This window comes from Melanerpes formicivorus, unplaced genomic scaffold (genome assembly GCF_026170545.1).
Source record: "Melanerpes formicivorus ecotype bairdi unplaced genomic scaffold, bMelFor1.0.p_v2 SCAF_30, whole genome shotgun sequence".
Classification (NCBI taxonomy): Eukaryota; Metazoa; Chordata; class Aves; order Piciformes; family Picidae; genus Melanerpes; species Melanerpes formicivorus.
In genome coordinates, this window is record NW_027142382.1 from 5,743,137 (window position 1) to 5,884,629 (window position 141,493).

Below are 141,493 nucleotides of genomic sequence, written 5' to 3' on the forward strand. Positions count from 1 at the left end.
ATCAAAGGTGGCCTGAACTGATCCCTCCCAGTCCAGATCCCAGCCTTTCTGAGAAGTAGTTCAAGATCATCCATTCCTAACTCCATACCATACTCAGTGCCTCTCAAGTTAGCACAAGGTTCACTTTCATCAGCTGATATGCCATCACAGCCCAGACCGGGCAGGGCAAGCCAGAGATGATGATGATGTACTCAAGGTGTCCATGACCTCCACCCAGCAGGCACCTAAACCTCTCCACACCTGCAGTTTTGCAACTGCCTGTGATGTTTTAAACAAATCAACCAGCCCATTGAGCAATTCACAGTTACAACAAATAACCTGCCTGGAGGTTTCCAGTGAGCAATTATAAATCACAGCAGTGTTTTGGTGTTTCTGCCTTTCTGTTTAGAATATTTCACAGAAGTTTATGAGAATCATCTAACTAGAAAGTTTTAGGGACTTCCAAAACACACAGTTCAGCCAAAAGCAAAGCAGGAAAAACACTACCAGTAAGGAACTCCCCAGTTGCTGAGTAATAACTAATAAATACAAATACTCCTTTTAGTAGGAGACAGAGGCAGAGGCAAGCAGGAGAAAGTAAACAGGAAAATGTTGTGCTGATATTTTTTTCACTGAGGTAGTTATGCATGTAAACAATTCCCCCTAGCCTCATGTATCTGAAAGCAGAGCTCTCTGAAGTAGAAGCAGCCAGGAAGATGTAGCATTTGATGATTTCTGTGGCAACTGAAACTAAAATTTTGGAGTCAAAGTGAAGTTCTCATTAATTGCCAGATAGATCTACTCTTTGCAAAGGAGACTGCTCCCAGATAAGACTGTGGAATATACCCTGGCTGCCAGCTGTGATACAGATAAACAGCCATATCACTCAAGAAGCATGACAGACTGAAGCACCATCTCAGGATTTTCAAAGTCCTTGCACAAGGATGCTCTAATGTCCATTCACAGGTACCTGAATGCCCTCCTGAAAGGAAATCCATTAGGAAAAGCCAGAGTCAGGCAGGAGCATTCAGGGCCCACAGCACTACCCTCTCTTGCTCTCATTCTGGCTCAGTTTTTCTTAACTGCTGGGCACAGGACTCATTTTAACCCTTACATCCACGTATGCAAGGTACAGGTATGTTTTGCTTCAGAGGACAGAGTGATGTGCACAGGATTGGAAATGGCTGCTGTAACAATCTGATGTACAACAAACCTTCTGTCAAATGGTCTTTCATGATTGATGGTGTGTTTTCTGCACCCAGCTCCCAGCCTATGGGATGGAAGGACAGGGAGTGTTTACCTGCCCCAGTAATACACAGCAGTCTCAGCCAGCAGCTGTGATATCAGTTACCACATCCCCTCACCTGGAGATTATTTTTCCCCATGACCACAAGCTGCAGACCATTAAGGAAAGATGTTTCTCAATGGTTTCTGTGCTGCCCCTTGTAAAAGTCCTACACAACCAGAGCAATCAGGAAGTGTTTACCCTATCTAGCCTTTTTTTCCCCCCCTGGTATCTTTAAACACTCCCTTTTGAGGGAGTCCCCCTGGCATTGTTAAGGAAGAATTCATGTTGGGTAAATCAATATTCAGCTTTATTGTCATCCTAGATCAGAGCAGGCTGCCGGTGAAAGTGAGTTTAGTGGTCACTATTTATTCCCAGTCGACTACTTCCCAGTGCTGAAATAAGGCATTAAAAATCAAAGTAATGTCTCCTTGAAAGGAAGACATTCCTAACAGCTGGATCCTTCAAAGGCTTCAGCCTTTTCATTCCCCTTACCGTCTCCCTAGGTAGCCCTGCGGGACACACGGTTATGTGGGATGCCAACTGCTCGCTATCCATCACGGCCCTGTTCTCCAAGGGCCCATTGACTTTCAATAATTTATCACTCAACGTTTTGTGCATTGCTGCAGAAATAAATCAGAGCTGGGAGCACCAGATGCTCCCTTATCCCATTGTGCTGCGTTCATTTATTAAAAAGGGCTTTTCTCAACCCAGCCGTGGGGTCCAGGCATCTCCCCTGCAGCACAGGCAGAGGATGGGGGTTAAGGTCCACCAAGCCAAGTACAGAGAGTGTTGAGAGAGAGAGAGGCTTCAACATGGAAACACGTGAGCTTGGAAATCCTTGCAGGGTTGAGCAGGCAGTAGGCTTTCCAAGCAGAGCTAGTGGTGACAGCACTCCAAGAAAAATACATTTATTCCTTAAGCATGTAGCTTTTGTTCTGGGCTCATAGCCTCTTGTTTTTTCTCCTCTGTTGGACTAGCTCTTGCACCCGGATACGGCAAGTAAATATCAAGCCATAAATCACAAATTCGGTGCTTGCTTTTCTTTCTTCAAGGTTGTATAATATAATGAGAAAGATCAAGCAAATGCAAAGCTGTTTTATGCTGCACATGCCGAGTGCAAAGGGCCTTGGGTCTCTTCCAATGACCCTGCAAGAATGATAGGCCTCCTGCTAACAGGAAGATCTATTTTTCTGAGGCATCATACAAATCCTCTTACGGATTGAAGAGTTTCTCCTGTTCTTGTTTTCTGTAATGTTATTGCAGTACACTTAATTTAACATATAATGACCTTTCACTCAAACCCTCTGCACATATATATTATGGTAATTTCATCACATGTGCTTCTGGCAGAACAGGAAACTCAATTTCCTAATTTCCTTTCCAGAGTCCTAAACACACTTCAACAGCTTTTTGGTACCTATCAACCTTGGTCATTTCTCATCTCCCCTTCAGAGTGGGAGGACCATGGCTGTTAACACACCATCTTGCCTATGACGTTACCCCTAGAGCACCAAGTTGATCCTACCTGTGAGATGGGAGGGTTCAGGGACCTCTGGAAGTTCTAGGACCTTGTATTTGAAATCCAGCTGCACCAAGCTTGCACATTCAGTTCCAGCACTCCCTAATGTAGTGGGAGCTGAGGTCAGATATTCTATCACCTTCTAAGTTACCTGCAAGGAGAAGAACCAAACCAAGAGTATATGATTCTTCCTACACCCCCCAAAAAATTGTTCAGAGTAATTCCTCTTTCCTAGGACAGTGCCCCCCAAACAGGAATTGTGTAACCTGACAGGAGCATTCCAGCAGTGTTGACACACCAGCAGCCTCTCTGCACATAGAATGGACCTTTTGAGCATCACATCACCAGCTGACAGCTAGTTTTTGTGGCAACAGCAAGAAAACAATTTTCTTGACACCAGCTCCCTTGCCAGGTTTCAGGTCTATGCCAGGTCTCCAGAAGAACTTATCAGCCTTTACATAAACAAGTTGGCAGGTGTGTTGTAAGCCCCCATTTCGGCCTCCCCTCTCTTCTCTCCCTCTGAAGTCTGCATTTGCATTCATGTCTTTTCAGATGTATAAGCTAGGGAAATAAATCTGATGTGTATAATTCTAGCCCAAAAAGCTCAAGTTTGCCCATGTTATGAGAAAGCATAAGCAAGAGCTTATACTGGGAAGTGTTGGGCAATCCTGTCTTTACTGAAGGCAAACTCCCCAGCTGTGTCTGCCACCAAGATTAATTCCAGATTTTCTTAGGTTCTGTGACATGCACAGGGCCTGTCTCAGCAGCTGCTAAGCGCTATCAGGCCTAATGCCCTCCCTCAGATCTCTCAGCTCTAGTATCAAGAGCATTATTCTGAGAAGATGGTTTTTTTTTTCCCCCTAAAATCTTTGTGAGACAACATTGGGAAATTCTGAGTAGTCAGTAAAACTGTTGTTTATCCTCCTGGTAAAACACAGCTTCCACTAAACCAGAGCCATTCTCTCCATGATGATAAGCAAATGTTAGCAAAATCACTGTAAATTGTGAGATTGCTGATTAAAGTTGCAGGGGAAAAAATCAATTTGCATCTTGACTCTGTTTTCTCTCATTTACAGCCTTCCTGAAATGTCTTCTTTGGCACTGAGAACATTTATCTCAACCTAAATGTGAACTTTGGAGGGGGAGGATTCTGAATAAAACCCCTACAGCTGTTTTTGAATTATCCAGGAAGAAAAAAATGCACATTTCCCAATATAAACATTCTCTTGGTTTTGTTTGGGGGTTTTTGTTGTTGTTGTTTTGTTTTGCTTTTTTCATTTTGTTCAAGGAGAACATTCAGTTTATTTAGACTTAGATTATTTTATTTAGATGTCAGCACAGCACATCTGTAGTTCTTGGTGAGACAGAGGAATGTAAGAACTGCTCTGCAAGGACAGACCAAGGGTCAGTCCAACCCTGTATCCTGTCTCCAACAGCGGCCAGTAGCAGATGCTCAGAGCAAAGCAACAGAGGAAACATGACCAGCAGCCAGGGGCCTTCCCTGGTATACCTGCTGTGCTCCCAGCACTCAGTTCTCGCAGGGCTTTCTGAGCCGGAGCTGCAGCTGGGCTGCTGCATTTAACCAACAGCTTGGTCTTCTCTGAATTTGTCTAATCTCTTTACAAGCCCCTCTACCTTCTCGGCCTTTGCAGCTTCCCGTGGCACAGGGTAGCTATGCTGCTTGTGAAATTAATACTTCCTTGCCCTGTTTTTAAACCTGATAATATCCTTGGTCTCCTTGTCTGGAGACGTTCAAGACCCATCTGGACTGCCTTCCTTTGTGACCTGTGCTAGATTCTATGGTCCTGCTCTGCCAGGGGGGTTGGACTCGATGAGGTCCCTTGCGACCCGTAACATCCTGTGATCCTGTGACTCCTAGTTCTTATGATAAATACCAACTAGGCTTTTTCCCTGAACAGGTCTTTTTTCAGTAAGCTCTTTCACCACTCTTGTATGTGCTTGGTCACAGCTCTCCTCACTCTGGCTTTTCCTTTCTCCGTGCCCCTGGCTCTCCTACATCTATTTTAGAGGAGTTGAAGCATGGACTTAATGACTCAAACAACAATTTACTTTCCTGGCAGCGTCTAGTACTTAATTTGCCTATCTTTTCCCTCCATTTCTGAGTAGCAAACAATGCTATCAGAGAATTTTCCATTATTCCAAACTCCTTTCTAACTGGCAGCAGCTTGCTGAGAGCCAACTGTTGGTCAAGCAACATTCATGTTGTTGCTTCTCTTATGTTTCATTACTCTGCTCTTACAAGCACTGGTCCCTTCCAACCCAAGCCATTCCATGATTCTAATCTGTGATACAATTTTCGATACTTTGCCTAGTACAGAAGGCCAGCACATCAGTTTGTCATTCTTGAGCTCATTGTTGAATTATTTCTAGCAATAGTTAATATATCTGGTATAAGGGGTTCAAATGTGAGGTTTTATTAATAATTAGGACAACAAATGCTCCCCGTAGACAAGTTCAGTTATCTGTGCTATTTTTCATGTTAAAAGCATAACTGCTTCCACAAGCCAGGCCAAAGTATGCCCACAATGGAAATATCTGGAAAGTTACTCTTGCTTCTTGAATAAAATGTTGGTATAGGTTTTGCACTGCAAAATGCACTGGCCATTTCCTTACCCATAAACTCAATTCTTATAGGCACACTTTTGCTCTTACAGTCTCTTGTAGGCCAAACATAGGGCATCCAGCAGCTGTCATATCGTTTGGCATCTGCAGTTAATGCTGCAGCCTGAGTTAACAATTAATGAGAGGCCTTCTGCACCACAGCATTATTTTATCTCCCTAATTTCAGTTCTGTTGTATGGGAGCTGGTGCTCCATGCATGTCAGTGTTTAAGAGGCATTTGGACAACGCCCTTAACAGAATGTTTCACTTTTGGTCAGCCCTGAAGTGATAAGACAGTTGGACAAGATGATCCTTGTAGGTCCCTTTTAACTGTAATAGTCTAGGACCATTAGATTCTAAATCAGAGCTTTCCCTGTGCATGCTCCTTTTCTGGACGAGTTGTGTACTTGATGGTTCGGCCTGTTTTCCACCAGCATGCATTATCCCCACCTTAATGAAGTAAAAACTATCATACTTTCAAAATGTAGTCCAATGTATAAGATAAGGTAAAAATATGCAAGCCTATATTTGATTTACTTGTCTTACATGCCTGGGTGTGTGCATGTCTGTGTGAGCAACCACAGAATCACAGAATGGTTTAGGTTGGGAAGGACCTTAAAGATCATCAAATTCCAACCCCACTGCCATAAGCAGGGACATGTTCCACTAGAACAGGTTGTTCAAGGCCTTATCCAACCTGGCTTTGAACACTTCCAGAAAGGGGACATCCACAGCCTCCCTGGGCAACCTATTCCAGTATCTCACCACCCTCACTGTAAAGCATTTCTTTCTAATATCCAGCCTAAATCTACACTTATAGCTTAAAGCCCTTATCCCTTGTCCTATCACTACCAGCCCTTGTAAAAAATCTTTACCCAGCTTTCTTGAAGGCCCCCTTCAGCTACTGGAAGGCTGCTATACATTCTGGAGGGAAGGGATCCATCCAGAGGGACCTTGACAGTCTGGAGAGGTGGGCCTATGACAACTTCATGAAGTTCAACAAGACCAAACACAAGGTCCTGCATCTGGGTTGGGGCAAACCCAGACACCCATATAGGCTGGCCAGGGACTGGCTTGAGAGCAGCCCTGAAGAAAAGGACATGGGGGTGATGGTGGAGGAGAAGCTCAACGTGAGCCAGCAGTGTGCACTGGCAGTCCAGAAAGCCAGTCAGATCCTGGGCTGCATCAAGAGAAGCATAGCCAGCAGGTTGAGGGAGGTGATCCTCCCCCTCTACTCTGCTCTGGTGAGACCCCACCTGCAGTACTGTGTTCGGTTCTGGAGCCCCTCTTACAAGAAGGATCTGGAGGTGCTGGAATGTGTCCAAAGAAGGGTCACAAGGATGATCAGAGAGCTGGAGCACCTCTTGTATGGAGACAGACTAAGAGAGTTGGGGCTGTTCAGTCTGGAGAAGAGAAGGCTCTGAGGAGACCTTATTGTGGCCTTCCAGGATCTGAAGGGGGCCTACAAGAAAGCTGGGGAGGGACTTTTTAGGGTGTCAGGCAGTGATAGGACTAGGAGAAATGGCACAAAACCAGAAATGGGTAGATTGAGATTGGACGTTAGGAAGAGGTTTGTCCCTATGAGGGTGGTGAGACACTGGAACAGGTTGCCCAGGGAGATGGTGGAAACTTCATCCCTGGAGGTTTTTAAGGCCAGGCTGGATGTGGCTCTGAGCAATCTGATCTAGTGTGAGGTGTCCCTGCCCATGGCAGGGGGGTTGGAACTAGATGATCCTAGGAACTAGGATCCTTCCAAGGATCCAAGGAACTAGGTTCCTTCCAAGCCTAACAATTCTATGATTCCATGATTCTATATGGTCTGCCCATAGCCTTCTCCTCTCCAGACTGAACAACCACAGCTCTCTCAGCCTGACCCCATATACAATGCTGCATGAACACTCATGCAGACATTGGAGAGGGTAAATGTAGAGAGAAAGGTATGTGTACAGGAATGGTGCTTTATCTCATACAGTGCTGAATAAAAACCAAAGTGGTAGAAGTCACCTAGAGCAACAAAAGCATCAATTATTTAATGGTGAACATACTTACAAATATGAAAGCACTGTCTTAAAAATTAATTAAACTTACCAGATCCTTTAAAAATAGGCTCCCACTTGGGTTTTGGGGGTTGTTTTCTCTTCCCCTGAGTAGGGCTTCAGTAGGTATCATCACAGTACCACCTAGGTAAACAAATGCAGATTAATGGAGGGAGAGTGGGTGCTTTCTTCCCTCCTGTGCATTCCCACACGATAGTACATCAGGGCTGTGCAGCCTTGCCTCCACCCTCAAGTCAGTTCAGAGCTGTGTTTGCCTCTGGGTAATGTTAAATTTAGGGCTTATGTTTTTCAGGACTACTCATCTTCACTTTGCAGCTCTCTCAGCTGCAGTATATCACTCACAGGCCAATACCCTTAACCCATAGGAGGATATCCCGTGTGGCATACACCAATTTATAAAGGAGAATGATACTTGAACGTGTCACATTTCAGCAAAGGAAAACAAACCTTATGGACTCTTTTAAGGCTGTGATAAATTAGAACGTGCATGGTACAAATATTTGCCTTGCACCCTTATTACAAGTATTTCCTTTTCACTGGTTAATTTAATTAAGAGGTGTCCCTTTGGATTAAAACTTTGCAAGATGGATATATTTTGCTCCAAATCATAATTCATTTTGAATGAAGAGGGGAAAACACGTAGCTCCTGAACTTATTAATAATGGTCTGAATTAAAATACGTTCCTGGCTGCCTTGAACACTTACGTATGTTATGGGATAGCTGGGAGGGGAGGCAAGAGGGATTATTTTTGTTTTCATGAGGAGGACCTGATCCCAGAAACACTGTCAAACACATATGATGAGGAGTTAGTCACAATGATTTCTTTGGCAAGGGAGAAAGAAGCAGAAACAAAAACAACACCGACCCAACTTTCTGTCAAAGTGGGGGATGAGGGTGAGGGAGCTGGTATGGGATCATTCTTCTTCCTTCCCAACACACAGGATACCATCTTGCTCCAAGAAAGCCTCCTTGTGCTCTCAAGGGGCCTCCCTTGTGTCCCACTCTCTGCATGATGCAAACCATTACCCAGGGCAGAATATTGAGCCTTCAGAGAAAGCAAAACCCACAAAAGACTCCATCCTGGTTCAGCTGGCAAGTTCTGGGTGAAAGCAGCCATCTTCTGAAGATGTTACCTGAGCTGTTGACCCAAAATGAAAAAGGGAAAGCTGGAGCCTACTGCAGAAGGCATAATTCAAGGCTCCAGAGGGTCAGGATTTTGCCTTGGGTCTGCCATGCTAATCTTGCATGTACCCCTTCCCATCTCACTTTTTGGGACCCCTTCCCAACTTTTGTCTGATCTACTTCAAGGGCGTTATCTCTGGATCTCAAACCAATTCCTGCTGTGTCTGTGCAATGAGCTAATGAGGCTCCACACACAGCTTTGCTGACACCCAAGCATTACAGAGAGATGATGACAAACCCACAACTGTTTTTCCAAAATATCTGTTTTGCCTCTGTTCACAGAGCAGTTCCTAGAATTGTCCATTGGAAAATGAGTCCACAGTACAGTCCCTGCAGAGCAGGGGTATAAGATTTTGTCTCTGATTCTCTTCAAGGGAGAGTTTAGACACACAAATGCTTGGGAACCACTCCTGTTTTGTGAGGTCTCTTCTTCCACAAAACAGGGGTGTTTACAACTTCCATCACTGCTTCTGTGGCGTGCTGATAAGGGATGATTTTAATGACATTCAAGGTTGAATAATAGAAAAAGGCTTTATCAATTCATCAGAATTTTCTGATCAGTTTGGGGCATTCAGTATTCAGCTGAGTGTCAGTAATGCCTGTCAGATTTTCTTTCATTGCAGAGCCTAGCAATGCACTGCTAGCAGATGCATTAACAAAACAAGGGTTAGCACTGCCAGGGAAAAATGTCTACTCAGATGTAAATACAAAGCCTAGCAAAACATCTCAAGCATATAGGATTGAACTTGAATCATTGCTGCAGTTATAACTGAAGGGCTTTTTCAACATAATGTTCAAATCCATACTGATGCTGGTTTGCTCCCCACCTCCCTCCAGCACCTTCAGAAACCCCTCTGCTGACACTAAGACCCTTGGTGAGTTTCAAGGCAGAGCATTTGGCCAGTGCCAGCTCTTACATCACCGACTGGCACCCCTTCATGTCTTGCATGTCCCACTTTTAAAAGAACAATTAATGCCATGCTGTGAGTTGAATGACAAAACTCAACACAAAATTAACTTGAAGATGTTTCCCTAGCAACTGTGTGCAGCAGTGTCTCCCACCAGTCCAACATTAAAGCATCACACTTTGAACTGAAAAAAAAATGGAAGTACTGATTGAAATCTTTGCTACTTAAACGGCAAGCGCAGCCTGGCAGAGACACAGACTTCCTTTGCCACACTGCCCAGTCCCCAGCTCACAACACTGCCTTTTTGCTTACATGGAAGAGCACTCTTTATAAGGAGCAGCTTACAGCCATGACCAGATGTTTAGGGAACACAGCAACCTCATGAGCTGGCCCTGAGAATGAAATAAAAAGCTTAATTGCAATCTTGTTAAAAGAGATTAGATGTGCATTATCTCTTTCTCCTTCCATTCCTGACCTTTCTTACTACACCACTAGCGCGATTTTAGTGTATCCTATTTAACAAGACATCTTAGTCATCTGACACACATTGGCTTTCTTGAATTGAAGGCCATGAGTTCCCAGTGGGAAAAGGAAGGTTTACTCACTTACTGTAAACATCTTTGTGCAGCAAGTCTTTCCCAGTCCCTCTTGCTCATTCCGCCTAAAATGGCCTGACTCCTGGAAACAACATGCCACAGTGCAACCCACCCTTTCTTTCCTGGCAGACAGAGAGGTTCATATTTTCTCTCCACCATATTACCCAGGGCAAATACAGTGAGTGATGGAAAAAGGGCAAGAGACAACGGTCCCATTACTATCACAACCAAATTTTGTTCACATTACTATCATTGTTTAACTACTGTGCTACAGTCTACTGCATGAGGCCAACATTTCATGCCACATTTTGCTCTACTCTTTTCCAGAAGGAGAGCAACCATTTCTCCCAAGGATGCTATTCTGGTTTGAGTATTTAGGCACACAGATGAAAGGCTGCTGTGACATCATATTGTAAAATCTATTTGCACTAGTACATCATCTACTAGTTGTACACCTGAGAAAAATGCAGGATTATACCTTGTTGCCCCAAGAATAATTTCCAGTCACCTGTGTTGGAAGTGTCCTGTTCCGTTAGCTTGAGTTCCTGCTTTAGGATTTGAAAACACTGAAAATGCTCCCTCATAGATGGCCAATCAATTGCTTTCCTTATCTCATGCATATTCAGCATCACTGTCATGGATTATGTCTGGACATGAGCAGGCAGTCTGCACTTGCAGCCCAGAAGGCAAATCACATCCTGGGCTGCACAAAAAGATGCATTGCCAGCAGATCCAGAGAGGTGATTCTAGCACTTTGCTCTGCTCTGGTAAGACTTCACCTGGAGTACAGTGTACAGGTCTGGAGCCCTCACTATAGGAAGGACATGGGCCTGATGGAGAGGGTCTAGAGGAGAGCCATGAAAATGATCAGGGGGTTGGAGCAGCTCTGCTACAAGGACAGACTGACAGAGCTGCGGTTGTTCAGACTGGAGAAGAGGAGGCTCCAAGGAGACCTAAGAGCAGCCTGCCAGTACCTGAAGGGGACTACAGGATGGATGGAGAGAGAAGATGGAGAAGGTCTGCAGTGACAGGACAAGGGGCAATGGCTTCAAACTAGAGAGGGGCAGATTTAGATTGGATATCAGGAAGAAGTTCTTCATTATGAGGGTGGTAGAACACTGGAACAGGTTGCCCAGGGAGGTCATTGAGGCCCCTTCCCTGGAGATATTCAAAGTGAGGCTCGACGAGGCCCTGGGCAACCTGATGTAAATGGGGATGTCCCTGATGCCTGCAGGGAGGTTGGACAGGATGACCTTTGGAGGTCCCTTCCAGCCTACTCTATTCTATGATTCTATGAGCAATATTAAGTGCCAAACATTGTATCTCACACTGTGATTTATGGTTTACCTGCTGCAACAAGAGAAGTCTTTAGCACACTGAGGCAGAGATGCCTCCAATGCCACCAAAGGGTCATTTTTACAAATAGAATGTGAGAAGAGGGAAGCATCCAACAACTTCCATACTTTAGCTGTGCAGCTCTTCCTCCCGCTTGTGGGGTGTTAATTCTCACACCATTCTTTCTTTCTATAGCTCTCTGTGCATCGTGAGTAGGAAAAGCTCAGCCAAGGGCTTTGCAGAGCAAGGCTAAACAGTCTTAAAGGTATCCCAAAACTTCAGCTGTTGAAGCAGGAGGAACACTATTCAGTCACCCTGACCAGTGAGAAGGGGAGCATTGCCTCTCATATGGGGAAAGTGGTGGGTTTGTGGACCTGAGCAGAGCAGTCCAGGAGGGAAAAGAATGATCAAAATACTGAAAATTCTCCTTGGTGAGGATGTGAGGAAACAATCCTGCAATAACTGGGCCTGCTTTGGGAAAACAGTCCCCCACTGCCTTCCAAGCTGCATGCAGGGACTTGGACAAACCATGAGACCTGAAGTCATCTTCAGACTTCAAATTACAAGTTTCCAACCGAAGAGAAGCTCCTGCTCCTACTCCCTCTAAACAACCAGGAACATTTTGGGAGGCTTTGGAGCATTTAATAACTACATACAATGAAATCAAAGCCTGAGAAGGGCAGTTTTCTTCTCTATAACTCAACTAACAGCCCACCCACATATTTAGATTAAGGTGTGTACCTCAGGGCAATGAAAAGCCATTAATATTCTTCTTACAAGAGTTTCTTCTGAAAATGTCTCTGTTACTACATCAGTTCCCTCTGTTGACAGAGGATGATAGAGATGTAGCAGATCAGGCAGTTGAACATTTTTCTGTGATGCAAAATCTCAGATGCTGTCTTCCTCACCCACATACTTACAGGGCACCAAGAGCATTATCTCATAGCTATGAAGTACTCCTTTTCTCATTCCTGTGCAGTTTTGCTAACAGTACTTGCAAAACCTCCCTCCTCAGATTGCAGCTGGCACTGGAGTCACCATCTGTCTTTCCTGTCTGCATGAGGGTTTGATACAGCCTCTCATTTTGCTAGGAGCCAGAGCATGCCTTCTCCCAGCTCTCCATGCCAGGAGGCAGAGGTGCCATGGAGGAGGTGGTACAACCTTGTCACAAATGGATGATTTAGATTGCTTAAAGAACCACTGTCAAAGGTACCAGCAAAAGTGAGGTTACTGAAATGGGATTACAGAATCATGGAATGATTTGGGTCTGAAGGCACTTCCATTGTTCATCTAGTCCAACTCCCCTGCAGCAAGCAGGGACATTCTCCACCAGATCATGTTGCCCAGAGACCCATTGAATATCTCCAAGGATGGGGCCTCAACCTGGGCAACCTATCCCAATGTTCCACTACCCAAATGGTAAAGAACTTCCTCCTGACATCCAACCTAAATCTACTCTTCTCTAATTTAAAACAAGTGTCCCTTGTCCTATCACTGCAGGCCTTTGTAAACAATCTCTCTCCAGCCTTCTTGTAGACCCCCTTCAGGTACTGGAAAGCTGCTATTATGTCCCCCCAGAGTCTTCTCTTCTCCAGGCTGAACAATCCCAACTCCCTCAGCCTGTCCTTGTAGGAGAGGTGCTCCAAACCCTTGGTCATTTTTGTGCCCCTCCTCTAGACCCACTCCATCAGGTCCATGTCTTTCTTGTGTTGAAGGCACCAGAGCTGGACACAGTACTCCAGGTGAGGTCTCACCAGAGCAGAGTAAAGTCGTAGAATCACCTCTCTGGATCTGCTGGCCACACTTCTTTTGATGCAGCCCAGGAAATTTGCCTTCTGGGCTGCAAGCACACACTGCCGGCTCATGTCCAGGTTCTCATCCATCAGCAGCCCCAAGTAATTTTCCACAGGGCTGCTTTCTATCACCTCATCCCCCAGTCTGTACTGATAGTGAGGATTGTTCCAGCCCAGGTACAGGACACTGCACTTGCTCTTGTTGAACTTCACAAGATTCACCTGTGTCCTCCTCCAGCTTGTCCAGGTTCCTCTGGATGCCATCCTGTCCCTCTGGTATATCGACAACACCCCTCAGCTTGGTGTCATCTGCAAGCTTTCACTCAATCTCGCTGTCATTGATAAAAATACTAAACAGTACAGGTCACAGTACAGGCCCCTGAGGGACACCATTTGTCACTGCTCGCCATTTGGACTTCAGGCCATTTACCACTACCCTCTGGATGTGACTATCCCACCAGTTCCTTATCCACTGAACAGTGCACCCATCAAATCCATATCTCTCCAACTTGCCAAGCAGGATATTGTGGGGGACTGTGTAAAAGGCCTTGCAGAAGTCCAGATAGATGGCATTCACAGGTTGTTGTGGAAGTGACACTTTACAAAGTTCAGTGGTAAGGTTCACTCTCTTACTGTATTGCACAGCCATTTGAACAAGGATTCAAAACTACCAAAGCAGAGCCAAAAACACCAAGAGGGAAATAGCAATTGCCATTGCAGAAGGTTATCATAATATAAGGTTATTTGTGACATGAGTTGCTTATCAAAGATCTGCCATTTGTGAAAGATCTTTCTGCCTCAAGAAGCAACCTTGAGAAGCATCCCAGTTTAACGGTAGATAACTTCCAGGCTGCTTAGCAGGGAGAGCTCAAAGAAAGCCCACTTAGGCTGGTTTATTTATAATACAAAGTGGTTGGTTTGTCATTAAATTGCATCCAGTGGAAAAGATATGCACAAGACTAGTTGTACCCACAGCTTTCTTTGTTCCTTGATAAATGGGTCTTAGAAAAGCTATCCATTATTCATGTGTTCATCACATGGTTGGTGCTCCTAGCTCATAAGCACCAATGCTTGCTGTGTCATTCTACAACTTTGTGGGTTTTCAGAGAACAGGTTAGAACTGGAGAAGTTCTTGGTTGGGTTACAGCTTGGCCTTTGTGTCCTTTGGACCCTGTAGCAGACTACAGCTAGTTTGGTTAAGAAGCTGAGCGCTACATCTCCATATCTGCAATACTCCATTTTCAGCTGGTATCTGCCAAGATCTGACCCTGTCCTAGGACCTGGATGCTGCAGCTGAAGCATGCAGACTACCCTGAGACGAGTTGAGGGGTTTGTGTGCAAAAGCAGGAAAGCACCAAATCAATTGCCTGTTCCCAGCAAGGAAAGCCAAATCCTGTTCCCACAGAAATTAATGGTGAAACTATTGGGACCTCAGCAGTGACAGTTCAGGTCCTTTGTGATTGTTTGCCTCCTGAAAGGAATTTTGCTTCATTAAGATGCTGATTCTTTCTAATGTGAATATTTGATTTGCTTCGGGTCTTGGGTTGTCCTCATTATGTGGTTGCCAAAAGGGAATCAAAAGGGGCATCAATGAACCTGCTGTGAGGCCGAGAAACTTTACCAAGCAAGAGTTACTGTGGGGCAGGGGCAAGAGGGAGTGAACAGGCAGATTTCCGAGGGAGTGCTCCCGCTTTGACACCATTGTTATGGAAACTGACAAGTTCAGGATAAACCAGGAAGGCCAGTCAAATGCAAATGGCATGAAGCCCAAGAGAGACCATATTTGCTCTCTACTTTACCAGGCTTCCACTGAACAAAGCGTCTGAGTTTCTGCCTTTCGAGAAAATGATCTTTCCTGGGCTCCTAAAAGCCAAACTCGCTCACAGGCATGAAGGTCAGGAATCCAGCAGCAGCAAGGTGACAGACAGGAATTCCTACAGCCACTTGAGGTGGAAAGAACCCTTACACAAAAGTGGCAAACCCAGAAGATGTGATGCAACAGCCAAACAAATGAAAAACCGTGCATTTCATGCCAGGAGGAGTTACCTGCTGGTAACTGGGAGAGGGAGGGCCAAAACTGGCTCTCTAGTGTGCCTCTAGTTCTTTGCATCCATTTGAACCCAACTCACCAGCGATGGCAAAACTTCCTGCATTTCGATGAGCTCAAACAATAGGATTTTAACAACACAGGAAGAAATGTCCCTCAGCAGTAAAGTAAGTTGACCAGATCGAGGTGGTTCATTGCACAATGATTTACCAAGCAGAACAGTGCCCTGCCACACTGCAAAATAAAGCTTTTTCCGGATAAAGGGAAGGGTTCGTTATATGTTGCAAATGGCTTAATTAATCACTTCCCTCAGACCCGAAAGGAAAGCGGCTTCAGCTACAGAACTCTGTTTGTATTAGCCTCCAGGCAAGGAGATGCTCTTCCCAAAAATTCCTTTAGCTGTTAAAATGGGGGGGAAATGCCAGCAGCAGAGAGAGTCAAAAACTTTAAAGTTCTGGCTCTTCAATGAGGCTTTTTTCATTAAAATAAATAAATAAAGTGTAAGTACACTGACAGTCAGTTCTAGGGAAGATTTTGTCCAGAAGGGAGAGGCAGGGTGAGGATACCGCCAGCACTTTTACATACAATCCTTTTCTGCAAATTATTTCAAAGGGGAGCTCTTGCTCTTGCTCTGCTTGCAGACAAAAGCAGAATGCATTGCTGTTGCCAGACCACCTGGGACATGGGGAGGAGAGGAAATTTCCAGATGGGCTTTAAGACAATACATTTATATTTATATAGCCGGAACAAATGTGGGTTTGTTGTTTTTTTGGGCTGTTTTTTCTTTTCTGAGATAGCATTTCCCTTTGCTTTATCTAGACCACCAAGAAAACAGGGAGGCAGGGAATTTCTGTTGCATTAATAGTCCTGGTGTTTATGGGTTTGGCTTTTATGAACTTGTGGGAGCTGTTTATTGAGTCATAAACTTTACTAATGGGGATATTATCTCTAAATTATATAAGTACTACGGTATTTGGGGTAGTTAAAAGAAAGGTTTAAAACAGTTGCACACTTACAGTTTGTCTCAATTACCAACATGATCCCATAATGGGAATTTAATTGCTAGCTTATATTGCAGAACAACTACAGTAACAACACACAATATATAGCCTGGATAAACATGTCCAGACAATTCTACATTGCCTCCTTTCACTGCTACCCTCTGGTATGGTGGGGTTTTTATAATTACAATGATTTAATTCCTAAATGTCTCAAATTGGGAACTCATCTTTGTCAGAAAAGCATGTCCACCAGGGCTTCATTTGACAGGTTTCAGCAAGCTGCCTGCACACACTCGAGTGGCTTCGTGCAGAAGGGATGGCCTTATGCATATGCTTAAATACTTTGCTAAATTAGGCTCTCAGAGAGAACCTAACAAGAGAAATCATACCTCTGTTTAAATCTTCTTTGACTAGCTGGAGTGGAATTTGACCGAGACCCACTGGCCAGAGCCTAAGACAAGCTCATTGAGGACAGTCAGGTCTAGCTGCTAAGCACAGCACTGCGTCTCTGCTCCGCAGACCAAGCTCCAGAACACCCCAGGAGAGGGACTGCATGCATGTTCAGCACACAGCATGGATTCAAGCTCCCCACTGACCAGTCTGCCCAGCTCAACTCAGATTACTCAGAGCCAGCTGAAACTCAGTCCTTCCTAGACGGACTGTACTGCTATGGGTTGAGCTGAACCTGCTGCTGTTATTCATACCATGCCACAGTCATGCCAGCTTCAAAAATGAAAGTGCTAACCAGGAAGAAGTTCTTCACAGAAAGAGTGATTGGCTATTGGAATGGGCTGCCAGGGAGGTAGTGGCACCACCATCACTGGAAGTGTTTAAAATAAGACTGGATGAGGCACTTAGTGCCATGGTTTAGTTGATTAGATGGTGTTGGGTGATAGGTTGGACTTGATGATCTCGAAGGTCTTTTCCAACCTGGTTAATTCTGTGGTTCTGTGATTCTGGGGCTTGAAGTTCAGACTGCAACATGTGAGGCTTCCTGTTCCGTTTGCTGCTTCTGGGTTCCAGGGGTTTGGGTGTGGTCTCTTTTTCTGCTGACATAGGGGCAGAGAGAGTGGGAGTTGGGCAGCTGCTGGTTTTGGCTTTCTGGTTTCTGCTGGGTTTTTCCCCCTGTGTATTTCACTGCACTTCTTCTGCAAATAGGCTAAGATGAAGTAATCATGCATTGTGTTTTTAGAGTAACTAAATTATTAGCTAAAGTAATTACCCATTGTGCTTATAGTATTTTGTGTTGAACTCTTATGTCTTCATCTCAGCCCTGAGTTTTGTGTGTCACTCTTCCCCTCCCTTTTGTGTTGAGCAGGCTAAGGTTTAGCCTTTGCACTAAACCATTACATGTACTTACTGCAGCGTGGCTGCAGCACACAGCAAGGGCAGCCAAGCGGTCACTCAACTCAGTGCCCCTCTAGCAGTGCAGAAGGACCCCAAAGGCGGGATTCATCTCAGCCAACAGCAATGCAAACATCAACAGTCACCGAGTTGCTGGAAATACCTTCATAGTCAGTGCAGAGGGAGGGACAATGGGTAACAGGCCCTCTGTTAGGCTAGTCACTCCCTAGAGGTGTCTGTCACCCCTTCATTGGCAAGCAAGGGACCCAGAGAGTTTGTGCAGGTGGAGACATCTGCGCTGTAGACATTTGAAGAAATGGGACATAAGTCTCACCCATTAGCCTCATGCTAGTTTAGGGGAAGTTGTTTCCCACCTGCACCACAGTGGCTCTGCAAAAGGTCTTCCTCCTGTCTTTCAACAATGCCATTCTTCTGACAGCTCTGCCTTTGAAAGTGGGAACTCACTCAAGTACTGTTAGGTGATACAGTGGATTTTTGCTGTCATAGAACATCCCACCATGCTGCATGCCAGGGATCTGCATCAGATTTCGGAGAAGTTTGTGAACCAGCTCTTTTACTGCTCCTTTTCTGTAGTTCTCAATATGAAACCAGCATAGTGAAAGAGGAGAGCAAGGAGGACAGATGACTAGGGTGAAGGGCAGATGAGGATAGCTACTTTATTTGTTTGTAATACATACCAGAAGAAACTTCCAGATGATCCAGAAATGACCAAGTGTGCAGGAAAAGTGTTTATGTAATCAGTATAATCAATCTATATCCTTAATACAGTGTATCTAATTTAGCTGCCTTATCTTGGTTTTAAACTTTGTATTGGAAACTGGTAGGGACAGGACTTTCTCCCACACCCCTTTCTGGCTTGTTTGACCATTGCCTAGAACACGAGCGTAGCTTCTGACTGACTCTAAGTCACCACCCTCAGAAAACCCAGGGAATTTAATTCCGAGCTAACAGTGCCTTAGAAAAGCCTTCTTTCAAGATAGCTCTCTTTCAAATGTTATCTATGCTGCCCTCTAAAATCTAAAAATAATTTTAAAACTCTGCCTGAGCCCAGATTGTGGTGATTTTCCCTCCTGATATTGTAACTTTTTCCACAAGCATACTGTTTTGTCTCTCTCCTTGTACCCGGCTAACACAGCTCGAAGAGGAAGAAAGGTTGCACATACTCTGTCCAGTTCTGGGCCCCTCGGTTTAGGAAAGATGTTGAGTTGCTTGAACATGTCCAGAGAAGGGCAACAAAGCTGGTGAGGGGTTTGGAGCACAAGCCCTATGAGGAGAGGCTGAGGGAGCTGGGGTTGTTTAGCCTGGAGAAGAGGAGGCTCAGGGGAGACCTTATTGCTCTCTACAGCTACCTGAAGAGAGGTTGTAGACAGGTGGGGGTTGGTCTCTTCTCTCAGGCAACTAGCACCAGATCAAGAGGACACAGTCCCAAGCTGGACCAGGGGAGGTTTAGGCTTGAGGTGAGAAGAAAGTTCTTCATAGAAAGAGTGATTGGCCATTGGAATGTGCTGCCCAGGGAGGTGGTGGAGTCACCATCCCTGGAGGTGTTTAGGAAGAGACTGGATGGGGTGCTTGGTGCCATGGTTTAGTTGATTAGGAACTGTTGGATGATAGGTTGGACTTGATGATCTCTAAGGTCTCTTCCAACCTGGTTAATTCTATTTTATTCTAAACACACAACAAATAAGTTGCCATGAGTGCAGGCCATTTGTCCTTAAAGAACCAATGTTTCTCTCCATGTCACAGAATAACCTGCATGACTACAAGATGTGAACATCCTACTAATGCTAAATTCCATCTCTCAACCACAGGAACACACTAGAAGGGTCCAGCAAACAGACCACTGGATTACTGTTGGTGATATATAGCCTGCTGTTTTCTGAATGCTGTCAAGTCACTGGAAATATCCAATATTTTAGTTACTGTGCAATAATAACTTCCCCACAGAAAGCTTGCTTTTGGGAGGCAGAAATGTTTCCCAGGCTAAAAGGACAGAGAGAGAGACATGGGAGGCAACTGAGCTCAAACTTTTTCTGTGAAGAGCTTTCCTGCCATGAAGTAGGATCAAATCACATCTGCAGAAGGAGGACTTCAACATCTTTTCACTGATGTAGGTGAACATCTATCTGATGATGGCACAGATGGCTCTGCCTAGAAAAATACAGTAGATGCCTGTATACTGGGCAGGACACAGGAAAGTACTGCCTGGTGAGGAAATTAATTTCTGTCCACAGATTTGCCATAGCTGCTTGTGGCTGCTATGTCTGATGGGGCCCATCTGCTGCTGGGACCTGAGTAGCTACTCTAAACTGGACAGGAGCAGATGCTGATGTAAGACCATGAGCTAACCAGCACACCACCTGCACACAAGGAGTGCTCCCCTTTGCTGTTTTCAGCCTGCCATTTGCTTGCAGCAGCAGCTATTCCAGAGAACTTGAAGCCTCTTATTCACAAATGCCAAGTTGAGGAAATAAAAATTAACACTGAACACACAGCAGATCCCAGCAGTGAGATGGGGAGCTGGTAGTGTAATGTGAATCTCTTTGCTCCTGCTGTGGACAACAGAGATACTTGTGGAAAGAAGATATCTTTGGCTTCCCTACAGAGATTGAGAGCTGAGATTAATGGCAACTGCGAGGGCTGCCTTCCCCTTTATGCGATGCATGCTTTAAAGCTGTGGCCTCCTGCCATCTTGAAACTTAATCTCATGGTATTGTCTTCATTTAGGCCCCTCATCAGCAATGTGAAAACAGAGAAGAAGCTAGTGGCAGGATTAGAGGAGAGGTTGAAATATTCTGGGCAGCACATGCTGTAAGTCACATTATACAAAGGGTATTATTGGACTGCTCATTGGCTAGGCCTTTGCCTTCTGGAAGCACTACTGCTTGTGAAAAACAAAACCTGGTGAAAAGTGTTTATGACACAACAGACCACAATATGTGACATTTTGTGAGCACAGGGATAAGCACTGAAAACATTTCCAGACTCTGCCTTGCTTCTGTGAGATCATTTTGTGCTCATCAGCATTATGCAAAATGAATGGGAAAAGAGGAGAAAGAGCAGTGAGAACAATCATTTGGAAGGGTATAAATAAACATCCTAAAATTACTGTCATCAGAGGATCCATTTCAACCTTAAAACTGACTACTTTGGTCCTTGAAAGCGATTTGAGACCTTCATTGTTTCTAGAAGTGAGAAACCACCATGTGTTGTCCAGTTTAAAGTAATTTGTGGCAAGTATTACCCATTTATTCTTAGACTATCCATGTTCTTAACTGAAACAGATTACCTTTCTCTCCTGGCCTTAATGTATGTACAGAAAGCAGTCATATTCCCCCTGAGACTTCATTTATTTCACTGAACAAGCCAAACTCCATTAGTCTCCTTTCTTATGTCCATTCTCTCGATGACCTTTCCAGTTCTTCCCTGCACTGATTCCAGTTTGCAGTCACCCATCTTGACCATGATCAAACCAGACCAGATCAGGACTGACAGACCTACACACAGGGTTTCATGTAAAGTGAAATCATATTTCTTGCACTTTATATTTTTTTTTTCTGAAAAGAGGCTCCTCTTTGTCCTATGCACATAAACAACTAAACAAACTAAAGTGAATTTCTCATCTCTAAAAGCTCCTTGGGAAGTTCTAAATGTTCAGTGTCAATCTCTTGGATGTTAGGAACAAGTTCTTTACCATCAGGATAGTGGAACACTGGAACAGGTCGCCCAGGGAGGGGGCTGGGGCCTCATCCCTGGAGATATTCAAGGTGAGGCTCAACAGGGCTCTGGGCAGCTTGATACAGCTCCAGTTCTGGAGCCCCTATTACAAGAGGGATATGGAGGTGCTGGAACGTGTCCAGAGAAGGGCCATGAGGATGAGCAGAGGGCTGGAGCACCTCTCCTACAAGGACAGACTGAAGGAGTTGGGGCTGTTCAGTCTGCAGAAGAGAAGGCTCCGAGGTGACCTCATTGTGGCCTTCCAGTATCTGAAGGGGGCCTACAGGAAGGCTGGGGAGGGACTTCTCAGGATCTCAGGTAGTGATAGGACCAGGGGGAATGGAATGAAGCTGGAGGTGGGGAGATTCAGGCTGGATGTGAGGAGGAGGTTCTTCACCATGAGAGTGGTGAAGCCCTGGAATGAGTTGTCCACGGAGGTGGTTGAGGCCTCATCCCTGGAGGTGTTTAAGACCAGGCTGGATGAGGCTCTGGCCAGGCTGATCTAGTGTGGGGTGTCCCTGCCCATGGCAGGGGGGTTGGAACCAGATGGTCCTTGTGGTCTTCTCCAACCCTGACTGACACTATGATAGTTGAGGATGTCGCTGCTTACTGCAGACAGGGTTGGGCCAGATGACCTTTGGAGGTCCCTTCCAACCTAGACCATTCTATGATTCTTGAAAATCCTTGGCTGTGCAAGATTTTCACAACTAAAAAATTTCTTTCTGACAAAAGAAAATATTGCAAGGGCAACTGCATTTCAGTGTCAAGCTAAGTCGTGCTGGCAGGTTTTAAAATTCATCATTTTTCATCAAATGGGCTCCAAATGCACATCAATATCATTCTGGCTGCTGAAACCATCTCTGTGGCAAGCCAATTTTTCTTGGATCAAAAGCAGTACAGGGTTTTACCTATCACCATCCCTGGAGGTGTTCAAGAGGGGATTGGACGTGGCACTTGGTGGCATGGTTTAGTAGTCATGAGGTGTTGGGTGACAGGTTGGACTTGATGATCTTTGAGGTCTTTTCCAACCTTATTGATTCTATGATCAGTTGAAGCATGTTAAGTTTTCTGTTTTCTTTTTGACCCCTTGGATACAGACCATCACTTAACCCTTTTATTACAAGTACCTGCCTAAGTGGCAGCAATACACACAACTATGCCTTGTCTCAAGCCCTTTTTTTGCTGATTAAAGAAAAGAAAAGGTCAAAAGCTGTCAAAAGCTGCCAAAAGCTTCGTATTTTGCCATAGAGAGGGAAAGGAATTTCTTCCTAGGAACTAGGGAGGTGTCTAGAGAGAAGGCAAACAAAAACTCAATGTACACCACTATGCAAATGTGCAGCAAGCTGATTCTCATTGGAATCATAATTCTAAAAGGGATCTCCAAGTTTCAAAACAAGGTCACAGATTTACTGAATTAAGTTACTCTTTGAACTATTTTCTTCCCCTCAGCTTTCAGATTTAGATGCACTGAATTCTTATCTTTCTCAGTCAAACGCTTCCTCCCCGGCTTGTAATTTCAGATTACAGAAAGCAAAGGATTCTCATTCTGTTGAATATGAGTTTCCCAGGCACTAACAGAGATGTGCTGGCTCACATCTCCTTCACCTCCCCTGTGGAATGGTGGTGGATGAGTCAGCTCCCTCCTCTGCCTCAGCTCTTCCATTCTTTAAACCGGAGGAATTACTTCTCTCACAAAATCACACAGCTGATTCAGATCTAACCATGGCTGTGAGCTGGCATAAGCTAAAAAAGATACAAAAATGCTTCCAGGAACTCCATGTAGTCATTTGTAATTCTGAGCAAGAACAAAAAATAAGCTATCAATTGATTTTCAAAGGGCAAATACAGTGCTGCTGCAAGAAAGCTGCACACTGAAATTGCACCTTCTCTTCATACGGGTCTCACCCAATTAACCTTAGGTGGCTATTAATCTGAGACACATTTAAAAGAAAAAGCAAGGACTGATAGCTTCCATGCTGTGATTGTAAAATATTTACTGCTACATGGGAAGGCTATAATTATCTCTGATACCAGAGCAACTTCATACTGTGCTAAAACCTTGCTAGGGTTTTCCTCCGTAAGCTAACAAACTTTGACACAAGCAGTACTTGAGCATCGACACAGGGATATGGCAAAAACATAAGTTAAAAAACAAGAGAGGAAATTTGAATGGGTTCACTTCTTGTGCTAATATGGTCCATGAAGAGGTCATCCCACAACCTTTGTTTGCAGAATAAGGCAGGATGGCCCTGACCTTCCTGTTTGACCCAGAGATTTCTCAACGCTTGTAAATCCTCCATGTAACCAGACACAAAGATTAGGGGACACAGTTTTAATGATGCTTGTGTAAGTATGAAAGAATACTGCTGATTCAGAAAGAGTTACAAACCCACACAAGGTATACACACAAGGTATACAGCTATGTTGGAGTAAGAAATTAAATGCAGTAAAATCTCTATCGGATTTTGTTGCTTCGCGAGGAATGTTTTCAGTATCTAAGTAAGCTTTGGAGCTGAAACGCTAATCCAAAAGCAGATCAGATTATTCCTCCTTGCCAAACAGATCATCCAGAAGAGGTAAGTATTTGATCCTGTTCACAGGAAGGGATGGTGGTTGTCTGCTCCAGTCATCTTCATTCTGAAATCAGTAACCCAGAGAGTATCTCAGAATACTGACATAAGAATTATTAAAAGCTGGTCAAGAGAAGATTGAATAAGCTGCTCAATTTCTACGTAGGAATTTGTGGCAAAGAGGCCATTTGTAGAGCACACCCTCTTTCAAGATTGCTACATGCACATTTTTACCAATCTTGCAGCATATGTTATTAAAAATATTTTATAGCATTAGCCCTTTTGCAGATATTTTCCACTTAAATAATGTCAGATTTCCTTCACCACAATACTTACACTTGAAAGTCTTGTGAGCCATCTATTCTCTACAACTACCTTAAGGGGGGTTGTAGACAGGCAGAGGTTGGTCTCTTCTCCCAGGCAACCAGCACCAGAACAAGAGGACACAGTCTCAGGCTGCACCAGGGGAGGTTTAGGCTGGAGGTTAGGAGGAAGTTTTACACAGAGAGAGTGATTGCCCATTGGAATGGGCTGCCCAGGGAGGTGGTGGAGTCACCATCACTGGAGGTGTTCAGGAGGAGACTTGATAGGGTGCTTGGTGCCATGGGTTAGTTGATTAGGTGGTGTTGGATGATAGGTTGGACACGATGATCTTGAAGGTCTCTTCCAACCTGGTCTGGTCTATTCTATTCTATTCTATTCTATTCTATTCTATTCTATTCTATTCTATTCTATTCTATTCTATTCTATTCCATTCCATTCCATTCCATTCCATTCCATTCCATTCCATTCCATTCCATTCCATGTCTCCACACCAAGAATAATGAGTTGGAGAAAAAAAGTCAGATAAGCAAGCACAAGTCTGTTGCTGCAATCTGTCAAATACAGCTATTGTAGCCCCAAATATTGCTGTTAACTCGTGGTGAGTCATGAACAGAATGACAATTGGATTCTGAAGTTGAGCGAGATTTAAATTCCTTCTTCACTGTTTTTCCATTTCATACCAATCTCTTCATCAAAATATTCTTGCACTGCACCAAAGACAGCTTAGATATTGCAGATAACTAACAAAATCACAAATTCACTAAAGCTCAGCAAATTATACTGGCCTCAGTTTAGGTGCAGTTCATTAAAACCGGTGCTGTACGTCAGTGTGACAGGCACAGCAAGGCTTTGGAGCCGTTGAGGAGATGATTATCTCAGCATGATGAGGACTGAGGATAATTCCTATTGATTCTCTTTCTTCCTTTTTGATTTCACCTCTAGCTTTTCTCCCATAACTCTATGTAATGTTCTCAACTGGGACTCTTAGGTATCAGCCACTCCTGGAAAGACCATCCACCAGCTGTCTGCCAATCAAAGATAACACCTTCTTCATACCCACGATGATCAGAACACATTTTTCTCCACAAATGTCCACTTCAAACTACTGGTTGCTTCACAAGGAACTCTTCCTTCACACCTTTAACTTGTGAAGGCTGCTTCTTGGGTTCACTGCAACTTGCACCCCACCTTCACCCTGTATGAGCCACCTCCTTCTCTCACCTGCCAGAAATCAGGTCAAACTCTCTGTGATGGGAAAAAAAATGGTCAAATGCATACAACAGCCAAGTGTAACTGTGTCTCTACTTTTCAGCCTTGCTTTTTGGTAGAGAGCTTAGCACCAGCTTCAAGAAAAAAATCCTCCAGACACAGGCTCTGACCTTCTTTTTGTTTTTGTGGTACTGAGTCCCCTTATCCTGACATAATCTCTTGAGAGCAGTCACTGTTTAAATACTGAGTTATAACTTAAGCACAGAATTACTCTGTAAAAACAAAGAATACCCACTGAACAAAAACTAATGCATGCTTTGGACTACAGGACTGTGTAAAATATGTGGAAGGGCTTTGATTTTATCTGCACAAGATGGAAAAGCCCTTCTCAATGACAAAGTGAAAAATAAACCATCATGGAAAGCAGAGCAATCTAGCAAGCATTGGGCCCTCATCAGACATCACCAGCAGTCTGAGATGCTACAGAAGGAAAAGCTGGTCAGCCAAGCAGGAGAGAGGAGTCAGGCTAACAGCACATGACTTGAGGAATCCTGCTTTAAACTAAGTCAGTTTAAAGTGTAGAACTTGAACTTAAAGGAATGCTATGTCTAAATCAAATCAAACACATTCTGTACAACAAAGTAACACACCAGCTAGGCCAAAAGAGCAAAACTACATATTGGCAGAAGGGCTTCAGATTTATCTGTTATAAAGTGGTTGGTTTGTTTTTTAAATCAGCACAATTGCTTTATGCACTATCTAGTATAAAATGTTCCACTCAGCACAAGCTGGCATGATCAGATTAATCTTGGCAGCTTGTTGATACCACATTTTTATTTACCCTAAGCAGCAAGCTGATGGAGACATACAAAGTTGATCCATCTTGTTGCACATCTACCAGTGATGTGGTGTATTATCATAGAACCATGGAATCAGTAAGGCTGTAAGAGACCTTTAAGATCATCAAAATCCAACCAAAACCCAGCTACCTTGACCACTAAACCATTGCCTGAAGTGCCACATCTACAGCTTCCTGAACACCTCCAAGAATGGTAACTCCACCACCTCCCCTGGCAACCTGTTCCAGTGCCTCACCATTCTCTCAGAAAAGAAGTTCTTTCCTAATGTCCAATCCAAACCTTCCCTGGCACAACTTAAACCCATTTCCTCTTGTCCTATCACTAGTTGCTTGGGAGAAGAGACCAGCACCAGCCTCACTACAACCTCCTTTCAGGTAGTTGCAGAGAGCAATAAGATCTCACCTTAGCTTTGTCTTCTCCAGACTAAACAACCACAGCTCTCTCTGCCACTCCTCATATGTCATGCCCTCCAAACACCTCACCAGCCTTGTTGCTCTTCTCTGGATACACTTCAGAACTGTGTACTGTGGTACCCAGAACTGAACACATTACTCAATCTGTGGCCTCACCAATGCTGACTACAGGGGCACAATCACTTCCCTACTCCTGCTGGACACACTGTTTTTGATACAGGCCAGGAAGCCATTGGCTTTCTTGGCCACCTGGGCACTCTGCTGGCTCATGTTCAGCCAGCTGTCCACCAGCATCCCCATACCCTTTTCCACTGGGCTGCTTTCCAGCCACTCTTCCCCAGGCCTGTAGCATTGCTTACAGCTGTTGAGACTGAAGCACAGGATGCAGCACTTGATCTTGTTAAACTTCACTCCACTGGCCTCAGCCCATCTATTTAACCTGTCCAGATCTTTTTGCAGTGCCTTCCTAACCTCAAGCAGATCAACGCTGCCACTCAATTTAGTGTTGCTTAGTTTCTGTGGAGTTATAGAAAATACATAGCTATTTTTTGTAGTGCCAGTGAAGTTTCAAGTATTTCCTTACTATCAGCATGCAAACAGACCGATGTGTGACAATGACATTTGTGGGTGGAGCAGTATTCACACTCATTGTTCATGGACAAATAAATGTTTCCCCTTCTCCTCTGTTTTTTTCTTTCTTTTCTTCCAGAAAAAATGTCACAAAGATGTGACAACTATTAGGCAAAGGGGTGTTACAGGGCTCCTTGTCCCTGTTTGACTCCTCTGCTTCATTCTAAATCTCCCACACACAAAAAATTACTTGAAGAAAATAGGCACAAATACACAAACATGAAAACTACTGTAATCTGCATTGGATAAAGAACTCCTGTTAAAGCTGGACAGGTTATATCAATGTACTGTACTGTGCTTTTGCTCAGTGACACTGGTTTTACCTTGGGAGGAACCTTTATTGTCTGGAAAGCAGGGATTGGATTCTCTCTCCAGTTCAGCGCATCCACAAACTTTTTATATTCCACTTGCTTATGGTCACCTTCAAACCTAAGCAGAATATCCATGAAATGAGTTAAGGTGAGAGGAAATTATCAACAAATTTGTATCATGTTATCTACACCATACTAATATACAACCTTTTGGATAATAGCTTTCTTACTCCTTTATTACCAAACACTGGAAAGAGTACAAAACCTACCACCAGGCTGTCAGGATTTCTGTATCATACATCCTATTCCATACTTTTATACCTTATTATTGTCTTTCAGAGTAGAATTCAACCTCTTTAAGTTTTACTTCATTTCAACTAATTTCATTTTACTTTTGAAGGATTGCCCAACCTTTCCCAATACTGGGATCTCACAACTGGTGACAAACATAAAGTTGGGGTGATCAATTTATGATTCCTGTCTGTAGAAAAGAATCAGAATGATACGGGAGAGCTGGACTATAAAACAACTAAGCTGCTTTTAAATGGCTTCTGGACATTACCAGAAAACAAGCAATCCTTCAAAAGTGCTGTTTGCACACACCTTGGGATCAATTTATAATTTACAAATATGCAACTCTAATGTATCAAATGACAGACTGAAAACCCACAAACCTTGCTCTTTGCAAGTTATTCTATGGCATTGTTCTCTATTTCTATGGAATAAATACATATTTGTGTTAATTATGACACTCCTCTAAATTCATGAAGATATATATGCAGCCAGCTAGGGTCTACAGGTACAAGTGGAACATGTTATCTCCCTCCTTTAAACTTCTAAAAGCATTAGCCTGCTCTAATAACAAGTAACATGACAACAAACCGCGTGGAAGCAGATTTGCAAGCCGCTTCATTCTTCTTGCCACTGATTTGGATGAAGCAGCTTCAGAAAAAAGTCCTCATTTAGCAAGACCTTTGGGTGATCCAGGCACTTGGAGAACCACTCTTACTTCAGTGGGACTACTCAAATGCTAGACCTGCAAGCTGAAGCCACCATTCAAATCATTGCTGAAATGAACAGCCAAACTGCTCTGTTATAAATACTGTACTAGCAGACTCTGGGAATGACATCTGCCTGACCTAACACTACCTACAGATAAAAGGGATCTGGTTTAAGCAGATAAGCACACCCTGGAAGTGTCTATGCTTCACTAGGGTTCATGAACAGAAGTATACAATTAGAATAGAATAGAATAGAATAGAATAGAATAGAATAGAATAGAATAGAATAGAATAGAATAGAATAGAATAGAATAGAATAGAATAGAATAGAATAGAATTAGAATAGAATAGAATTAGAATAGAATAGACCAGACCAGGTTGGAAGAGACCTTCAAGATTATCGCATCCAACACCACCCAACCAACTAAATCATGAAACCAAGAACCCCATCAAGTCTCCTCCTGAACACCTCCAATGATGGGGACTCCACCACCTCCCCAGGCAGCCCATTCCAATGGGCAATCACTCTCTCTGTGTAGAACTTCTTCCTAACCTCCAGCCTAAACCTCCCCTGGTGCAGCTCAAGACTGTGTCCTCATGTTCTGGTGCTGGTTGCCTGGGAGAAGAGACCAACATCCGCCTGTCTACAACCTCCCTTCAGGTAGTTGTAGAGAGCAATAAGGTCACCCCTGAGTCTCCTCTTCTCCAGGCTAAGCAATCCCAGCTCCCTCATCCTCTCCTCATAGGGCTTGTGTTCCAAACCCCTCACCAATTTTGTTGCCCTTCTCCCAATACCTATTCTTTGGTGAGAGATATCAAGTTAGAGTATCACAGTATCACTAAGGTTGGAAGAGACCTCGAGGATCATCGAGTCCAACTTGTCACACAGACCTCATGACTAGACCATGGCACCAAGTGCCACATCCAATCTCCTCTTGAACACCTCCAGGGATGGTGACTCCACCACCTCCCTGGGCAGCACATTGCACAAAATATGGGTCTCAAACCCCTTCAATCACTGCAGAGGGCTCTGGTAAAAATTAAGCAAGGTACTTTAAGGGAGAATTTACAGCAAAAACTGGGAAAACAATATTGGATAAAAGGAGAAATAAATCTAGTGACAAAAATAAACTGCAATAAACTGCAACTCATGCTCTCCTCCTCCTTCCCCCACACCTTTCATTTAACAGTCAGCAGGAGAGATAATAATAAAATATACTGAGAGCCATAAACAGAGATGTTAGTGATAAACTGGGATGTTAAGTACAGTGAGTTATGCTGAAGATGAAAGCAAAGTCAGAAAAGAATGCTACTGTTACTAGTACCAAAGAGGAGCCTGAAACACTGCCATAAGAAATCCTCCTCTGATAGCTTGCTTCTTTGTGATAGCTTACACACAAGATAACTTTTTCATAAAGCCTTACTTTTGGGGAATATATATCAAATAAAGAAGAAAAGGATCCTTCCCACTTCTAGGGGGTTCTTGTTTGCTTCAGGTTTTTTGCAGGTAGCAATTGGGAAAAGAAAAATTTTGCCTTGGAATTAACAAGACAATAAAGAAGCTTATACCTCTTGGTAAAACAAAACAAACAAACAAACACCCAAAACCAAACAACAAAAAATCCACCAAGAACTATGGCACACAGCAGTGTGCCCAGGTGGCCAAGAAGGCCAATGGCATCCTGGCCTGCATTAGGAATAGTGTGGCCAGCAGGAGCAGGGAAGTCATTGTGCCCCTGTACTCTGCATTGGTTAGGCTGCACCTTGAGTACTGTGTCCAGTTCTGGGCCCCTCAGTTTAATAAAGAAATCGAGACACTTGAACGTGTCCAGAGAATGGCAACAAGGCTGGGGAGAGGCCTTGAGCACAGCCCTGTGAGGAGAGGCTGAGGGAGCTGGGATTGTTTAGCCTGGAGAAGAGAAGGCTCAGGGGTGACCTCATTGCCCTCTACAACTACCTGAAAGGTGCTTGTAGCCAGGAAGGGGTTGGTCTCTTGTCCCAGGTAAGCAGCACCAGAACAAGGGGACACAGTCTCAAGCTGCGCCAGGGGAAGTTTAGGCTCGAGGTGAGGAGAAAGTTCTTCACGGAGAGAGTCATTGGTCATTGGAATGTGCTGCCCAGGGAGGTGGTGGAGTCCCCATCCCTGGAGGTGTTCAAGAGGAGACTGGATGTGGCACTTGGTGCCATGGTCTAGTCATGGGGTCTGTGGTGACAGGTTGGACTCAATGATCCTTGAGGTCTCTTCCAACCTTGGCTATACTGTGATACTGTCATGCTGTGATACTGTGATTTTGAATTTCAGAATTGCATGACAATTTTTTTTTCTCTTACTCTGTATGCATTTATCTGCTAGTCATTATAAAAAGTCAAAAGAATAAGTGTACTGCCAAGATGCAGAGCTGTGTAAGCAGGATTTATAAATAAAGAACAAGTGAATGTGTGCAACTGCTTAAACTTTATGTTGAGAAAATGAAGTTAAGGAAAGTGTTGCTTCTGCTTTTGCCAAACATTAACGTGGAGAAAAGTCCTCTGATGTGACAGCACTAGCAAACTGAGATGACAACATGGACATGAAGTTAACTATAAGCAAAGATTTTAAGATGGGTAGAGGAAATAGGATTCCTAAATCCCATATTTAAACAGGAAGCAGCTTAAAATATTACCCTAGCATAATTCAAAAAAAAAAGGAAAAAAATCTGCTCTTTACATCTCTTTCCTGCTGTGACTTACTGTATCAATCCACTAAAAGCACACACTTGCAATTTGGCACAGAGTATCCAGATGGACTGAGGAGATGTTATCAAATAGTGCATTATTAGGACAGAGATGTCATACATTTCAGGGGCTGGAGTTAATACCACTGAAACTGACAGTGCTCTTCAGGAAAGGAAATTAGATTTGTCTTATCAAGAAGATGCAACAAAGATCTCTTGAAACTGTGTTTCTCTTCAGTTTTGCCCTGTGACTTCACCAAGGCATGTGATTTTAGGCCATGAAAGTCACATCCCCCATCCCTATCATAGTTGGCAGAGCTTTATTTTTTTCCTTTGTCAGTGCAGAAATAATGGCACACCTCTGCTTCTGAAAATACATTCATAATTAAATACCCCAGCTATCTGGATACATCCCATTATGACCATTCCTGAAGATGCTTTGGTGAGTAAAGGCTACTTATATTTTATTTTTTCCATCAAGAAATCTTTAACCCAAATATTTGTGTGACAAGTTGATGTACATGCAGAGAGGTTTTTAATTGCTTAGTTTTAAACAATATTTATTAAGAAGTCAATCTGATAATAATAATAATAATAAAGGGAGAAGCATCCTGCTGCTTTAACCTTAGGGAAAAAATATCTGGGATTCTTTAGCCTCTTTGAAAGCCTCTGTGGAATACACATAAACTGTCATAAACTGCTCACATGAAAAAGAGTTAAACCAGCAAGCACAGGCAAGTCCATGCAACTGATCAGTATGAATTAAGTGATGGCTACTCTCCTCTGTATATATTTGTTTACATCTTGAACAACTATAAATTGAATCATCAGTTCCTCAGGATACTGAATAACAGAAATAATTTATTTAAAGAAAACCAAACACTAATGCTAGAGCATCTCTTCATCAAAAAAAGGCACAGGGAGTCTCACGCATCAAAGATAGTGAGCAGAAGACCACACGAGAAAGATCCTGCCACCATTTCCAGGCCTGCTCCTGTTACCAGGACACTCGATGTATCAGGAAAAGAGGATTTGCTTCCTGAAAGTAATAATCAGCCCTAAAAAAGGCATTGCAAGTAGGCAGCTAGGTAAAACCAGGGAAGTCTGGCCTGGCCTACTAGTGACTTGAGAACTGGCATGACCACATAGGAGGTCTCAGCCGCTGCTACCTGAGACACTAGGGGTTAACTGTTTTAAAACAAGCGCCCCTCCAGAGTTCAACATTCTCACCCCAGTACTGTGGAGAGATGAAGAACTATGTAACTCTTTTTAACAGTAATTAAAAGCCATATTTTTAAAAGAGGGGCAGCATTTCCATCTAATACGGAACAATCAACATGTAATACTTGTAAGCTTGCTCTCCATTCTTTCTTCCCTCCATTTTTTCTTTCCTTATCTGCCAGCTGTTTATATATCCTCTGGGAAGTGATTGCATCTTTCTGAGTTCTTGTTAGCACACATTTAGCATTGCAGTAAATAAAATAACAGAAAAAAAACAACCAAACAAACACACAAACAAACAAAACCCTAAATTCATTACTTAAGCACTTCAGCAATGTTTATTCATTCAACAAGCTATAAATTTTTATTACGCCTGAACACATTTAAAGAATTATTTATGATGACTGATGTAGTTTTTGTGTAGAAACAATTGCACACTATCTGCATGGCTTAGTACTTGCAGCCCACAAAGCCTATCAGATCCTGGGCTGCATCAGGAGAAGTGTGGCCAGCAGGGCAAGGGAGGTGATTCTCCCCCTCTACTCAGCTCTGGTGAGACCCCACCTGGAGTACTGCCTCCAGTTCTGGAGCCCCTATTACAAGAGGGATATGGAGGTGCTGGAACATGTCCAGAGAAGGGCCAGGAGGATGATCAGAGGGCTGGAGCACCTCTCCTATGAGGACAGACTGAAGGAGTTGGGGCTGTTCAGTCTGGAGAAGAAAAGGCTCCGAGGTGACCTCATTGTGGCCTTCCAGTATCTGAAGGGGGCCTACAGGAAGGCTGGGGAGGGACTTCTCAGGATCTCAGGTAGTGATAGGACTAGGGGGAATGGAATGAAGCTGGAGGTGGGGAGATTCAGGCTGGATGTGAGGAGGAGGTTCTTCACCATGAGAGTGGTGAAGCCCTGGAATGGGTTGTCCAGGGAGGTGGTTGGAGCCCTGTCCCTGGAGGTGTTTAAGCCCAGGCTGGATGAGGCTCTGTCCAGCCTGATCTAGTGTGGGGTGTCCCTGCCCATGGCAGGGGGGTTGGAACTAGATGATCCTTGTGGTCCCTTCCAACCCTGACTGATACTATGATACTATGATTCAAAGTCTGTATTGCCCTGTGATTAAAAAACTAAGTGAACAAAGTACACATGGAGAAAGAAAGTACTTTTTGGTAACTCAGCTCAGGTAAGTAAGAAAAATGGGGCACATTGCCAGGTATTTAAATCCTAATATTTCATCATCCTATGATTTAAAATTTATTCTAGACAGACAGTATTAAAGGGTCCTACAAAACCTCAGCCTTTGAGTACAGTAAACAACGTTTTTGGGTCATCTGGAGGTGAGCACAAAGTGAGTAACTCTAGTCCCATCCCATGCTTTCCATAAGTGACAGATCATTGCAGTATAATTTACAAGTGTAAATAATAAACACTTTGATAATAAAATATTACTTTTCAAAAAGGAAAAATAGAACCATTAAGCCCTACAAAAAGTCTTTGCCACCTAACCTCAGATAGAAAAGCTGAATAAACATGTAACTTAAATCTTCAACTATTATCTGATCACATTGTCTAGCATCATTTTATAGCTGAACAGGGTCCAGCTAGTGCATTAGCTATACGTGCTGATTTTCTTAGGAATCAATCCAACAACTTTTATTGTACTACTTTCTTCCTATATAAATACAGATACACACAGTAGGAACACCACCACCACTTGCTTTGCAAACATCAGTGGACACAAAATTACATTCCCTCCTGAAAATAGGAAGAGAACATTGTTAACAAACTTTGCCCACACTGAATTGCAAACTCCCCAGGAGTGAGGCTGCTCTTCATTAATAATAAACCTGTCTGCTGCATGATTCTTCACTCTCAAAGAAAACTACAGGAAGCAAGAGGAAAGGAAAAGTCTCATTCAGCCAACTCCACTCATTAATTTCCAAAGTACTGGAAATTAACTCCTATTAAATAGACTTAAAATCTTTTCCTGACTCTGCACCCTCATGGAACAATGACTTAACAAGCAGTGCCAACTGCACACGTTATTAAGAAAGTGACAAACTTCTTCCTTAACTGCAGAGCAGCAACTCACCACATAAGCTGGCATCTTTTGAAGCAGCTGAGGCTGTAATTTAGAACCAGCATTACACATAGCACTCTATCATATGACGTACTTCACACACTGATTTCTGAAACCCAGCTTCATACCATTTACCTTTCTCATACAGAAATCTGCAATACAGACTGGCCACAGCTCCTTTACAGAGTGGATGGGAATTTAGAAGTGCAGCTCTTATGCAGGCTGAGGAGGTAACTTTTTCCCCCCAACGCCTACAGAAAGAACCTACAGCATCTGAATCCTAATTAAGCTGGTGTGGGGGCCTGACTAAAGCTGGGTGAAATCCAGCATTTAGCCTCTTCCTTGTCTTCTGAGCTTATCACTGATTTTTATTATGGTATACTGGGCTTTTCCTTTTCTAACTGCCTACATGGAGACTCTTCAGGAGAAAGAAGTTCAACTCACAGAAGCTTTCCTTGATATGAATAATACCACAAACAATAAACACATTTCTGGAGCCTGTGATGTGTCAGATTCGTCTGTTTTTCATCACCGTTGTGTTAGTACGTCAAGGAAAACCCCCAGACCCTTGTCTGCCTATCTATTCAATCTCAGCCTTTATGAAGTGGAAACTATGAGAACCACTTGTCTAATACAGGATGTCAATTGTCCTCCAATACCTTTTGTGTTGGGCAGCTTAGTGGGAGTTCTAAACAATGAGGTTTAGATGTTCAAATTCAGACATGCTTCCGATGACTAATCCTTGTAACCTGTCAGAAGTGATGAATGGCAACAAATTGCCAAAGTCATCTATCTGGCTACTGCAAGGAGCTATACTAAAGGTTTTTGGCCTGGAAACAGGGCCTTTGTGAAAAATACCCCCTTAGGCTTCTTAATGCAGCCTTGCTGATACTTATTTAAGTAAAAAGTCTTATTTGCAGTATGAATCCACGTTTCTGCCAAACAAGAGTCTTCTCATTATTTGGTAAATCCAGATGCTTAGTTTCCTCCAGAAAACAAGAAGCATATCTACCTGAATGAATCCAGACATGACAGAACACAAGGCATGCTCTTCCTATAACACAGTATCAAGGCATAGACAAACTGTCTTAGTTTAGTTTTAGAGCAGACAGAAAATACATCTTACCCCTCCCAAATGGAGTAAAATAAAAACACTTCAGACAGAGCTGGAAATTTAAATGGCTATACTGTGTACAAATACTTACACTATTTACATGAATGTAAAACACCCAAATTCATATTTCAGCTTACAAATGTCTCATTAAGCCAAAAGCCTTCCAACAACCCAGGCTTCAATGCCCCCCCCAGGCCTCCCACCATGCCTCCCTACCTCCCAAGCTAGGCTTAATGGCACCGCTACAAAACTGGCTTTGCCAAGCCTGAGCCAGGCAGCAAACCTTGCCCACATCACAAGTGATAAGAGATCTATGCTGGGAACAGAGAGAGGCAGAAAAGGCCTGAATTGACTCTGAAACCTGTATACTTAGCAGATGCAGGGCTTATGGGATAGAATAACAAGAGATTACCATTTCTTGTGCCTATCTAGCTCCTTGGAGCACTTTTCAACTCTATGGTTAGTCTTAAACCCACAACACCCATAAAGGCAAGAGGGGAAAGAAGAGAAAGAAGATACCAATGAGTGCACATTTAAACCTGTTACCAGAAAATCTGGCCATGAAAATCAAACTCAACAAGACATGAGTGTGCAAAACAGGACAGGTGACTCTGAACTCTAGCCTTTGATACAAGTGTACTGAATAAGAGTTCTTTTAACTTCTATTCCCATTAATACACCTAGCCAAGCAATTTGTTTCAAAACAATTAAATGTGTCATGGAAAAGTACCAAAACCATGCCAACAATCCTTTTGCTTTTTGATTGCAATAAAATATGCTTCAGATGAGATTAATTGGAGGAGGAAATCACTTTTGTCTATTACTGATGATGTCTACTTGATTCAAGGACACTTCATTGTACTCATCTTGGTATGTTTCTTAAAACTGATATAATGCTCTTTCATCAGATTATTGTTTTCACCTTATACATATGCAGGAACAACTAACACAAAAAGAAGAGGATGTCATTGATAATGACAAGTTTCAGTAGCTAATTCCCAGAAGACTAATTCCATATAACCTGTCAAAAAACAGGTTATATGGAACAAAAAACAAAACAAAGAGAAGTTACTAATATTGATGCACCTCAGCTGATTATAAATATTCTATACAGTCTGTGTGTATAGGGGCAAAATAAGCACCATGAAATGGTTAACATTAGATAAATGACAAATCTTAAGCATTGTCTCTGAAGTAGATATTTAGCACTGATTTGCACCCATGCATGCAGGTCATACCGTCTGCCCTTGACTTACATGGTCAGTAAAGCTTGTAGATCATCATCAGCCAGTGGCAACTTAAAGGACTTGCAAACAGTCCTGCAAACCTCACGGGGCAGCACTCCATGTCTACAAAAACAGAGTGTGAGAAATGTGCATTAGGTAGTTTTCAGTTTGAGTATTACTGTGAATAGGAAAACACATGAAGGATATCAGAGGAAAAGAAAATTCAAGTCTTTATGAAATTTTCCTGTTACACAGCCAATAAATTGCAGTGCACATGGTGGCCAGTCCCCCCATGCTGAGGTCCCTAACATTTCCCTGTGATTCTTTATCGGGAACATCAGAGCACAAAAAGGGCAAACAGGTCACACAGAGAATCATCTCTAAATCCTTTTTTCACCCCTTAGATTACTATTTTCCCCCTCTGATTTAAAATAACTCTGTTTTGCATGTGAACAGGCATCTGATTATGGCACAGGATGTTCAGCACAGCAGCTGTAATAAAAGGTCCACAAGCAAAATAAAGAAGAGACAGAAAGGCTGTCCTTTTCTTGTCTGCTGTCAAGTGTTGGGAGAGGCCTAACATTACAAATAATATTTTTTAGCCACAATATATTATTTGCTTAGGAACAAACATAAAGTACATAGGTTTACGAGCAGAGCTTCTCAAGTAACAGCTTAGACTATACAGAGGTGACTTGCTTTTCACGATCGTTGTACAGAAACGCTGCAGACATTTGTCCAAAATTCTCAAAGTTGTTTTTCTTCAATTGTTCTTGAGCCACTGCAAGGAGGAAGTGGAGGTCCATTTCATAATTGTCTTTCTCACTGTAATGGCGTCCCAGTGTCATCATTTCATGCTCTGAAAATGCTCCACCGGTGATATCAACTATCAAGTTTCTGTTCACAAGAACAACAGACTAAGTTAGTTTTAAGCAAAGGAATTAAAGCCAGTTGATAATCAGTACATTTCAGACAGGGGGAAAAATAAATACTGAAGTGCACTGACCATAAAATGCTGCATTTAGATCTTTAAAGAATGTATCTACTTAAACTTGAAATCTGTTCAAGGAGGTCTAATGAACATTACCTGAACTCTGAAAATCCCGCAGGAGTTTTTTGTCAGTAGCTGGCATACATACCATAGTAGTAATAATAATAATGGCAATAATAATGATGATGATGATAGTAATAACAACAACAACTACTACTACTGAAGCCTTTTATCAGGGATGCCATACTGGCATAGAGAATGAACAAGTTATTACCCTGTTTTGTCCCTATCTAATAATGTTTTACATTCTGCAGCATATGATTAATTAATCTGTAAACACAAAACATGCAGAATAGCAGCTGCATAAAATAGAGAGGATTAAAAACAGCAGAGGACAAGGGAGGAGAAGAACCCATCAGAGAAAAGAATATTAATCAAGTGTCAAGCCAGACTTCACATAGCATTGTTAGTTTACGCTGATGGGTAGCTTTAAGGGCAAAGATGGGGGAAGAGAAACAGAAATTGGTCACAAAGAGAGGGCAGAAAGCAACACTTGCCCTCCCAGCAAGAATGGAAGACAGGAGAGAGTAGCAAGACCAGTTTATGCTTTGAGATCATCAGCAGAGAATGAAATCCCATACAAGGAAGAGCTAAAAATTGCTTATGCTGCTCAATAGCCCAGTCTAAGGAAGAAGAAATGTTTCTGAGATCCATCTGATGAGCCAGTGCTGGCACCAAATGACTAGTTGTTCCTGTAAATAGCAAAGATTTGATGCTGATGACAGAGCTTGAGTGATTTCTGGGTAAAATCCCGAGGGCACAAGCTTGGAGATTAGAACCAGGACTAATAATTAAAGTTCAGAAAGATCTCCCTTTGCTTTCTAGAGCTGGTGGAGGGGAGGAGAAGGGCTGATTTTGAAGACTGCATTGTCTTTGCAGTAGGAGTTTTGTTGCCTTCACTGATTACAGAGTCCTTCATGTGTCCCAGATGTTAATACAATCAAGGGAAGAAAAGACCAGCAGTGAGGCATGCAAGGAAACTTACGAGGCTTCCCGCTCTCCTGGAAAAAAAATGGCCTGTAGGTTACCTTAGCTGATACAAGGCCTCTCGTCAAACCTGGCTTAGTGTGCTTACATTGCCATTCTGATTGCAAATGTTTGCCTCTGGTGAAGTCCTGTTCAACAGGGTATTTTTTTGTAGCAAGCCTCAGCATAGGCCTATGAGCCTCCATCAAAATTAGATTAACCATATAAAATATTTCTGGATAAACTGCACTAAGAATAAATTTCACTGTAATTGCTGATGCAATTAGAGCTGTACCTTGTGGTAACCCTGAGGGTACTGCACCACCAGGATGACATAGCAATCTTTGAAAACAAATGGAAGAAATTATTAGTGATGCACAAAGTTCTGACACAGGACTCAAACTGTTGGCTGCAGAGTAGTTAAATTCTTAAATCAATCTGATAATGGATCTCTTAACATCCACATGCAAACTAAAAGCACAGAAACTTAATGTCCTTCCAAATGACTAAATTTTATCAACAAACACCATTTTTTACTTGCTTTTTCTCATAGGCTTGTATGGTACAGTTCAAAGTAAGACATTTTTTCATAGAGTAAGATTGCACTTACCCAGCTATTAAAAAAGCAGGCTAAACACTGTATAGTGCCTACTTTGATTCAACTGATGTTTTTTTCATGTCAAACAAACCAGAAAGATCTTCTACTTGCAGTGGCAGGAGATAAATATAAGGAGAATACAAGTTGCTGACAGTAGTAAACCTCCACTGAGATTACACAACCCCAATGGCCAAAGCTTAGTTCAGCTATTAACATTACCATTATTTTGTCAGTATGATTATTCAACGTACTGAATATTCCAGCAACATTCAGAGATCCAGACAAAACTGCATCCTCCCTCCTGTAGCCTGCAGTGATACTACTGCAAACATAAAGAAGATGACAATACTGCCTGACAAATCTGGCCCTCTAAAAGCTTGGGATAGAAAAGCTGAAGGCGTGTAGATAACATCGCCTCTCTGAATGTTTCCACAGACTGGATTTCCTTACATGGCACAGATTTTTTCCAGTGTCAGGACTTTAAAGGACTTTTATTTATCAAGCCAGTCAGTGACAATCAAGGTGCCAAAACCCCTAGATAAAATTATTGTCTCATTTGGGAATTAAGGAATATTTTAGTGATTGCTAGGGACTAATGAGTGAGACTCAAGATTCAAAAGCAGAATTACATCTAAACCCTGCCTGACAAAAAGAAACAAGCTGCAGCAATTTTTCCCACAGCTTAGTTCTCTTTTGTTTTACTTATTGTGTGTGTGTGTGTGTTCTAGAAGAATAAGAAAGATTGCAATCTAAATTTGGTAGAGAATGAAGAAATAATAATTATCTGCTTAAGAGAGCTATTTCTCAAACTAAGCATCTTTCTTAAACCCACATGGTTCTTTGTCTCTTAAATGTCCTGCCTGCAGCTTATGAGAAAAAGCAGTCTGGATAGGACCATGTGATGTAAAAGAACCTAAATTTAAGGGTTTTTTCTTTTTTTAACAAACCTTTCAATGGTTTTAACAATAGTTTAGGGATAGCTTCAGAGCACACCATGTATTTATTTCATGGATGAGGTGCCACAGATTTATGATATGAAAGCGGTTACACTGACAGCTCTGCTTCAGTACATCATACTTACAGATATATTTTTAAACACAAAAAATATAAAGTTACATAAGTAAAAAGGAAGAAATCTGAACAGCCAAATTCAGAGCACAGTAAAGCCTTAGCTGTATTTAAGTGGATTATCCTGCTGGTTGAAGCTGTCACACAGATATTTGCTGTACTAAAAATAATCATTTGTAGTTAGTCATAATCATGGAATGCCATGACAGATTAAATATAAAGTGATGTACACAAGAAAATATAAAACCCAAAGAAAAACATACATATTCTGTTCACAGAAAGTACCTTTATTACCTTAAGATTACTAGACATAATCATACAGTGGTTTGGGTTGGAAGAGACCTTAAAGATCATCTTCCCATTGGCAGGCACCTTCCACTAGACCAAGTTGCTCAAAGCCCCATTCACCATGGCCTTGAACACTTTCAGGGATGGGGCAGCCACAACCTCACTGGGCAACATTTTCCAGTGTCTCACCACCCTCATTGTAAGTAATTTCTTCGTTACATCTAATCTAAATCTAGCCTCTTTCAATTTGAAAATATTACTCCTCATTCCCATTACACTCCCTCACAAAGTCTCTCCTCATCTTTCTGGTAGGCCTCTCCTTTGGTACTGGGAGGCTCCTACATTATTAGAATAAATAAAACCTTTATTAGAATTAGAATAAACCAAACCAGGTTGGCAGAGACCTTCAAGATCATCGTGTCCAACCCATCAACCAATCCAACCCACCCAAACAGCTAACCCATGGCACCAAGCACCCCATCAAGTCTCCTTCTGAACACCTTCAATGACGGTGACTCCACCACCTCCCCGGGCAGTCCATTCCATAGCGCAATCACTCTTTCTGTATAGAACTTCTTCCTAACATCCAACCTGAACCTCCCCTGGCGCAGCCTGAGACTGTGTCCTCTTGTTCTGGTACTGGGTGCCTGGGAGAAGAGACCATCATCAGCCTGTCTACAACCTCCCTTCAGGTAGTTGTAGAGAGTGATAAGGTCACCCCTGAGTCTCCTCTTCTCCAGGCTAAGCAGCCCCAGCTCCCTCAGCCTCTCCTCATAGGGCTTGTGTTCCAAGCTCCTCACTAACTTCGTTGCTCTTCTCTGGACTCGTTCCAGCAAGTCAACCTCCTTCCTAAACTGAGGGGCCCAGAACTGGACACAGTACTCGAGGTGTGGCCTAACCAGTGCAGTGTACAGGGGCAGAATGACCTCCCTGCTCCTGCTGGCCACACTGTTCTTGATGCAGGCCAGGATGCCACTGGCCCTCTTGGCTGCCTGGGCACACTGCAGGCTCATGTTAAGCCTACCATCAACCAGCACCCCCAGGTCCCTCTCTGCCTGGCTGCTCTCCAGCCACTCTGACCCCAGCCTGTAGCACTGCATGGGGTTGTTGTGGCCAATGTGCAGAACCCGGCACTTGGATGTGTTCAATCTCATGCCGTTGGATTCTGCCCATCTGTCCAGCCTGTTGAGGTCTCTCTGCAGAGCCTCTCTTCCCTCCAGCAGATCAACTCTTGCCCCCAGCTTGGTGTCGTCAGCAAATTTACTGATGATGGACTCAATGCCCTCATCCAGATCATCAATAAAGATGTAAAAGAGCACAGGGCCCAGCACTGATCCTTGGGGCACACCACTAGTGACTGGCTGCCAGCTGGATGTGGCTCCATTCACCACCACTCTCTGGGCTCGGCCCTCCAGCCAGTTCCTAACCCATCGCAGTGTGCTCCCGTCCAAGCCATGGGCTGACAGCTTGGCCAGCAGTTTGCTTTGGGGGACGGTGTCAAAGGCCTTGCTGAGGTCCAGGTAGACTACATCAACAGGCCTCCCCACATCCACCAGGCGGGTCACCTGATCATAGAAGGAGATCAGGTTGCTCAGGCAGGACCTGCCCTTCCTAAATCCATGCTGGCTAGGCCTGATCCCTTGGCCATCCTGTAAGTGTTGTGTTATTGCACTCAGGATGACCTGTTCCATGATCTTGCCTGGCACTGAGGTCAGGCTGACAGGCCTGTAATTCCCTGGCTCATCCAACCGGCCCTTCTTATGGATGGGCACCACGTTGGCCAGCTTCCAGTCCTCTGGGACCTCGCCAGTGAGCCAGGACTGCTGGAAAATTATGGAGAGTGGCTTGGCCAGCTCATCTGCCAGCTCTCTCAGCACCCTAGGATGAATCCCATCTGGTCCCATGGACTTGTGGGGATCCAAGCTGCTAAGGAGAGTTCCAACCACCGCCTCATGGAACATAGGGAAACTGTGCAGCTCCCTGGCTCCTTCTGCTAGCTCTGCAGGCCAGCTGTCAGGAAGACGTTCTGCCCTTCTAGTAAAAATTGAGGCAAAGAAGGTGTTAAGTATCTCTGCCTTTTCCTTATCCTTGGTTACAATGTTCCCCTCCGTATCCACCAAGGAGTGGAGGTTTTCCTTCCCCTTCCTCTTACTATTAATGTATTTATAGAAGGACTTTTTGTTGTCCTTCACAGTAGAGGCCAGTTTAAGCTCCAAGTGTGCTTTTGCCTCCCTAATTCTCTTCCTACAAGACCTAGCAACATCCTTAAACATTCTGTGGGTTGCCTCCCCTCGCTTCCAAAGGTGATACACCCTCTCTTTTTTCCCTCAGTTCCATTAAAAGTTCATGAACCATCCAGGCTGGCCGTCTGCCCCGGCGGCTCATCTTCTGGCACATTGGCACAGCCTGTCCCTGAGCCTTCAACAATTCTTCATTGAAGTAGGTCCAGCTCTCCTGGACCCCTTTGTTTTTAAGGGCTTTATCCCAAGGAACCCTCTGAATTAGTTCCTTGAGTAACCCAAAGTCTGCCCTCCGGAAGTCCAGAGTGGAGGTCTTCTTGCCGCCCCTCTTGGCTTGACCAAAAACCGAGAATTCAATTATCTCGTGGTCACTGGACCCCAAACACCCTCCAACCACCACATCGCCCACCAGTCCTTCCCTGTTGGTGAAGAGGAGGTCAAGCATAGCCTTGCCCCTGGTAGGCTCTCGCAGCACCTGGGATAAGAAGCTGTCCTCCATGCATTCTAAAAACCTTCTAGACTGTCTCCTCTCTGCCGTGTTGAGTTCCCAGCAGATGTCAGGCAGGTTGAAGTCGCCCACGAGAACAAGGTCCGGAGATCTTGAGACAGCCCTAAGCTGCCTATAGAATGCTTCGTCAACATCTTCCTCCTGGTTGGGTGGTCTATAACAGACTCCAACCAGGGTGTCTGCCCTGCTGGTCTTCCCTCTAATTCTTATCCACAAGCATTCAACCCGATCGTCCCTAGTCTCCATCTCAATGGCATCTAGTGCCTTCCTGATGTAAAGGGCCACCCCTCCACCCCTTCTTCCTCGCCTGTCTCTCCTGAAGAGCTTGTAACCGTCAATTGCAGCGCTCCAGTTGTGTGAGTCGTCCCACCACGTCTCTGTGATGGCAACTATATCATAATTTTCCTGCTGCATCAAGGCTTCCAGCTCCTCCTGCTTGTTACCCATGCTTCGTGCATTAGTGTACATGCACTTCAGCCGGGCTGCTGGTTTCACCTCCGACTCTAGCTTGTCGCCCCCAGACTCTTGTCTGAGAGGACTCTTTTCAGCCCATTCCCCCTTCGAAACTAGTTTAAAGCCCTGTCGATGAGACCCGCCAATTCCCTACCCAGGATCTTTTTATCTTTGGGAGACAGTCCGTTCTCATATACAGTGATCTTTCCCCTTCTCTGGGACAGTTGTACTCTATCTGTTGCCAGCTGGCCTGGTGCAGTGGAAAGTTTCCCAATATCAAAAAACCCAAAATTCTTTTGGGTTTTATGAATGACCAAACCCAAAATCTGCTATCACTACAAAACACAGAAGCTAAATGCTCCTTACAGGCAAATTCTTCCTCTGGCACTGTGAAAATTTCCTGTTAGATTCCTCACAGTTCCACCACAGGAGGGGTGCAGACCATTACTCAGTGGTCAGACTGGCCCAGGTGAGCATGGAGGACAAGAAAACATTTATTACATGGCTTCTCCTGCTTTCTCTCTTGCTCACGAAGAGGGCTATTGCTCTTTTACCAAACCCAAGCGCCTAAATACCGTATAACCAGAAATATCTTACTCCATGCCACAGACCAGCACTACTCTAAATTAAACATCTGGGCTTTTCACAGCTGTACAGAATAGGACCATGATTAGATTTCCACTCAGCTGAGTCTTTTCTTGATAAACAAAAATCTTTTTGTGCTATTTAAAAGCACAATCACTTCTTCTAAAGTGTGCTCCACCAATTTCATCATGCAAATGTTCCAAAACTTTGACCTTCCCTTAGTGCATGTAAAAAGATAGTCTTGCAGATGATTACTCTGTAATTTGTATTAAAACCATAATTACTTGATTTTAAACAGCTATTGTGCATATAAATTGAAACCCTTCTCCAAGTGCTATAATGCTGCTCCAGATGTACTTCAACTTTCCATTTTCTGCTCTTCTTACTCTAGTAATAACATTTTTCCCCGTGATGTAATTAATAACTCAAAATCTTGCTTCTGTTGAGTAAAATATCTAGGTCTAGAAATACTTTGGCCAAAAGCTGTCAATAATTGTGGCCTCTCCATTTAAGACCAGCCTTTTAGTAACATATTTTTCATTTCTGAATACCAGCTTGTTTTCATTTCTCACTACCTTCACTTTGAATTGCTGGTAGAAATCTTCTGCTGACCTATGTACCTTCTGAGATATTGCAGATGTAATTTCTGCCTTGGTTAACATTCCTACAGGGATGACATTCTACACAAAAGATATCCACTTATATGCTTTAGTTATTACAACATTTCCTAAATACATAGCGTATTGTCACTGTGAAAACAGAATACTTCTGGGTAAAACTTCCTTCCACGTTCCACACCATTAACTGTGCCAGTACTCAACGCAGTTCATGTGTTCAAGTATTCTGGTTGCAAGATAAACTGAAATCAGCTTGCATCTGAGCATGATTTCTTCTTTCAAGTATCTATACATTTGCCAGAATCCTGATTTCCACTCCCATCATCTATGCTGAAATTACTAGCCAAGCATTAATTACTACTCTCACTACTGCTTTCCAGCCTTTTAAAAAGATGCTTACCACTGCATTCTATCATTTCATTATACCTCAGTTCCATGAAGGCTCTCAAGGGCTCAAAACCTAAATGACACCATTTTCAAAAGGCAAATCAAAACATTCCTTATTGAATTTCAAAAATGCTAATTAATTGTTTTGACTCTCAGGATGGACTCTTCTTTATCTTTCAGTATATGTATTACTGCTGGCTTGCCCTTCTTCACAATACTTTGTGACAGTTCCATGAAAAGTAGAGAGTTTTGAGTTGTGCTTTTCAGCTAACTTGAAACTATAACATTTCTCTTTTTTCCTGGGGCATGAATTAATTTTCTTTTTCAGACACAGTCTCCAAGCAAATGAAAAACAAATGTATGCTATTCATCAGCTAACACATGCAGAAGGCATATGAAACAGTCATGCTTTACACATTTTTGGGGAATGTGCCTTCATTAAATATAACAAAAAACCCCAAACCAGCAAGCCACTGTCTTACCTGAAAGAGTCATATTCAATCACCTTAGTATGCTCAGGGTCAGTAGCTGCAAACATCCGTCTGATTTCTCGGGAATGAGGTTCGGTCATGTCTTTCAGTTTCTTGAAGATGACACCAGCATCAGCCACAGAGAACTTCACAGAGGAAAACAAGACAAAGATTAGGAAGAAAAGCTCTGTGCATCCAACTATGCACATACCAGCAAAAGTTGCCAAGATGCAGGGCGATGCTGAACTGCTAAGTATTACTGGTTTCTTCATTGTCTTGCTTCAAATGCATAAATCAGCACTATGTTAAGCTTGGAGGGAAGCTTGCTACTAAAAAAAATGCTTCCTACTGAGAATATAAAAGATTAAACAAAAACCATCAAATCATGCATTCTCAGAAAGCTTATTCAAGCCACACAAATGGACATCCACTTCTGCTTCAAGCATTGTATTGTAAAGGTCAGAGTAGAAACATTAAACATACAGTTCCAGTAACTTATTCTTCTTTTTATGTTGGTGTATCTCACTTAATTCTCAATGAAACTTGAACGTGTCCAGAGAAGGGCAACAAGGCTGGGGAGAGGCCTTGAGCACAAGCCCTACGAGGAGAGGCTGAGGGAGCTGGGATTGTTTAGCCTGGAGAAGAGGAGGCTCAGGGGTGACCTCATTGCCCTCTACAACTACCTGCAAGGTGGTTGTAGCCAGGAAGGGGTTGGTCTCTTCTCTCTAGCAACTGGCCCCAGAACAAGGGGACACAGTCTCAAGCTGTGCCAGGGGAAGTTTAGGCTGGAGGTGAGGAGAAAGTTCTTCAGGGAGAGAGTCATTGGTCATTGGAATGTGCTGCCCAAGGAGGTGGTGGAGTCACCGTCCCTGGAGGTGTCCAAGAGGGGATTAGACATGGCATTTGGTGCCATTTTCTAGTCATGAGGTCTGTGGTGACAGGTTGGACTCGATGATCTTCGGGGTCTCTTCCAACCTTAGTGATACTGTGATACTGTGTGATACTATACTGTGATACTGTGAATATCATAGGATTGTAACCCATCTTTTCATCACTGGCTTCAATAAACCGTTCCAACAGATATTCTCATTCATATAAGACTACGTTGCTTTACATGCTCAGAATTAGCAGACTGGAAATTTGTTAGGAAGCAACCATGACAGGATCATACAAGAGGAATGCTTCGTTCTTCCTAAATAGGCCATTCACATAAGAACCAGAGCACTAAGGCTGCCATCCTACATGCAAATTCCGGTGTTAGAGCTCTACCAAAGATTTATTTGCAATACTCATTATTAATATACAGCATCTATATATTTAGTCATAAAATTGGAGTTCAGCCCAAGTATGAATACCTGCTATGTCTTTACATCTCTCATAAAGCACAATGAACTGTCTAAAAGCAGTTTTCTCCCATTTCTTTGAGTAAGCAATGTTGTTTTAAATAACAACTGAAAATTGGTATGACTGGTATTAAGAATCTAATCACATTAAAGACTGGGCCTCACTCCTGATCATGCTGAAGTCTGTCTATTTGTATCACTTCAGATGGATCTAGAAAAGCATATTTACAGTCCCTATGACACTGCCAGAGCAGTACACATTGTTCCCATTTTAATGAATGTATCAGTGGTGGCAGGTAACACACTCAGATTTAGAACACAATTAGTGACTATGCCATAAGGTACAACCCTGGCATGCAATGCCATGCAAGACAGTCATGTGAAGCAGCTGGAGCAGTAATCAAGAAGTTTTGGAGACAGCAGTGATTGTTTGGGTTGTAAGCAACAGCTTTTCACTGAAAAACCTAAGAGACACATTGAGAAAAGAGTGGGCCAAAAGAATCAGTGAGCAGAGTATTTAAAGATGGACAAAGTGTTCTGCCTATTTAAAAACCTCTCTTCTCTACATCATCAAAGCAGTTATTTTTACAGCTTTTTTTCTAAACTACGTATTCCAAACACCTACATAGACACTGAGTATGCCAGCAGCATGCAATAACTCTCTATCAGCATTCCCCCTTCTCATAACTGCTGACATCTGAGTCGAGGCAATCCCAGGCACAAATACAGGCTGGGCAGTGACCGGCTGGAAAGCAGCCCTGAGGAGAGAGACTTGGGGGTGCTGTGGACAAAAAGCTCAACAGGAGCTCTCAGTGTGCACTTGCAGCCCAGAAAGCAAATCAGATCCTGGGCTGCATCAAGAGAAGTGTGGCCAGCAGGGCAAGGGAAGTGATTCTCCCCCTCTACTCAGCTCTGGTGAGACCCCACCTGGAGTACTGCATCCAGTTCTGGAGCCTCTATTACAAGAGGGATATGGAGGTGCTGGAAGGTGTCCAGAGAAGGGCCACAAGGATGATCAGAGGGCTGGAGCACCTCTCCTACAAGGACAGACTGAAGGAGTTGGGGCTGTTCAGTCTGCAGAAGAGAAGGCTCCGAGGTGACCTCATTGTGGCCTTCCAGTATCTGAAGGGGGCCTACAGGAAGGCTGGGGAAGGACTTCTCAGGATCTCAGGTAGTGATAGGACTAGGGGGAATGGAATGAAGCTGGAGGTGGGGAGATTCAGGCTGGATGTGAGGAGGAAGTTCTTCACCATGAGAGTGGTGAAGCCCTGGAATGGGTTGTCCAAGGAGGTGGTTGGGGTGCCGTCCCTAGAGGTGTTTTAAGACCAGGCTGGATGAGGCTCTGGCCAGGCTGATCTATTGTGGATGTCCCTGCCCATGGCAGCGGGGTTGGAACTGGATGATCCTTGTGGTCCCTTCCAACCCTGACTGATACTATGATACTATGATACTATGACATGCTAGTGATCACAATCTGGTTTTGTTTGATTGTCTTCCTTAAGTCAGTGGTGGTTATGCTGAATTAAGTGGAAGTAAAATCAACCTCCACGTCTGTGCTGCAGAAGATGCTACAATGATTAAACAGTTAGGGGTGTTTCAGAGGCGATTAATTCATTTCCAAGGAGGCACAGTAATGCCATGTTTGTAAGAGTCCTGCTCAAACCAGGGTAGTACCAGGAGGACTGCGCACAGGATGCATGTTCTGTTTTGCAAGCAAATTCACACTTTCTAAATACTTTTTCCTTCCAACTGGAAAAGAAAATAGAAGGGTTTTTTAGAAGTAGAAAATGAGATCCTTAGAGTTACTTTCAAGTCAGGATACAATAAAAAGGGCAAGAACCAATGACTTTTTTTCTCCCTATAACTTAAAAATTATGCAATAAATATGGGTTCAAAACAACAATTAAAAACTTTCCAAATATGTCATATGGTGTCAAACAAATCACAGTATCACAGTATCACTAAGGCTGGAAGAGACCTCAAAGATCATTGAGTCCAGTGTGTCACCACAGACCTCATGACTAGACCATGGCACCAAGTGCCACATCCAATCTCCTCTTGAACACAAATCTTTCATAGATAGCAACACCAATTCCAACCTGCACTGTTACCAAACAAAATTTCACCTAAATCTACATATGTCTACAGAAAAGTGGTCAAAAGGCATTTTGCAGAAGAAAAACATTTTGTCTAGATTCCTTTCACCAATTTTCAGTACATGTGCTGATGTGTCCTGCTGAAAAGAAACCTCTGTCTTTTGAGAAGGAAAATGATTTCTTTTCTGATTTTAGAAATAACTGAAAGATAGCCATCTTAAAATTGTTGCCCCTTATTCCAGCCATTTTCCAGGCCTGCTCTTCTCTAATAATTGCTGAAGTTCTTGTGATTTGAGTACGTAGTCCCTTGATGAACTGAGGCAAAGCGTGTCTTTACTTTTGGGACTCTACTCAAAGGATGTGAACAAAGCATCTTTCATGAGGAGGACAAAGTTTTTTCCTACCAGATGTTTTAAAGCCGTAACTGTGCAAAGAATAGTTGAAAATTAACTTTAAAGAAGTATTTTCAGCATTGCCTCTTCACATTTCACAGATTTTATTTTGATAATATACAATCATTCAGAGATCTTGTTTGATCCAAGATAATCTGGTCCCAGGCAACCAGCACCAGAACAAGGGGACACAGTCTCAAGCTCAAGTCTCAAGCAGAGGGACCTCGACAGGCTGGACAGGTGGGCAGAATCCAACGGCATGAGATTTAACGCATCCAAGTGCCAGGTTCTGCACATTGGCCACGACAACCCCATGCAGTGCTACAGGCTGGGGTCAGAGTGGCTGGAGAGCAGCCAGGCAGAGAGGGACCTGGGGGTGCTGGTTGATGGTAGGCTGAACATGAGCCTGCAGTGTGCCCAGGCAGCCAAGAAGGCCAATGGCATCCTGGCCTGCATCAAGAACAGTGTGGCCAGCAGGAGCAGGGAGGTCATTCTGCCCCTGTACACTGCACTGGTTAGGCCACACCTCGAGTCCTGTGTCCAGTTCTGGGCCCCTCAGTTTAGGAAGGAGGTTGACTTGCTGGAATGAGTCCAGAGAAGAGCAACAAAGTTGGTGAGGGGTTTGGAACACAAGCCCTATGAGGAGAGGCTGAGGGAGCTGGGGTTGCTCAGCCTGGAGAAGAGGAGACTCAGGGGTGACCTTCTTGCTTTCTACAACTACCTGAAGGGAGGTTGTAGACAGGCTAATGATGGTCTCTTCTCCCAGGCAGCCAGTACCAGAACAAGAGGACACAGTCTCAGGCTGCACCAGGGGAGGTTCAGGTTGGATGTTAGGAAGAAGTTCTATACAGAAAGAGTGATTGCGCTATGGAATGGACTGCCCGGGGAGGTGGTGGAGTCACCACCATTGGAGGTGTTCAGAAGGAGACTTGATGGGGTACTTGGTGCCATGGGTTAGCTGTTTGGGTGGGTTGGATTGGTTGATGGGTTGGACACGATGATCTTGAAGGTCTCTTCCAACCTGGTTTGGTTTATTCTAATAAAGTTTATTCTAATAATGCTGCACCAGGGGAGGTTTAGACTCAAGGTGAGGAGGAAGTTCTTCACCGAGCGAGTCGTTCGTCGTTGGAACAGGTTGCCCAGGGAGGTGGTTGAATCATTGACCCTGGAGGCGTTCAAGAGGGGATTGGACGTGGCACTTGGTGCCATGGTCTAGTCATGGGGTCTGTGTTGATAGGTTGGACTCCATGATCCTCTAGGTCCTTTCCAACCTAAGTGATACCGTGATACTGTGAATCAATGCAAGCAGCAGTCTGAAAGTACGTTTAGAGTCTAATGATGCATTCTGCATTTTGGAGAATAGCGTTGGGTTTGATCAACTAGGAGGAGAAACAGTCCAGCAGCACAAAAAAAAAGGCAAAACCATAATGTATATAGCTTTGTATTTTACTGCTGAAAGCCTTTAACATTTGTAGCATGTTGTAGCATTTTACATCAACAAGCATTTTGCAGACCTTTACCCAGGGAAGGCAGGTGGTGTTAACGCAGCATTATTTTACAAAGAAGTCACACACTTCTGCTGTTTTCATAAGTGAGAACAGCACCTGTGGCCCAAAGGCAGCACAGGATCAGGCTGCATCTACCTCTACCTAACAGCATAAAGGCATCAAGATTCACAGTCCTCAAGACTGCACTAGTTCTGCTTGGGAGTCCTGCAGCTCCCCTCGCTTTGGTGAGCCAACCGGAAGGGAATAATTAAAACTTGCAAACCCTCTCCCCTTTGCTACCTACAAAAGGTCTGGACAAAAGGGCAAAGGACCATGGCTTGATAAACCCTCTTGGATATTTTCCCTAGTGGTATTCTCCACAATCTGTGCTCTGGAGAAGGTCAGGTGAAGGCACAATTTGTGCTACCACCCCATAATGAGCTATGAAGTACACACAGTGCCCTGAAGTCCTCACAGCACAGCCTAGTCCAAAGGCCGTTGTTGCAGATCACACTGTGATGAAGCAACAATCCAGAAGAGGGATTGGGATGCCTTGGGTCCTGAACTGACGGATCCTTATGATGCACCTCAGAGTGGCTGGATCAGAGGTGCTCAAAACAGGAATTTCCAAATATTCTAGGGTACATTCATTCAAATAGTGTAGCACAAACTTCATCTTGGCAAAAAAATAGTCATGTACCCTTCTTACCAAACAACATAAAATCCCACTAACTGCTTTGTGTCTTTTCTGTCTTCTTCCTCCCTGTATGCTTTCCTTTTCTGACCTCTTTCAACAACTGCTAAAGGACAATTTGTTTCCTCCTGCTGGATACATTTCTGGCTCTGGTGAATGAGGGCTTCTTTACCAGCCATTTGTGTAATGATTGGTAGCATAGAGAATGCATCAGCAGAGCTACCCCAGCTCTTTATTGTTGCTCTCCCTCTGAAAGCAACATTGAAAGATAGTGAAATTCAGTACAAACTGTAAGCTGGAACTGTGGCCTGTGATATGAATTTCTAATATTACATTTTGGCACATAAATATTTAAATCAAATCAGGGTAAAAATAGCTTCATCAGTAAGACTCTGAATTAGATGGGCCCACACCTTGAGTACTGTACACTGTTTCAGCCTTCACATCTCACAGCTGCCTTGCAAGGACAGGCTGAAAAAAAGGGTGAAACTTCACTGGATAGGATTAGGCTGAGGGTGGAAGAATGCCTGGGATTTGCAAAATTATAAAGGTGGTGCATAAGGTGATCTTCACCAAACCACAGAACACAGAACTCAAACTGAAACCAGTGGGAGGTTGGTTTAAAACAGATTAAAGATATTTACTTCTTCTATCATATATTTTTTATATAGTAGGCAGTGATCTTTTCAACTTGCTGTCACAGGAACCTGTGGAAGCAGACAGCATCTTTTAAGTATCCTAAGAGTTAGATCAATTAAGGGACAAGAGGTCCATAAACAGTCTCTCAAGAAGGGAAAGGCAGGGATATATCTGCTAACAACCCCTAACACAATAAAACTGGATGCTGAGAGAGTAAAGAGTGGCCAGGCTTGCATGTGCTCCCTAGCTAACATCTCCTAAACCTATTGCTAGACAGAAAGTACTGGGTTGTGAACTCTGAGTGAAGAAACTAGGTATTAAACATACTAAAAAATATATAGATGAGGTGCAATCCTTTAAGGCAGTAGAAAATAGCAAAAGCCTGCTTCACCTCATTTGCATGCTTCTCCATGTAGTTGATTGTATACTCATCCGCAGCCACCAAAAGGAAGTTGTGACCATGGAAACAAACTCTGGCTCCAATGAACAGATTCTGAGCCTTGAAGTATTCAGATGGCTCACTCTTAAAGAGTTCCTGCCCAGGCTTCTTAATGCGACCTCTTTCCAAGAACTTCCCACCAAGTATCCCTGTGAGAATAGAATTGTAAATAATTAATTGTGGCTTTACTTGTGGGGGGAAACAACAAAAACACACAAATGGAAATCCAGAAGACACCTCAAAGCAGCTGGTTTGTATTTAGAAACTAGTTTTCATCCTTAGAGTTTATTGTTTCACATAATACTCTCCTGCTCCCTCTCATTGCTAAAAGAACTGTCTCTGCCAGCGTCCACAGCAACAGTAACATTGTGCATATTCTGTGACATGTCTCATTTGAATGCCTGCCAAACACCTTCCCTTTTATTCTTTTCTTTAAAATGGGACAGAAATGTGCCTCTTCAAATCGTTCCCATAACCCTGTTGCCAGCCTTGGGACTGACCCTGGAGGAATAGAAGATGCAAAATGTAAGATGCAGGCAATTATCCTTGAACTGTTAAACCAAAAAGAAAAAAACCCAGGAAGAAAAAAATTCACACCTTACGATAGCAGAGTCCTATGAAGTGGATGAATTCTGGTTTTGAAGGACTTAAGAGCTTTTGAATGTACAAAAGAAAGCAGGAATGGCATGACACTCTCTTCCACATACTGTTCTGCCAATGCAATTCAATGCAATCCATTATTTCCTTTGTGAGGTGGGTATGGCACATTGTTTCTTTTCACATCATAGTAGTTTTATTCATGCCACTGAAAATTGTACACAATGCTTAAGGGTATATAAGATAATAAAAGGAAGACTTTGATGCCTATTAATATCTTCTGGTGCTCTACAAGATGGACTTGCATGTCCTGAGTTTTCTAGAAAACACTCTGTCCTGTGTTAGTTTCATCAGGATATGTGCCTTATAACAACTCTGGAGTCCCTAGGGTTTGTGTCCTGTTTACACTTGAGCTTCCAAGCCAAAAAGCATACTTTAGTAACGCTTAATGATGTCTTACGTATCAAGTAGTGATGCAGGTCCAAAAAAAAGGCTGATGAACAGTGTAATAAAATGCCTTTTATAATCAAAATTACAAATTCATGTGAAACCCAAACTACTCTATAAGTCAGATGTCTGTCCTAATTGCTTTACTAACACCATACAAGAAAAACACAAGAAAATACACTATGGTGATGGTCAGATCTAGCTTGAATGAAAAAAACATTTCAAATCACTAAGGTAACTCTAATCTTAACACATTCCTTTTCATTAGCTATTAAAACAACAATGACATTTTAGGTTATATAACCCTGGCAACAGTTTGTAATATTTAAGCAGAACTGGTTCCTCTAAGATTGGAACTTCACTCTTGACTATTGCCCTGCAATTGTTAGATTGGAAACTTACCTTAATGCCTCTGTCTCATAACTGCTTTTTAAACTGCTTTTTAGTATATTTCAAGTGGTATGAAGTAAAACAACAGAAAATATCTCATTTGGTTAGTGATTTTACACTGAAACCTGATGAGAAATTTTGATGAAAATCTAGGAGAGCAAGGCTCAAAGCACAAAATAAACACCACAAGCAAAGACCCTCTTACACTAAGATCAGATCAGACTTTGCAGGTGTTTGTACAGCTGTTGGCTTGGTCTTACACTGAATTAAAAAGGGGTTGTGATCTTCTGCATGGGGAGCCAAAGTTCTCATGCTTTGAACTCCATCTCAAGAAGTGCTTCAAGATGTCCAGCCCTGTGTGTATCAGACGCAGCTTCACACTGTTCCTAATAGTGTGAGTACTTCTCTGCAACCTTCAGGTTGCTGGACTCAGAAAAACAAGAGGAACTTGGTACCTCCAACTTAGAACTGAGACTTGAAATGTTTCTACTTGCCAATTTGTATTACATTATGCAAACAGAAAAGGCCAAAACAGCCCTTTGAACCTACTCACAAAAGGAATGGTCAGATTGCTCTTCTGGGAGTCATTTGCTGCTTTAATTTCTCACCACTCTAAGATGTGTTTATACCCTTAGCATCTTTTACATCTCCGGACATAAAGAATGCCAGTCAAACATGGCATTCACTAGAGGAGAACTGAGCTGCTCTTGATTACAGGATTACATAACTAAGATATACATGTACAGGTGTCTTTCTCTGTAATAAAATAAGTGGCATAAATTGCAGGTCACTGGATGACAGTAAACCAGCAAAATAATGAAGACAGGACAGTAATTCTATAACCAGGGCTAAATCTTGCAGTGGAGCAGGGCTACTGGGAATGCCTGGTGAAGCCAAAGCAGGTATTCTGCATATTTTCAAAACACTGTTTGTATGTTAGTCAAGGGTGAGGTCATTTGTGATGCATTCATAACAGATACAAGCAGAGACGCCATTAGTAGCTCTTTGCACTGAAAAGGCTCATGTGCAGGGAGCTCAAAATCACTTGCTAGCACCACTGCCACAGAAAGAGTTCTCTAGGAATACAAAGAGGTCTTGATATTCATCACACCTTCATTTGATTCTGGATGTTATATTCATCACAGGTCTGAAAGGTATTAATGTTGGCAATAATTTTCAGTGAAGGCTTAAGTGTAGAGTCACAAGAATCCTTGGTCCTTAATTGTAAATTGAATAACTGGATGTCAGAAAGTGAACTTTCAGCACCAGAACTTGAAGCAAAATGGACTCAACAGTCCTCCCTAGGACAGGCTTTGCTCTAGACAGTGACATGGGTGTATCAAATGGGTCAGTACTGAGCACAGTGAGCTGGTCAACATTGCGGGGTGTACCTGAAATAATTGGTACAGTTGATACAGGGTAGTTCATATCCAAAGAGCTAGTCCCAAGGTTCCACAAGAGCCTAACAGTGGTAACTAAGGAAACCTTTTCTCTTGTCTTTGACAGAATGTTATTTCCTGACTTTTTTCTCTATAGTTTTATCAGAGGCTGACAGCAGCTTTTAAATACCAGTCTTTCAGCTGCACATGTTGAGAGGTGCCACAGCACTTCTGGATGTGAAGCACTCTGAACTGTTGCTGCAGATATTTTGGGGAATTCAAAGAAAGAGACTCTCTCTAACAGGGTCATGCTTAGCTGTGGCTTCTCTATCTCTCTAAGTTACAGAACAACTTCCTGGCATCCACCCCAGTGATGGTGTCCTTCCATTTGTGTTCAAGACCCTCCAAAAAATAAAAACATGCTTGAAAAACACAAAAATTTTTATATCCTCAGTTGAAGTCAGTCTGCAAGAGACAGCAGTGGTCAAAAGAATTTAACCATGACAACAATAGGCTAAATGAGATCAAGAAACTGAGAACTAACAAAGCACTTGTCACTTAAGACACTGGTAGTCTGACTCTTGAAATTCAGTTCAGTATTATACAGACACACATGTAAAGTCACTATCACGGGACAATCTTCACCCTTTATAATGCTCAACACTACATCCCTTAAGCATGCTGAAAAACATCTGCTTTCACGAGCTGCTTCTATACAATGTATGCTATACAGGCTTCATAACATCATCTTGCAAAACAAAGGGTTTACTCTTTTGTTCTTGATGCCTTACATTTACTGTTCCTATTCATCATCAGTTAGCATTCCTGTGTTATCCACACACCAAAAAAAAAGAAAAAGCCAATCTTGCAGGCCAGGTTTGCAAATTAAAATGTAATTAAAGCTCTGATACATTAAACTCCCAGTTCCCAAAGGCTATTGTGAAATACTGCTAAAAAAAATGAAGAGTGTTACTCTAAGTGATGAAGATTATAAATTGCCATGACATACAGCTATGCAAGATCATGAGGCAGACCTGCTAGTCTAATTCCCATTGCATTTCAAAACCCACGTCCCTGCTTCTGCTAGCGCGGCGTCCGGCCACAACTTTTACTGTAAGCTAATCAAATGAGCCAGGCAACTGGGACTGACTGCAAGACATTATTGCATCCTACCTGAGTTTCGCTGCTTATGTTCAAAAATTGAAATGGTGTCATCACTCAGGAAGTAGGAAACAATGAATTTCCGGTCCTGGTCAATAGGATTGTCTGTGACAAGTTTGGCAAGGAAGCGCAGTATGTTACTTTCCATGCCACATCTGAAAAGCAAAAGAAGAGGTAAGGTATCAAAAACAGAGTATGAGAAAAGCCTTCATAGCTAGGAGATGTGCTCTCCTGAGTTTTATAACACAGATTAATTGTTGTTATTCCTGCACCAAGAAGGGAGATGGTGTAAGATTCCCTGCTTTGTCAACAACCATTTTCAGCTTAAACTAACAGGACCAGCTAGAGTCGGCCAGATAGAAAGGATTCATTTGCAGGGAAAAATTACTTCTCTGCCACACACACAGATTTGTGTTGTAAATCAGGCTCCAGATTTCTTTTCAGAAAAAAACCAAACTTATAAAGGAAAACCACATTTAAGTATGCATATTTTCAAATCAAATGATTAACAGCTCTGCTATATGCACTATCAATACATTCCCAAGCCTTTTTCTAGTCTCTTTCTTCTTTTACATGGGTTCTACAGGTGAATCTCTAGCATGTGACTTTGCTTCCCACTTAAGCTTCAACAACCACTGCTTGACAAAGCATTTAATAATGTAAAATAAAGGCTTAGTGCCTTAATACTACTACATTAAACTGTATAAAATTCAGCAGACAAGAAAAAAAAGAAAGAAGTAGATGTCAGGAAGCAAAACAGTAAAACAAATCAGGGTTGGACTGCTGAAGCACACAAAATTCCTGACTAATTCCTAGACTAAGACTTCCATCAAACTCCCACTGATGACAGCAGAAGGGAAGGAGGTAGCCTCTCAAAAGAGAAATTTTGCTGATTTGGTAAAAATTTGGAGTACCCTGTCATTAACCCATCCTCATGCACCTGTCCTTTGAAAGTCTGATGAGCTGCATATTTTGCTGGAAACAAAAAATTACACTCCTACTTACCATTTACCCCCTTCACAAACAGACACTACTAAAAACTGTCAGAATTCTTTTTCACTGGAATACCTACCTGTCTTTCTCCATAAACTTCTTGAAATCTTTTTGGGGAGGCTTGGGAAGCAGACCCATACAGGAACAGAGAGAATCTTCTTCAGTACCAAATCCGTTATAAGGAGGAAATGTTTTTACTGGTTTTGGAGGTGGTGGAGCCTTGAATGGAACTGGGGTGAAATCCTCTACAGCACAGACAACAAGAGTTATTTATTACTGTTCTGATGGAGCCGTTCTACCAAGAATTTATACTTCCAATATGAATACTTCTTAGCCTATTTCTGTAACAGTGTCCTGATCAAAGTCAAACAAGGATCCCTCCTACTGTTACAGAGGAGGAGGAAAAGACTCCACAGAAGCCAACAGCTTAATTATTATTTCTTCAGGGGTTTCAGGATTTCATCTATCCTCTTCAAATGTTTGACAAATATCAATGACATGCACAGGCAAAAGGAGAGAAAAATAGTTTCAAATATGGTTTCAAAACAATAAATTAACAATTTAAAGTAAATTCTGCAGTTTTATCCTTTAAGACAAATAAATACACATAAAGAGTAAAATTTCATTCACCATTTAAGTCATACATATATGAGAAGAATTTGGTACACCCAAGCCAATAGCTTCAGTCCATGTCTCAATTCATCCAGAGTTTCTGAAGGTTTGGACTTCCTCATTTTCCCCATTCTCAAATCTTTCCTTGCAGGTCCTGCCTATCCCAGAAACTGCAGGAGCATTCCTGATTCAGCAGGGATGCAGCTGGTCAGGGCCCTGCATCAATTCCCATAGGGGATGTTCCCAAAAGCCCTGCTGCCCTATGGTCTCTCTTTACTCCTCTCATGGTGAAACTCTTGCTGTTCCATTTGGACCCCTGGATACTTCCCTCTTTCACTGCAACACAGCTTCCAGATGCCAGTGAAATTCACATGAAAGTTAACAGTGTAATACAATCTGCTGGTTAAATAAGGTCAACAGAAAAGGAAAAAGGTGAGAGGGAAAAAGCAACTTGTACATGGGAGAAAGTGAATGAGCAGATCTGCGGCAAATGAAAGATAAAAAACATAGCATAATGGGTATCTAAGGTTGCACAGGACCTCGGGAGGTCTCTAGCATGGTCTCCTGCTCAGATGGGATCAGCCCCAAGTAGACCAGGCTGCTCAGAGCTGTGCCTGGTTGGGGCTTGACACCTCCTTCTTGACACAGCCTGCACAGCCTGCTCCGGCAGCCTGCTCCAGGGAGGAAAGTTTTTCCTGACACACAACTCTGAGCCTCCTGTTTCCATTTATGCAAGTCATCTCATGCCCTCGTACTGTGCAACCCTGTGAAAATCCAGGCTATCTGGTCTCAGCAACCTCCCCACGGGTGGGTGCAGGCAGCTACTCAAGACCCTTTCTGCACTGAGCAAGCCTTGCTCCCCAAGGTGTCCCTCAGTCCTGAGCATCCTGGGGTCTTCTCTGAACTCATGCTGGCTCATGCACGACATTCCTGTCCTGCCAGACCCAAAATGGAGCACATGCAACAAGCAGAGAGCAGAGAGGGATAGTCACTCTCCTCAATCTCTGGGCAGCCTAGACTGTGTCTGGTACTCTTTGCCACAGCCCCAAAGCCCAGCTTGCTAACCCCGGATATCCCACAGGACCCTTTCTGAGTGATATAGGTAACCTGCATACAAAAGTGGATCCCATTAAACTTAAATTTTCTACCCAGAAGTGAAGAGGTATTAATAACCTAAATTCATAGCATGGGCTTCATTGCAAATAAAGAAAAATGACCGAACTGCTGCTGCTGGCAACATTTTCTGAATTGGTTTGTGATTAAAATGTTTTAAACATGGCTGTTTCGGGAGATCGAAGCAACACACACTCTTAAAACCTGACTTGCATAACAGCACTATGAAGCTGAAAATTATGAAAAGTATCCAGATTAACGTTAGAGTTTACCTTGAGAGCACAATGAGCTCTCTTTTGGCCCACACTTCTTAGAAGAATATGGTCTGACTAGAAAACCAAATACCTTCACCTGCGTCATTCAAAAAAGGGTTCTCTAAAACCGTCCCAACATTTTTCTCCCTGAAACCTACATGTGCCCCTTTTTGTGACTCAGAAGCACAGAGGCCAAGCCCTTAAGATCCATACAGAAATTCCCAAAGCAATCTTCACCATAGAATCATGGAATAATTTTGTTGGGAAAGACCTTTGAAAGATCAAGTCCAACCACTGTATGACTCTTGTACCGAGTCTGGTGCTTAAACCTTTATTAGAATAAAACCTTTATTAGAATAAACCAAACCAGGTTGGAAGAGACCTTCAAGATCATCGTGTCCAACCCATCAACCAATCCAACCCACCCAAACAGCTAACCCATGGCACCAAGCACCCCATCAAGTCTCCTTCTGAACACCTTCAATCACACCACATCCACGCGTCTTTAAACACCTCCAGAGATGGTGATTCAACCACCTCCCTGGGGTGACAATCCCAGCGTTTGAGGACCCTTTCAGTGAAGAACTTTCTTCGAATATCCAGCCAACACCTCCCTTGGTGCCACTTGAGGCCATTTCCTCGTTCGATCACTTGTTATTAGGGGGAAGAGACCAGCACCCGCTGTGTGTGTGTAACCACGCACCAAATCACTACTCCCTAAATCCCGTTTGTGGCAAAACTGCCTCTCGGGATACTTTCGGCGTGCCGCGTCGTGTGTCTTGCGCGGGCACTTCTCGTTACGTTGAGCCGCGGCCAGGGCGCTGGGCAGCGCTCGCACCACAGGTGCCGCCCGCGGAGAACGGCCGCCCGCAGCAGCTCCCGCGCTCCCACAGCGCCACCTCGTGGCCGCGTGGCGGGGCAGGCGGCGACCGTCACTGTCCTCACCGCAGCTTGGCGCTGGGGTGCGCAACGCGGCTGCTGCATTCGGGTCTTCGCGTTCTTCATAAACCTTAATGCCAAATTTTAAATTATGCAATACGTTAATGTGCACTAATCTTTGATCCCTCGAAGTCGGGAGGACTGTAGCAGTATGTTTGAGCAGGAACAAACCCCTCCTCGTTGCATGGTTAAAAATAACACGCTTCCTGCCAAAAGCGTTTGGGAAGCCAGCACATGTAGTTGAACTGATAAACTCAAAGCACAAGATGATGTGTTTAGATGTGAGTCACACATAAAGCATTCATTAAGAAATGTTTATGTACTTTAGCACATGTGGATTAAAAGTAGCTTTATAAACCCGAAAGAAACTACAAATTTACTGTAGGTGATCCTGCTCTAGCACTGGGGTTGGACTAGATAACCTTCATAGTTCCCTTCAAACCCCTACCACTCTGTCATTCTATGAAATTACTATGTGTTAGCCTCAGAAAGTATGTGAAAGTCCTCACAACCCAATCTTGGTGTAAACGAAGTCCAACAAGAAGTTCAGCACTTGAGCTCTCATCCCTTTCCCTGAGGAAAATTACTTTGCTTCATGCAGATTCCCTAAACAGAACAATGCAAACATCCAGTCTTGTACCACCTACAAGTTTCCAGGATTTTAAAGGATTACATACTCAGATTCTCTCCCATGAATGAGGAAATTCAGAAACAAATTGCCATGGAGAAATATAGTTTACATAAATAGTTAAAAATTCATTCCTTCAACTTTTGAACAGCCAGCTTGGTGCAGTAATCAACAGCCATGCCCAAGCTCAAAACTCATTTCATTTTTGCCCTGCCAAAGATCATTAGGGTAGAATCAGACAGACAACTTGCATTTACCCATAAAACACACACCTACTGAGGTTAGCACTGTTTTTAAAGAAAATTACCACCGTCCAGTCTGGAAAAGGAATCAATGCTCTCTTCTTCCAGGCTGTGGGTAAACTGGAAGACCGGGATTACAAATTTCTACTTCCAGAACTAATAGCACAGATATTTTTCCCATGGACAGCTTCACCCATTGTAACTGCATCAACTGATGCCTAGCAGGAGATGGACTGGCTTTAGGGGTTTTATTTCACCTCATATATTGAACACGTGCTGTATACTAGTGATTTTTTTCTCACAACATCAAAACCTGGGCGAGATCCGAACAAGCACTGGGAACAGTAAGAAACAAAACAGCTCTTGCCACATTTTTAGCATACGAACAATTTGAAGACAGCATAGCTGCCTTAGTAGGAAAAACTAAATTCTTTGAGAAGATACTGTGATACTGTGATTTTGTTGCCACAGAGGAAGCATTAAACCATCTTGAATGAGCTTGTCTGCTTTCAGTTTTAATATACACTGTAAGGTTTTGGTATACATTGTAAAGATTCCTCTCTGCCCTCAGTCGAAGTGTAGGAAAAACATATTTCAAGAAAGAGCCAAGTGTTACATATCTTGGAGTGATAACCATACTGAGTATCAGTATGTAGCAGGCATGCAAGAAATTCTACCTTCAGAGGAAAAGGCCAGACACTCCTGAGCATTACAGCCAAGAACAGGAGAGAGAAATCCTGCTAGCCCCAGACAATTTAAGAGGTGGCAGTAACCTGCAGGGATTACATTGTTAACATGATTTTCTCTATACATAAGAGGAGATGTGTAATGGACAGCTGAGACCTGGTTTTTGTGAGAGTCTGTTTCACAGTTAGGTCAGAAGTAAAATAAGGCAATCTTCACAACTTTTACATGAAGAATGAACGAAAATGTAGTGCTTGTAGAATCATTCATGCAGCTAAAACATATAATTGAAAAAAATTTTATGATCCCTGAGTCATGACTGTTTATTCTTGTTCAGAGAAAATTCTCCTTTTACAAAGTCTTACTTCATAATTAATTCAGTTACCTGAGGAATAAAGTAATCTGTAAATGCATAATTACATTTAGAAGCCGCTGCTCAGTCTCCACCACATGTAGCAGAGAGGTTAGACACCAGAAGTACTCTGATCCCTGACGTGCCTAGTGAAAATTGGCAGCAAGTTTTAATGCCCCCACTGAGGGAAAAGTAAGAAGTCAGCTGTTAGTCAGCAGCAGCTGCCTGGCCAAAAGCACACATGTACTGGCCAGCCCATCACCCTGCACGCTGCTCTACCCAAGCAGCAGGTCAGAAAGGGAGCCTGAGAAATGAGGGGGTGGGAGGGCGAAGACGGCTGGGACAGGAAAGGGATCACAGGGTGCTGTGAAAAGGCGTAGCAGACAGGCTTGGGAGGTGCTGGGACATTGAATAAAAATCAGTAGGAAACCAGATTTTACTGGTTTTGTTCCTTCAGGAACAATCTGTTATTTAAGAATGAACACTTTATACTCCACACTAAACTCTGCTGAAATACTGTATTTAGTGAGAAGAACACGCATCAGCTTCGCCCCCACTGCACATCAGTATTTTTCACATTTCAGCTGGGTGACCACAACACCTATATGGTTACAGAATATTTTTCTCCTCCAGTGATGCTACACTAAAAAATCCGGACAGAGAATATCACACATTAAGGCATTTTCTCTTGCCTTCATAGCACTGCTGGGTGACAGTAACATCATTAGCTTCCTGTTGAAAGACATTAGCTATTGTTTACTCATGGAAAAGCTCTCCTTCGCTTTTCACAAACAGTACAAAGAATAAAACAGGTAAACTGAATATTGGAAATATATCAGATATCATAATCATGTGCTTCAAGAGAAATCTAAACTGCCCTTAATTCTCCTAAAGGGCAAATTCCATCAGCAAGCAACTTATGCTGAAACTGCAGAGTCAAAAATAAATATTGTCCTTTTTAATGTCTTTGGCAGAAGAGTTTAAATTGAAGGGAAGCGATGTGAAAACACAATAACAAACAGCTGGATTGATGCCATGAGGTGCTGAGCACTGTGTCCTGGTGTAAGAACTAATTTATCCACTTGCTTACTCTTACTCAAGTAAATGGTCTCCCTGGACTCAAACTGCAATTAAACATGTTTCACTGTTTAATTGGATGGGAGTAGAATGCTGGACACTTTGTGGGATTGAGTCCACTGAGAGCACCTTGTATCCTCACCAGACGCAAACAAAATTTGTAACTCACTCTTTCTCTCTCTCAAGACCTCTTTTTAAGCCAAAGCCTACCCTGATTCTATGCCTAGTCCATCTAATTAAAAAGTAATACCAACATTATTTTCATCCTGGTGGGGAAAGCAAGAAAGAATTTCACAGCCAATTGTGAGAATCTCTTGGCTTTAAGAAAGTGTGTATTTTCTGTGAACTAGGGAAGACTGCATCAAGTAGGATGCTTTTTTTCATGCTAGCCAGAGTCTCTGCCATCATGTATCCTTAAAGGTATGTGCAAAACACTCTGCAGTTCCCCAAAGGTCTCAGCTAGAGCACATCTTTGTGGGGTTTGTGTTAAGTAGGCAGAGAAATTGGAGACAGCACTGGAAAAAAATCAGACAAAAGTATCAGAGATATAAAAGAATGGAATATGGACAAAGACTGAAAGGTTTCCCCTAGCAGGAATAGCTCAGGAGGAGGATAGGGTGGTAAGACGGTATACTGGAATAATGTTCAAATATGTACAAGGTTGTTCTAAAAAAAAAGGATACTGAGCAGTTGTTCTCCATGTCCAACAAAAGTAAAACAAATACATTACTCTGTCAGTTTACACAAACATAAGCCCTATGAGGAGAGGCTGAGGGAGCTGGGGTTGCTTAGCCTGGAGAGGAGGAGGCTCAGGGGTGACCTTATTGCTCTCTACAACTACCTGAAGGTTGTAGACAGGCAGATGTGGGTCTCTTCTCCCAGGCAGCCAGCACCAGAACAAGAGGACACAGTCTCAGGCTGCACCAGGGGAGGTTTAGGCTGGAGGTTAGGAAGAAGTTCTATAGAGAGAGAGTGATTGCCCATTGGAATGGGCTGCCTGGGGAGGTGGTAGAGTCACCATCAGTGGAGGTGTTCAGGAGGAGACTTGCTGGGGTGCTTGGTGCCATGGTTTAGTTGTTTAGGTGGGTTGGATTGGTCGATGGGTTGGACGCGATGATCTTGAAGGTCTCTTCCAACCTGGTTGTTTATTATTATTATTATTATTATTATTATTATTATTATTATTATTATTATTATTATTATTATTATTATTATTATTATAAACCAGCTTCAGAGTAGCTGCTAAGCCACATTTCTAGCTATAAGGCTAGGACAAGATACCTTAGGAGGCAAAGAAACCTTCTCTGCTAAAGGATGCTGATAAAAGCCTACCTACAAACACCCATCATTGACAATCTATGCATATACAGACTGCTGCCTCAGAACAACAGGAAGGGACCAGACCACCTATGGTCCCATTTTTCTAGAATTCTGCACATCAGTAACTTCTGACTTCTCCTAATTTGCAAACCACCTAACTTTAACATCCAGAGACATAACCAGTTAATTACTGAGCCAGCATTAAAAGACGGGAAGAGCCTTTGCATTTGTGCAACACTTGCGTTGCACTGGCTGATACAGAAAGGTCAGATGCATTTCATTTATGGTCTGCTGCAAGTAAGAAATCTCCATTCACTGTTCCAAGATATTTTGCTCAAATAGAGGCTACTGCTGCCAAACAGCGGCAGCAGTCTTGGCTGAAGAAAGTCTCCGTGAAGAACCCTTCGTTTTGCACCTCTGAAGCTAGACTCACTGTTATTATATGGTTACTGAAGATGGCACTGGCTAGCATGAGAAAATATTTATTTCAATATAGACATGCCAAGCTATTATCAAGAAAGTCCTAATGACACATGTTCTGCCAATTAAGAAACTTAGTGTTTTAATGGCAACACTACATCATCTAATCCTGCCAACAGAGCAGGCAAGCTTTGATCCAAGCACTACACTCCATCTGATCACAAGTCAAGCTGAAAGCAGTACTACACTCAGTTATTTTGTTTCCTAATTTCAGAGAAAGGCCATAGTAGGATTCTTCCAACCATCTCTGAACAAGCACTCAGCTATATTTATTGAATGAATAAACTGCCAGAAATCAACCAAGTTGTTTTTGCAGGAACATGTCCATAATAAAACCATTAGCAAGTCTGACCAAGCAAACTCAAAGACAGGTAAGCAAACACCACTATATCAAAATGCTTTTCCATTACAGACATGGTTGCTAGAGGTCTCCAGAAGTCAGTGCTGAAACTATACAGGATACATACTCTAATGGTCCTGAATACACAAACTGCATTGTAAAAACCAATAATGTGATAGACTACTACTGTCATGTCAGAAAACCTTATTGTGGGAGGATTCTGACATCCACAAAACAAAATGAAACATAGTTTAATGGGGAATAATTGAGCTCATTCTGCTGAGCCACTCACTACATGCTCTTGATAATTTTCTACCTGCAAACACAGATACTGGATTGGGAGGAGGAAAGAGAAAAGAAGAAATGGCAGGCTATCCATATGACTATTTAGTCATTCTAGTTTTTAAGTTAAGAACAGAACATGTACATTTGATGTTAGTTTTCAGTGGAGTGCCACAATAAGAAAGCCCTTCTGGATCACCTGCAAAATTACTGCTTTGCTGTTAACAGCCTACAACAGATTGCTATTGCTAAAGGTTTTAATGAACATGTTTTGTCAGTAATAAAATTTGAAGACAGTTCTGTCAAACTCTGAAGTATAAAAAGGCCCATAAGGAAAGGATAATTACCACTACTCACCAATTCCATACTTTGTCCTGTAATATTCTTTAGTGAATTCATCACAATCACAGAGTCTTATCTTCCTTCCCCAAACATTAATTACTGCCCCTATTTTCAAGTCACTGTCTCTGTAAAATTCCTGATGCACTGCTCCTGTCTAATAAAAGAGGGAACATTTACACAGCAGCTCTATACATCTCAGAATCATAGTATCATAGTATCATTCAGGGTTGGAAGGGACCACAAGGATCATCTAGTTCCAACCCCCCTGCCATAGGCAGGGACACCCCACACTACATCAGGCTGGCCAGAGCCTCATCCAGCCTGGTCTTAAACACTTCCAGGGACGGGGCCTCGACCACCTCCCTGGACAACCCATTCCAGGGTTTCACCACTCTCATGGTGAAGAACCTCCTCCTCACATCTAGCCTGAATCTCCCCACCTCCAGCTTCATTCCATTCCCCCTAGTCCTATCACTACCTGAGATCCTGAGCAGTCCCTGCCCAGCCTTCCTGTAGGCCCCCTTCAGATAGTGGAAGGCCACAATTAGGTCACCTCGGAGCCTTCTCTTCTGCAGACTGAACAGCCCCAACTCCTTCAGTCTGTCCTTGTAGGAGAGGTGCTCCAGCCCTCTGATCATCCTTGTGGCCCTTCTCTGGACACGTTCCAGCACCTCCACATCCCTCTTGTAATAGGGGCTCCAGAACTGGACACAGTACTCCAGGTGGGGTCTCACCAGGGCTGAGTAGAGGGGGAGGATCACCTCCCTCAACCTGCTGGCCACACTTCTCCTGATGCAGCCCAGGATCTGATTGGCTTTGTGGGCTGCAAGTGCACACTGAGAGCTCCTGTTGAGCTTCTTGTCCACCAGCACCCCCAAGTCTCTCTCCTCAGGGCTGCTTTCCAGCCAGTCACTGCCCAGCCTGTATTTGTGCCTGGGATTGCCTCGACCCAGATGCAGGACCCTGCACTTGCTCTTATTGAACTTCATGAGGTTGGCTTGTGCCCACCTCTCCAGCCTGTCAAGGTCCCTCTGGATGGCCTCCCTTCCCTCCAGCGTGTCTGCTGCACCACACAGCTTGGTGTCATCAGCAAACTTGCTGAGGGTGCACTCAATGCCACTGTCCATGTCACCCACAAAGATGTTGAACAAGACAGGTCCCAGGACTGATCCCAGAGGGACTCCGCTTGTCACTGGCCTCCACTGGGACATGGAGCCATTGACAGCCACTCTCTGGGTGCGGCCATCAAGCCAGTTCCTTATCCATCTAGTGGTCCACCCATCAAACCCATGTGTCACCAGTTTGGAGACCAGGATGTGGTGCGGGACAGTCACTTAGTGTGTGTGTGTGATTTAAACTATAACCTTCATAGTCCATTTGCAAGTTTTCCTCAGCCCATGCTAAGCTATCTCACTTTCACAAATGTAGAATTTACATACAGTAAATCTCAGTAGTTTTCATTTGAGCTATTCTCTGGTGGCAACACAACTGTATAAATAACTCTCTTTGCTGTAGAGGGTAACAACCACAGAAATTACAAAAACTACTACAAGGACATTCAACAGCTGGAGGCATTCAGTAACATCCAACCTTACGATTGTCCAGCATGTAACGGCCTCTGCCTCCTGTTAAGTTTCCAAGCACATTGAGGACAGTGCGACGGGTGATGGTGCCTGGCTGGTACAGCCCGGTGGGAGCATACTGCAAGAAAAGAGACCAGCTCTTAAGAAATGCACTTAACAGTGATGAAGAAGAAATCAATTACCTTAAATCTGGGCAGGACTGGGCTAGTTTTTTGGTTTGTTTTTTCTTACAGACTGATCATTGTCGTAGTATTTTCTTGGGAGAATTTTTAGTACATTCTATGATTACACCACCAAACCTAACAGCCAGTGTATATGTGGCACTTGGTGCCATGGTCTAGCAGGCATGAGGTCTTGGGTAACAGGTTGGACTTGATCTTTGAGGTCTTTTCCAACCTTGTTGATTCTATGATTCTATGTCAAAAACCAGTATGTATGCCAGGAGAATCATACCAGGAGAGTGTTACTGTGCATCCAAAAATCTCTTTTCTCTTGAAAGCACACAGAAAGCAAAGGTCAGGACACTTCAGGTACCACATGGTGGTAGTTTTAGGCTATGCCTTTAAAATTTAGCTGCAGACTTTGAGCAGAAAAGTAGAAAAGTATAAATAAATCACTATTGGGTGTAAAAAGGAAAACAAAAGATCATCCTAAACAAATTCATTGGGTAAATGTCCGGGATAAAAGGAGCTGTACCATAACAATTCTTCACATTTCACAATTCCCATTCCTTTTCTCTTCTCTTCTGATTTCAGCTGTTTTGCTTTGCTCAGGGAGAAGATGACATGCTTCTGGCTGACCTTGGGATAAGTCTAACCCACTGGTTTCTCTCAACTCCTTTCTCTCTCTTGGGACAGGAGAATTTGGGGGCAGTGGAACAGGCTTCTCTGGTCTTCTGAGGGGGGGGGGGAGAAGGTGTTTTGTTTGCTAATTGTAAATATTTGTATAATATTATAAATAGTGTATATTTTGTACATATTCATTGCATTCCATTGTAGAGTGTAGGTTTTGCTTGTAAATACAGCTTCATTTGCTTCTACCTGAGTTGGTCTGGCTAAAAGTGAATAGCGTAGCGTAACGTAGCGTAGCGTAGCGTAGCGTAGCGTAGCATAGCATAGCATAGCATAGCATAGCATAGCATAGAATAGAATAGAATAGAATAGAATAGAATAGAAATTAACCAGGTTGGAAAAGACCTTTGAGCTCACCAAGTCCAATCTGTCACCCAACACCATCTAATCAACTAAACCATGGCACCAAGTGCCTCATCCAGTCTTTTCTTAAACACTCATAGTGATGGTGAATGCTGGGGGGACACTTTGAGCCACCACACACATCATTCTCAACATTGTCTCTAAAGGCTATTATTTTGATTGGTTGTAATTACAAAGACACCAGTCAATGGTGGTTCTACAGGGCTAACCACTGCACAAATATGGTGGATTCAAGTCAGCACTATTCTACTGGAAAACAAGAGGTAGTATTTTTGTTTCTATTGTGAGTTTCAAAATTGCAATTGTAATTTATCCCAGTAATACCAAACTTAATGAACAAACTATTATTTTTTTTTAATGAATGGACAAACTGCTGATGCACAGCAGATAAACTGAGTTATTTTTTTTATATTAATTGGGGAGGCCTGTGGATGTGGTCTACTTGGACTTCAGCAAGGCCTTTGACACCGTCCCCCACAGCAAACTGCTGACTAAGCTGTCAGATCATGGCTTGGACCGCAACACCCTGTGCTGGCTTAGGAACTGGCTGGAGGGCCGAGCCCAGAGAGTGGTGGTGAATGGTGCCACATCCAGCTGGAAGCCAGGCACCAGTGGCATCCCCCAGGGATCAGTGCTGGGCCCCATCCTCTTTAACATCTTCATTGGTGATCTGGATGAGGGCATTGAGTCAGTCATCAGCAATTGCAGATGACACCAAGTTAGGAGCAGATGTTGGTCAGTTAGAGGATAGAAAGGCTCTGCAGAGGGACCTCGACTGACGGGACAGATGGGCGGAGTCCAACAGGATGGCATTCAACAAGCCCAAGTGCCAGGTGCTGCACTTTGGCTATGGCAACCCCATGCAGAGCTACAGGCTGGGGTCAGAGTAGCTGGAGAGCTGCTAAACAGAGAGGGACCTGGGGATGCTGATCGACAGCTGCCTGAACATGAGCCACCAGTGTGCCCAGGTGGCCAAGAAGGCCAATGGCATCCTGGCCTGCATTAGGAATAGTGTGGCCAGCAGGAGCAGGGAAGCCATTGTGCCCCTGTACTCTGCATTGGTTAGGCCACACCTTGAGTCCTGTGTCCAGTTCTGGGCCCCTCAGTTTAAGAAGGGCATCGAAACACTTGAACGTGTCCAGAGAAGGGCAACAAGGCTGGTGAGAGTCCTTGAGCACAAGCCCATGTGGAGAGGCTGAGATAGCTGGAATTGTTTAGCCTGGAGAAGAGGAGGCTCAGGGGTGACCTCATTGCTCTCTACAACTACCTGAAAGGTGCTTGTAGCCAGGAAGGGGTTGGTCTCTTGTCCCAGGTAAGCAGCACCAGAACAAGGGGACACTGTCTCAAGCTGTGCCAGGGGAAGTTTAGGCTGGAGGTGAGGAGAAAGTTCTTCATGGAGAGAGTCATTCGTCATTGGAATGGGCTGCCCAGGCAGGTGGTGGAGTCACCACCCCTGGAGGTGTTCAAGAGGAGATTGGACGTGGCACTTGGTGCCATGGTCTAGTCATGGGTCTGTGGTGACAGGTTGGACTCGATGATCCTTGAGGTCTCTTCCAACCTTGGCGATACTGTGATACTGTGATACTGTGATTTAGTCTTACCACCTTCCCTGACATCCCAACTTGTGACTGATCTCTGCTGTTCTCAAAATTTCCACCAAATTCAGAGGAAGAGGCCAGCCTTTTCAATTGCAACATGCACTTTAATGCTAGAAGGAGTCTGATAACAGAGAGCCACTGCTAAATCAGCATGACAGAGCATAGGATGCACAATGTGAGAAAAGTGCAGCATTTTGCTGCTAGGGTTTTACTACAGAATCTGATGTAAATTTTTGCCATCACAAACAGACTACCAGTATGAGAAGGAAAGGAGGGAAAATATTTCTCCAAAGTGAGCTGACATGATTCTATCATCAGGATCTGCCTGGAGTGATATATTAAGTGTATCCAGCTTGTTAACTTTATAAGCATAGCAGGTTACAGAGGACTCAAATTCCTTGAGGATTTCACTGAGAGAAGCCTTTTCAAACAAGCACCTGATTAATGCCTGACAAAGCTTATTCATAGATCCCTATTGATTTTAACTAGCTCTGCATAAGGTCTCAAATCTAGGAGCTCAGTTTTAAGAAATCACTCTAAATCTGCTATGAAGATGTAATGACATGGAATACTTAACCAGAACTTTTACAGAAGTTCTACAGATAAGTCATATGGATCAAATCTGTATTCACTTCAGTTTTACATTAGTTCATCTATCAATATTAATTAAGTTTTTGGACTTCTATAACCTCAGAATTTTACAAATACATTTATCTTAATACATTAATAACAGAGAAAAGAAATCATAGGATATCTTTCTGCCTAAATTTTCCTTCCTTTTAATTTAAGCACAACAAGCTTAAACTTACTTTTTACCATCACTTAAATGTTCAAAATAAGTCATGCAATTATCCAGTTGGAAAAGACCTCAAAGATCATCCAGTCCAATCCTCAATCCAGCACTGAAGCATCAACACTAAACCAAGTCCCTAAGCACTACGTCCACACACTGCTTAAACTCCTCCAGGGACTCTTACCACTGCCCTGGGCAGACAGTTCCAATGTTTGATAATCCTCTCTGTGAAGAATTATTTCCTAACATCCAGTCTAAACGTCCCCTAGTGCAGCTTGTAACAATTTCCTCTAGTCCTGTCTCTTGACACCAAGGAGAAGAGGCTGGCCCCTCCTCGCCCCAACCTTCCTTCAGGTAGTTCTATCACAGTATCACAGTATCGCCAAGGTTGGAAGAGACCTCGAGGATCATCGAGTCCAACCTGTCGCCACAGACCCATGACTAGACCATGGCACCAAGTGCCACATCCAATCTCCTCTTGAACACCTCCTGGGATGGTGACTCCACCACCTCCCTGGGCAGCCCATTCCAATGACCAATGACTCTCTTGGTGAAGAACTTTCTCCTCGCCTCCAGCCTAAACTTCCCCTGGCGCAGCTTGAGACTGTGTCCCCTTGTTCTGGTGCTGGTTGCCTGGGAGAAGAGACCAACCCCTTCCTGGCTACAACCACCTTTCAGGTAGTTGTAGAGGGCAATGAGGTCACCCCTGAGCCTCCTCTTCTCCAGGCTAAACAATCCCAGCTCCCTCAGCCTCTCCTCACAGGGCTGTGCTCAAGGCCTCTCCCCAGCCTTGTTGCCCTTCTCTGGACACCTTCAAGTGTTTCGATGTCCTTCTTAAACTGAGGGGCCCAGAACTGGACGCAGGAGAGAGCAATGAAGTCTCCCTTCAGCCTCCCCCTTCTCCAGACTGAACAACCCATGCTCCCTCAGATGCTCTTCACAGGCCACGTGCTCCAGGCCCTTCGCAAGCCTCATTGCCTTTCTCTGAATGCACTCCAGCACGACAATGTCCTTCTGGTATTGAGGGACCCAGAACTGAACACAATACTCAAGGTGTGGCTTCAGCAGTGCTGGGTACAGGGAGATGATCACCTCCCAGTCTCTGCTGGCCACCGTGTTTCTAACACAAGCAAGGATGCTTACTCTGAAGATGCTTTTAAAATACCATTGCAATTCTAATACAGGATTTTTCTTTAACTTTTTTTTTTTTTTTTTAAGGCATTAAACATTTCTTAACTAGAGGAAGAACTTGAAATAAACTGAAATTTTCTTTCCTCACCTTTGGTAGTTTATCTCTTCTGAGGAAAAGTGGAACAGTATCCCGGCCTGAGTTTACCGGCGTAATTTCTTTGATATCGATAGTATCATCAGACAAGTAATAGTGCAGGACGAGTTCCCGTGGGTCTTCAAACAGGGACTCTGGGTCATCCCACACACAGTAAAAACGCAAAACTTGCCTATCATACTCCAGAAACTGTTTCAAAGTGTCAAAGCGCTCATAAGGGCGCAATGGGTTCATCCTATCCAGAACCTGCAGACAAAGGAGAAATTAAGAGAAACGCCTTTTAAGTTATTTGCTCTGAAGGACAGGATACCAAAGTGCAGGACCACATCTACTCTTAGAACATGCGTTTAGGATTTTGCAAATAACACCAGACAATCACAATACATGAAACACTATTTATGCCATTACCACAGAACTCTTTACAGGGTTGCTGTGACCTCAGAAAATACATAAAAACTCTTTTGGATTGGGTTTGATCTATTGGTTTTCTTTTTCTTGCAATAAGGTCTTTCTGATCAGAGAATTGTTAAATTATTTATAGTATGTGGCAATGCCAGCGACGAGCAGTGTGAGCAATCTGGCAGTGCAGGCCTAGAGCCTGACATGGTGGGAGGCCATGCTCAGCATAGGTGCAGAGCCAGCTAGCAGTGTAGCAAAACAGTGCTGTGCCTGCAGCACGGAACTAAAACAGGACACTGGTAGCTATAAACACAGAGAGTTATCTTGGGACAACAGGACATGCACCTGCATCAACAACCTCGTGTGTCATTAGTAGTTGGGACCAATAATCTATAACAGTGTGATGTGTGGTCACTCCTAGGGAACCAATGAAGCTATGCCAACGAGGCTCTCCGAGTTTAGATAAGTTGTAGAAGTTCCCTTGCTACGCACTTCTACCTTTCCTCTCCCTTCTTCTTCTTTGCTTTACTTTACTGTGCTATACTCACACTATAGTCCTACAATACTGGAACAATAAAGGAATAACACTTGATCATATTGGTCAGCTGTATTGACTCCAATCTCTGTCGTCTATAATAGTACAGCTCACATTTTCAACAGATTGCCTATGGTAATCAGATGACTGTAACTCCAAACAGCATCACCCTTCTTGATTTACTTCCTTAAAAATATTTGTTATAGATTATGTGGTATAAAGAAATAATTCTTTATCCTCACTTTGATTTCTTTTTCTTTTCACTTTAAAACATAGTTTATTAACTTTTGATTCATGTCAGTTGCCAGGAGTATGTATGTTCTCCTCTCAATATGTACCCATAGGTCTGACAAGGAATAGCAAATCTCCAGCTAAAGATATATTGCAGCTGATGTGATGTATGACAAGATGCTATCTACAGTCATGACTGCTGCAGAACCAGTAGCACTGCATTAAATCAGATCCCAGGATGATGTGATCCAATCCAAGGGCTGTACGTACACTCTGTTAGTTACAGTCACATATAGAAATATTGACCTGAACAGGGTATTTTTCCTAAGTCAAAACCCATCATGTCAAAGTGAGTTAAAGGGGGTGGACAGACTTTCTAATCTACAAAATTCCACAAAAATGCTTCCAAAGAAGAATGGTGACAGGCATCAATGAGACAATGTAAGCTGAAGAGAATGAATGGATGACTACAGGCAGTTTGTATCATTGTCTAAATTTCTATTTATTCATTGATACATCTTCTGACCTTAAAAAGCTGATAGGGAGAAGGCCCATTCTGTCAGAGCATTGAATCTTAATGAGAGCAGTACGAGTTTTGCATGCAAATGTCCCTGCTGATCAGAAGCAGTCTTTCCATTTCAGATATCATAATGTTCCTATGCTACAATCCAGGTATTTACAGTCCCAGTACCATCTTTCCTCCTTCCTCATCCTTGAAGATGCAATAAACAACCAAATACAGCCACAGAGCCAGACAACATCATCATCCATGGGATATCATCTCCAGCAACACAGAAATGTGAATCTAAAGGGGTTGCTACAATTTTCATTGATCTCATCTTCTATTTCATTGTACTCCTTACTTTGCTTTTCTGACCATCTATTAGGAGTCTGGTGCAAATTGATTTAATTTTGCTCAAAGCACTCCAGAGCAATCTACCTTTAATAAATAAAAAACTACCTCATGCAAAATAGTCACAGGAAAGTGAGAGCATAAAGCAGCCAGAATTTGCAAGATAACTTTTCTGTGATTTCTCAACAGTTGAGAATATTAAGACATTGATTCCATTCATTTTTGGTCTTTTGATGTCCTTATCTCTCAAACATTTCTTCCTATTCCATTCTCTTTAAGCATACAAGTGCACAACACTCGAATGTTTTGCACACTGTTTTTACAAACAAAAAATCTAAGCAGGTTATGCTGTACCACATATAATGTTGTGACAGGCTGCCAACAGCAAGACAACGCAGCACATGTTAACTACAAGTTCTGAGAAAGGGAAAAGCAACCCATGCCCAGCGTGAATCACCAGCACACAGAGCCAGAAGACCTATTACAAGTACTACCTTTCAATGGAGGGCTGCAAAAAGTCTGATAGCATGAATACAGTGAAACCAACATCTTGGGCTGACAGTGGCTCAGAGACATGCAAACTGTCCTACACATCTCAGTCATGACTGCCTTCCGTTTTTGCTGCTGAGAAATGCTGCAGCGTTTTCCTCAGTAGGAGGATTAAGCTGAATGCCACAGATACATGGAGTATTTGTTGCTTTCAGAGTACTAGCCTGGATCTATCACAACAGGCTCCATATCATAGAATCACAGAATGTTAAGGCCTGGAAGGGACCTCAAAAGTTCATCTAGTCCAGCCCCGCTGCCAGAGCAGGATCACCTACACCAGATCACACAGGAGTGTATCCCGGCAGGGTTTGAGTATCTACAGAGAGGGAGATTCCACAACCCTCCTGGCCAACAGCCCTGCAAAGTCAGGTCAGAAGAAAAATACACTGGATCTGCACAAAGTAATAATAATAAAAAAAAGAACTAGCAGAAACTATTCCCTACAGAAAACATCACTCCCACTACTGTTCCCACAGAAGAGACTTCAGGTCCTGCTGAGGGGAATCTACAAAGCATCAAGGAGCTGTGAGTGCAGCTAAATAATAAAATAAAATAATAAATTAAAAATAAAATATTAAATTAAAAATAAAATATTTTTTACAAAAAGAACTAAAAGAAACTATTCCCTACAGAAAACATCACTCCCACTACTGCTCCCACAGAAGAGACCTCAGGTCCTGCTGAGAGGAATCTACAAAGCATCAAGGAGCTGTGAGTGCAGGTTTTGGAGGAGGTGTGTGTGTTCCCATACACTTATGAAAGTGGGAAATGCCTCCCAATAAAACTTTGCAAGTCTTAAAACTGCAGAGTGCTGGGTCCTGAGCGACAGAAGAATTTGTTTTACACATGCAAACAACTGTTAATAACATGAAAGGTAGAGATAAAAGATGATGTATGAATAGACCGAGTGAGTCTGCAGGAAGCCATGGATGTGCTTGAATCACAATTACAATTAAATCTTCCTATAAACACTTTTAAAGTGTTAATTATAATTAAATTAGCTCAAGCAAACTCAAAAGAGGAAGACATAATAGGCCAATGGGTTTTTTTTTCAGTGCAACATTGAAAGATTTCTTTTATTTTTACCAATTAATTCTGCTCTGTTTGGAAAAAGAAGATGTGTCAACACCTCAGGAGAAAAATCAGTTGTATTTGAGATTTCACTGTGTTAGTACAATGAGCCATACAGTACCATTTTTAAAAGTAAGCATTCTCTTGGGATTTATGATGTTGAAATAGGGAGTTTCTATTTGCTCTTAGGGAAATACCTTATAGAATGCACATTACTAACAGCAGTGGCACTTCTATCAATATCAAGTTTTCACTATTACTGCCTCAGCCGACCTTCTGCCGCTCCTTGGTGTACGGGTCATCAGGACGACCTGCCGGAGGATTTAGTCTAATTCCCATCTTCCTCAGGAAATTTTTTGTAAACTGGTCACAATCTATAATCTTGTATCTTCTGGCATAAAAAATTACTTCTGTGTTGATATTGAAATGTTCTATAGTGTAGAACTGATCTTCCTGAGGAGGTGGAAGTGGTATTCGATGCCGTCGAACAATAGACCCTGGAAGAGAAGGCAAATAAATTCACAGAGTAAATACCCATGGCTCAAAGGAACACTTCACAGACTTCCCTATATTCTATGCTGATAGGACCAAAACAGATGAAGCTGTATGGGACAAAGAAAACTATCCTACATTTTGACAAAGAACTATTAGGTAAGATGATCATTTTTACGAACAACAATATACTGATTGTCTTCTGGAACTTCAAGTTCTGGTATCTGTCTGAAGTTAATACAGAAAATGCCCACCTCCTGGAGCAAAGAGGAAACCACTGGAATTAATTCCCATTTGTTGCTGCAAATATAACAGGTTAGTATTTTTTTCAAAGCACTTTTTTTTCTCATCATGAAAGCAGATGTCTTTTTCACTCTCATCTTCGAAAAGCAGCAGTTGTCTCCTTTACTCATTAGCATCACTTTTTCTTTAGAAATAAATAAAGAAAGAAAACACACAAAGGTTGTGCAAAAAAACAGGTGGTGAGAGTGTGTGGGAGGGACAAGATTTGTCTGTACACTGTGCAGGGTGAGGATGGCTATATGTAACTAAAGTTAGAGAAAAAACCACTGCCCTGCCAAGGGGAAAAGTGTGCCTTATCAAGCATGGAGACAACAGTGATGAGCTGGGCTAATTTGTGGGTTGCAGTAAAGAATACATCTCAAAAACACAGAGCCAGGGACTCAACCCAGAGACTCACAGAAACAGTATTCAATGGAAAATGACAAGAGATGGGGCAGGAGAGTAAAAAGAGAGACATTTAAACTTTGGTAAATACACACTTGAATGTCATTAAATGAAAATAGTGATATTCTGAGAGTACTGTAATTTGTTTACATTTACCATACTATTGGTCTATCAGCTAAAATCTCCCAAATACATTGGTGAATTGGGTAATGCTTGTAAGTACTCACTGCTGACAGTTAAGAGACTGGAGCATCTCTCATATGAGCAAAAGTTGAGAGAGCTGGGTTTGTTCGTCCTGGAACAGAGAAAGCTCAGTATGGGGAGGAAACTTATAAGCTGATGGGAGGGAATGAATGAACTTATGAATATAACCTGATGGGAGAGAATGAAGGTGATGGCGCCAGGCTCATTTCTGTGGTGCCCACTGACTAGGCAAGAGACAACAGGCACAAATCAAAAGACACAAAATTCCATCTGAACATAAGAAAACACTTTTTTTACTGTGATGGTGATTAAACACTGGAACAGGCTGCCCAAAAAGGTTGTTAGTCTCCATTCTTGGAGATACTTAAAACCAAGTTGGACATGTTCCTGGGCCTCTGTATCTAACTAATCCTGCTTAGAGTAGGAGAGTTGGACTAGATGATCTTAAGATATCACTTCCGACCTCAACAATTTTGTGAACACAGTATCACAGTACATTAGCAGTTGGAAGAGACCTCAAGAGATCATCTAGTCCAAACCCTGTGCCAAGGCAGGATCACTTAGGGTAGTCTGCACAGGAATGCATTCAGGTGGGTTTGGAATGTGTCCAAAGAAGGAGACTCCACAACCTCTCTGGGCAGCCTGTTCCAGTGCTCTCTCACCCCCACTGTAAAGAAGTTTCTCCTTGTGTTGAGGTGAAATCTTGTTCAAGCTTGTACCTGTTGTTCCTTGTCTTATTAGTGTGCACCACTGAAAAGAGCTTGGCCCCCTCCACTTGACACCCACCCCTTAGATATTTATACACATTGATGAGATCCCCTCTGTCTTCTCAAGACTAAACAGCCCCAGGTCTCTCAGTCTCTCTTCATAGGGGAGGTGCTCAAGTCCCCTAATCATCCTCATGGCTCTCCACTGGATTCTCTCCAGTAGTTCTCTGTCTCTGGGAAGCCTAAAACTGGACACAGTATCCCAGGTGTGGTCTCACCAGGTCAGAGTAGAGGAGGAAAAGAACCTCCATAGACCTGCTGGACACACTTTTCTTGATGCACCCTGGGATACCGTTTGCTCTCTTGGCCACGAGGGCACATTGTTGTCCCATGGAGAACTTGCTGTCCACTAGGACTCCAAGGTCCTTCCTTGTGGACCTGCTTTCCAGCAGGGCAGCCCCTAACCTGTTGCTATTCCTCCCCAGGTGCAGGACCCTGCACTTGTCCTTATTGAACTGCATGAGGTTTGCCTGCACCCAGCTCTCCAGCCTGTCCAGATCTCGGATGGCTGCACAGCCTGGCAGGGTGTCTGCCACACACACCCACACACACACCCCCACACACACCCCCCAAGTTTTGTATCATCTGTGAACTTGCTAAGGGTACTCTCAATCGCCTCATCCAGGTCATTGATAAAGATATTGGATACAACTGGACCCAGTACTGATCCCTGGGGAACATCACTGGTCACAGGCCTCCAAGTTGACTCTGTGCCACTGATGACAACCCTCTGAACTGTTGTCAAGCCAGTTTTCAATCCACCTCAAGGACCAACCATCTGTGCCACACTTCTTGAGCTTTTCTATGAGGATATTATGGGAGACAGTACAGAACGCCTTACTGAAGTGATACTACAACTATTTTAGAAACAACTTATAGGTAGGTTAAACACAGGAAAGAGAGGTATGCAGCTGCATGTATGACAAACTAGGATTTATTCCAAGTGAAGCTGGAGGTCACAAAGAGCAGCAGATCAGCATAGCTGGGACTAGACTTTTTTTTTCATTATTATGAGAACAAAAAGGACAACAGTGAAAGTTTTGCCACTTCAATACCTCTATGTAGGTGTATGAAAACACCCTGCAGAGAATATAAAGATGGTCCCATCTTCAGCCTCAATCTCTTTGCTGTGCTTTACCAACCCAGACACCTCTGTAATAGCAGATTTATAATGCGGATGCCCACTGGCTAAGACCAGACAGCAACTACCAATCCATATTATAATAATCCCTTACCATTATATGTTCCAAACAGCTTTAAATTACAGTAATCATAAAAGGTACAACTTTAAGGCAACTGCAGTAAACATACAAAAATTCCCAATCTAAAAATAGTTGCAGTACTAACCTACTACTACTATAAAAGTTTATTAGACACAATTATCTGAAAGGTCTGTCTCATTATCTCTCTCGGCAAAGCTGCATATCTTTCCAGTGCCCTTCAGCTGTGCATCTGGTGGTGCTTCCCACAGAGTCCTGTTTGATGATTTTCCAGCATTGCTGCTTTGTTTTGGAGGTAGGTGGGGGGGCAGAAGAGGGCCTTGGAAGACAGGGGATAAAGAGAGGCAGAGGAGGAGGGAGAAAGATATCACCGTGTGGTTTTATTTGGTGTTTGAAGGGCCTTATTTCTACATCAATTCATGGAAATTCTGTATTGTTTGCTTTATTTCCCTAAGGACTAATCTGTACGAAATACCTTCCACTACTACATCATCAGTTATTTGTTAAATTATAGCTCCTACAAAGAAAACACACCCTTAATTTTCCAGGGGAATAAAGCCACAAAGAAAATTTACCTTATGTTCCCATTAAAATAATTATTTAAGACCCATTCAGCATTCTGATGTTTCTCGTGTACCAAATCCAATATTTTGGTTGCTGATCTTTTGAATGCAAAATAAATGTCAGCCCCTGTTTGCTTAAACATACTTATACAGATATTTAAGATGCATCCTGAAGGAAATGTTAGTCAGAAAAACATGAATGTTTTAACATGACGCAAAACTGCATCCCATTGCTAGTAACAAAAATCACACCCTTTAGAACATGTTACCTGATTTTGGCTAATCCTTGGGTCACTCCTACAAAGATCCACAGATAATGTGCTGTCAGAACAGTCACAGTATCACAGTATCACAGTATCACTAAGATTGGAAGAGACCTCAAAGATCATCAAGTCCAACCTGTCACCACAGACCTCATGACTAGACCATATGGCACCAAGTGCCACATCCAATCCCCTCTTGAACACCTCCAGGGATGGTGACTCCACCACCTCCCTGGGCAGCACATTCCAATGACCAATGACTCTCTCCATGAAGAACTTTCTCCTCACCTCGAGCCTAAACCTCCCCTGGCACAGCTTGAGACTGTGTCCCCTTGTTCTGGTGCTGGTTGCCTGGGAGAAGAGACCAACCCCTTCCCGGCTACCACCACCCCTCAGGTAGTTGTAGAGGGCAATGAGGTCACCCCTGAGCCTCCTCTTCTCCAGGCTAAACAATCCCAGCTCCCTCAGCCTCCCTCACAGGGCTGTGCTCAAGGCCTCTCCCCAGCCTTGTTGCCCTTCTCTGGACACGTTCAAGTGTTTCGATGCCCTTCTTAAACTGAGGGGCCCAGAACTGGACACAGGACTCAAGGTGTGGCCTAACCATTGCAGAGTACAGGGGCACAATGACTTCCCTGCTCCTGCTGGCCACACTATTCCTAATGCAGGCCAGGATGCCATTGGCCTTCTTGGCCACCTGGGCACACTGCTGGCTCGTGTTCAGGCAGCTGTTGATCAGCATCCCCAAGTCCCTCTCTGTTTGGCAGCTCTCCAGGTACTCTGACCCCAGCCTGTAGCTCTGCATGGGGTTGCCGTAGCCAAAGTGCAGCACCTGGCACTTGGACTTGTTGAATGCCATCCCGTTGGACTCTGCCCATCTGTCCAGTCAGTCGAGGTCCCTCTGCAGAGCCTTTCTATCCTCTAACTGACCAACATCTGCTCCTAACTTGGTGTCATCTGCAAATTTGCTGATGACTGACTCAATCCCCTCATCCAGATCATCAATGAAGATGTTAAAGAGGATGGGGCCCAGCACTGATCCCTGGGGGATGCCACTGGTGACTGGCTGCCAGCTGGATGTGGCACCATTCACCACCACTCTCTGGGCTCGGCCCTCCAGCCAGTTCCTAACCCAGCACAGGGTGTTGCGGTCCAAACCACGAGCTGACAGCTTAGACAGAGATTCCTGTTGAATCATCACTTTAGTGAGAATATAATGGTTGACAATTTTCTACCATGAGGTGTTTTCTGAGGGCATATTTAGCTCAGAATGGGTGAATAAGCCTTCAGCTAGTTTGTCATATCACTTTTCAAAGTATAATGCACATGCCCATTTTATTCTGAGCGAGAAGAATTTCTTCCCTAATGGAAAAAGTCTTGCAAAGATAATACCTGCAGTAATCTTTTGCCTTTATTAGATATCACTGTGCCTGATCTACACATGTAGAGGATACATTTTATATTGTTGAATTTGAAATTTAATAAAACCTGATCAGCTGAGGTTAGGGCTCACCATTTTGCTAAATTGTCCTTCCTTCTGGAAAATAATTACATTTCTTCTTCTAGAAGTATGCTAGAAGTTGTTAAAGGAGGACCTGGGCATGTGCAGCACTGAGGTTTGGATGGCTGTTCTTAATGCTTCTTCTGTCTTTTGTCAGTTTATTGAGCAGGCTAACCTATTGCACCACCAAGCATTATTTTAAACACCTGCATCTGGTCAGGCTAAAGCTCTTCTCTGCTGTGCTCTTGCAGAGGGAGTTGAGAGTACCACTTTTCTCTCACAGTGGTGGTGGCATTGAATTCACACGCCATAATTTGTAGCACATCTTCTTTTCTCTCAGAGATTCTTTGGCAACAACAGCAGCAGCAGCACAAGGAGACCTTAATAGTACTGAAGGCCTTTTGACCATGAGGTGGCTCATGAAGCTGGATAGCAAATAGTTTGGTCTCTGCTGCTGCATTGCTCTGCAGAATAAAGAATATTCACAGCACACCCTTCTGACTTCCCCTGTAGTGCATTAGAGAGAGGAGAGGAAAGGTTTACCGCTGGATTTTGTACACTATTTGACTGCTTGCACATAAAGGAGGAGAAGCAACCACTACTATTCCGGCAAGACAGTTTACCCCAGTAAACATGGGAGCTTCTTACGCTCACTTATTCACTTGTCTCAGAACATAGCAAGGTCATGATTTGGCTCCCATCAAATATGGCAAAGTCACAATTATTTCAAGGCCTCAGGGGAGGTCTTTAGCTCTTAGATAATCAGTCATATTGGAGGAGTTGACTGCAACTTCACTTTCCTGCTTGTACTTTTCTCTTCAGCCAGCCGGCCTTGGGAACCCAGCCAGCAGGCAGCTCCACTCCCTTTTTCAGCTGGCTGACCTTGGGGAAACCAGCCAGCTGCTCTACTTTGCGCTGGCTTGCAGGGCCTGGATTGCACTGGAAGCTCCAGTCAACCCCATGAGACATATATGACCTTTTGATAAGACAGTAACAGCCAGCCACAGTCCTGTTAACTGGGAATTTGATCTACAAAACACTTGCACTGCCATATCTAGCCTGGCTCTCTATGGGAGAATTTCATTTTATACAGGAATAACCAGCATTCTGGCTTTGGAAGAACGTAGTGGAGTTAGTTGTGTGGTGGAGTCTACGGTCCTTCTGTCCACTCTGTACTCCCTTATCTTTAGTTAGTTATTATGAACTGTGTTTGTCCTGGTATTTTTTGCTTTGATTCTGGTTTGTCAAGTTCAGGTTGGCCTCTGCATTCCTTTGAATTTCTCCATACAGATTGTCTCCAATATTTTCTGAAGTTCAAATTACAGCAGGGCAGTTTCCAACATCAAATGAAGTTTACATTTCAGTTATATAGTAGCAACCTTATCTGCCCAATTTCATGTCCAAGTACAGAAGCCAACTCCATAAAGCATATTTAAAGACACATATTTAAAGTATGTTTCCCACAGATCATTTACTTTGTCACTGTGAGATTTCAATCAATGCTAAAATCATCTTTTCTGGCCCTTTTTTCCCCTGAAGCCAATTTTAGTTTTGTAAAATCATAAAGTTAGACATTCTTCTAACTTTGACAGCTCTTCCTTCACCAATTTTTTCTGCAGTCCAAAAGTCTACATCCAACTTTTTTTCTGCAAAGCCACACATACTATCCACAGTGGAGACTAAAGTGGGAAGCTACTATATTTTTGTGATCCCCTCATGCCCAGGGACACCGATTCAGACCACAAACTCTCAGTTGTGGGTTTTGGCAAAAGCACAGGTAATCTCATGGCCTCAAGGCATTAACCAACTAAGATGATTTACCTTTGATCTATCACACCAACTGCCTTTGATCTACCCCACCACTGCTGTATCTACTCCTTAAGAAAAGTCATGAGAACAGTCATTTCAGCTATCTCTTTTACATCTTTTCTGCTGAGGTAAACATCCAAGCTAAGGTACCACCACCTTCTACCTTCCACAGTTCAATTCTATTCTATCCTGCCACTGTAGTCTCCAAATGTTCACATATGCTCAGCCTATCCTGCTCTTGATGTGCCAATACTTTCTTCACCCACATTCCTATGCCTATACTCTTTTGTTCAGTGCAATTTGCCTTTCCACAACCCAAACTCTCTTACAGTTGAACTCTCCTCTATGAACTCATGGCATCTTCATTAACAGCAATGTACTTCAGCAGACATGCAGAGAACAGCATTATGGATTAGATCCTGAACCTCAGTGCAGTTCAGTTCCTTACTTTGGTACAACCTTGTCTGAATGATCATAGGCAAGATTTTAATTCCTTTCTGCTTCAGTTTACCAGCTTCACAATGGTGGGGTCAAAGGTGGTGGGGTCAACATCCCTAGAGGTGCTTAAGAAAAGCCTGGATGAGGCACTTAGTGCCATGGTCTAGTTGATTAGTTAGGGTTGGGTGATCAGTTGGACACGATGATCTTGGAGGTCTCTTCCAACCTGGTTGATTCTGTGATGCTTGTCATAACATATAGGTCCCAAATCTCATCAGCTGTGAAGCCCAGACACATCACAAACAGTCCTTGGCCCTTTTAATCTACAATATCTCTTCCTTCTTAAAAACAATCGATGCATAGAGCTTCCCTACCAGCTCAAGTAGAAGCAACAAACAAAATAAGTGTATATTTGAGATCCTAGAACATTTCTTTTTAATCTGTCACTGTAATGTGCTGTGTATGCATATTTATCCCACATAAAGTACTCTTACAAATCCCAGAGGCCTTCAAAACAAGATCTTTCCATGGAAGACTGAGATAACTCTTGTTTCTTTCTAATACTACTCAGTTAATTTTGGATCTGGTACCAAAAGTGACTCCAACAATCATTAATACAAGACACAACCAAGGAAATGGGGAAATTGTAGCCTTCCTGTTACCACAGGAATATGACTGCACTGCCAGGAACATGAGGCCTGAAAGCACAGTTTGCACAGCCCACACTACAAAGACAATGAAAATGTCTCATTCCAATAGCTTGATTCAAAGGAAAAAAGCTTTGACTTTGTTTTGTCTTGCTCTAATGAACCTGGCTTTCACCTACCCTCTCAAAGATGTCACTCTGCCTCTCAGGTTGGCTGTAATTCCTTTGCTCTAAGACACAAAATACAGACACAGTTACTCCCACTGCCATGACACAAACGTCAAGGAAAACTTAAACCTGATGATGTTTCCTAGCTCATGATTATGAGTGCAGGGAGGGGGTAAGTAGCTTGTAGGTTCCTAGAAAAGCTTCAACGTTATTTTTGTCATTTCTTGGAAAAGCACTTGCCCAGGTAGGAGTCAGATGAGGTTTCTCTGAATGCAAGATCAGTTCCTGCTCAACAGCCAACAAGAATTCTGGCAAGAAGAACTACTCACACAGGGACAGCAGAGCCTGAAGTACTGGTTTAAGAAAATATTCACAAGTAGGTTTATTCCAGGTCCAACAGTAATGATGCATCTTTAAATATTATCCTACTCTGCAGACTGAGAAAATAGTAGCATCTGCTCATCTTAGAAAAGAATACAGTAGATAAAAGGTTAACTTAGTTTTGAAAATTGCTGCGCTACGATCCACCAGAATGTACAAAATATCTGTAGGGATGGGGAGGTGCCACAATCCCAAGACACTCATCCCAAGACATGATGCTTAGCTGGACTATATCCCTTGAAAATGTTTTTAATCCTGGCAGTGACCCATAAACACCAAGAAGCAGCAGCTGTGTTCCCCTTCTGCAAGAGGATGTTGACCGCTAGATCTCATTTTCTTAAAGTAAACCAAGCCCATTAATACTCCAGTAAATCAGCCCAGTAAACCCTCCTCCAGAAGTCCTCAGGCTGGCCCAAATGCAGTGATGTGACAGTGAGGCAAGGCAGCTTCTTAACTTAGAGGCATCAAGGAAAAATTACTGTGCTGAGGGCACTTTAAACATAGAAGAACTAACAGCCAGAGGCACGAAAGGCGCTTTCCTTCAATAATGGCAGAGATACTGCAGCAGTAAATGAACAGCTAGGGAGCTGCCAGTAGAGAACTGACTGACAGTGCCGAGCTGGGAGGAGCCAGGCCCAGGAACGCAGATCTAGAACACAAATTGCTATTGCAGAAGTGACACGACACTGAAAAAAATACCTACTATCATGTGATTTCAAACTATATTAGAGACAAAACCATATGTGTAAGTATGGGAGTGGATCCTGCCTTACAGAACTTACATCTTCGGGAACTAAGACAGTAACAAGGTTCTCATGATCTGTAATGAGAAAAGGCAATTATAGTTGCTCACTTACATCCCATTTTAACTACAAGAAGTCACATTATGTATCATTTGGAATGGGCCAAGACTGTACTGAAGAAAGATATAAAAGGACACAAGAAAAAGTGTGCTATAAAAAATAGATACCTTGATTTATGCCACTATTTGTCACTTGGGGTTCAACCACTTGAATTGTATCATCTTCAAGGTAGAAGTATATTTTACAATGTCTGATTCTATATAGCTCTTGATTTTTGTCAGGCACTTCTTCCTCAAAATAGGCATCAAAAGACAATACCTATTAAAAACAATAAATAAGCATAAAGCAGCAAAATCTCCAATGCTTTTGCAAACCAGGTCAAAAATAAACTTCTATGGAGTATAACTAAATGTATGGATTTCAGGAGGTAGGTTTATTTCTCAGAAATGTAAGAACAGAAATCCCTATTAAATCACATAAATTTAGGAGGTTTTGCACGGCATTTTTATTATCAAAACATCTAAGCAGAGATGGAACTCTAAAGTAAAGAAATAAATCAAATATAAAACTGTCAGCAGACTGCCTGGACCATCTTCTGAGCAAAGCACTTTTGATAATGCAATGAGCAGCCCAGGTCCTGAAGTAAATTTGAGACTGCTATTCAGTGAATTCCTGGAAAATAAAGTGCATTATGACAGTAGTGGCTTTACCATTGAGGTAAGTGGAAAGAAGCATTCTTTTTAAGCAGATCTTGCAAGCTGTCTGATGAATGGTACTGCAGACTGTCACTGAAAAATGACATTTTTCAGGGGTCATTTAAAGCTGTGCAATGTTGGCATTTCAGAACTTACCTGGTTCTGCAATTCAGCGAGTGGGGAAATCTCAGGGAGTACACCAGCTGGGATTCATGGTCTCTTGCAAGAGCAATAATGCAAGATAAAACCCCCTCATAAATGAAGTGGTCAGTGGTTTACTACAGTGGCCTTTGTGTCAGGAGATCCCAGCTGAAAACTCAGCCAACCATTACACAGGTTTTGCACTTCTTGGTATCATTTAGGCATTTAATCACCAGGACAAAGTTTAAGTGCAAAGGAACATCTACTCAGTAGTGCATTATTTACCAGGATACTTGCTGTGGTACATATATGCAGGAAGCCGTTAATTCAAGCAGGTTACCATTCTGCCCCTACAATACATTTGGATCAAATCAGTGATGCTTCATGCTTCATTTTTCACCATGGTTCTATTTAATAAATTAAACTACCTTTATTTTTGATTCATGAGAGAAACTGAAGCATTGGAAAAAACAGACAACTTAGCTGTTCCCTGTGTTTCAATGAGCATTTGGCAGACCACAGCTTGAAAATATTTGAAATCTAGTAAGCTGTCCAGGATGCCTATATGACAGCACAGACTGGTTACTCGTCTGTATGCCTTTAGCACCTGCCTTTGAGAGCCTCAAAATACTTTCACGCATACTGACGACAGATTTTAAAACACCCTAACAAATAAACACAACCTCTTCTTCTACACCTGGGGAAAGCAAGCTAGCAGCTTGCTCAGGAGCACAGCGGAACAGCTGCCCTGTGTCCTAGTCAGACTTCTCAATAGGCCACTCTGCTTTTTCTCAGGCAGGTTAGGTGCAAGGTGAGGAAAACTCTTGTTTCTACAAACTGTTTCAAAGGCTAAGATCCCACTGATGCTGAGCATGCATCAAACAGTATGACAGACATATTTTTGGCAGCTGCTGCCCTGCACTGTGACCCATGACCATTACAGAAATAAAATGTAAATTCTAAGCAAATAAGATAACCATTGCCTGTTAACCTGATTGCATTGAATCCTCACACAAAAGAATCTAGACACTGTCAGTTAATGATTTAAGTAGTATGACACACAAGTTTCTGAGCAACCTGCAGACTAAACAGCTGAAAGTAAATTAAAAATCACTCTGCCTACATGTAATTTTTAACTGTTGTTTCACTGTTTCATGCATCAAACACAAAAACACTGGGTAAAAGATCTGGCATACAACAGAGCTGACACAAAACAACTGTGTCATCCTTTAGCACCTATTCTTCCTTCCATTTGTCTAAACATTAGTGTATAGTGCCATTGTTGGTGACCAAGGTATCCTTCCTGGCCTCCAACTACTACTTTGTAAGGACCAACAACTTTGTCAAAATCTCTTGAATACTCCAGGGAACTTAAGAGTTACTATGAAGGAACTATGATGAACATCCTGGGGTTCATCTGACAAGAAGTTGAGCTCTTCCCCAGGCTGAACAACTGCAAGTCACTCAGCCTGTCTTCACAAGAGAGAGGCTCCAGCCCTCTAATGATTTTTGTGGCATTCTTCTAGACCCTTTCCATCAAGCCCATGGCTTTCTTGTGTTGAGGGCACTCCCAACACTGTGTTTTCTTTCACTAAGCATATACCTATGTCCTGGTTTACTCCATTTGAGGAGCTTGTGCAAGTTCTTTTGCACTTAAACTTTGTCTGCTTGATACGCTTATCAACATGCTAGTGTATGACTGAAATGCAGGCAGCAGCCAACTGCAATTTTGCAAATCAAAACAGATGATTCAAGAAAGGTGAGAAGCAGGAAGGAATTGAAAATCAGATGACTTAGTTTTCATTTTAAAGCAAATTTTAAAAATACTTGAAATGCAACACTTCCTAACCCATGTCTCATCAGTAGTACACTGCTGTGTGCAAAGTTCCCATCCCACTCTTTGGAAAGTTAAATGCTACCTATGAAAACCAAGCGTAACAAATATTGAATGCACTCTGGGGCATGCTGTAAAGTTGGCACAAGTTTCCCTGGCACATGAAGTTGTCAAATTATAAACATCATTTCAAGACTAGGATGCCTTGTGTGTGTATCTAATCACAGAAGAAATTAAATTTACACCTGCTTTCTATGAAGCACATGAAACTGCAAAAAATATTTCTCAGCCTGCTTAATAATGATTATTCATGCCTGTCCTATAGTACTGCTGAAAGTTACAGACCAACAAAAAATGGTAAGAAAGCAGACTATATTTGAAAAGCTAAACATCTGCTGAAGCCATTTCTCATGTAGTCCATTCTGCTGTATCACAAACTGCAGCGCTGGAGGACATACCTGCATCCTGGACTAGGAAAGCTAAATAACTTGGATAGTACCCTTTAAAAGCCTGCAATTAATACAAACAAATGAGCCCTCCAGAGGCCAATTCTGAACCTGCAGACTCCTGTCCAGTATTGCCATATGGAGGAATACACTGACTAGAGAAGGAACCTCAAAAGGCCAGCTAGCTGATCTCACCTGCCAAGTTCTTGATGCTCAGTGGCAGGTCCCTGCTGCCACCTGCCTAACCACTTTGTTTTAATAAACTTGTGTCCAAGTCCTGCTAACTTACCTATGGCCCTGAGAAGCCAATGCAGATCTTGTGGGGTCGGAGTGGCTGGAGAGCTCCCAAACACAGAGGGACCTGGGTGTGCTGATCGACAGCCACCTGAATATGAGCCAGCAGTGTGCCCAGGTGGCCAAGAGGGCCAGTGGCATCCTGGCCTGCATTAGGAATAGTGTGGCCAGCAGGAGCAGGGAAGTCATTGTGCCCCTGGACTCTGCATTGGTTAGGCCGCACCTTGAGTCCTGTGTCCAGTTCTGGGCTCCTCAGTTTAAGAAGGACATCGAAATACTTGAACGTGCCCAGAGAAGGGCAACAAGGTTGGGGAGAGGCCTTGAGCACAGCCCTGTGAGGAGAGGCTGAGGGAGCTGGGATTGTTTAGCCTGGAGAAGAGGAGGCTCAGGGGTGACCTCATTGCCCTCTACAACTACCTGAGGGGTGGTTGTGGCCGGGAAGGGGTTGGTCTCTTCTCCCAGGTAAGCAGCACCAGAACAAGGGGACACAGTCTCAAGCTGCGCCAGGGGAGGTTTAGACTCAAGGTGAGAAGGAAGTTCTTCACCAAGCGAGTCATTCGTCATTGGAACGGGTTGCCCAGGGAGGTGGTTGAGTCATCGTCCCTTGAGGCGTTCAAGAGGAGACTGGACGTGGCACTTGGTGCCATGGTCTAGTCATGGGGTCTGTGTTGATAGGTTGGACTCGATGATCCTTGAGGTCCTTTCCAACCTAAGTTATGCTGTGATATTGTGATACTGTGATCTTGATGGAAGAAGAGTGCAGATAAAACAAGTGCAGGACTGTCTGGAGCCTTAACACTTTGGCATGTTATACCAATTCGTACTTGGACACACTGCTGAAAACTATGTAGGCAATACTAAGGATTTCAGAGGCAATGCTAACTGAAATCATGTGTACCTGTTCATGCCTTGTGTTTTCTTGTAGCATTTCAATTTTGCCAAAGAGATGAATGTGCAATTGTACTGCAAGTACAGAATCACAGAATTGTCAGGGTTGGAAGGGACCTCAAAGATCATCCAGTTCCAACTCCCCCACCATGGGCAGGGACACCTCACACTAGATCAGGTTGCTCACAGCCACATCCAGCCTGACCTTAAAAACTTCCAGGGACAGGGCTTCTACCACCTCCCTGGGAAACCTGTTCCAGTGTCTCACCACCCTCAGGGGGAAGAACTTTTTCCTAACATCCAATCTTAATCTACCCACTTCTAGTTTTGCTTTGTTCCCTCTAGTCCTATCACTACCTAACACCCTAAAAAGTCCCTCCCCAGCTTTCCTGCAGGCCCCCTTAAAATACCGGAAGACCACAATAAAGACTTCTCAGAGCCTTCTCTTCTCCAGACTGAACAGCCCCAACTCTCTCAGTCTGTCTCCATAGGAGAGGTGCTCCAGCCCTCTGATCATCCTCATGGCCCTACTCTGGACACGCTTCAGCATATCCAGATCTTTCGTGTAATAGGGGCTCCAGAACTGTACACAGTACTCCAGGTGGGGTCTCATCTGAGTGGTGTAGAGGGAGAGAATCACCTCTCTCAACCTGCTGGCCACACTTCTCTTGATGCAGCCCCAGTTCTGGCTGGCTTTCTGGGCTGCAAGTGCACACTGATGGCTCACATTGAGCTTCTCATCCCCCAATACCCCCAAGTCCTTTTCTTCAGGGCTGTTCTCAAGCCAGTCACTGCCCAGCTTATAGCAGTGCCTGGGATTGCCCTGACCCAGATGTAGGACCTTGTGTTTGGTCTTGTTGAATTTATGAGGCTGGCTTGGGCCCACCTCTAGGGCCTGTCAAGATCCCTCTGGATGGCATCCTTTCTCTCCAGAGTGTCTGCTGCACCACCGAGCTTGGTGTTGTCAGCAAACTGGCTGAGGGTGCATGGCTCTTCTTTTAAAGCAAAAATTATGAGGCTAGCCATTCTTCCCAATATTTAAATACTAAAATGATTTAGTCATGCAACATTTCTGTGATCTGCTGAATGATTTCTTTTTCTGAATCATTTTCCTTCTCCAATGGTAGGCTTTTGTACTTTAGAAATAAAATATTACCACGGCAAATTCAACAGAAATTTAAACATGGAAAGCAATAATAGTAGGCTACAAAATTCCTATCACCACATATTACAGGGGTTTGATAACACTTTCAATTTAAAGGTCTCACTACATTCTTGCAAAATATTTTTTTTTCATAAGTAAATTAAATTCCCCTCTCCATAATGGATACAGTCTACCTCTATTACATATAAAATAGGCCACACAAAATTGAACAGGACTCTGTGCAAGCAAACATGATGGCATAAGTGAATTCCAAGCCTACAGCATTCCAGTGAAGCTAATGGTTCCCCAGCGCCCATGCATGCTTTCTCCTGTAGTGCAGTCTACCTTACACTCTGTCACTGTTCTCACTAAAAAGGAATATGTTAACCACTCCCTTGTTTCTATTATATCCTGTAGGAGATGCACCCCAAAATAGAAATATTTTTATATGTCATGATAGATGTTTATATTAATGGTCCAATATACCAGTATCATGGAAAAATACGTTATCACTCTCTCTGTCCATCTGGAAGGGGTTTTTGCATGCACAAAATAATCTTCTGATACACCTTACCAAATTTCACTTTTGTATCATCTGTCATATTGAAGCAATTCAGTAAAAAAACCATACAGACACAGATTTCTACATACCTGCTTGTCAAAAGCGACCCAGGCAGGAGCATCACTTCCCATTCCTTCAGGAAACACGCTATATTTAGGTTTCAAGTTCTGACCACGTAATGGTTCACCTCCTATTCCAGGCTTATTTTCTCCAACCAGCATAGCAACATTATTGCAGTAACCCCAGTGCTGTGACTTGTGGAACTTTTCCTTCCCTATCTGTCAAAAGGTAGGAAGAGGGAGGAAAAAAAGTGGTTATGTTTCTAAATCTATAAATGTTAGCTATCTAGGGAAGGGAGATTAATCACTTAAAAGTTTCTCTATAATTACTTTATATTTAATGTAGAGTCTAAAAAGCCTGTAACAACTGGAATGCTGCAAGTGAAGTGACATATTTTAGTGGTCAATTTGCCAACCTCACACAAAAATGGAAGCACATTCCAGTAATTTACCCAGTCTGAGAGACAGGATGATAGTGGCTCTTTCCTCCCCACCTTCTTCCCTGCAACAAGGATTGAGGCATGTAGTAGAAAAAAAGTAAGTCACCCAGAACCGCTGCAAAAGGTAGAGGAGAAAAGCCTTTTCTATGGACTGCTGGAGGAGAAATGGAAACCAGTTGAGAAGTACCTGCTCTTATCACTCATGTCAAAGGTCTTATTTACACTTAATCTCCAAGTTTAAAATAAATAGCTCTGAACTAGTGAATACACTTAAATTTTGGGAGGGTAGATCTGGATCAAAAGATAAAATATTCACTCCATCTGGGCTTATTCCAAAAGAAGGTCTCTGTAGTGACTTCTTCATATTATCACTATTTTTTCCTGCAATTAAGAATGGCATGCTTAAGAAACCTGCACAACCAACTGCAAAGACAGCCGTCTTGCCTACTCGCATTTCCTGGCTGGGGCTGCAGCTGGTCTTGAAGTGATGCAGAAAAGCCCCTGACCTCATGTGAATATCAGTCCTGCTTGTGGGAACGTCCCTTCTAATGATCTGCCTGCTTTGTTGGCCAGTTCCCTTGAACACAGTCAAGCCTGTGTGAGCTGCGCTTGGGCAGCAACCACCTAACAACTCAACACACCAACGTCATGCAGGAGGACAGGGAAACAGAAAAAGCCAACAGAAAGCTCCACTAACCCTTTCTCCCATGAGTGGCAATCCTGACTTGTTAGCTCCTCTCGCTCTGCTATTCCTTCCTTGCTCGCAAATCCTCAAAACACTGGCTGGGAAGGCAGAGACAGGCCACTGGGTAACTGCACCCTGGCACTTGGAGTGAGATGGAGACTACCACAGCTGTGCCCTTCCTCAGCCTGGGATGGGTGAACATGAGGGAAGACAAGGTGGAAAGGGGTGGAAATGATACTATGGGTGAGCAGAGAGAAGGCCCTGGGTCTCCAGGTGGGACAGCAAAATTCTTCATAGGCAGCACTGGAGTACCCATGTTGGTAAACAAGCAGAGGGCCAAAACTGCCTCCCCCCACTACCTCTGGGGGACATAACACTTGCATATTTAAACCACTACTCACCCAAAAGGTGTAGCCAATTCTATGTTACTAACATAAATATTTTTAAATGGTACAAATAACCATTTTTTACTATGGCAACATTCAAGTGCTTCAAGATAATGTAACATAGGCTCAGCACAGCAGTCCTGGGAAGGAGTGCAAGCAGTGAGGCAGTAAAACCTGAAAGTAACCAAGTACTTATTTCATTCTGCCAGTATGAAAGAGAGCTAGGAGGCTGAAAAGCAGCTAACCACCCTCATGGCTCATAACTTTCGATGCTCATATGTACAAACTGATGCACACTGAAGGTTACAATCCAAACCACTCACCTGCCTTGCAGTGCTCTAAATCTAATGACACAGGACAGAGAGCTGCCCTTGACACCAACAGCTCAATCACTACTTTAGCTGAACCTTTCCTTAAAATACTTTTGCATTCCACTTTTGCAAGGACAGTAATATGAAGAATAACAAATGACTTGCTATTTTTACCAATTACTATTTTTAATACTACAATAATCAATGGCCATATAGTGCTTAGGTTAACAAAAGCTGGGCAAGCCAGCACCCTTTGAAATAGTCACTGCAAAATGAGATAAGGTTCACATTCTGGGGACAGTAGCAATTGGGAAGGTATGGATGCACTTCCCCAGAGAAGTTCAGTTTCAAAGGTAAGCAATGTTTTGGGAGTGCTTTGAATAGAGGTGAATAAAAGGACATGTGGCAAGCTTCATAGCTTAAAGAATACTACAAAGGGGAAAAGAGAAGTGCACCTAAACTCTATGTTTATAAGTCAAGCACAAGGGTTACTGAATAAAAGAGGAAATCAATGAAAGGCAGTACTTGCTTGTGTAACGACTAGTTAGCTCCCATGCCCCCTGCCATATAGCATTGCTCAAGCCAGCCAGGCAACAAGATTTTTCTGAAAAGCTTTGTGTTTGCAGGAATAATGCCCCAAATAATATATTTCATATGAGTACTTTTTTTCTTTTAGCTGTAATACAAAATATTCTGCTTCAACACACAGTCTAACACTGATTTAGGCATTAGGAGCAGATCTTCCTACCATCATCCTGCCCCTCCATGAAGAAGTGAGCACAGGTACAGGACTCTGGAACAGACGGGCACTGATGGAGTCTGGCAATCATATCTGCACTGGAGATTATTTTCTCCCTCTCCTTTGTGTACTACTGAGCTGCCCTTTCTTCTACCATTTCATTCCTAACAAGTTTGTTCCTTGGAACGGTACAACCTTAGAATCACAGAATGGCTTAAGTTGAAAGGGACCTTAGACATCAACTCTGTACTCTGTACTCTGTACTCTGTACTCTGCACTCTGTACTCTGCATTGGTTAGGCCACACCTCGAGTCCTGTGACCAGTTCTGGGCCCCTCAGTTTAAGAAGGACATCGAGACACTTGAACATGTCCAGAGAAGGGCAACAAGGCTGGGGAGAGGCCTTGAACACAAGCCCTATGAGGAGAGGCTGAGGGAGCTGGGATTGTTTAGCCTGGAGAAGAGGAGGCTCAGGGGTGACCTCATTGCCCTCTACAACTACCTGAAAGGTGGTTGTAGCCAGGAAGGGGTTGGCCTCTTCTCCCAGGCAACCAGCACCAGAACAAGGGGACACAGTCTCAAGCTGCACCAGGGGAGGTTTAGACTCGAGGTGAGGAGGAAGTTCTTCACTGAGTGAGTCATTCGTCATTGGAACGGGTTGCCCAGGGAGGTGGTTGAGTCACCGACCCTGGAGGCGTTCAAGGGGAGATTGGACGTGGCACTTGGTGCCATGGTCTAGTCATGGGGTCTGTGTTGATAGGTTGGACTCGATGATCCTCAAGGTCCTTTCCAACCTTAGTGATACTGTGATACTGTGATACTGTGATCAACTCCAACCTCCCAGTCATGGGGAGGGATGCCTCTCAACTAGGCTGCTCAAGGCTTCATCCAACCTGGTGGTGTTCAAGGCCAGGCTGGATGAGTCCTTGAGCAGGCAAGGCTAGTTCAGAGGGGAAAAGTCAGAACAGAAGGGAGCTTTCTACATTTATCAGTTCAAATGTGGAATCATTACAGCCAAGATGAGTATGAAAACGGAAATCTCTAGGCCAAAACATCTGATGTATCCTGAAGGCGCTGCAGAACACATTTGCTTGGCACAGCAAATATTTATTTTCCCCCTATTACCAAAGCATGAGTTAGGGAGAAAGCATCATCATTAAAGCATCATCATTAAAGCAGTGTGCAGGTGGCAGTTTTCCTGAGAAAAGGAAAGCTTTTCATGCCCTCAAAAGATTCTTCTAGAAGCATTTGCTGTTCATCTGCTTCTGAGCTCTGGTGAGCTACAGTGTGGTGCAGTGTTCATCACAGTAATCCAGCTTTGCTTCTGCTGGAAATTATCCAGACTTTAGGAAGGGAATCGCAATGTCCTTCAAAATTTGATAGCAAAAATAAACAGCCAACAGCTGCAATTCCATTAAGAATCTTTTATGACATTCTTGTAACTTTTAGGGGGTTGACAGAAAGACTATTTTAGGTTCCTAATCCCAGAATTACTTATAAGCCCCTTCTCCATGAAAATCACCTAAATCCATAAGCAAAATAATCTCTTCTAGAAGTCTGTATAGTCATTACTTAAGGGGAAGGAAAACAAACAAACAAACAAAAAGCCCACCAAAAAAACCCAACCAAACACCACCAAAATAAACAACTATAAAAAAGTGTAAGACAAAGAGAGATTATAACTGAAGATCACAAAAGAGAAAAATGACATTTGGGAAGGCTCAGCTAATGAACTCAGACCACATCCAGCCTAAAATAGCGACAGAACATCATGTTACCTCCATAAGTAATACTAAATGACTTCTAAAAGAAATCTGTGAGAGTGCAGGGAAAGAATTGTGTCTGCTGTGCTAATGCAGCTAAACTGAGCAGGCTGTAGATCTGCTGAACAAAGCTGGCCATTTTCTGTGTGGTGAGCCTGAAATAAATATTGAGGATACATTCAATAGCAACTAATGCAAAGGTCAGGATTCTATGATTGCAGCCACTGCCTTTGCAAACTCAGCCACTGCAGACCTTGGGGAACACTGCCTCTTGCTCTCTTCATCTTGCTCTTTGATACAGTCACAGCAAACTCATCAGGGAGCTGCACATTTCATCTGAACCAAACACAACTGGAAATCTCTCACCATAGCAGCTGAAGCAATGAGGGAGTCCTGGGACACAGACTGTCTCAGGAGCTATGTGTTTTTAACCAAGTCCTATAGGGAGTCATGGCAGAAGCTGCTAGTAGCAGTCTGGTTCTCTTGCTTGTATCCATTTTTAATTCCCACCTTGAGAACAACTGCTGCACTGTGGAGGTCCTGCTCAAGTCTTGTATCAGGATGAACTGTGGTGTCTCTGAACTACTCTAGTCTCCTGGTTGCTTCAGCTAAGCAATGGAAATACATGCAAATGCTACACACTGTGGCAGTCAAATTCAGGTGACCAGTTTTCAACTCTTTCATCATCTCTGCTTGCTGCAGAGGTTTCAGAATGTTCATAGGTTATGTGGTACTGTAAAAGGAAGATTACTTTAAGACATTGTTCCCAGCAATTCTGGTTCTCCTCTAACACACCTCAGATTGAGGTATATCAACACTAACAGCCTAGATCAGTAACAAAAGACATGGACCTGTCGGAAGGCCACAGAAATTTTCATAGAATCATAGAATCAATAACGTTGGAAAAGACCTCAAAGATCATCAAGTCCAACCTGTCACCCAACACCTCATGACTATAAAACCATGGCACCAAGTGCCACGTCCAATCCCCTCTCAAACACCTCCAGGGATGGAGCATGGAACACTCCAGGGATATGGAACACTACTCAGACATGGACAGGCTGATAGGGTTGCAGTTGTTCAGCCTGGAGAACAGAAGGTTCCAGGGAGAACCTACTGTGCCCTTTTAATACAGTAAGGGAGCTTATAAGAAAGATGGGGACATACTTTTTAATAGGGTCTGTAGCAACAGGACAAGGGATAATGGTTTTAAACTGAAAGAGCGTGGATTTAGACTGAATATAACAAAGACCTTTTTTACAGGGAAGGTGGGAAACACTGGAACAGGTTTTCCAGAGAGGTGACAGAAGCTCCATCCCTAGAAACATTCAAGGTCAGGTTGGATGGGGCTCTAAGCATCTAGGTGAAGATGTCCCTGCACACTGCAGGGGAGAGGGACCAAATGACCTTTAAAGGTCCCTTCCAACCTAAACCACTCCATGATACTGTAATTCTATTAGCTTTCTCTTACAGCCTGAGCTGGCACAGCCTGAGGGAAGACAACAGATGAAGGCCCCAAAATGCAGCCCTGACAGGCAGATACAGGAAAATATGGGTTTGGGGATTGTGAACAGAGATCTGTGGGAGTGGAGCTGAGTGGTTGGAGGTAGTGAAAAGGGTTGAGGAAAGAAGTCAGGGTAGAAGAAGGGAAGACACAGCAGAAAGTTTTACTTAAAGGTTGGTAAGAGCTCTGTCAAGAAAAACTGATGTCCGGGTTTGGTGCCAGAGCAGCAGAACATAGTCAAGCTGGGAAACACAGAGACAGCAGCAGTAGCACAGTTGAGGGCAATTGCAAACTCCAGCATGAAGGTGTGGAATTTCTGCTGCCCCACTAAATTTTGGGAATGACAAGGAATGCCATGCATGTTGTTGCACAGAAAAGGATTTCAAACCTCAGGCAAGAAAATACACTGGTCAGCCAGCAACTAGTAAGTCTGACCCATGCAAATAGGTGTTCCTCTCCATGAACAAGGCAAGAATATCAATCTGGTTTCAGAAGGACTAGTTGACTTCGAGAAGAGAAGGTAGACTAGAAACACTAGCAAGGGAAGCAACGATGCTGTTGCATTGTAACCAGTGCCATCCCTAACAAAGTCCAGACTAGGAGTGCACAATCTTTTTCTCGAGTAACAGAGCAAACCTATTACATGCAACATTTCCACCACATGAAGGATTAAACATAGTTATCAAGATCTGTGACCTTATGTCCTCACAAACAAGTGACACATATAAAATTTGTATGGCCAAAACTGAAAATCTCATTGTTGCACAACTTTTATATTGGTTGAATTCTGCAGGAAGAAGCCACACTACCTAGGTTTCCCCATGGCTCTCAAACATTGGCTTCTGGGGAAGGAATTCCTCTTTACAAGGGTATGCAAGAGTAGCAGAATTTTCAAAGCTGTAACCTAATGTGGTGGGTTGACATTTCCCCCCAGCATTAAGTTACTGCTTGTGAAAATAAAGAAATTAATATAAACTCCTTAATGTAAGGTGCGAGAATATCCTACCACTGCAGAGGGGCAGGCAAAGGCACTGCTCTAAGGCTGTTGGGACAGAGCAGCATCAGCCCTCCCAGCACAGTCTCTAGCCTCCCTGAAGGGAAAAGGTCTGACTTCTGCTCATGAGCCAGCCCCCTGAAGGAAAAGGCCATGCAACTGGGCAGGATATAGACTAATCTGTGCTCCAAACACCATCTTGCTCTATCATTAGGTCTCCTGATCACCCACATGCCAACATGGCAGACACTGTTTGTAGGCTTCTGTTCAAGCAACAGCAGTTTTAAAGGAGGGGAAGGAGGCTTATGTGATGGTTGGACACAAACCACTATAATTTTGATTTTAAAGAGATTTGAAAAAATAGGAGCAGTTCCTTTTACTGTCTTTGCAGAAAGTAAGTATTTTATGCTCCTGACACCTTCTGCTAGCTGTCATTCTTCTCTAGCCCATCAAACCACACATCAAACATATCACTGCTTGTGCTATGCCTGTCCCTTCCATCCCTGCACTTCATTTAATGCAAAGGAAACATTACCTTACTTTACTGTAGGAATCACTCTGTTTTAAAAGTGCTATCAGCTCTGTTTCCCTCCAGTCGCATTAGCTGCGATGCACAAACAGCAAGATTCCATCCCAGCTACCCAGCACAGCAGCGCCACTCTGGCTGATGTTGCTAAACCCCAATCGGTTACAGTTACTGATCCCACCAGTCAGTTCCATTTGCGGGGGGTGGGGTGTGAAGAGTGAAAAACAGCCAGCGGCTGCTGCCTTTTGCACAGCCAGCACCACGGACGGCTGTGAACAGCCCTGACTCGCTGCCCTTGCTCCCAGATGGGAAGCATTTCTGTTCCTGGCTGCAGAGGAAGTAAGCATCCCTGGTAGTGAGCCAGAATAATAACAATAATGGAGGGGTAATATAAGGGACAGAGGCCCCCAGATCCAGAGATCTAATTGCTGTGAGAACATTTCTTCCCATTTGCCAGCACACCCCCTGCTGCCCTGAAGTTGGACTCCATGTCCCTAACTACCTTCAAGCTCTGATTTTCTGGAGTTAGACCAACTGACTTCATAAAAACTTGCATGGTAGACAAAACACCTACATACTCCTGTTCTACTGCCTTTCATGGGTCTAGATAGGAGTAAAGTGAAAGCATTAGATGCAGAGAAGATTGTAGCAGTAGTGTGAAAAGTGGTAAGAGTGGAATTAATATCCATAATTATAAACCAAGGGCTGCCTGGAATGGTGACTCCCTGTCACCTGCTCATTGTTCAGGGGGTGTTTTGCCACTGTTGTTTCTGTGCAGCAAGAGGCAGTGATGTCAATGCTTACAGTACTATCAGGTGAAAATTCTTTATTTTCAATTTATCTACAGAAATGGTTCTTTTTTTCATTTAAATACAATCTTTATAGCCTCTCATTTGTGGAACCATACAAAAATAAGATTAAATATAACAGTCCACACCAAGTGGAGATCGAAATTGCTTGTCAAGAAAGTCAAGTTACCAGTATTAACATCACTATCTCAAGGACTGTCAAAAAGAAAAATGTGGAACCCTAACAAGAGTTTAAGCACAGATTTACAATGCTGCTTTGTGGCACTTGTGACTTGATTTTCCCAGCTTTAGTTCTCATAACACATATAGGCACTATATGTACTCCAGCATGGAGTGTTCAGCACTCTCTATATATGGGTAAAGGGTATAAACTACAGCACGGGAGGTTCCACCTCAACATGAGGAGGAACTTCTTCACTGTGAGGGTCACAGAGCACTGGAACAGGCTCCCCAGAGAGGTTGTGGAGTTTCCTTCTCCAGAGACTTTCAAGACCCATCTGGATGTGTTCCTGTGAAACCTGTGCTAGATTCTATGGTCCTGCTGTCGTGGTTTGGGCTGGGTGCCCTCTGCTACAGGGGTGTTTCCTGTGTCCAGAAGTCCAGCCCAGTGGGTGGACACAGGAAATTAGGTTACTTCCTACCATGATCCCTTGCACCACTCTAAGTTTCACGGCGGGGTCTGGCACTTCCTCTTTCCTTCCTCCTCGCCACCCGGTAACTGGGGGAGAGATCTCCCGGCCATGGGCCTGGTTAGGCCCAAGGCCACAGGGGGATGGGCAGTCTCAGACCTGGCCAGCTGAGACTAGCCTAGCGGGGGGGGGGGGGGGGGAAGGAGGAGCCCTGGGGGTTTTGGGTGCACCCTCAGGTGGGGATGGGATGTCTCTCTGGGTCTGTTTTGGGGTTTCCTCTTGTCACTGTGTTTCTAATTCTCTGCACACACTCACTGTTCTCTGTTTAAACTTTCCATCACTTTTGCAATCTGTTTGTCTGAGTCGTCATTTCTGCGCGTGGTGGGGAGGGGGTTTGCCCCAACCCATTACACCTGCTCTGGCAGGGGGGTTGGACTTGATGATCTTCAGAGGTCCCTTCCAACCCTTAACATCTTGTGATGCTGTGCAACTCTTCCCAAGCAAGTGAAGCCAAATACTGTACCTTTTCTCTGAAAGAGGAGGCACCATGTCTGTCACAAAGCCTCCTCTGAGCTGCTGTGGAGCTCTGGAGACAGCTCACTCCATCAGACTCCAAACCAAATAATCCCTACCAATTAAGTTGCACTGAAATTTGCAGAACAATAAAGTTATGGATAACATTGAGGAGAGCTATTTTGCTTCCCCCCTGGCAGATACCAATAGCCCACACTTGTTACAATGATGCTGATATAGCTACTCAGCAGCTATCTGAAGTGTTACATACACAACCCTTTATAATATACATTTTAATTCAGCAAGAGACTAAGCATTCACCACCAGTCTTTGTTTTTCTATACAAATGGCACCCAGCCTGTTGTTTTTAGGGGAAAAAATTGTCTGAAAGATCCTTGCAAGCTGGGCTTCTCCTGCAAGAGGTCCTGTGTGTGCACATACATGTGCAGTGTTGACACATCAAGGCTGAGGAGTCCACCTATTTCTATGCAACTTCATGCTCCCCGTGTCAGCACCTGGATAGCTACAATTGTGTTTATCTGTCTTGGTGTTGTTTTATAGAGCTGCTAGAGGTTTTACAGTGGGCTACACTTAATGCAAACATTCACAGCTCATAAAGTAGGCTCCAGACATGCTAACAGCATGTAGAAGTCTCATATCTGAGGGTACTGCCACTCATGGTACTATTGACATTAATACAGGTGTCTTGACAAATCATTTGCAAATTGTCCCTGGACCATACTATGACCTTCTATACACTTCCTTAGAAGGTAGACTGGACTTAGGAGCTAGCAAAGAACCTGAGCAGACACAATGCAGAAACAAGGGCTCCTACAGCCACATGTTCATAGTGTGAGAGCAACAAATTCCCTTTCAGGTATTTTAACATTATTAAGAAATTAACACTGCTTCATCTGCCTGCTAAAGGCACCAGCTACAGTGCCATGCCCACATCCCTCCCTAGCTCTCACACCTCTCCACAGTACAGACTGTATTCAGCAAATTTCCAGCTATCCTTGAGGAGCGTGTATGCAGGAGTGATGGCAGCCTTCTCTTTTGTTCGCTGCTGTAGCTCACGATAAAAATACCATCTTACAAATGCACAGACTGCCATCAGTATTTAACAGTACTGGCAGCTCTGAAAACACCACACTGGCATCCCTAGCATCTCCCGCATCACCAGCCCAGCCCCCCGCCTCTGCAATGGGCCTTTGGTTTATTTAGAGGGGTACCTGCCTCTTCTCGTTTAGCTTCGTCAGAGACGCAACAAGACCTCATCCTGCCCCACAGTAACTCTTAGATCCCTCATCCCCAGCACAGCTGCAATGGACTTCCACTCCCAAGGCAAAACCGGAGGAAGTCTGTGCGCCTAACAGCATTCGGCCTTCCACCTGCCGGGTAAGAAGGACGGGAGAAGCCTTCGGCGCTCCTCTCCGCCGCCGGGGCCGACTCCGCAGGGGATACCTGCGCCTCGGCCCCTCCTGCCGGCCCCACCGACAGCCAAAGCGCCATCTTGTTCCGCCCTCGTCACCTCTCAGGCCTGGCCTGAGGTGGGCGGCCAGCCCAACGGACACCGACGACGGCGCCGTCCCCACGGCAGCCCCGACACCGAGGCGGGGGAGAGGAAGGGGCGCCTCCTCCGCTGTCACTCACGTTCCGGTGGCAGAAGGCCCCGGGCAGCAGCGGCAGCGCCATAGCCACCCCGGCCAGCCGGCAGCTCCGCGCCGCAGGGGGCGCCGTTGCCTGGAGACCGGCCGATGACGTCACGGAGGGGTGGGGTCTGTGTGTGAATAGCGGCGCTGCGACACGAAGCCCAGTGGGGGCGCTCCTGGGCTCCAGCCTGCCCCGCGCCTCCTGTCAGCGCCTGGCCGCCGCTGGGGAGGCAGAGCCCGGGCCTTAGAGGCTGCCTTCGACCGGCACCCTCGGGCCCCGTACGTTCTCTCGGTGTGGTAGCCCGCCCAGGCGGTACAGGAGGGAGGCAGAGCCCGGCAAGGCCCTGGCCTTCGTCCTTTGGAGCCTCGGCCCCGCAGCGCGCGGGCCGTGTGGCGGTGATGGGCTGGAACGCAGGGAGGAGAGTCAGGGTGCGCTGCCTTTGGCATCGAAGCGGGACGGAAGTAGAACTGAAACGCGAACCCCTTTATTTAAAGAATTCTTTGTCGACTTCTTCGTAAATCTCTCAAAATTAAGCTCAGGCCCAGAGCTCTGCACAGTCCTCTTCCCCCCACCCCCCCCCGCGCTGGGTGCAGTAACCTTTGTCTGAATATCGTCCCCCCCCACCCCGTCCCTCAAAATAACTCCGGAACCAGGGTCATGGGCAGGGCAAATCCCCCCGCACCGGCCGTCTTCTGCACACGAATTAATGTTTCATGTTTTCATTTATGTGACTTTTAGACGGCACGTTTTACTATGGGGCCCGGGCGGGCTTGGGGGAAGGGGGGTGGGGGTGGGGGTGGGATGCTTTTACATCTTTTTGTTTGTCTGTTTAGTTGGTTGGGTTGTTTTTGGGTTTTTTTTCCATTTTAGTCCTCCACTGGGATGGTGAAACTAGGTCAGTGGGTTTCCACTCTCTGGTTTCCCGGTGCTGTTGTTATGCACCTGCATTTGCATTTGGTGCGGAAAGGTAAACATTTAACATGTATTTTAATTGAAAACAAAATGAAACCATCCTTTTAATCACATTCGTTTTGTTCAGTGGGTGGTATTAACGCTCTGAATTTAAATTTCAAACAAAATACAGTGAGAGTTTCTCACGGATGGTACTGGGGGGGGGGGGGGGGGGAGGAGGGGGATGGGTTGTTTCTTTCTTTAATGGAAGTAACATTTTCCTTGTTAATAAGGCAGGATGCATTCCAGATCACCTCCAAAGCCTATTCCAGAGAACAGTGAGCATGCTATGAAATGTTCCTCCATTTTTAGATACAGCTGTTTGTGAGTATAATTTTGTAATTAGATCTGATTTTTTTTGGGAGGGAATAAAAGGGATTTAGGGATAAAATAGCTGAAACCCCAGTATTTCAATTCTGGTGTGCCATCACCCTGCCTGAGAGGAGCTGTACTTCAGTTGCTTAATGTCCTTATAGATGGAGTGGATCTCCCCTGCCATATTTCATACTCTATGATGCATCAGGCCATGAAATTCCCATAACATATCATCTCTCCTCCCTGAAACAGGCTTGTGGAAGACCATAGGCAATGTGTTCAGTCTGAATGAGTTTATGAGGTGCTCCCTGTACAGCTACCATGGAGACTTGGGCACCCTTTGCTATGTAAATTGGTATTTGTCCAGAATGTTCTATTTCAAAAATTAATTTCAGTGAAAATTCTTTAATTTTTTGCTATTTTTGTTTCCAGAAAGTTTGAAATGGGGAAGGGAAAGAAAGGAGAGGGAAAGGAAGGAAGGAGGAAAGAAAGGAAGGCAGGCAGACTGGCTGTGCAAATTCTGAAAGGGTCATTGCAGGGCACGCAACACTGCCTACATCAGCAGTGAAGCTTCACAGCAGGAAGCTCTTCAGCATCGTCAGTTGTTCTTTGCTTGTTCATGTGATCCCCTGATATCCTCTCAATATGTCTTTATGTCCCTGACAAACATTGGACAGGAGAAAGCTATCATAAAACATACCATTCCATTTTGGCAGCTGTCTTTAGAGAGTGAGAATCTTCAGAAAGTGTATCCAATGCATTTCATAACATTTATGTGCCAATGTGTCTCTCTGAGATTAGTGAGACAGCCTAGCTGTGGCTTCCTGCAGAATCCCTGTAGGCCCTTTGCAGCTAATGGCACAACTTCTCATTTGAGATAGTAACCATTGTCAAAACACAATAGCAAAGAGCTGTTGTCTTTTTTCACTTCATTTGCTGTCCAGAATTGGTATCTCCTGTTTCCTTTTTGTGGTTCCTTACATAGTGGGATGATTAAAATGTCCTAATACTCTTCTGATATCAATAGTAAACTGTTGTTTTGAGGTCCAGGTGGTACAGGCAGAGGCTGTGTGTGAAAAACATGCAAGGGAAGCTTCTTTAGGAAGGTTAGCAAAGTGCACAGCATCCATAGGGACTCCAGTGCATTTCCAGCAGAAAATCTTGTCCTAACCTCCAGGTCAAATCTTTCTGCACAGTGTTACCCCCTGCCTCACCCAGTGAAGAAGCTGCAGGGAGCTGTGTGGTAGGGGAGTGTCTTCTTTGTATACCAAATCCAGGGCTGCGGCCTGGAGTTTTCTACTCTTCTTTAATTTTTTGCTTTCAAAAGTAAACAGGAAAGATGAAATGTAAAGAAAAGAGAAAGAGGAAAAAAAAAAAAGAATAAAGGACAGAGAACAGAGAAAATGTAAAGGAAAAATGGGAAAAGAAGATAAAAAAAATGAAAAGGAAAGAAAAGGAAAAAAGAAAAGAACATGAAAGAGAAAAATGAAAAGAGAAAAAAAGGATAAACAAGGAAAGAGGAAAGAAGTAAGGAAAATGAAAGGAAAAGGGGAAAAAAGTGAAAAATAAAATAAAGATAAAAATTAAAAATAAAATTAAAAGAAAAGAGAAAAAGGGGGAAAAGGGAAGGAAAAGAAAAAAGAAAAATGGAAAGAAAAGAAACATCTTCTGCTTTAGAACAGAATTGGTTTTCTGCATTACCTTTTACTTTGGGGTTTTTCTGACATGTTTATCTTTTTTGTTCCTTGCTATACTCACTCAAAAATAGAGATCAAGTGAAAGCAAATTAATTTTAATGCCTTTTCTGGGAAAAATAAAAGTACTACAGGAAACCCATTTTTTATAAAAGCTTTTTATTAAATGGAGATTGTTAATGGCAACAAAGGCAAGCAGTTGGCAGTAGTAAATTAACTGTATATTCTGACAGTGCTCTACAGATAATAGCTGTATTAGTTGTGCAGTTCAAAGGAGGAAGAAAGCAAGAGGGAAGCTAAAGCTGGGGAAAACATGGAAAATACTGGGTTTGTGATAAAAGGAAATTCTAGTCTCCGAGTATTGGGATTGAGTTTTACTATCAGGCTTGACATCAGTAAGCATATTCAAATTGTAAACTTCTGAGCAACATCAAACTTTCCAGGAAAGGTTTCATTTTAAAAATAGCCCTGCTTTTCACTCTGACCAAAAGCCATTGGTTCCAGGCTCTTGTTGCTCCCTTTGTCTGAGTGGAAGACCAGGAACAACCATTTTGATAAATGTTTTTTATTAAATGAAGGCTTTTAATGACAACAAAGGCAAGCAGTTGCCAGTAGGAGACCAGGTCTTCCTCTTCCACGTTGTGTCACTTTATAATAGGATAAAGTTTGGAAGGAAGAGGGGAGCAGGAAAGTTTTGCTAAAATCAGCATCACTCAGTGTCACTTGACTGTGATGACATCTCTCTGCTTCCATCATACCTGCTACTTTATCCTCTTCCTGAGACTGGTTTTACAGGCCGTGGGTTGTCCAAATTTGCATTGCTCCCAGGCTGCCTGGATTAAAGTGAGTTGTGGCCCTATGTGGATCCTCACACAAGCATACTAAAACTTACACATAAATTGAACTCTGACAGATGCTTAATTCAGTACCAGAAATTAAGAAAAGAAAACTACTGCCTGTTAATTCCTTCTTGCTTAGCCCTAGCTTAGAAAATTATCAAAGGCAGAAGTCATGGAGAGGGTAGGATCAGAGGAGAGACAGAGCTACAGCCCTGCCTGCAGTTGGCTATAGCACAGGGTGGGGAAAAGGGCAAATCCTGACATGCCTGTTCATTGTGGTGCAGTGCAGGTCAACTGATACCATCAATTAATGATCCTTAGAAATACGGACTCATGTTTTCCCATGTCTTTTACAACCTCATTCATTTTGTTTTCACTGGTGAATGAACATGTAGCATATGAAGATACTTCTCTATGGCCAGAAAAAACAGGCAAACCATCATTTTGGCTGCAGCTGTGGAGTACTCCAGACAGCCCGCAAAGGGAAAAGCAGGCATTTGTGTTGCCATGGGTCTGTGGCCATGTACCACATGGGTGCTTGGTGGATTATTGCTGCATCTGTCCCCTGCCCCAAGATGACAAGGTATGAAGCATCAAGTGCCACAGCTTTTTTGCCATTGGAGTGGGCTGCCCAGGGAGGTGGCGGAGTCACCAGCCCTGGAGATCAAGAAGAGACTGGATGAGGCACTTAGTGACATGGTCTAGTTGATTGGATGGGGCTGAGTGATAGGTTGGACTGGATGATCTTGGAGGTCTCTTCCAACCTGGTTGATTCTATGAATCTAAGCTCATGGTCCATAACCTTTTTGCCCTTAATGCTGTGGGGAATAGGAAAACAGAAAAGGAGTTACATCCAGCCTGGTTTCACTGGAAGGTTCCCTTAGCCACAGTGCTACAGTGACCTCTGTGGCTAATTGCCCCAATTCAGCATGCCCTAATAAGGCACATTTGCATATGAGTCACCTCACTCAGATCTGCCACGCCCTTTGAGGAAAGGAGGCCCTGGGCAGGGGGAAGGGTGGGAGCCATAGTAGATAGGTAGCCAATGGTGCTACCTCCCTGGTGCAGCCTGTGTGCTAGAGACCATGCAGGAGGCTGGTTTTCCTCCCCTTCTGTTCCCACCCCCCGTCACACCATCTCACAAATTCGTCAGCCTCTGGAAACTTGATGGAAGAAGCTTGCTGTCTCACAGAACAGGCTTGGTGGGTGTGTTTCACTTTACCATGCCTGTTTAAAGCATTTTGAAGCTCCTACTTATCTGATACGCAGCTCTTTTACATAAGGTGTGAGCTTTTCAGGGATGTTTGCAATCAGCCTGATTTCCCTGTCATTGAAGTCAGGTAGAATATGAGGGGCTGCTTTGCTAAGTTCTCCACACTTCTGAAAGTACACGGAAAAGAAATATTCTGGGCCTGGTAGATACCTTTGAGCTGGCCCCGCTGCATATATTCAGTGAGATCTGCAGTAGGGAGTAGTTCAGTAGTTCAGTTCCTCTTCACCCTCTTTACGTGGGCTGATTTGAGATGCAGCCACTCTAGTAAAGTGAACCTGACAGAAAAGCCTCTAATTTAATTCAGGAGTGAAACACAGATTTTCTGCAATTAAACCATAGGCACTCATTTAATGCAGCACACAGTAGTTGCTGGGAAGTAGGAGAAACCTAACAAACTGGCAAGAGGAAAGCATCAACGCAGGATGTAGCAACATCACCACTTGTCAAAATGCGGTGGAGACTCCCAAGTAATGTTGCCACCTGCACAAAGAGCAAAACACACATCCCTCTCTCCAGATGACATCTGTTTCAGAGTGAAGGCAATCACCTGGGAACATGAAGCTCCAGTGGCAGGGGACATGGTGACTCTCTAGCAGGAGCAGCTAAAAAGAACAGCCACCCAAACATCCCTATGATAGTCAGGGAATCATCATAGAATCATAGAATGGCTTAGCCTGGAAGGGACCTTAGATATCATCTACTCCAACCTCCCTGCCATGCCACTCAACTGGACTCGGCTGCTCAAGGCCTCATCCAACCTGGCCCTGAACTCCCCCAGGGAAGAGGCAATCCACAGTCTCCCTGGACAGCCTATTCCAAAGTCACACTACCCTGGTACTGAAGAACTTCTTCCTAAGATCCAGTCTAAACCTACTTTTCCTCAGCTTAAAACCATTCCCCCTTGTCCTATCGCTAGACACCCTTACAAAAAGTCCCCCTCCAGCCTTTCTGTGGGATTCCTTCAGGTATTTGAAGGCAGCTATAAGGTCCCCCCAGAGTCTTCTCTCAGCTGAACAGCCCCAGCTCCCTCAGTCTCTCCTTATGGCAGAAGTGTTGCAGCCCTTGGATCATCTCTGTGGCCCACCTCTGGATTTGTTTCAAAAGTTCTGTGTCCTCCTTGTGACGGTGACACCAGAACTGGATGTAATATTAGAGGTGGGGTCTCACAAGAGCAAAGGGGAAGAACCACCTCCCTTGCTGTTGCCCAAAATGCAGCATTCAGTTGACCTGATGACAGTGTCAAACACTGCAGAGTGATGGGTTGCACTCATGGCCACAACAAAAAAAGGGAGGCAGCTATTTCCCTCCCGACTGTATTTGGTTTTCCTTCCTTTACTCCCGACCTGTTTGGGTTGTCAATGGGAATGACCTCTTCCATGTCACAAACATTTCCTGACTTTAATCTTGTTGCTCTCACGCTGCCTTGCTGACAAAAGTGAGGGCTTTGGCTCAGCAGAAGTGTCAATACACATCTTTCCTCCTTTCCACCAGTGGTGTGACTTCTGCAGCCTGAATCTCCCTGCCCATTTTCAAAGCTCACCCATCCAGCCAATGAGGCACCACCAGACACTCAAACCCCCCAGCCCTAGCTCTGTGCAGCCAGACTTTCCAGTCTGCTTCCTTCTGCCTAGGAAAATTCTGTCGGCATTTCTCCAAGTCTTGCAGGTTGCCTGGAGGATACGCCACTGGTTGAGGCTGCATGACTGATCGATGCTTCCCTCTCCTTCCCTCTCCTCTCATTCTCTGTTTTTGAGGCAAGCAACAAAAACAAAACAACTGGTTTTTTTAATTCCCATGGCAATAAGTAGATAGACTGATTACAGTCAATTACCAGGAGCTGCTATTGATCAAGGCTGGTTTAGAACTGTGCTTGTTTTCTGCAATCAAGCTTACAACACAATTTGCCCTGCATTCAGCATCTATTTCAATTAAAATGAGAGGGGAGGAAACACCACTTATTTTAAATAAAAAGCTTTCAAGCTATCCTTGCAGGCAGCTTTGAGGATCTAGGACAGATCAAAGCCGCTTTGAGAACCCATCCATTCTGCTTCAAATATGATAGCACACTGTCCATAGAAGCAAAATCAAAGCAGCAAGTGCATTTTGGGTTTCCAAGCAGTGATCTCAAAGCTGGTGAAGTCTGCCAGAATAATAACAGAACCAGAGTGACAGTAATCCCCTCCGACACATGGGACCAAGACACTGGCAATTGCAAACACCGCAACAGAAACTGTTTCTTAAACTAATCAAGCTCTTGTCTTAAGAGGACTTGGGGGTGCTGATGGACGAGAAGCTGGCAATGCGCAGGCAGTGTGTGCTTGCAGCCCAGAGGCCTGCACCAAAAGAAGCGCTGCCAGCAGATCCAGAGAGGTGATTCTGCCACTTTGCTCTGGTGAGACCTCACCTGGAATACTGCATCCAGATCTAGAGCCTTCAGTATAGGAAGGACATGGACCTGATGGAGAAGTTCCAGAGGAGGGCTGTGAAAATGATCAGGGGGTGTGAGCACCTCTGCTATGAAGATAGGCTGAGGGAGCTGGGGTTGTTCAGCCTGGAGAAGAGGAGGCTCCTGGGAGACCTAATAGCAACCTTCTGGTACCTGAAGGGGGCCTACAGGAAGGATGGAGAGAGACTGTTTACAAAGGCCTGCAGTGACAAGATGAGCAGTGATGGCTTCAATTTAGAGAAGAGCAGATTTAGATTGGATGTTAGGAACAAGTTGTTTACTGTGAGGGTGGTAGAACACTGGAACAGGTTGTCCAGGTTGGTGGTTGAGACCCCATCCCTGGAGGTATTCAAAGTGAGGGTCAATAAGTCCCTGGGCAGCCTGATCTAGTTGAGGATGCCCCTGCTTACTGCAGAGGGGCTTGGACTAGATGAGCTTCAGAGATCCCTACCAACCCAGAGCATTCTATGATTCTAGTCTTAATGATAGCGAAGTGACCCGTGTGGATCAAAAGTCTCAAGCAATACTAGCTTCTCAAAACTGACTGAAATCAGTCAATTATGAAAATATAAGGATTTGAGGTTTACCCCAAACCTAATCCCTTTGCAGATTAGGACTTTATTGTAACTGCCAGTCTACAGGCATTCATGGGAAACAGCCTTTTCATCCTTGTTTTGGTATTGTCCTTTGAATAATGTGCCTCTTCTTTGCTGTTTGATGCCCGCTGCTTACTGAAGGGAAGATAGCAATCACACCTCCTTTCAGCTTTTTGCCAAGTTTAGTGAACCAGACTTTTTGGCAGTCTGATTGTGTGATAACTCATCTTTCTTCTGAACACACAGGTCTGCTTTTCTCTCTGCCTATTCCAGTCAGAGTGCATCTTCCCTGAATAAAGGTAGTTATTCACAGTAACCTAAAAGAAGTCTCACCAAGGTGCTGCACTGTTTCAACACACTGTTAGTGATAGTCACTCTTGTCTCTGCTGTCCCTCTGCTGTGTCTTCCCAACATTTCTTTCTCCTGTCTTTCTGCTTTCTGGGTTTGTGCTTCCTCCTACTCTTTCTCATCCCCACTTGTACTGTTCATGGTTCTGCTTCTTTTCTTCACTGCTGTTTTTTCTCATCAAAAGCCAAAATAAGTGAGAAAAGTGTTGGATGCCCCTTTCCAAACCTGTTGATTGAATGTGTTGAAGAATAAGCAGTATGTGAGGAACAGGATTTATGGGGCTGTTAGCTTGAATGGAGCTGTCTGGCTCAGCCTGTCGAGTTTCTGAGCACAATTTCTTACTGCACAGCTCCACTGCTGCTCTTCCTCTCTCTCTGTGTACTTTTAAGGACCTCTGTATCAGTGTGTGAGGAACATGGGTAAGCCCTAATTTAGGGGTTGAGAGAATCAAACTTCACTGTCTGTCAGAGGTAATTTCATGGCCTTAAGATGTATTTTTCAAGGCAAACAGTCCTGATGGTGCATGGCTAGCTTGTCTTCCATCTGCTGAAATTAGAGCCACTGTCCTGATGGGGTTTTGTCTGTTCGGAGGTAACCTGTGCTGGCACAGAAACATTACTTGACTTGAACCTCTGAATGAACTTGATTCTTTTTATGCAGGAGGCACCTATTCTTGCTGCCTATGGCTCTACCTTAAACATGGAGCAAACTCCAGATCTTGTCAATGAAAGGACAAAGAAAGTTTAAATGAGCGGTGAAACACTTAGGACCTTCCACACCACACTGAGGCCACGTTTATTTTGGTGTGCTAAATGTTGTCGCGAGGAGAGTTAACAGGTGAATAAATGAGTTGAGGTTGAATCCTTAATGGAATTTCAAGTGGAGCAAAACCTAATGTGAAAGTTGAGATTTTAACAACCTTGACAGCGTCCCTTTAAATTACACTTAATAAATACCAGGGAGCTGAAGTGTTCTGTGGTTATGCATATATTTGTAACAAACGATTGCACAAATATTTGGCACCTAACGACGAACTAAATGGTATGACATTTGCTTGGGAAAATTAATTACTTTAACATGTGTTGTATAAAATATGAGATAATCATGTAATGTATGTGTGCACTGTAGAGTGTTGCCGAGTGACTAAGTTATTACCAACGGAAATTTATGAGAAATAAACAAGAAACACTCAGAGATACTGTAAATGTCATGGTATGCTCAAGGGCCTTTTGTGGCTGAATAACTCTAATGTTGATGAGAAGGACAGGGTCATGCAGTGAAAAGCCAAGTTGGAACGAGTTGGTCTTTGCATTTGCATGTAATTTTACAGGCATTTAATGTAGCTATGATGTTTCTGTTTCAAACTGTAGGGTCAGTTCGTAATGAAGATGACAATATCAAACCAGACTGAATTTCATGATCCAGTGCAGTCTTGGCACCAAATTTTAAACTGTCTGTGTTTAAGAAGAAAAGCTGCCTATTAAAGAAATGGAGAATAAATGATCCTGATAGTCTAGTCATGGCTGCTGTGCTGGGCAAAATCTTACTGCTTAATTTATGTGACTTTTTGGAGTGGTGAAATAATCTCCTTTTGAAGTCTTGCCTGTGAAGAGGCTCCTTTCTGTACAACTGTCATGTCTCAGAAGCAGGGAAGGTTCAGCAACTGCCAGAGCTCTGCCCTCCTCTCCCATTAGGATGCTCTGCAGAGTCTACATGAGACTGCCTACATGAGGAAGAAATGGAAAGCAGTGAACTGGAGAAATATGAACTGGCGAGGGAAAAGCAAATCTGTACATTTCTTCTCAGACAAGAAGCACAGAGCACAATGGACCTGATCTCTAAATAGTAGCAGGAAATAATATGGGGGAAAAAATCACATCCATTACACTTGTCTTTTCCCCATCCAAGAAACTCAGATAGATGAGGCTGTTTTGCAAGCAGCTAGCAAAACCCTTTAAGAAAAAAAACAAACAAACCAACCCCAGGACTGGTTGGTGTGGTAATTTTAGGCTGATGCCTAGAAAAATTTTCCACAGATTGAGTAGAATGTGGTAGAATGTATATAAATTATCATTGGATGTAAAGGGAAAATGATGATAAGGTCTAAATAATCCCATTGATCTGATAACTAACATAAAGTTAGTTGTATAAATGAACTCTTTCTCTTTTTGGCATCTTCTCTCCTGTGAAGACAGTATGCAAGAGTTGGGGCTTTTCAGGCTGGAGAAGAGAAGGCTCCAAGGAGACCTTATTATGGCCTTCCAGTATCTTAAGGAGGCCTACAAGGAAGCTGGTGAGGGACTTTTTAGGGTGTCAGGCTAGGGGGAATGGTAAAAAAAACAGAAATAGGTAGATTCAGATTGGATGTTAGGAGGAAATTCTTCCCCAGGAGGGTGGTGAGACACTGGAACAGGTTGCCCAGGGAGGTGGTGGAAGCCTCATCCCTGGAGGTTTTTAAGGCCAGGCTGGATGTGTCTCTGAGCAACCCGAACTAGTGTGAGGTGTTCCTGCCCATGGCAGTGGGGTTGGAACTGGATGATCCTTGAGGTCTCTTCCAACCCTGACAATTCTGTGATTCCATGATTCTTCACTCTAGCTGATACCAGCCAGTATTTTTGCTTAGCTGTTGTTGACCTTGGCTGCATTCTTCTTGTGGCTAATTACTAACAAGATACTCTCTGGTTTTCCCCTCTTTCTTTTTCCCCTGTCTGGGAGGGGGAGAGGGGGAAGCTGTTGGTAGCCCCATGGCTTTGTCCAGGGGGGTTCTTGTGCTGCTTATAAATAGTAAATACATGTAAATATTGTATATTATGTACATATTCATTGCATTTCATACTTCTAGATTTTAGTCTGCTTGTAAATACAGCTTCATTTGCTTTCCAACTGAGCTGCTCTGGCAATTTTATTTTGGGGGTCATTTCAACCCACCACAGTTGGTCTGGGGGGTCTTTAGCTACCTCACCAATTATGAAGAACATGATAAACTAGGGCACAGCCTGCTTGGTGAGCATGTCACTAGCATTTTATCGCACAGCCGTACGGAAAGCAGCTTCCCAGGTGGTCATGTTGGAGTCAGTTCCTAACACTGAAGAGGAACGGCTGAGGAGTGTGAAGGTGGAGGACTGTCTTGGAGAGAGTGTTACGGCATTTGAAAGCCTCAGGAAATAAAGGAAGGATAACACAAATCTGAAGGCAAAGGTCTTGAATGCAGCAGACTTTAATGAACACAGAGGATATTAGCAGGTGAATTCCTCTGTGGACTGAATCTGTGGAAGAAAAGAGCTCCAGAAAGAGCTGATGGTTCATTAAATAAAAAAAATAAACAAAAGACAGCAGGAGAATCACAAAATACCCCAGTGTGTAGCAGGGATAGAAAATGCAGGAAGAGCTATCTGTGAAATCACAAGCTCTTCAATGATCTCAAGTGCAAGAAGGGAGTGTACAGAACATAGAAACTAGGTCAAATATCTAAAAATGAATGTTACAAAAAACACCTCAGCGTGAGCATACAGAGACAAAATCAGGAAGTCTAAGGCACAAAATAAAACACTTCTATTCTTTGCTTATACTAATAAGGTGTTTTAAGGGCATTTTGATAGTAAGAAAAAGGGAAACCAAAAGAAGAGTTCGTCTGTGGGTAGGAATATGGGCAGCTGATGGTGAGAAGATCAGAGAGCTTAGTGCTTTTTATTGAAGAAGAAGACTGGAAGAAGTCAAACATAGTGCTTCTGTTAAAAATGGGGACAGGAAACTGTGGAGCCAGGCAATTAGAAATCATCACCATCCCTGAGAAAAGACTAAAACAAATAATCAGGTGATTTGTAATTCCATGACATTTGAAAGTGAGATGCCACTTGATGTAATTTGTCTTCTTCCAGAGCCAGCAGATTTCCTTTGACAACAGGCAAACAGCCATTGTAGGTACAAGAGAAACAATATATGCCACACACAAGTGCATGTCTGTGTGGGCCAGGGTGGGAGCAGCCTACCACAAACACACTTGGAGGGGCCTTTCAAATGGAGGCAAAACATGAGATCCTCTCTGTTTCCCGCTACCAGTGCTTGTGCAGCTGCCTATATTGAACACTTTGCAGTCTGTAATAGTTTTTAACTGTGGGGAGCACCAGAGCTGAAAGGAGCTGGGGGAGAGAGATGTGAGCAGTGGGTGCTCCCTCACAGTGCTCTTGCAACTGGGAGCAGTTGTGGCCCTTTTGCAAAAAGAGGATGGATGCCCAGGGAGGTGGTGGGGTTGACACCCCTGGAGGTATTTAAGAAAAAACTGGATGAGACACTTAGTGTCACAGTCCAGATGATTAGATATGGTTGGGTGGTCAGTTGGACTTGATGATCTTGGAGGTCTCTTCCAGCCTGGCTGATTCTGTGATTCTGTGCAAGCAGGGGAGGATGCAGGAAGTGCTTGGAGGCTGGTGGGACCATTTGCTTTGTAGCTTTGGGAATCTGTTCTTCTGAACTGAATGACAGGAAAAGGTGTGGCAAGGAGAAGACACCAAAAGCTTTGCTGGTAAGTTTGTACAGCCTCTTTCAGCACTGATTTTTACCCAGGATGTGATATCTGCAGTAATGGCCTGACAGGAACCTTACTGGAAAGGTGAGGGAATGGGTGGCCTTCAACTGATGGCAGTCTTGCTCATCTTTTGCTCTGAAATGCACATTCAGGCTTGCCCTATTGTCTCTTTTCCTTCTGCACAGGTACCAATAAGCTCAGAAATAACTGAGGAGATCACAATGGGCTGATTTCCAGGGGCTGGGATATTTTTCTCCAGAAACCTGTGCCAGACCCCTCATGGGAGAAATGCAGAAGTTATGTGAGTGGGTAACCAGTGAACAAACTGCTTGTTGGTGGAAGAAGGGCAAATATAAGAATGCAGCTTCTATATGAGGAAGTTAAGTCATACTCTGAAGGACAGCCTCCCAGACCCTGAGCCTGCTGGCACTTCAACCCTTGCTAGCATAACTGTTGGCAGTCTTGTCAGTTGTGGAGTGGATGACATTTTTTTAATCCTCCAAGGCTTTCAAAGCAATGAAGCTTCATCCCCTCATCGAGTTGAGCAGCCTTCCTCTCTTATCTTCTGCCTCTCAGAGTCACCTATGGGTTTTGTTACTATGAAAAACCTGGGAGAAGTGCCAGCTCTACCTGCTCTTCACTTCCTTATCTTGTGTACTTCTGATTGCTCCCTATCTAAATAGGCTTCCTCGACCCTGATCTGGTTTTTTCCCCAATTCCCTAACATTTTTCATTAACCATGTCTGACATTTCTCTATGTGTGGATAGAGAAAGGAATAGCATTAGCCTCTATTTTAACTGAGAAAAGCAGCTTACTCTAAAGGATGGTGGAGAACAGTAACCTACCACGAGAAGCTTGAACTAACTCCTAGGAGAGAGCCCAAAGCTCACTCTTGTCTGCAGAGGGATTTTAGGGAGAGTAAGCTCCTTAAGCTAAATTAGATCTACTGAGTAGGGTCCCTGTAGAGCATTAGGCTGGCCAGCACCAAATGTAGTATTCCAGGTGAATCACTAAAACTCAATGGCACTGTAATGTCATATTACTGGGTATAATTTGCATCCCCATTCCTTATGTACCCCAACACCTTGTTTGTGATTTGGCTACTGGTTTACGCTGTGCTTTCAGGTGAATGTCCAAGTCTTTCCCTGACTTTGTTGTCTGTGATGGAGGACAGAGAACTGTACAGAGTGCTTCAGAGTATTCCATCCACTGGACATGAATTTGCCTTCATGAGCGTAAACAGCTTTATCATCCCACTGCCCGCATGCTCAGGCTGCACAAAACCTTTGGGAGCTATTTTCACCCCATTGGCTTAGCCTAACCTGAATGACTTTGTGTCACCTTCAAATGTCGTTCCCCTGCCTCTTTTACAGATCACAGTTGTTATACAATTCTTTGGCACATTAATACAGGCTTCAAAGAAAAAAAGGGAGGGGGGGGAAGAAAAGAAAAAGAAATGCTGAAAAAACCCTTTTGGTTACAAAGACAGGAGATGCCAGGATTAAAGCTTCTTACATAGTTGTGATCTAAATCCCTCTGTACAGCATCACAGGTTTAGTCATGGGTACATAGCGGATTATTTAGAGGACCCTTTGTTTAGGAGTCCGTATAGATTCCGGACTAGATGGGCTGTTTTTCTGACCAAGGATGCAGTCTCTGGTTAAATGTACTGTTGCTACATGGACACAGAGAAAATGCAGCAGCATTTCAGATCCATGCTGGTAAGACAACATAAAAAGGACTTTGAGATACATCAGAAGATTCTTTCCTGGATTGTATTCTTTCCTATCTAGTGTGACAAGGCAGGGAGAGAGGCTGTGTTTCTAAGAGTTACACATTTAGGATATGTTTGAATGAGTGAAACTTCCTTCTTAAATAAAGTAGGAACATTGTGCACTGTGTCTTCCCATAGGTGTGGGAAGGGGACTAGGGGACTGCTAGATCCCTCCAAAGCCACCTCTCTTCACCAGCTGTCTCAAGCAGGACAGGCAAATGACAAAAAGCAGCAATCTGTATACTGTGACCATTGCCACTTTCTATTTTATTCAAGTAATTGGACTTCACTGATGGGAGTCAGTGAAACTCCTATCCCAGGGATGTAAGTAAATATGTGATTAACTAAGCAGTGAAATAGACTCAGTCAGTTGGGTATATGCACAGATGTGACCTCATGCTTGCTAGCAAGGGGCTTATTTGTGCAGTGTCCCGAGTATTCCAGGTGTGGATATGTCTACTATTGCCCACTGGTATTCTCCCAGCTGTGTGGTGGGTAAGGGATGGAATGGTGGAGATAGCAGACTTTCTCTCTCAGCCCACAGACCTCCATAGAGAAACACACCTAAGAGGCCCGTTTTTCTGCACATAGCTTTGCTCCTGAAGTAACTATCAGGCTTCTGACAAAATTCTGTATTCAGGCTACTGCTGTCTCGCTCACTTTACCTGTACTGGGAGACTCCCAACAAAAAGCAAGTATGCAACTGGGGCAAAAGCCACCTGGGCTGGTTTGTGCTACCCAGTTAGGCTGATGGGTTGACATCTGTGCATAGATGATCCCATCCACAATCCTCTTTTACATCCCATTTTACTCCACCAGGACTCCTTCAAATGAGCATGATCTCAAAACTAGTGAAATGAAAGGTTATTTCGCAGTAATTGTTTATAATTAGGACAGTAATCACTACCATTTTCTTATTCTTTGTGGAGAGATTAAGAGGCCTAATCTATCCCTTAAACTGTGTCCATATTGTTTTCCTTCTGGATTCCTCACCCAGCAGTTTGGCAGATTTCATGAATTTCATGTTGGAATGAAATCAGATTCACTGCAATGGATAACAATTTTATTAGGACTTAAGCATGCAGCTGTATTATAAGTTAATTTAAGTGTAAATAAGAGACAAAATTCAGTGTGCTCAGATTATTACCATGAACTATAATAACAGAAACAGAATGATGCAATACCAACTGCATTTGCAGTCTGTGCTGATCTGGAAAGAAAAGAAATCATGCACCTGGGAAGAATTGTCACCGGAGCATTGCTGAGAAGTTTTTCTGTTGCCTAATTTTCTTAAGATCCAGAACTATTCGCTTGTCAATTGGAAATTAAACCAGTGAGACTCAATTAATGCATGACACTGTTCCCTTTGAGTACAAACATGACTCAGAAGCAGTTCATAAAGAAGACAAGCTCTTGCTTAGTTTAGCTACATGACCTGCTTAGTTCTCCAAGGGACCCATGGGACTGAAATGAGGCAGCTCAAAAAAAAAAGTCATTCTAAATACATTCAGGAACTAACACATCCGTGGATCCCTCTGCTAATTTATATGGCTTTTGCTGGTTTTTTGGGTTTTTTTTTGTCAAGTTTCCCTCTTAGGTGAGAACAGGAAGGGGAGAGGAGGTTGTCTGATCACAGCTTTACAGTCTGCACATCAAGTGACAAGTCCCACACAGCATAGTGTCAGCCCGCTACAAAGGAAAATATTCTCGGTCACATTCTGTCCTGCGCCGTGGCTGACCACAGCTTCCTACATTTACAATGCTGGGTCAGCCACGGTGAGGATTGCTGGTGGTGGCACTGGTAATTTGAAGCTGGAAGGGTTTCTGTATGACCAAGCTGCCAGAAAGAGCTGAGCACAGAAGGTGCTTGGGGATCTGGGGAAAGGAAGGGACATCATTCCATGCGGAGTATGGTCATTCTGGCCGTGAATTCCTGTCTCATCTGAAAGATTCCTTCACCTGTGTAATGGGTTGGGGCAGACCCCCTCCCCACCACACGCAGAAATAACAGCTCAAACAAACAGGTTGCAAAAGTGATGGAAAGTTTAAATAGAAAACAGTGAGTGTGTGCAGAGAGCTAGAAACACAGTGACAAGAGGAACCCCAAAACAGACCCAGAGAGATCCCATCCCCACCTGAGGGTGCACCCAAACCCCCCAGGGCTCCTCCTTCCCACCCCCCCCACCCCCCCACTGCTAGGCTAGTCTCAGCTGGCCAGATCTGAGACTGCCCATCGCCCCGTAGCCTTGGGCCTAGCCAGGCCCATGGCCGGGAGATATCTCCCCCAGTTACCAGGTGTGAGAGAGGAAGAAAAAGAGAAAGTGCCCAGACCCCGCCATAAATTTATAGTGGTGCAGGGATTATGGTAGAAATCCCTAATTTCCTGTGTCCACCCACTGGGTTGGACTTCTGGACACAGGAAACACCCCCGTAGCAGAGGGCACCCAGCCCAAACTACGACAACCTGCAACATTTGCTTTATTTTGCTGCAGATAATTATCCACAGGAGGTTTGAGTAAATATGACAATATTTAGAAAAATAACCCAGCTCCCTTAAAACAAAACAAAACAACCCAAACAAACCAACAAACAAAAGTCAGACTCCACAGTTTTGCGTTTGGAAGAAGATAGGTTGGGACTCGGTTATATGCTTTCAAACAGGAGCTGTATGGATGTAAAGGTCACTGTAGAAATAAGCTGGATCTCTTGGGACTATGGTTTGGTTGTCATACAGAGGTATCCCATTCCGTGTGAAACATCCTACAGTATCCAAGTCATCCATGGATAGCTGGTAGAGATGATACAAAACTCCATACAGATGGCTTGGACATCCTGAGGTGTCCCAAGGGCAGTGAAACGCTCCCTGTTCAGGCACCTGAGTCACAGAATCACAGAATGTCAGGGGCTGGAAGGGACCTCGAAAGATCATCCAGTCCAACCTCCCTGCCAGAGCAGATCATGCAGGAAGACTTCCAGGTGGGTTTTGAATATCTTCAGAGAGGGAGACTCCACAATCCCCCTGGGCAGCCTCTTCCAGTGCTCTGTCATCCTCACAGTGAAAATGTTTTCCTCATGTTCGCATGAAGCTTCCTATGCCTCAACTTCCACCCGTTGCCCCTTGTCCTGTCATTGGGCATCACCGAGAAGAGTCTGGCTCCATCCTCTTGGCACTCACCCTTTACATATTTATTAACATGAATGAGGTCACCCTTTGGTCTCCTCCGAGCTAAAGAGCCTCAGCTCCCTCAGTCTCTCCTCACAAGGGAGTCCTGCTCCCTCTGTTGCCCCACTAGAAATGTGGTGGCATCCCAGCTCTACCTCATTCTGGATAAACAACTGTGTGCATACAGGGCTGGCACTTTTTACTAAAGAGGTCCATCAGGTGGAATTTTGGAATTTTGGATACTTAAGAGCGCAAAATGCCTGAAGGACTTCACTATGCCTCTGTTGTTAAGGGTTAAAATGATTTCATTTTTAACTGCCTAATTTCAGTCTGATGGGTGCCTTTGAGAACTAAGCAGGTCGTGTAGCTAAACATGACAACACTAAGCTACATGGAAAGCTTCTCACTGCATTAGATCAGTGCATCCCAAAGTCACAAGAATTCACAGCTGGAAAGGACACCCTCCCAGCTCTCACTGCCTCATGGGCTGAGACAGGGCTGAGTGTTTCTGAACCACCACTGCTGAATGTTTCCTTAATTTTCTCTTTGAAAAGGTGAGCAAAACATGCCTGGCTTATGTCTCCCAGTGCTGCATGATTTTGTCATTAGGAAGTTTTCTCTACTGCCTAGCCTAAATCTTCTTTACTTCAGTTTAAGCTGATTTCTTCTTGTCCTTCTTTTGATGGACATGATGAGCAGTTGATCATAATCCTCTTTATAACAACCTTGTGTGTACTGGAAGACTACGAGACTCATTTTTTGTGGACTTGGTTTTGGCCTTAAAATAACTCTCCCAATTTATTTTACCTCTGTACTGCCTGGCCTCAAAATAGGCATTTTTCATGAAAGAAAGAAACAGGAATGATCATTTGATAACCACCTCTGCAAATGCAGGTTTTAGTCCTCTGAGAGGCAACCTGTCAGACAATAAACTGATACTCTTTTTTATCAGTGTCACGTGTAATCTGTAAATCCTTCTAGTGAGATAAAGATTTGCAATTTTGTTCCAACAGAAATGTTGGAGACTCTAACTGACTGGGGCCTCTGATCTCTTATTGAACTTGCAGTGGCCTAAGTGACTAGTTGCCGAGCCAAGGAAAGCTATATTAGGTAATCTGGATAGTAACACAATAGACTTCCCACTTCTCACAAAGACAGAGATTAAGAAAAGCAGTGCAGATAATAAACGCAATCAAAATCACTCAGGAGCATTTTCTCGGTCATGCAGGATGATGTTGCCACTGCAGTTGTGTGTTTGGCTCTTGGTGCAAACCTTGGGCTGCATGTGTCCACATCTCTTCTCTCTTCAGGAAAAAAACAAACCTCTTGCATGAAACTCAATTTGCCTTTTCTGACAAATGAAACCTGTTTGCCAAGGAACAGGAACCCTGCCTGAAATCCAGAATCAGTTGGCGCTGCAGCCATTCATCCTTGAGAAGCACTTGAGGAGCCTTTGAAAAGCAGCACAAAACATGTGGGTTCCTCACAGTGTGTGGCCAGCAGATCCAGAGATGTGATTCTGCTACTTTGCTCTGCTCTGGTGGGAGCTCACCTGTAGAACTGTGTTCAGCTCTTGTGCTCTCAACACAAGAAGGATGTGGACCTGATGGAGCAGGTTCAGAGAAGGGCCACAAAAATAACCAGGGGGCTGGAACACCTCTGCTAGGAGGACAGGCTGAGGGAGTTGAGTTTGTTCAGCCTGGAGAAGAGAAGGTTCCAAGAACACCTAATAGCAACCTTCTGGTACTTGAAAGGGGCCTACAGGAAGGTTGAGAGAGACTGTTTACAAAGGCCTGCAGTGACAGGACAAGGGGCAATGGTTTTAAATTAGAGAAGAGTAGATTTAGGTTGGACGTTAGGAGGAATTTCTTTACCATGAGGGTAGTGGAACACCAGAACAGGTTGCCCAGGGAGGTGGTTGGGGCACCATCCTTGGAGATACTCAAGGTGAGGCTTGATGTGGCTCTGGGCAACTTGATCTAATGGAGAATGCCCCTACTTACTGCAGGGTGGTAGGACTAGATGATCTTTGGGAGTCCCTTCCAACCCAAACCATTCTATGATTCTGTGATTATTGATCTGGACAGATGAAGTCTGTCACTGATTGTTGTCTTGAAGGGGATTGGCTTGTGGAAAAGCAAGGAGCAAACAAATATGTATGGCAGCGGTGAGCAGGTTGGAAGAAACTCAAGCTCTACACATACTGCACATGAATGGTATCACTTTTAGCCATTTGGAGACATATTTATGCTCAAGTTTCACTCAGAAAATGACAGTTTTTCTCCTTGATGGTGTGACATGATAGCAAGGAGGAGCAAAAGTGATGGGTGACAGCAGTGAGCACTGCTTGGTCACCCTCAAGTCAATAGGAATCGAAACAATGAATCATTATATGATGAGAAATAAAGCACGAGTTTGTGGGCTTGGCCATCCTTCCTGAAATACCTCTGCTGTACCATGGGCAGTGCAGTGCTGTACCCCCCCGTCTTTGTACCCTCCCCTGCTCTGATATGGCACACCTGCTTAACCTTAGTCAGGCTGCTGGTAAAGAGTCATGAGAAAGTCATCACACAGATAAGAGAGCTAAATTACAGTCAGAGGTAGGGATACTGAGATGGGCTTGTTGTAGAGCCCAAGAATTCAAGGGGGAACATAGCTGCAGGGAAAGGTATTGAATCCTAAAAAAAAAATTAAAAAGAAAAGGTGAGGCTGTTTGGGGGCTTTTCAGAAATTAGGGAAAGGATGGGTTGTGTTCCTGGTGCTACCTCCCACTGCACAGAGAGAAAATGGTTCTTGAAATGCCTGTTGTCCCTTGTAGTAAAGGTGCATGAGTCTGCTTTGGTCCAAAGATATCCCTCTCAGCCTCTGGGACATGGAGAGATGCTGCTGTGGATATGGATATGCACAAGGACATGGCCATGTCCTGTCTGAGCAGCACAGTGTGCTAAAGCAGCAGGTTTTGACACCTCAGTGTGAAGCAACAACACATGTGGGTCATGCTTGCTGGACCGGTGCACAAACCCCAAGAACATGGTGCCTGCCTAGACACACATACATGTGCACACACACTGAGCCATTCACTGGCTTGCCACCAGATTTTCTGGTCCTCAGCAGGATAATTCCAGCTGGGCTCAGTTGTGCCTTTATTCTTCCCAAGTCCCAAAATTCAGCCTAAGATGAGTTTGGACATACCAATCTGCACACCAGCTGCCGAGTATAGGCCATGTTGGAGAGTGAATTGTTGTCCATGGGGAACCTTAGGAGGAGGGGAGTTCCACCTCAGAGGGGAGCTCCACCTCAGAGGGAAGCAGACAGAGTGACTGCACCAAGGTCAAAGCCCTGTGTGGCTGTGCCTACATGCCCATCCTGGGAAGGTTTGCCTTGGCAGGTTTTTTTTGCAGCTGCACATTTTTTCCATGAAGTACCTTCCTCTTCTACATGTAGCTCTAGGGCACTAGGAGAAGGTAAATGAAACATTCTCCAGAGCTTGTGACCTTCTTCCTCTATGGTCTTACTCCTTCAGCCCTTTTCGTCCCTGCAGATGCAAGCTGATGGTTGAAGGCCTGAAGGCAGCCCTCACCTGACTCTGGAGCCAGCTAGGAAGAGGGCTGTGGGAGGAATCTGTGGGCAGCCTCTTCAAGGAGCTACTGCCTGGTACAGACCCTGGTGCCTGTCCCACCCTGAGCTGTGGCACGGGCTCTACTTGTTCTGACCCCCACCCACAGGCCCATGTCCCTGATGCAGGTAGGTGCCCAATGCCTAGGACTGGGGCTGTCCTAGTGCCCCCAGCTGCTCTGGGCTGGGGGTAGGATGGGTCCAGGCTGCCAGACCCTGCCCTGTCACCTTCCTGCTGCCCCAGTGCCTGGGGTAATGACATCTCACTCCCCCAGGAAACACAGGATTTAATCAGCTTGCAGTACCAAGCAGAGAAGTTTGCCTGTTAGTTTTGGTTTACTTTTATTGCCAGCAGTTAAACTATTTCACAAAGAAATCATGTTCCTATGTAAAATAAATCAAGCAACAAAAGGGTGTGGAGAGCAGCAAAGGTGAGGTGTGTGGAGGTGTAGCATACAGAGAATTTGTATTCCTCTCATTTCTTATTCAACCTGCAGGTCATAAACTGCATAGTTCACATATTTACAGAGCTTTGTGAAACATTGGCAGTTACCTCCTCTATAATATATATTAATGTGGGGAAAAGCAATATCTGAAACTGTAGAAACATGAGAAACCCTTTGGAAAGGTAAATCCTGAGGATAACATTGCCAAGACCTCGCCTCCTATTGACAAGAAAGGATTTGCCCTGAGAAATCCTCTCAATAGAGATTATTGCCATAAATCTTTTGTGCAACAGACTCCCAAATCATTTGTCATGTGTGCACTTCTCCTGTGGCACGTATGTTCAATGTCTCCTCAGCCATGTATTCATTTTGCCACTTGAAGACACAGGAAGCTATGACTAACCAGCATTTAGCTCTGCTGCAGAAGTGAAGTCAAGCTTACAGATCTGTAAACATGGGGACTGTGGTGCTCCCTCTCCTTCTCCAGTGTAAACTTCATTAAACACTCACCAGTTCTCAATGATTCCCTTTCCAGTAAGTTATCACAACCGCTCCACAAAAGCTTTCCAGCATCTCCCTCTCCCTTTACAATCCTAGGACATGATTTATCACCCGAGTCTGGGTGTGCTGACAACTTTTAATAGTACTAATTGCCTTATTATCCACTCCAGTGCAAGAGTAAAACCTTTTGACATTTTCCTACCTTCCCTGAGGAAAACAAATCCCGGTTCCTGGGATGTTGCCTTCTGCTGCCTCTGTGATTACTGGGGCGAGGAATTCCTTTAGGCCCTTTGCCTTATCAACCTCATCTGTCACCAACTTTCCATTCCTGTCTCTCTTTCAGTGCTCCCTAATCGCTTTGCATCTTCCGTTATTTTGTAGGTTTGCGTTGGGGTTTTTTTTTTCCTCTCCCTTTTTTCTTTGCAGTGTCACTCTCCATCACATATTCTATTCCTTCTTTTCTATCAATGCACTTCCTTTCACATCAGGCTCTGTGATATTTACCTTGCTCCAGTTTACTATTTTTAAATTAGTGTAGGAGTACCTATTAAAAACACAACAAAACAAACAAACCCCACAGCCTGCCCCTCCCCCCCCCCCCCCCCGCCAACCAACATTTTTCTTCCTGTTCCATATTTGACAGCTTGCTGCAACAACTCCAAGCAAATCACACACAAACACCAATTCCTGTATGTTTTCTACTAGGAGATTTTAATTTTCTAATATGACCAAAACATGTAGCAGGTCTCTAATCTTTCCAATAATAAATAAATGTGTTGCTTTTTTTGAAGCAAAAAAAAGAAAGATGAATTAATTGTAGTACCACATACCCTCAGCATCTATTTCTCATGCTCAATGTGAATAGTAGAGACCAGCCACAGAAGAGCATTTATGGTGCATGTTCAGATGTGCAGGAACACAAGGCACAAGGTTAAACCCAGGAGAAAGACTGAGGGACTGAGTGGGGTAACACCTACTTTCACAGTCATATAGATGTGCTAGATGGATGGGATGTTCACAGCAGGATGGTTGGTCATCAGCACTCAGGCAGGTCAGCTTCCCATGTCTTTAAGTGGCAAAATGAAAACATGGCTGAGGAGACATTGTTTGAACATACGTGCCACATGACAAATGATTTGGGAGTCTGCTGCACAAAAGATTTATGGCAATAAACCCTATTGAGAGGATTTCTCAGGGCAAATCCTATCTTGTCACTAGGAGAAGAGGTCTTGGCAATGTTATTGTCATGATTTACCTTTCCAAAGGGTTTCTCATGTTTCCACAGTTTCAGCCAAATCTTGTAACCACCTGGGTGACCTGCCCCAGTGCTTCACCACCCTTCTTGTAGGAGAGATTTTCCTAGTGTCCAGCATGACCCTCCCAAGCCACAGTTTGTGGTTTCTGTCCCTTGTGGAGGAGGCTTTGGCTCCATCATCTTTGTAACTCCCCTTCAAGTAGTTAGCCTTAGGTTCCCCTCAGCTTCCACTTCCCCAGGATGAACAGCCTCACCTCCCCTTGTTGGTCCTATACTTTAGGACCTAATCAGTTTAGGTGTTCTTGTCTGGCCTCTTTCCTATTTCTCAACATATCTCTTGAACTGGAGGGCCCAAAAGCAGTTACAGTATTCCAGGTGTGGTCTCACAAGCACTGAGTACAGACAGATCACAGTGTTCCATAATTGCCCCAAAGGTGCCTCAATATGTTGTTTCCTTCATTTGCATTCTGAGTGTAGGGATCACTCAAATTCAGTTGGAGGTCCACCATAACCTCTCCAGTATAGCCAGTGCTCAGGCAGCAGCTGTCTATGGGTTTAACCTTTCCCAGGTACCAGAAATTCTGCTTCTCCTTGCTGAACTCTGTGAGATTGTTCTTTCTGCCCCAGCTTTGCCTTTGAATCAAAGCTCTACAGTTTAGTATGCCAGATGCCTCTTCTAATTTTGAGTCATAATAATTTGTTGCATTCTGGCCCAACACACAGGTCTTTGATGAAGACATTGAACAGCATTTGTGCAGCAGCAGTCCCTGATGTACTGTGCTCATTACCACCTCCAGCTGGATACCAAGACATTGCTCACCGCCCTTGGGGTCTGGCAGTGCAGGCAGTTTTCAGTCCACATTAAGAGCTCCCCTTCTCTGCCTAGCCAATTGTTTCACCAGAGAAGGATAACAGGCTGGTCAAGCATGACTTGCCCTTGGTAACTCACCTTGTCATCCTTCATGCCCTTGGCAGTTCAAACATGCTTCATGGAATTAAAGTCACCTAACCATCAGTACTTGCAGGTGAACAAGTCATGGCCTGGGCTGCCTTTGAAAACAATGAGGTCTGTCTAGGTCAGATTCATCTGAGCCGCCTTAGAGGTAAAGTTTAAAGTAAATTTGACACAGCCTGTTTCCTTTCCTTTCATTTATATAAGCAGGCCATAGGGTACCTAGCTTGACATCCATATTCAGACAGATAAATTCTACTTCCTCTACCTTACCATTAGCTCCTTTGCAGTGTTAAGTCCTTGGTTTTCTGATGCTCTGCAGATGACCTGGGAGTCCCAAGCCCGAATGTATTTGGTTTGGCTGAACTGGAGTCAATTCTCCCCAGAGCATCTCCCATAGTGCACAGCAGTGATAGTTAAGTGTTGATAACACACTGCTGGTGGGGCTACTACTGAGCCAAGGACCCAGGCTGTGCTCTTCCAACATTTTCCCCTGCAAGAGCAGCCTGACGGATGGCAAAGATCCTGGGAGAGGACACAGCTGGGCCAGCTGACCCAAACTGACCAGAAGGGTATTCCATGCCATAGGACATCAACTCAGATATAGAAGCTAAGTGAAAGAAGGAAGTGTGGGGACATTCATTGGTGGTGTTTGTGCTCTGGAGCAATCACTACACATATTGAAGCCCTGCTTCCTGGAGAGTGGCTGAACATTGCCAGCTGATGGGAAATAAAGAATAGCATCTTTGGTTGCTCTTGCTTCTGCGCATGGCCTTTGCTTTTGCTTTGCATCCTATTAAATTGCCTCCATCTTGACTTGAGGGCCTTTCATTATATTTTCCCTCTCCCCTGTCCGTCCAAGAAGGTGAGTGATAGAGCAGCTTTGGTAGCTATCTGGCCCCCAACCAGGGCCAAACCACCACACCCAAACAGGGATTCTTATAACACATCAAAAGAGAAAACCACTCCCAGTGTTTGCTCTACCTTTGCTTTCATATATGCACCAGTTATTCACTGAAGCATCTGCTTAGCTTTACTCGCACAAGCAGCCTAAAAACAAAGCTCCCACAGGACTTGGCATGCAGCTTAGCTACTGCAAGAAACTTTTAAGTTTAGAAACTATTTGATGAATAGGAATAGGAAATAGGGGAAAAAAATAATATATTATTAATGTTGTAGAAAGGCAACTTCTCAATATTTTTGAGCCTTAACAATCATACACACACTGCTCTAGGAACGTTAGGAATATAGACTCCCTTTGTGCTGTGAATTTTCGTTCCTCCCAAGTGGATTTTTCAGCTCTATTTGGCAACACTTGATTTTCATCCATTCCTTTCATACATCTGTAGCTTTTTTTCTTGCATTTAGAGATTTCCTCAGATGTATTTTGGCTTAGATTTCTGCCTGAGCAACATCCAGCTATCAAGGCATTTCAGTTGTGTCACTGGAGAGGATATGAAAGCTGAAACTACATTTTATACATTTGGCTGCAGTAGGAGCTTGTTGTCTGTTAAACACAGGAGAAAACAGCATAGCCTTTACACCACAATTAATACTTCAAGAAAGTAAGATGCTTAATTAAAAATCAGACTAGATATATCGGTTCTTAATTCTCCAGGTCCCATGAGTGCATATTGGCAAGTGTCTGTAGATAGCCTCTTGCTGTGATGAAAGTTCAGAGTATCAGTATTAGATGGGAATTGTGTATTTCAGTGCTCATTAATTCCCATTGTGGATGTCAACGTTTTCTATTAAGGATTTTATAAATGTGCAGTCTACATGTGCAGAATGGATTATTTATTTATTTATTTATGTATTTCCAGTTTAAGGCTTTGAGCAATCGATTTTGTGGGAGTTTGATGGCAAGGCCAAAACCCCTCGTATCAAGGGTTGGATGTATAACAATATATTCCAGTTCTCCGGTCAGCATCCTACCAAATGGGCAGGAAAATAGTATCATAGTATCATAGTATCATTCAGGGTTGGAAGGGACCACAAGGATCATCTAGTTCCAACCCCCCTGCCATGGGTAGGGACACCCCGCACTAGATCAGGCTGGCCAGAGCCTCATCCAGCCTGGGCTTAAACACCTCCAGGGACGGGGCCTCAACCACCTCCCTGGACAACCCATTCCAGGGCTTCATCACTCTCATGGGGAAGAACCTCCTCCTCACATCCAGCCTGAATCTCCCCACCTCCAGCTTCATTCCATTCCCCCTAGTCCTATCACTACCTGAGATCCTGAGCAGTCCCTGCCCAGCCTTCCTGTAGGCCCCCTTCAGATACTGGAAGGCCACAATTAGGTCACCTCGGAGCCTTCTCTTCTGCAGACTGAACAGCCCCAACTCCTTCAGTCTGTCCTCATAGGAGAGGTGCTCCAGCCCTCTGATCATCCTCATGGCTATTCTCTGGACACGTTCCAGCACCTCCATATCCCTCTTGTAATAGGGGCTCCAGAACTGGAGGCAGTACTCCAAGTGGGGTCTCACTTAGTGTAGCCTGCTGCCTTCCTTCCTGTTAGAGCATTTCCATGTCAAGCAGCATATCTAACTATTTAGCAACAATGGAAGGTTAGCTTTGAAGAGACGAGACCCAAGATTCTGTCCACACTCCCATGACTGCTGAGACATCTACACAATAGAATGTGTCAGCAGGAGAGAACAAGGATATCTCATGCTGAGATACCATATGGTTTGGTAGGCAAGGTACAGGCCTAGGAAGAGGAGGTTCTCCAGGAAGAGGTAATTGAATGAGGTCCCCAGCTTCCTTGAGCTCTCTAACCCAGAGGCATTAGCTGTCATAATAATCCCATATCTGAACTGGCTTGTGGGATTTATTCACCAACTTCACCCCATTTTCAAGCATTGCATTTCCTCTTTTTCACAGATCAGCAACAGTGTGTGCCGTGGTGCTCTTTTCTAGGTAGCAGTGAAAAAAAAGGCAGGCAAAACAAAAGTAGAGAGATAGATACATGCAGCATACTGAGAAATCTGGGACAGAGAGGGCAAGGGACAAAAGAAGAGGGCAAGGGAGAAAGAGGACCTCTGGGTGCTGAACCTCTGAACTAGTCAAATCTGTTAATGCTGTATTGCTCTATAAATTGAAGCTAGCTTGGGTAGAGCGAGATTTCTTAGTTAAAGCATAGCATCACTTGTGCTAGGGTTAACCGTGCTGGTTCCAGTCAGTGTGTGAGCACAAAAGCCCATGTGAAGTCTCTGCACTGTGTTCCTCAGTGCTCCAAGATTTCCATGGTCTCTTATCTTGAATGCAGGGCCAAACCTGATGGAGGTTTCAGGCTGTGCTGGATCAGCACTGAACACTTTGTGCCAACCCACCCCACAATTACCTTAACGATAACTGGCTTCCAGTCTTACAGGTCCTGACAAATGTCAGATGTCTCACCTGCTTCCCAAACCAATAAACAAACTTTTCCATTTGTACTGGTACACCACCACCACATTGCACTAGATCTGCTTCCCAATCAGACAAGGGAAAAACAGCTTTTTAGGCTCACCATCTGTGAACTGTAATACAAAAGACAAAGGAGGATTAACCCTATTCTTGGCAGATTTGACTTTAGCCCATCACCCCCCACCACCCACTTACCACATGCACAGTCCTAGGATAACCAAAATGCTTGACCTCCCTTCCAAAATGTCATGTACTGCATTTAGGTGACTATTATCTTTTTCCACTATCACACAGACAGCTGCATGCTAAAGGAATTTGACTTTTAAAGTAATTCTTTGACTTCTGTATTTTACATCCCCCCCCTTCTTAAGACCTCATGACAAATACATGTGAATCTAGGCGGCAGCTGCATCTTTGAATGAGAATATTGCAATTTTCAGTTTGGCTGCTAAAACAGAAACAGCCTTCAAAGATACAGCTAAATTCTGGCCTCTTCAAATGCAGCAGTAAGATCACACTGGTTTTGACCAACCAGTCATCTCACTTTAAATTGAAACTAATTTTCCAGTGCTGCTGCAACTAAAAAGAAATAATTTCAGAAAATGGATTGTTCCATTAAGATAATCCAAAATAAATAGATGATTTATTAGCAATCTCTCCCAAAACTCATTTAGCAAACTTCCAACAGATGTTCGTTACATTACATTACAACCAGCTATGTATGTTATGCCTTAGTCATTTAGCTTAGCATTCAGTTTTGAATACTGGCTGATAACAACTGCTTGAGTGTAAAAAAAAGTAAATACAGCAGCCTGTAGAAGGCAAAGGTAGGATAATCTGATCGCTAGAATCATTTTACTATGAATTTCACCGAGCAACAGCTATGGCCAGAGAAACCTAAAGCTACTTCTTACTTTTTTATACATCCTTAGATATAACTGAGCACTCTTGCAGTTAACAGAATCACAGAATTTCAGGGGCTGGAAGGGACCTTGAAAGATCATCCAGTCCAACCCCCCTGCCAGAGCAGGATCACCTACACCAGATCACACAGGAATGCATCCAGCCGAGTTTTGAGTATCTCCAGAGAGGGAGACTCCACAGCCTCCCTGGGCAGCCTCTTCCAGTGCTCTGTCACCCTCACAGGGAAAAATTTTTTCCTCATATTTACATGAAACTTCCTATGCCTCAACTTGCACCCATTGCCCCTTGGCCTGTCATTGGGCACCACTGTGAAAAGCCTGGCTCCATCCTCTCAGGACTCACCCTTTACACATTTATAAACATTGCTGAGGTCACCACTCAGTCTCCTCTTCTCTAAGCTAAAGAGCCCTCAGCTCCCTCAGTCTCTCCTCATATGGGAGATGTTCCACCCCCCTAATCATCCTCGTGGCTCTGCGCTGGACTCTTTCAGCTTTGATCTTGCCCCTCTTGCCCCAAATGGAGCCTGTTCTCTGGTTTTAGTAGTGTGCAGTGGGAATGAGTTCCATGGACCAGTTATGTGAAGAGGCATTTCCCTGTGCTAGGTTCATGTTTTCCACGCTGTTATGGTTTGAGGCTGGATGTCATTAAGAACCACAGAGTTGAGGACCTCCAGGAAGACCAGAAAGGTCCAGGGCTGGACCAGAAAGTGTGAATTGTTATCCTATCTCATAATTCTGCTATCTCTTTATAAGATGGCTGTAGGGCCAGCTCTTCCCCTTTTCTCCCTTCTCTCTGCTGCTGGGAATATGTGAGCTTTTATCTCTAGTACGGGGGAGGATTTCAGGCCTGTCTGCGGCTTTGAGTGCTTTGGCTAATTTTGTCTACCCAATTCTGGCCTGGTTGGGCCAAAAGTAAGGAAGGGGGGTGGGGGGGAGGAGGGGGAGAAAAGAGCACTTGGATCTGGTTATTAAGGCATGGCAGGGGAGAAGGTTTTTCTTGGTATGTAGTATGTATTATGGATTTGTGTGTTTTACATGCTTTGCACTGTAGCATGTAGTTAGGAATAGAATTTCTGTTTGAGCTTGCTGATTCTATCCAATTCTCTGTGTTTTCTTTAACTCCTTTGAGAAGAGTTAAAGGGCTCTCGCTCCTTAAACCAAGACACCTTCAAGTTCTTCAACTCCACATTATAAAGCATAGAAATGCTGGCATAGTCTTTCATTAATTTCTAACATTTTCCTTCTTAATGATGTTTCCTAAAACTGGTACTACCCCACAAAAAATGTTCCTTAAAATAGAGTTGGGTTTTTTTCAATCTATTTCACCCTTGCCTGATTCTTCTTAGCCTGCATTAGTTCTTGCCAGCAACTTTGAAATCCTTCCAGAGAACTTGCCACCAGAAAGACAGTATTTCTTGTTATGCTACATTCTGTTTTCAATAGCCCCATCAACATTCACTTTTCTGACTGTAATTTGATAGAGCATTCCCTTATGTATCCAAGGCTCTGTTCTGAGCTGACACATACAGTCTCAGATATTTGCAAGAAAAGCTGCATTTGTCTCAGCCTACCACTCCATCATCTCCTCGCTGTCAGTTCCAGCTGTAGTTCCTGGTAGCACCTCCCTTCCCTCAGCAACCTAGGGAACTGTATCAGAGAACAAGGCAAGTATCACTGTGCCAGCAGCCGTTCTTCTTATGTCTTGAATGTACTATGTAAAGCCCATCCTAGCACAAGCCACCAGTGTTCACCTCTTCAGTGACAGCATTTCTTCTTCTGTTTTTGTCCCTCAGTTGTACACCACTATGCTGCTTATTCCAATGGCTTAAAAAACCCTAAAAGACCCCCACACACACACACACAATGTGTTTAACCCAAGCAGTTCTTTATTCATTACCTAAAACTCTCAATAAGGCAATGGCAACAGAGTAGCAGAACCCTTCTGCATAAACCAGTTTTGTGTGCTGCTGTATGGGGTTTTTTTTGCTTGGTTTCATGTTTTGTTTTATTTCTGTTTTTAACTAGTAAGCATATTCCTAGCTAGCACACTAAAAGATGATCCCTTGAAATCCTTTCACAGGGTATCACAGTATCACAGGATAACTTAGGTTGGAAAGGACCTCGAGGATTATCAAGTCCAACCTATCAACACAGACCCCATGACTAGACCATGGCACCAAGTGCCACGTCCAATCTCCTCTTGAACGCCTCCAGGGTCGATGACTCAACCACCTCCCTGGGCAACCCGTTCCAATGACGAATGACTCGCTCGGTGAAGAACTTCCTCCTCACCTTGAGCCTAAACTTCCCCTGGCACAGCTTGAGACTGTGTCCCCTTGTTCTGGTGCTGGTTGCCTGGGAGAAGAGACCAACCCCTTCCCGGCCACAACCACCCCTCAGGTAGTTGTAGAGGGCAATGAGGTCACCCCTGAGCCTCCTTGCCCTTCTTGGTAGGCCCTCCTTGAAAATGCTGATGGTCACGTTCTTCCTAAAGCCCTTCAGAACGCCAGAGTTCCTTCAAATCATGGTGGGTGACTCACATCAGCTGGCTTCAGGTGCTTTCGTTGGCATAACAAACCATTGGCTCCATCAGCAGAAAAAACCTGCCTAGTCACTTTCCCATTATCCTTTGCACTGAACATTAGACAAAGAAGCTTTCATGGTTTAACAATTTCATGTTGATTTTTCTTTAAATCCCAGATGACCAGTACACATGCCTCCTTGAACTGCTCATTTCCAATGAACTGCAACACCTGGCTTTAGATAGCTTTAGATAGTCACCACAGGACGCCAACATGTTACTTGCAGCCATTGATGTTCCTTAGTTTTGGGGAGGCTGGATTGGGCAGGGGGGGTGTTAAGTTCTATTTTCAAAAGTTCCAAACAGGCTGTGGCTTAACTAAACCTTTCAACCTCACAGATATGCCCAACATGCTTCATAACTTACCTTGGCCAGAAGCACATATGTATGGAATCAACATGTACTACAGACCTCTGAAACCCACAGAAGCACTCATCTAAGTGAGGGTAGTATGTCAAACACCTTTCAGGCACAGCCCAGCTGATGGATGTTTATCCCAGGTCTGTTATGTCCAAAGTTCACATCCATCCACCTGATACCAATGAATCATTACTGTTGTTGGACATGGGAACATGAACCCCCACAGAACCTGTGTGAGGCTCCATTTCACATTAACTTGCTGGTACAGTAAAAAGCAGAGAAATAGGGACAGTGGAAGCAGTCCTTCCTGGGCAGAAATTTCTAAAAGGTTCCCAAGTTTGACGTGCAGGAAAGTGCTTTAAGCATTCACATGGCCTCTCAACCTCATTAGAATAACCTTGTAACAAACTACCAAAAACACCTCAAACACCTCCAGCCCATCTCCAGTTATGCTCCCCTCTTGCTTTAGAGTCAAACTTCCTGCTTTGATCCATCAAGGGCAGAGGCAGCTTACATGCATTGAGCACATTAAGTCCTATTTGCTTCTCCACACTTCAGAAGAAGCCTATGCTCTCCCAATAAGCTAACTGAAATGATCTGTACCCTTGTTATTCCATAGCTGGCACCCTAGACAGACACAGTCAAATTGACAACTATAAAAAGAAATCAAAAAAAGTTGTCTGAGTTGGAGAGAACATAGATGCAGAACAGATGCAGTACTAAAGTGACCATCATTTCTAGCTAAAATGGAGTCCAAGCACAGCCTCAGTTCATTCACTGTGCTGACATCCCAGCAAGCCCTACAAAGCATTGGTCTTTGTAGGGTGCTCAGACAGGAGCCTCCTCTTATCTCACCAACTGAAGTCTGAAACCATCTCTGTGGCTTACTGGGTGTAAAACAAGCAGCAGATCACTGTGCAGACTGCACTTGCAATGACTATTGATAGAGCAGCATGCAGATGAGTTTATGAATATCTACACATCTGGGTGTCACAGTCAAATGTCCCTTCACATAGCACACAACTACCGTAAGTATCTCTGCAAATATCTGTACCAGATGCCTGCTACAAGCATGAGAACATCTCAGTGATGCCCAATGACAGGACAAGGGGCAATGGGTAGAAGTTGAGGCACACTGTGACAGAATAATGGGACAGAGATTGGAGTCAATACAGCTGACCAATATGATCAAGTATTGTTCCAGTGTTGTTCCAGTATTGTAGGACTATAGTGTGAGTATAGCACAGTAGTGTAAAGCAAAGAAGAAGGAAAAGGAAAGGCAGAAGTGCATAGCAAGGGAACTTCTACAACTTACCTAAACTCGGAGAGCCTCGTTGGCTCCCTCTGAGTGACCACACATGGCACTATTATAGATCATTGGTCCAACTACTAATGACACGCGAGGTTGTTGATGCAGGTGTGTGTCCTGTTGCCCCAAGATAACTCTCTGTGTTTATAGCTAACAGTGTCCTGCTTTCGTTCCATGCTGCAGGCACAGCACTGTTTTGCTCCACTGCTAGCTGGCTCTGCACTTATCCTGAGCATGGCCTCCCACCATGTCAGGCTCTAGGCCTGCACTGCCAGATTGCTCACACTGCTCGTCGCTGGCATTGCCACAACAGACCACTGGAACAGGCTGCCCAGGGGGGTTGTGGAGTCTCTCTCTCTCTGGAGATACTCAAAACCCACCTAGATGCCTTCCAGTGTAACCTGGTATAGGTGATCCTGCTCTGGCATGGGGGTTGGACTAGATGATCTTTCGAGGTCCCTTCCACACCCTAATATTCTGTGATGCTTCTCTAGGTACATAAAAGCCAGAGCCAAAGTTAGTTTTCACCTTTAATAAGCTCATGATTCTTTGTTATTTAATACTCTGTAAAAAGGGATTACAGATTGATAGTTTATTGCAGAGATTTCTAAGGAACATGGGCAGCCACCAGGCTGAAACTACAGTATCGTATACATTGTGTAGTCATTGATACCATCTACTACAGCATGAAGAAAAATACTTTCAGAATGAACAATACTTAACTGAAAACACAGAAATGGAGCTCTCTTTCTTACAGTATGGTCACATTCTCTATGCCAAGAATAACATTTTTAAAAAAATGCTAGATCTTGAAAGGTCATAGATAAAAACAGTCATGATGGAGATGAACCAGTTTTGCCCAGAAATGCTAGAATGAGCACACTGCACCGGTTTTCAGCAAATCCTAGTTTTGCCAAGCTTCGAGAGGCAAAAGCCTGAAATGTAAAAGCTTCCCAGTTGTCTAGCTAGTCCACTCAGCGTGCTCTGGAAGGCCCAGTGACCCACACTGCTCCCAGACAGTGTGACATCACAACTGTTCTTTGCTGACACAAATGCCGCCAGGGAGAGACCATCCAGCTCCTTACGATGCCAGGCCTAACAAAAAGCCTCCAACAAATCCACTGGACACCACAATGTTCTGCTTGATAAATTCTGTTGACTGGAAAAAAGAAAAAAGACAAAGATATTTGTGAAGAACAGAGTTATTTGTATCTGACTACAGCAGTTCATACTCAGCACAATTGCTGGCAAAACAAGAACTAAAATTATGGAGGGAAGCATGTTTGGATGTTAGGAACAAGTTCTTTACCATGAGGGTAGTGGAACGCTCAAACAGGTTGCCAAGGGAGGTGGTTGGGGCCCCATCCCTGGAGATATTAAAGGTGATGCTTGACAGGCCTCCGGGCAACCTGATCTAGTTGAGGATGCCCCTGCTTACTGCAAAGGGGATGGACTAGATGACCTCTGGAGATTCCTTCCAACCCAGATCATTCTATGATTCTAAAAACATATTGAGCTAGGTGGCAACTGCTGGCACTCATGGAGTGAAAACTGACTCAGAGCTGTCTTTATTAGTAGATTTCAAATACAGCTAGCATTTCAAGTCAAAATAGAGAGGAATTGACATAGCAATTTTGTGGCAATATCACTTGTTTTGATTGAATCAAGATGGATGTTTTACAAACTCCCTTGGCAAAGAAAAATAATAAATGAGTACCACCATGGCATCAATTTTAATCACTTTTTTTAAAACATACTTTTTTCCTAAGAGCAGATCACTACAAAATAAATACAGTTCACTCCATTATGGACCAGCTTCCTAACCACTTAATCCTGCAAAGACATTTGTGTACAGTGCTTCATTAAGTAATGGCACAGAGTACAGCACACTAGATCAAATGGGCTATTCTGTAATTCCTCTACTTTAAACACTTGAGAATGGCTGCTCCACAAGTAGGAGAAGGTGTTTAGGAGAAGACTTGATGGGCTGCTTGGTTGCATGGTTTAGTTGATTAGGTGGTGTTGGATGATAGGTTGGGTGCGATGATCTTGAAGGTCTCTTCCAACCTCTTCTGTCCTATCCTATCCTACCCTATCCTACCCTATTCCATTCCATTCCAAGGGAAAAACAAAAAGGAAAACCCACCAAAACCCCCATTCTGTCCCACCCATTTTTCTACAGGGCAATGGAGGACAGGTTAAGATATATACAGAAGCTGTATATATATACAGCTATACATATATATACACATCTCTTGAACTTCCACTTCACATTAAAATTTACAGGTAATTTTTATCAACCTGTGTGCCACTCCATACAGCTTAAATTTGAGATGTCAAAACTCCTAATTACAGAACACTAGTATGTGAAAGAAACTCAGATCACCTATATGAAATGTGAAAATATGCAAAAACAGGCCTTTTTTTCTCCCCCCTTTAAGTAAGAGAGCTAAAAATGATTAAATAAGTAGTCAAATGACAGGATGAAATAGCCCCAGGGACACTGATCAACATCACAGGCTACCTCTTTTCAACACAGATGTAACTGACAGATTGTGAAGATAGATGTTCTTCGAACTATACAAATGAGATAAACCCCATAACTCTAGTTACATAGCTACTGCTTTTCTCCTCTGCTTTTCTCCAGAAGGAAACTCAAGGCTTTTACAATCAAGTAACTTTTTGTATCATCATGGGTTGGATTAGTTGATAGGTTAGATGCGATGATCTTGAAGGTCTCTTCCAACCTGGTCTGGTTCGGTTCTGTTCTATTCGATTCTGTTAGATTCTACTCTGTTAGATTCTATTCTACTCTGTTAGATTCTATTCTACTCTGTTAGATTGTTAGATTCTATTCTGTTAGATTCTATTCTGTTAGATTCTATTCTGTTAGATTCTATTCTGTTCTATTGTTAGATTCTATTCTACTCTGTTAGATTCTATTCTATTCTGTTAGATTCTATTCTATTCTGTTAGATTGTTAGATTCTATTCTGTTAGATTCTATTCTGTTAGATTCTATTCTATTCTGTTAGATTCTATTCTATTCTATTGTTAGATTCTATTCTATTCTATTGTTAGATTCTATTCTATTCTGTTAGATTCTATTCTACTCTGTTAGATTCTATTCTATTCTAACAGTATTTTCAATTGTGATCACTGCAAGAAGATTTGGGCTTTGTCACTGTAGATACCAAGTTTTAACCACAACATCTACAACTTTTTACTTTGTCATGAGCTTACTGGCTTTCTCACTAGCCAAAGTCTAGTACAGACTAAACGGCAAAGCCAGTGGCAGACTCTAAAGAGCATCAGCTGTAGAAATGCATTAACTTTGATAATTGTGTGTCATCTTTAAAAGTGGGCAAAACAGAAAGCTGAATGAAGAAAGCAGTACAAGCTTTTAATAAAGCTTTTAATAAAACCAGCAAGACAGACCACTTCTGATGCCTTCCAGTTTTGCACCTGCATATTCAACCAATCATCACCTGCAGTGGAAGGTGACAAAACACTAACTGGTAGAACAGGGTTGACAACCTTAGACTTACCTCTTCAATTAGAGTATTGATTTCAGGAGCTGCCTTATTTGCACGCTTTTTTAACTGTTTTTTCGCTTTGTTTACATCTTTTTCAACTCTCTTCCAGTCAACTTGTACATATCCACTGTGACTGGCAATCTAGGAAAATAAAATCTATTTAGTACAGTTGCAGTTTACATTTCCTAAGTGAAAACACAGTATCTTAGTGCCTACAAAGGTGGGGGGGGGTTTGTTGTTGCTTGTTCGTAGGGTTTTGGTTTGGTTTTGTGGGGGTTCTTTTGTTTCATTTTTTCATAGTTTCATAGTTTCATAGTTTCATTCAGGGTTGGAAGGGACCACAAGGATCATCTAGTTCCAACCCCCCTGCCATGGTTTTTGTTTGAAGTGGTTTGGTTTTTTTTCTCTTTGGTTTGTATTTTCTTTGGGGTTTTGTTTTGTCTTTGTTTGTTCGGTGTGTGCTTTTGGTTTGTGGTTGTTGTTTTTGTTTAGTGGGTTGTTTGTGTGTGGGGGGGTGTTATAGTTACAGGAAAAGACTCTGTTCCAATCACAGCAGGTACTCTGCTTCAACAGTAGTATTTTCCACAGTAACA

General features: G+C 43.6%; 2 protein-coding genes across 2 annotated transcripts in view; both read right to left on the bottom strand.

Moving 5' to 3' along the window:
• Positions 1–23,451: 23,451 nt before the first annotated feature.
• On the bottom strand, positions 23,452–104,168 carry EFHC2 (EF-hand domain containing 2). Its single transcript, XM_068155296.1, has 15 exons — positions 104,088–104,168; positions 93,167–93,355; positions 87,241–87,391; positions 77,408–77,631; positions 73,491–73,742; positions 68,614–68,724; positions 67,039–67,177; positions 58,438–58,603; positions 57,378–57,520; positions 53,344–53,540; positions 46,314–46,447; positions 37,770–37,967; positions 37,101–37,193; positions 27,737–27,842; positions 23,452–24,044 (listed from the first exon to the last, which is right to left on the bottom strand). Exons 1-15 carry the CDS (start codon positions 104,127–104,129, stop codon positions 23,949–23,951), a joined length of 2,241 nt encoding a protein of 746 aa, XP_068011397.1. The 5' UTR covers positions 104,130–104,168; the 3' UTR covers positions 23,452–23,948.
• Positions 104,169–137,882: 33,714 nt separating this feature from the next.
• Positions 137,883–141,493, bottom strand: part of FUNDC1 (FUN14 domain containing 1) — an 11,289-nt gene continuing 7,678 nt past the window's right edge. The window contains exons 4-5 of the mRNA XM_068155129.1: positions 140,913–141,041; positions 137,883–138,524 (exon numbers count right to left, since the gene is read on the bottom strand). Of these exons, the coding sequence (XP_068011230.1) occupies positions 138,447–138,524; positions 140,913–141,041 (207 nt within the window). The 3' untranslated portion in view covers positions 137,883–138,446. The remainder of the gene's footprint in view (positions 138,525–140,912; positions 141,042–141,493) is intronic.

Coding starts and splice junctions, on each gene's coding strand:
- EFHC2 (XM_068155296.1), bottom strand. CDS start 104,129: ATGGCGCTGCCGCTGCTGCCCGGGGCCTTCTGCCACCGGAAC. Junction 58,604..67,038: donor CAGGACAAAGTATGGAATTG/GTGAGTAGTGGT, acceptor TCTGTGCTGTAG/AGGATTTCACCCCAGTTCCA. Junction 53,541..57,377: donor ACATAAGCAGCGAAACTCAG/GTAGGATGCAAT, acceptor CTATTCTCACAG/GGATACTTGGTGGGAAGTTC.